This window comes from Zea mays, chromosome 5 (assembly GCF_902167145.1).
Source record: "Zea mays cultivar B73 chromosome 5, Zm-B73-REFERENCE-NAM-5.0, whole genome shotgun sequence".
NCBI lineage: Eukaryota > Viridiplantae > Streptophyta > Magnoliopsida > Poales > Poaceae > Zea > Zea mays.
The window spans coordinates 67,339,958-67,484,136 of NC_050100.1; the positions used below are offsets into that span (position 1 = coordinate 67,339,958).

At 46.1% G+C, this 144,179-nt stretch overlaps 4 protein-coding genes across 7 annotated transcripts; 3 read left to right on the top strand and 1 right to left on the bottom strand.

The window, feature by feature from the left end:
- Positions 1-45,027: 45,027 nt before the first annotated feature.
- On the top strand, positions 45,028-47,645 carry LOC100277113 (uncharacterized). Its single transcript, NM_001150773.2, has 3 exons — positions 45,028-45,420; positions 46,544-46,697; positions 46,838-47,645. Exons 1-3 carry the CDS (start codon positions 45,143-45,145, stop codon positions 47,258-47,260), a joined length of 855 nt encoding a protein of 284 aa, NP_001144245.1. The 5' UTR covers positions 45,028-45,142; the 3' UTR covers positions 47,261-47,645.
- Positions 47,646-49,171: 1,526 nt separating this feature from the next.
- Positions 49,172-50,369, top strand: LOC100192678 (uncharacterized). The gene has a single exon (NM_001137885.1). It carries the CDS (start codon positions 49,197-49,199, stop codon positions 49,752-49,754), a length of 558 nt encoding a protein of 185 aa, NP_001131357.1. The 5' UTR covers positions 49,172-49,196; the 3' UTR covers positions 49,755-50,369.
- A 2,716-nt stretch (positions 50,370-53,085) lies between these two features.
- LOC103626493 (lysine-specific demethylase 5B) lies at positions 53,086-84,402 on the top strand. 4 transcript variants are annotated; one of them, XM_008646910.3, is made up of 33 exons: positions 53,086-54,716; positions 57,068-57,125; positions 60,819-60,941; positions 61,839-61,896; positions 61,969-62,105; positions 73,062-73,220; positions 73,310-73,396; positions 73,644-73,814; positions 74,096-74,248; positions 74,341-74,526; positions 74,609-74,674; positions 74,808-74,903; positions 75,035-75,121; positions 75,250-75,366; positions 75,453-75,660; positions 75,755-75,819; positions 75,917-75,975; positions 76,063-76,194; positions 76,279-76,435; positions 76,514-76,843; positions 77,372-77,554; positions 77,646-77,707; positions 78,731-78,806; positions 78,914-79,060; positions 79,136-79,263; positions 79,576-79,696; positions 79,772-79,845; positions 79,923-80,067; positions 80,505-80,654; positions 83,331-83,426; positions 83,494-83,589; positions 83,667-83,878; positions 83,952-84,380. In XM_008646910.3, exons 1-33 carry the CDS (start codon positions 53,188-53,190, stop codon positions 84,109-84,111), a joined length of 5,628 nt encoding a protein of 1,875 aa, XP_008645132.1. In that variant the 5' UTR covers positions 53,086-53,187; the 3' UTR covers positions 84,112-84,380. The 4 variants fall into 4 exon arrangements, 2 of the variants coding, with proteins under 2 accessions (XP_008645132.1, XP_020393996.1); XR_004849437.1 differs by having other exon boundaries at positions 53,100-54,716; positions 80,467-80,654; positions 83,952-84,402; XM_020538407.3 differs by having other exon boundaries at positions 53,104-54,716; positions 76,048-76,194.
- Positions 84,403-84,638: 236 nt separating this feature from the next.
- On the bottom strand, positions 84,639-88,668 carry LOC100282629 (Signal peptide peptidase-like 4). The gene is made up of 14 exons (NM_001155537.2): positions 88,296-88,668; positions 87,993-88,151; positions 87,396-87,507; positions 87,091-87,210; positions 86,782-86,933; positions 86,495-86,677; positions 86,219-86,253; positions 85,947-86,103; positions 85,814-85,867; positions 85,617-85,709; positions 85,391-85,533; positions 85,239-85,309; positions 85,073-85,156; positions 84,639-85,001 (listed from the first exon to the last, which is right to left on the bottom strand). Exons 1-14 carry the CDS (start codon positions 88,422-88,424, stop codon positions 84,883-84,885), a joined length of 1,611 nt encoding a protein of 536 aa, NP_001149009.1. The 5' UTR covers positions 88,425-88,668; the 3' UTR covers positions 84,639-84,882.
- Positions 88,669-144,179: the final 55,511 nt, after the last annotated feature.

A 144,179-nucleotide genomic window follows, 5' to 3' on the forward strand; every position in this document is an offset into this window, starting at 1 on the left:
AGCTAGATGGCCCCTCCACATCGGAAGCACAACCGGTCGCATTCAAGGCAACAGAGGAAAAGAAGGAGGAATCTACATCAAGTAGAACACCCATCGACGCCTCCAAGCTCGACAATGAGGAAATGGCGCTCATCATCAAGAGCTTCCGCCAAATCCTCAAACAAAGGAGGGGGAAGGATTACAAGCCCCGCTCCAAGAAAGTATGCTACAAGTGTGGTAAGCCTGGTCATTTCATTGCTAAATGTCCATTATCTAGTGATAGTGACAGGGGCGACGACAAGAAGGGGAGAAGAAAGGAGAAGAAGAGGTACTACAAGAAGAAGGGCGGTGATGCCCATGTTTGCCGGGAATGGGACTCCGACGAGAGCTCCACCGACTCCTCCTCCGACGAGGACGCCGCAAACATCGCCGTCACCAAGGGTCTCCTCTTCCCCAACGTCGGCCAAAAGTGCCTCATGGCAAAGGACAGCAAAAGAAAGAAGGTAAAATCAAAATCCTCTACTAAATATGAAACCTCTAGTGATGAGGATAATGCTAGTGATGAGGAGAATAATTTGCGCATCCTTTTTGCCAACCTTAACATGCAACAAAAAGAAAATTTGAATGAATTAATTGGTGCTATTCATGAAAAGGATGAACTCTTGGACACCCAAGAGGACTTCCTAATTAAGGAAAATAAGAAGCATGTTAAGGTTAAAAATGCTTACGCTCTAGAAGTAGAAAAATGTGAAAAATTATCTAGTGAGCTAAGCACTTGTAATGATATAATTGCCAACCTTAGAAATGATAATGCTAAACTAATTGCTAAGGTTGATTCTAATGTTAGTGATGTTTCAATTTCCAATCTTAGAGATGATAATGTTAATTTACTCGCTAAGATTGAAGAATTGAATATTTCTCTTGCTGGCCTTAGAAATGAAAATGAAAATTTGATTGCTAAGGCTAAGGATTTAGACGTTTGCAATGCTTCCATTTCCGATCTTAGAGATAAAAATGATATCTTACGTGCTACGATTGTTGAACTTAATTCTTGCAAATCCTCTACATCTACCATTGAGGATGTTTCCATTTGCACTAGATGTAGAGACATTAATGTTGATGCTATTCATGATAACCTAGCTTTAATTAAGAAACAAAATGATCACATAGCTCAACTTAATGCCAAAATTAATGAGCATGACTTAGAAAATGAAAAATTCAAATTTGCTAGAAGCATGCTCTATAGTGGGAGACGCCCTGGCATCAAGGACGGCATTGGCTTCCAAAAGGGGGACAATGTCAAACTTAATGCCCCTCCTAAAAGATTGTCTAATTTTGTTAAGGGCAAGGCTCCCATGCCTCAGGATAACAAGGGTTACACTCAGGATAACGAGGGTTACATTTTATACCCTGCCGGTTATCCCGAGAGCAAAATTAGGAGAATTCACTCTAGGAAGTCTCACTCTGGCCCTAATCATGCTTTTATGTATAAGGGTGAGACATCTAGTTCTAGGCAATCAACCAATGCAAGATTGCCTAAGAAGAAAACTCCTAAGGCATCAAATGATTCTAACATTTCATTTAAGACCTTTGGTGCTTCTTATGTTTTAACTAACAAATCCGGCAAGGTAGTTGCCAAGTATGTTGGGGGCAAGCACAAGGGGTCAAAGACTTGTGTTTGGGTACCCAAAGGGAATTAGGCTTACACCTATTTCCTAATTGATTTTGGTGGTTGAATTGCCCAACACAAATAATTGGAGTAACTAGTTTGCTCTAGTCTATAAGTTTTACAGGTGCCAAAGGTTCACAATAGGCCAATAAAAAGACCAAGAAAGGGTTCAAACAAAGAAAGCTAAAGACATCCCAAAAGGCACCCTGATCTGGCGCACCAGACTGTCCGGTGTGCCACCGGACAGTGTCCGGTGCACCAGGGCACTTGAAGCTGAACTCGCTACCTTCGGGAATTTCAGAGGGTGCTTCGCTATAATTCACCAGACTATCTGGTGAGTCACCGGACAGTGTCCGGTGCACACCGGACTGTCCGGTGTGCAAGCGGAGCAACAGCTACTTCGCGCGCAATGGTCGACTGCAACCGCATTCAATGCGCTACAGTGCGCGCAGAAGTCAGAGCACGCGCGGGTGGCGCACCAGACAGTCTACAGGACCTGTCCGGTGCACCACCGGACAGCCCAGTGGCCCCACAAGTCAGAGCTTCAACGGTCGAACCCCAACGGTCTGCTGACGTGGCTGGCGCACCAGACAGTGTTCGGTGGCGCACCGGACTGTCCGGTGCGCCATGCGACTGCAGCCTTCCAACGGCCATTTTTGGTGGTTGGGGCTATAAATACCCCAACCCCACATTCAATGGCATCCAAGTTTCTACACTTCTACACCTTACAAGAGCTATAGCATTCAATACAAGACACACCAAAGAGATCTAATCCTCTCCCAACTCCACACAAAGCTTTAGTGATTAGAGAGAGAGATTTGTTGTGTTCATTTGAGCTCTTGCGCTTGGATTGCTTCTTTTCTTTCTCATTCTTCTTGTGATCAAACTCAATTGTAACCAAGGCAAGAGACACCAATTGCGTGGTGGTCCTTGCGGGAACTTTGTGTTCCATTTGATTGAGAAGAGAAGCTCACTCGGTCTAGGTGACCGTTTGAGAGAGGGAAAGGGTTGAAAGAGACCCGGTCTTTGTGACCACCTCAACGGGGAATAGGTTTGCAAGAACCGAACCTCAGTAAAACAAATCATCGTGTCTCGCTCTTTATTTGCTCACGATTTGTTTTGCGCCCTCTCTCTCGGACTCGCTTATATTTCTAACGCTAACCCGACTTGTAGTTGTGCTTAAGTTTATAAATTTCAGATTCGCCCTATTCACCCCCCCCCCCCTCTAGGCGACTTTCACCTCCTCCACACAGCTGGAGGATGCCCTTCTCCCCCGAATGCTGGAGGAAGAGGCGGGTCGCCGACCCACGCGGAGGTAGGCCCCAACTCGCCCCGCCCTCCTTCCCAGCCCGGGTGATGAAGATGAAGCTGAGGGCGGGGCAGAGGCCGCAGCCCGGCTTGCTTCTCCCCACCACAAGGCTGATGATCATCCCTACGGATGACCATTGGTGAGGGAATGCAGCTGGGCTGCATGATGAAAATCCTTGAAGCCGAGCGATGGCTGAAGGGCGCCAACCCCCGCGAGGTCGCGCTCTTCCAACAGCAGCAAGACGAAGGCAACACGGGTGCTCCCCATCCGGGGGCTCGGAAGGTGGAAAGGCGTGATGCATGAGGGGAGTGCGAAGGCATGGCTACCGCCCGGGGATCAATCCCTTTTTAAAGGCGGCTCTCCCCACTCACATCCTCAAGCGTCACGAGCAAAGTCTTCACCAACATGCTCCAGGGTCCTCCCCCTATGACACGGGGACTGGGTCCCACACGTCATGCAAGCTGACCCAAACGGAAGAAGCCAAACCGCCGCACGCGGAGCATGAAACCGCCCCGCGATTACAAGCACTCCTCCATCCTTGCCAAAACCAGCGGTCGGGAGGGCGAACCGCCATGCAGGTGATGTGCAACCGCACCGCAGTGGCGCACCCCTTCGGCTTCGTCGCATCCGGCATGGAGGCCCAGGCCCACACGTCATGTAACCGGCGCGTCGGTTACTACGTGCAAGAAACTGCACCACCACTTACGCCAATGCCGCGTCTTCTTAACTGTGGAACCAGTACCGCAACTCGAGGTAGCCCTGTGCGTGAGCCAACAGTGCCAATTGAGTGCAACGATCACGGGTCAATCAGCCGCGGGAGGAGGCGTGACGGTCAATATGGCCAAAAGTGGACCGGCAGTAATTGCAGCAGATGAGCGGAAGCAGCAGTCGAATCGCCCGCAGGCTCGCGTCCCCTCCTGAAGTAGCAGGAGAGCCCTCTCCCACGGCATGAAGACGACGCGCCCGTGTCCCGTTCCTCGAACGACTCGCGCACGCGGCCGCCCCGCGAACCGCCCGTCCCATCGCATTAACTCCTCGGCAGGGCAAGCGACACCTTTGGCAGGCGAAGCGGGCGTCGTTTCACCTCCACCATGATGACCGCGTCAAAAAAAATGTGCCACACCATTTAAATTCATATACTTTTCCTCTTCCCCTTTCTCTCTCTTGCTACAGGGACCAGGAAAGGGGATATTTCGAAAGGGATCCTTCTTAGCGAAGGAAGCGGGCCCCGAGCCCTCCTACTGATCAGGGGTTCGAAGGCTAGCCCCTCAGAAGGGTTTGACAGCCGCCCCAGAGCACTCGGGCTCCAAGCCCACTACTGATCAGTGGTTCGAAGGCTGGCCCCTCGGAAGGGTTCGACAGCCGCCCCAGAGCACTCGGGCTCCAAGCCCACTACTGATCAGGGGGGTCGAAGGCTGGCCCCTCGGAAGGGTTCGACAGCCGCCCTAGAGCGCTTAGGCTCCGCGCCCACTACTAATCAGGGGTTCGAAGGCTGGCCCCTCGGAAGGGTTCGAGAGCCGCCCTAGAGCACGCAGAGCGAGGGATGACTCTGGGTACGTCCGTTACATGGCCGAGGCTCGGGCTACGCTCCCGAGGTACCCTAGGACATTTCCGAGACCAGCAGGAGCGATTTTGTAACGGAATCCCACCAGAGGGAGGCATCGAGCCCTCGGACCCTATCGAACGGGTCCGGGTCCAGCAAATCACCTGCAGGTACTTTTGGAGCGTGCCTCTGGGCCACTAGCCAACCCTTATCGAACGGGGCACGGGTGTCCACTCGGATCACCCGTTAGCAACTCACTAGAGACACCATGTTCGGTGCCCTCCAAGGGCAACATGGCGCTTCCCCCCCTTCCTCCTTGAGGAAAGGCGACGAAGGGGCGTATGATAAAAGTCGAGACAGTCCTTGATCGTCCTCTCGCTCCGTGCAGGGGCTCGGGGGCTGCTCTCGCAACCCGGCTACGGCCAAACTATTGACAGCGTCAACAAACCAGCTCAGAAACTCGGAACCCGACCATGCACCCGGGCTATGGCCAGGTCGCATGAGGCAACAACTAGGCCGGCTGAGGCATCACGAAAAGCATTAAGACCTCAGAGGAGTCAAACCACTCCTCCGAGGCCTCGGGGGCTACACCCGGCGGGTGCGCTCGCGCGCACCCACCGAAACAAAGTATAACCGAGAAAGGTCGGTCCCCTCGCAAAAAAGTGTGGCAAAGCCTCCAAGCGAGTACCAACACTCCCTTTGAGGCTCGGGGGCTACTGACGGGTACCGTAATTAGGGGTACCCCCAACACTCCTAAACACGGCTGGTAACCACCATCAGCACAAACCATGAAGACTGATGGGCGCGGTTCAGGTCAAGGCCCCGTCTACCAAGGGATGCGATCTCGCCTCGCCCGAGCCCGGCCTCAGGCAGGAACAGTAGTCCCGGACGAATTCACGCCTCGCCCGAGGGCCTCCTTAGGCGATGGGCGCACCCTTGACTCGCCCGAAGCCCAGCTCGGGCAGGCTTCGTTGTGAAGCAACCTTAGCCAAATCGCCTCACCAACCGACCGTATCGCAGGCGCATTCAATGCAGGGATCACCTGACACCTTATCCTGACACACGTGCCTCAGTCGGCAAGGTCGAAGTGATCGCAGTCACTTTGCCCTTTCACTGACCGACCTGACAGGAAAACAGCCCCGCTCGCCCCGCTCTGACTGTTGTGCCACCCACCAGGGTGAGGCTGACAACAGCCAAGTTCAGCCTCGGGCGCAACAGGAAGCTCCGCCTCACCCGACCCCAGGGCTCGGCCTCAACCTCGGCCTCGGAAGGAGGTCTCCGCCTCGCCTGACCCCAGGGCTCGGCCACAACCTCGGCCTCGGAAGGAGGTCTCCGCCTCGCCCGACCCTAGGGCTCTGCCTCAACCTCGGCCTCGGGAGGAATCATGTCCTCGCCCGACCCCGGCCTCGGCCTCAGGAGAAGTCTCCGCCTCGCCCGACCTCGGGCTCAGACCGACCACGCCACGGGGGATACATCATTATCCTACCCCTAGCTAGCTCAGGCTAAAAGGGAACAAGACCGGCGTCCCATCTGGCTCGTCCCGGTAACAGGTAATGATGGATCCCCGTGTGCGTCCGTGACGACGGTGGTTCTCAACAGGGCTCTAGCACCTCTCCGACAGCCACGTTGGCATGTACATAGGGCTCAGACACCTCTCTACCAGACGCGTTAACGCATAGCTACACCCCCCATTGTACACCTGGACCCTCTCCTTGCATCTATAAAAGGGAGGTCCAGGGCCTTCATGCGGGAGGGTCGCGCGGGGGAACGAGCTAACGAACAGGCTCACTCTCTCTCTCGCGCGCGAACGCTTGTAACCCCTACTACGAGCACACCCCTGGTGCGAGATAATACGAGCCACGCTTTCCCCTTGTGTTCCATCTCGCGCCAACCCATCTGGGCAGGGGCACGCAGCGACAAATTTACTTGTCGGTCCAGGGACCCCCCGGGTCCGAAACATCGACAATGTTCATTGATTAAAGTAAAGCAATAGCATAAAGCTAACCATGATAACCCAAAAAGGTAAACAAGGATAAGGTAAATACAGACTAGTCAATCCTTAAGTTTCAATAATGTAATGCAGGACAGTGAATTATAGAGTAAGTGGGATATAATAGGTCAGAGGACACTTGCCTTCACCAAGTTGTTGCTCAGGAAGATCTTCAGCAACACACTCAGGAACCACGGACTGCTTGTTGTCTAAATAAAACGACCATGCATTCAATACATTTGGTAAATGACAAATATACAACACATCAATCATGTGCAAACATGGGAACACATCTCAAAAAGAAAAAAGTATAAACTCAAAAGGGAGTTTAAATTATAGGGTATACTAGTCTCACTAAGTAGTTGATTATTCTTTAAGTGTTGTCCATGATTACATAATCTGATTCTATTTCCTTTAATGAGACATAGGAGTTACACTAGAGATAAATTGATACATCACATGTTATCATCTTTCCAATATTACACATCTATTTACCACTAGGGTTTCCCTTTTTTATTTTTTATTAAGTGAATAAATCAATACATATATTAAACCAAAGTTAAACATAAAAATTAGAGTGTGCAAATTGTGAATGGAACTAATTTATTTAAACAGAGAATATTCCTATGAACATTTTGCAATTTGAATCACTAAATTTGGAGTTCATATGCAAAAGATATGAAATAAACAAGTTTAGGAGTTTGAAATACAAAATTAAGTCCAAATTTGTAATTATTTAAAAGGATAAGGGTCTGTTTGTAATAACTCAGGGGCCTGCACGTAAAGTCTAAGGACGACGGGTTCTATTCGTAGAAAACCGAGGGGGGCTTAAGTAAAACGACCACAACGAAAGGGTATTCGGGCTTCTCGGCCATCCGATCAGGAACGAACGCCCGAGATTAGAAGCGGGCGCGCGGGGTCGGACGCGAGGGCTGACCGGGGGTCCCACATGTCAGCGGCCCGGGCATCCCCGATGCGAGACGCGAGCGCGGGCACTCTCTGGCGAGTAGGGCCCACGGGTCGGCGACTCAGACAATCGAGAGGGGGAAACGGCGGGGGCGTGACAGGCGAGGTCATGGAGAGGTCGAGCCCTCTAGTCAGCGATGGAGGGCACACACAGGCGCGACATCGCGGGCGCACACTGACGGACGGGGCCCTCCAGGCGGTGACACAGAACCGGGGGGAAGGGGTAGGCGCTGTGCTGACGCGTGGGACCTAGGGTCCGCCGGTCAACGACCACGCGAGGGGGACAAAGAAGCGGAAAGGGGGAGACTGACGAGCGGGTCCTCCTTATCAGGACCGTCGTCTTCCTTGGTTGCGCGCACGGCACGAGAGCCATGGCCGGAGCCGGCGACTCCACGCGTGCGAAGAAGGCACGGGGCGGTTGCGGTTGGCCGGGGGTCTCGGTTCGACGGCGCGGTACCGGCGATCACCAGTGACTAATCGACGAGACAGAGAAAATGGGGGAGAGAGAAAAGGAGGTCCAGCGGGGAAATTCACCTTGGGTGGGGCAAGAACGATGGCGAGGTTGTGCCTGATTGTGGCGGAGCACGGTCGGGGACGATGGCCGAGCTCTACCGGCGGTGGATTCGGGCGCAGGAGGCATGGCGACGGGGAAGCTCCAGCGAGCTTGAAGAACTGGTGCGCGCAGCTCGGGTGAGTGTGCAGGGGCGAAATGAGTGAAGCAGGGGGAGATGGGGGTATGCGGGGACTTGGAGAGGGGGTCAGGGTGCCGGTTTGGCGCTGGGTGGCGACGTGGGCGCGGCGATCTCGGCGTCCGTGCGCGTGGTCCACGCACGAGAGCGGTTGAAGGAGGAAAGAGGGACTGGAAAGCGGGGCCCACCGAACAGCGGCACAGACACGCGAGCACATGACGGGCCAGGGCGCCGACAAGGCGACCCCGCTGAGCAGAGAGGGAGAAGGCCAGTGAGCTAGCTGGGCACGGCGCCGATAGGGTGGGCCCACATGGCGGTGAGCGCGAGGAGGGGGAAAAGCGGGCGTGAGATCTACTACTGACAGGCGGGGGGCGCGTGTCAGCGCGGGCGCGCGCGCTGCTGGGCCGGCTTGCATCTTGTGGAGGCTTCTCTAGGGTCCAAACTTGATTCCGGGTGAAGTTGTTTAATTCTTCATGCATGACATTCACCCACTCTAGATCCTATAGCGCCTCATCTATACACGTAGGCTCGACACAAGAAACAAAAGGGTGATGTTCAATAAATGAAGCATATCTTTGAGAACGAGTAATAACCCCTTGTGAATGACTCCCAATGATTAGATCTTGTGGATGCGCTTGTAGTAGTGATGAGTTCCTCTTGGCAACCACTTGGGAAGAAGATCTTGGAGCATCAACATCTTAAGCTTGTACCCTTGCTTGTTTATGAGAGACAAATGTATCTTCATTTGCATGCCTCTCATCCTTTTTATCATCATGTGGTACATTTGATGAAGACGGCTATCGATATTTTGCACCTCTTCTTCATCTTCTTTTGGTTTGATGGCTCCAATTGGCATATTCTTCATGGCTTCCCTAAGTGGTTCATCACCTACATCATCAAGATTTTCAAGTGCTCCTTGGGAGCCATTAGTCTCATCAAATTCCAAATCATATGTTTCTTCTACCACGCAAGTGGCATGATTGCATACTCGATATGCTTTGTATTTTGATGAATAACCAAGTAAGAAACCAATATCACAACATCTTTGAAACTTCCCTAGGTGATGGTGTTTCTTGTAGATGTAACATTTGCATCCAAACATCCGAAAGAAGGAGACGTCTGACTTTTTCCCATTTAGCAGTTCATAGGGAGTCTTTTCAAGTAGCCGGTGAGGAAATAGTGTGTTTGATGCATAGCATGCAGTGTTGACAGCTTCAACCTAAAACCTCTCCGGTGTGTTATACTCATCAATCATTGTTCTTGCAATAGTGATCAAGGTCATGTTCTTTCTTTCAACAACTCCATTTTGTTGATGTGTATATGTTGTAGAAACTTCATGATTGATCCCAATTTTATCACGTTACTCATGAATGTTGGTGTTGTCAAATTCCTTTCTGTTGTCACTCCTTATTTTCTTGATTTTGTAGTAAAATTCATTTTGAGCCTTCTTGGCAAATTTATTGAATATTGATGCAACCTTAGACTTGTCACGAAGAAAGAACACCCAAGTATATCTTGAAAAATTATCAATAATTATGAGACAATAGAGGTTGCCACCGGTACTAGCATAAGTTGTTGGTCCAAATAGATCCATATGAAGTAACTCTAGTGGCCTTGATATTGACATAAAAGCTTTTGTAGGATGAGTGTTAGCAACTTGCTTTCCAGCCTGACATGCACTACAAAGCTTGTCCTTTTCAAATACAACATCCTTCGATCCTCTAACCATGTCTTTCTTTAAAATTTTCTTGAGTGTGCTCATTCCAACATGTGCAAGCCTTCTATGCCATAGCCATCCAAGAGATGCTTTGGTAAAGAGGCAAGTCCTTAGGTTTGCATCTTTAGAAGAGAAATCCACTAAGTATAGATTGGTGTATCTAAATCCTTTGAATATCACTTACTCATCATTCATTTTAGACACAACAACCTCTGTAGGAGTGAATAAGCATTGAAGGCCAAGATCACAAAGTTGACCCACTGGTAGCAAGTTGAAGCTTAATGGTGCAACCAAGAGAACATTTGAAATTTAAAGATCATTTGAAATTGCCACCTTGCCAAGCCCTTGAACTTTTCCTTTTGAGTTATCCCCAAAATCGATTTTATCTTGTTCATCAACATCTTCATCTAGTGAGGTGAACATATGTGGGTTGCCAGTCATATGTTGAATGCATCCACTGTCAATTACCCAATGGCTCCCACCGGTCTTGTAGTTCACCTACATGAACAAATAAATCAAGCTTCAATCCTGTGGGCCCTATTTTGCATAGTACTAGTAACTTTCTCAATCAAGGACTTTGCAACCCAAATTTGTCTAGATCTACTCTTGCTTGGTGGACCTAGGAATGTTACTTTGACTTTTCCATTTGCTACTTTTCTTAGTACATAATGAACATTGAAAGCAAATGGTCTTGAGTGCTTGGGCAAGGGAGTTGGTGGTGTGGCTTTGCAGTTGTGGGCAAGATGTCCTTATTTTCCACACTCAAAGCACTTGATTGGCTTAGGAGTTTGCCTTGCCTTGTATTGACATGTTGCTTTCTTTTGAACAAAAGAATTGTGTCCAATACCACCCTTATTATTTTTCATAACAGTGTCCATGAGTAACTAATTTTGGAGGTATTGCCTTTGTTGAACTTTTGTACACTTGTGGCAAGATGTTCTTTCTCAATCTTAAGTTTCTTGACTTCATCTCTAAGCCTTTCATTGTCCACCGCCAACTCATTATTAATAGCATTGCTTTCTATGGCAACTTTTCCTCTAGTGGTTGCATCTGTCAAGTACTTCTTCAATTTCTGGTTATCTAGTGTCATGACTTCAACTTTTTTCAATCAATTCATCATGAAGACAAGACTGATAAACTTGGCTCAAATCATCACATGAGGTTGCTACATCAATCTTAACAATAGGGTTAATAGCCTCATGTTTGTTACAAGATAAAAGCTCATTTGAAATAAGAAGATTATCATAGTCAATTTTAATTTTTGTATAATCTTCCTTTACTTTGACAAGTCTATCTTTCAGCTCTCTATTTTCTTCACTTAAATTTTCACATTTATCTTTGGCATCTTTAAGGGAGGTTTTGAGCTCATTTTTGGTGGATGGCATAGTTTTATTTTCTTCCTTCATTTCTTCACTAGCTTTAACAACTATGTCATACTTGGCAGTTAAGAACTCATTTTCATCATTTAACTTGTCACATTTAGCTTTTGACTTTCTAATGATTTGAGTAAATTCTTTAAGTGAGTCAGCTAATTCATCATAGGTAGGAGAAGCATACTCATCATCACTATCACTATCACTATCACAACCATCAATAATATCATTTTCAGGTTGTACCTTCCGTTCACCTTAGCCATGAGGCATAAGTGTGAAGTGGATGAAGGTGATGGTGGTCGTGAAGAGAAATCCCCAGCGATGGCGGCAACCTTTTCATCATTCTCTTCTTCACTTGAAGAAGACCCACTTGAGGATTCAATGTCAGTGACCCAGTCACCAACAATATATGCTTTTCCATTTTTCTTTTTATGAAATTTCTTGTGTTTGCCTTCCTTCCTCTTGAAGAATTTCTTTTCCTTATTCTCATCATCACTGTCATCATCTTTCTTGCCCTTGAACTTGTTTTTCTTAGGCTTGTTGCATTGATGAGCAAGATGACTGAGTTCTCTATAATTATAGCAATCCATCTCAGAGATGGGCTTTCTTTTGCTAGAGAAAACTTCTTCTTTCTTGAATCAAACTTGATACCTTCTCGATTGAGTTTTTCAACATTTTGGTGGTCTTTCTCACCATTAAGGCAATGTTTGAATCAAGATCATCATCACTTGAAGATTCTTACTCAACTTGCATTTTGGCCTTCCCTTTCTTTTCTTGGCTACCTTTGAGAGCCAAATCTTTTCTCTTGGAAGAAGACCCATCCTTGTCATTTATGTGCATATACATTTCATGAGCATTGATCTTTCCCAATATTTGAGTTGGAGTAGTAATAGAAAGATCCATTTGATGTAGCACAGTGACAATGTATCCATATTTATCAATTGGGAGGACACTGAGAATTTTCCTCACAACATCCGGTTGTGAAATTTAGGTGAGCCCCAAGCCATTGACTTTCTCTACAAAAATGTTAAGTTGTGAGTACATATCATTAGCATTCTCATTTGCAAGCATTTCAAAAGAATTTAATTTTTTCATTGCAGTATGATATCTCTCCTCACGCTCACTTTTAGTTCCTTCATGTAGAGCACAAATATCCAACCACAAATCATGAGCATTTCTGTGATTTCTTACTCTATTAAAAACATCTTTGCAAAGGCACCTAGAAAGAGTGTTTTTGACCTTAGCATTTCATTTTTCATATTTATACTCATCACCTACAAGATTTGTGGGATCTCTAGGTTCGAGAAACCCTTGAGTGGCGGCTTTATAGACACCGATGTCTATAGCCTCTAAGTAAGCTTCCATATGAATTTTTGAGAGGGGGTGAATAGGTGATCCTGTAAAATCAAACACTAAATAGCCATAGACTTGACTATTGAAGTGTTAGTTAAATCAAGTGGCTATGGAACACATTCGTGCGAACAAAACAAGCACAAGAAGCAACACACGAGACACGTGATTTTTATCTCATGGTTTGGCCAAGTAACACTTGCCTACTTCCATGTTGTGGCGTCCCAATGGACGAGGGTTGCACTCAACCCCTTTCAAGTGATCCAATGATCAACTTGAATACCACGGCTTTCTTCATTATAGTCTTTCTCCCGTTTGCGAGGAATCTCCACAAGTTGGAGCCTCTCGCCCTTACAGTGATGATCACAAAAGAAACACAGAAGTAAGGGAGGGAAAAGCAACACACACAAGATTCAATCCGCAGCACACACATGCACACAAGCCCATACTTGAGCTCGAAACGTAGCACACTGAGTTCACAACCCAAACGGAGCTCAAATCACTAACACAATCGATCAAATACGCGGAGGCAGAGTCTGGGAGTCTTAGAATGCTTAGAGAATGATTGGTTGTTTGCTCCATGCGCCTAGGGGTCCCTTTTATAGCCCCAAGGCAGCTAGGAGCCGTTGAAGATCAATTTGGAAGGCCATCCTTGCCTTCTGTCGAGTGGTGCACCGGACAGTACGGTGCACCACCGGACAGCCACTATTCATGTCTGGTGCGTGATCTCCTTCCATATAGGGCGCATCCGACCGTTGCTCCTTGGGGATGGTTGGCGCACCGGACACTGTCCGGTGCACCACAGGATAGTCCGATGTGCCATGCCAGAGCTGGTGTTGGCTGTTCTTTGCCAACTCTTTTCCAATTCGAATATTCTTTTCTCGGCACTGTTTCTAGCACTTAGACAAACACATTAGTATACAAAATAAAATACTAAGTCTAGAAACATACCTTGTACTTTGATTTGCACTTTTCACACATTTAGCACATAAGGACTCAATTAATATGTGTTAGGCATTTAATCACCAAAATACTTATAGGAAATGCCCAAGGGCACATTTCCCTTTCAATCTCCCCCTTTTTGGTGATTTATGCCAACACATCAAAAAGCAACAAAAGAAGTGCAACATCAATGCAATTGAAGACCAAATTATTTTTGCTTATTATTTAGCATATTTGGATCACTCTTTGCCACCACTTGGTTTGTTTTTGCAAATCAAATTATTTTTCCTATCTCTAAGTCAAACACACTTGTTTGGGCAAACAGAGAGATATCCCAAGAGCGAAATTAATCAAGTGCCAAAAACTCCCCCTTTTCCCATACTTAAAATTCTCCCCCATAAGAGATCAAATTTTGCAATAAGAGTATTTTGGACAAATTACAAATTCTAACTCTACTATTTTCAAAATTCTCATGTGGTTGGATGATTCATTTGCTTTGGCCTTAATTTCTCCCCCTTTGGCATTAAGCACCAAAACGGGATTATTTTTGGCCCTTTAACCCCATTGCCTCACCAAAAATGTCAATTAAGAGCAAAAGGGCAATGAGAGCATAAGTATGAACTTGGAAGTAAATACACTAATACCGGAGTGCAGTGTAAGTCTTTTCATCGTCCAAGTTCACTTTTCCCTTTCAATGCACCTTTGGGACTACATTAAGTGTACTCAAACAAACAGGTAAGTTGCAAAGGGTCAAGTTGTAGCACATCTCCCCCCTCAATATGTGCATCATTTGCATATGGACTTGTGAGGTCCAGGGATCTTGTACAACCCGAGCACCATAAACAAACAATAATTGATTTAAATGCACAAAGTAACATGATCAAAGGCATAGAATACATGTATGCTATAGATCAATCCAAGTTACGCGAATCTAAGACATTTAGCTCACTACGCAACCTGCAAAACCTTTTCTCATCTAAAGGCTTGGTGAAGATATCGGCTAGCTGGTTCTCGGTGCTAATGTGGTACACATCGATATCTCCCTTTTGTTGGTGGTCTCTCAGGAAGTGATACCGGATGTCTATGTGCTTAGTGTGGCTGTGTTCAACAGGATTATCCGCTAAGCGGGTTGCACTCTCATTGTCACATAGGAGTGGGACTTTGCTCAGATTGTAGCCAAAGTCCCGGACGGTTTGCCTCATCCAAAGTAGTTGCATGCAACACTGTCCTGCGGCAACATACTCGGACTCAGCGGTGGATAGGGCAACAGAGGTATGTTTCTTGGAACTCCAGGACACCAGGGACCTATCTAGAAATTGGCACGTCCCTGATGTACTCTTCCTATCAACCTTGCACCTGGCATAGTTGGAGTCTGAGTATCCAATCAAGTCAAAGGTAGACCCCTTTGGATACCAGATCCTGAAGCAAGGGGTAGAAACTAAATACCTAAGAATTCGCTTCACGGCCACAAAGTGACACTCCTTGGGGTCGAATTGATATCTAGCGCACATGCATACACTTAGCATAATGTCTGGTCTGCTAGCACAAAGATAAAGTAATGAACCTATCATGGACCGGTATGCCTTTTGATCAATGGACTTACCTCTTTTGTTGAGGTCAACATGCCCGTCAGTTCCCATCGGTGTCTTCGCGGGCTTGGCATCCTTCATCCCAAACCTCTTGAGAAGATCTTGAGTGTACTTAGTTTGGGAGATGAAGGTGCCGTCTTTGAGTTGTTTCACTTGGAACCCAAGGAAGTAGGTCAACTCACCCATCATCGACATCTCGAACTTATGCGTCATCACCCTGCTAAACTCCTCACAAGACTTTTGATTAGTAGAACCAAATATTATGTCATCAACATAAATTTGGCAAACAAAAAGATCGTCGTTGCAAGTCTTTGTAAAAAGAGTGGGATCGGCTTTCCCAACCTTGAAAGCATTAGAAATAAGGAAATCTCTAAGGCATTCATACCATGCTCTTGGGGCTTGCTTAAGTCCATAGAGCGCCTTAGAGAGCTTATATACATGGTCGAGATACCTGTCATCCTCAAAGCTAGGGGGGTTGTTCCACGTATACCTCCTCCTTGATTGGACCATTGAGGAAAGCGCTCTTCACATCCATTTGAAATAGCCTAAAAGAATGGTGAGCGGCATAGGCTAACAAAATTTGAATTGACTCTAGCCTAGCCACAGGAGCAAAAGTCTCCTCAAATCCAAACCTGTGACTTGGGCATAACCTTTTGCCACAAGTCGAGCCTTGTTTCTTGTCACCACCCTGTGCTCGTCTTGCTTGTTGCGGAACACCCACTTGGTTCCCACAACGTTTTGCTTTGGACACGACACCAGGCTCCAGACTTCATTCCTTTTGAAGTTATTGAGCTCTTCCTGCATGGCTAACACCCAGTCCGGATCCTGCAAGGCCTCTTCTACCCTGAAAGGCTCAATAGAAGAGACAAACGAGTAATGCTCACAAAAAGTAGCTAATCGTGAGTGAGTGGTTACTCCCTTGCCGATGTCACCCAAAATCTGGTCGACAGGGTGATGTCTTTGGATTGACGCCCAGACATGAGTTGGAGGGGCCCGTGGTGCTTCTTCCTCCATAACATGTTCTTCTTGTGCTCCCCCTTGATCACGCTCCTCTTCTTGAGGTACCTGTCCATCATCTTGAGTTGGGGGATGCACCAGTGTTGAGGAAGATGGTTGATCTTCTTCATGTGGTTCCTGTGGTCGCACATCGCCTATCGCCAACGTGCGCATTGCGGCCGTCGGAACTTCATCTTCATCTATGTCATCAAGATCAACTTGCTCTCTTGGAGAGCCATTAGTCTCATCAAATACAACATCGCTAGAGACTTCAACTAATCCTGATGATTTGTTGAAGACCCTATACGCCTTTGTATTTGAGTCATACCCTAGTAAAAACCCTTCTACTGCCTTGGGAGCAAATTTAGAGTGTCTACCCTTCTTTACCAGAATGTAGCAATTGCTCCCAAATACACGAAAGTAAGAGACATTGGGTTTGTTACTAGTAAAGAAGTTCGTAGGAGGTCTTCTTGAGGAGGCGATGCAGATAGAGCTGGTTTATGGCGTGGCAAGCTGTGTTCACAGCTTCCTACCAAAACCGCTCGGGCGTCTTGAACTCTCCAAGCATCATTCTCGCCATGTTGATAAGTGTCCTGTTCTTCCTCTCTACCACACCGTTTTGCTGTGGTGTGTAGGGAGCAGAGAACTCGTGCTTGATGCCTTCCTCCTCAAGAAATTCTTCAACTTGTAGATTCTTGAACTCGGACCCGTTGTCGCTCCTTATCTTTTTCACTTTAAGCTCAAACTCATTTTGAGCTCTCCTTAGGAAGTGCTTTAGGGTCCCTTGGGTTTCTGATTTATCCTGTAAAAAGAACACCCAAGTGAAGCGGGAAAATCATCAACAATTACAAGACCATACTTACTTCCCTCGATGCTTAGATAGGCAACGAGTCCGAAGAGATCCATGTGAAGGAGCTCCAGTGGTCTTGATGTTGTCATCACATTCTTGTCGTGATGAGTGCTTCCCACCTATTTCTCTGCCTGACATGCTGCACAAGGTCTGTCTTTCTCAAAATAGACATCGGTTAGTCCTAACACATGATCTCCCTTTAGAAGCTTATGAAGGTTCTTCATCCCAACATGTGCTAGATGGTGATGCCAAAGCCAACCCATATTTGTCTTAGCTATTAAGCATGCATCTAGACCGGCATTCTCTTTTGAAAAATCAACTAAGTAGAGCTTGCCGTCTAATACACCCTTAAAAGCTAATGAACCATCACTTCTTCTAAAGACAGATACATCAGCATTTGTAAACAAGCAATTATAACCCATGTGACACAATTGACTTATAGATAGAAGATTGTATCCAAGCGACTCTACTAGAAATACATTCGATATTGAGTGCTCGTTAGTGATGGCTATCTTGCCCAAGCCTTTGACCTTGCCTTGGTTCCCATCTCCAAAGATGATCGTATCCTAGGAATCCTTGTTCTTGGCGTATGTCACACCCGGTTTTTAGAAGGCAAACCGAATGCGAACCATGTACGTGCCAGGATCAGTTATTCACGTACACAGCAGTTACATAATATGGACATCATCACACAGTGCTCAAAATAGTATTAAAAGGGGAAATAATAGTCGATTACATCATACGTCTGAGACGTCCATATAGTTCTTACAATAAATCAAAGTGCGGAAAAGAAACGTAGATAACGCGGCCTTCACAGGCAGCCGACTGGGGGTTGCCGCTAACCCACACCTAGAACTCGTCGTAATCTTGGAACTCCTGGAAGTCTCCTTCCACAGCTTCATCTTCGCCTGAGCAGGGGTTGCAATGCTGACAACCTGGGGGGGGGGGGTTTGGTGTGTAGAGCAAGGGTGAGTACACATCAACATACTCAGCAAGTATCCTGTTTGGCTGTAGTGGACTAGCTTTATGTGGGGGTAAGTCAAGCAGTTGCTTTTAGTTGGTCAGGTTATTACTTACTAGTAGAAAGCCAAGTTTTAACATTAACCCAAGTTATTAGCCCAATGTATCCTTTCCAAACGGAAAGAATACCACTTACCAGCACCATAATCATAACCAGATTCAACAGTCTCATAACCACCTGTACCACAATATCTCTGATCAAGTACCACTAATCATTGGAGCTCCCTTGGCCGCTCATAACCGCGAGCACGGCTGATATATCAGTTTCATAACACTCTGCAGAGGTTGTGCACTTTACCCACAAGCCGTGATTCCCATTCTGCCCGGAGATCATGACTCTCCATTGATCACTACCAAGGTGATCCAGCAGGGCATCACTACGAAGCCTTTACAAAGATTCCCCGGGGCTGTAGCCACCCGTTAGGTTTCCTAAATGCACCGCACTCCTCCCCAAGGGGCGAACCCAAACTTGGCAGAGCGAGCCGCATACACCGAGCCCCATTGACGGCACGACGGCTAAGTGAACTACACCCCGGATCCTCTAATTATTCAGCTAAGGGCACCCCATTCCACCCTCATGGTTGCACTGTTTTCCCGGGCGGTCATCCATAGAACAGGTCCTTACGGAGAGGCACTCGAGAAACCGCTCGAGTCCCCTTGAAAACCACAAGTATAATCATAAAGAAGAGCGGGAAAACAGCGTATCATAGATAATCACATCATGTTCATTGATTAGAGTTGAGCAATAGCATCAGACTAAGTAGTAATAATCCGACCCAAATAGGTAAACAAGGACATGGATAACAAAAGCTAGTCAATCCTTAGGTATAAATGTGTAAAGCGGGAGGTGAATTAAAGAATGAATAGGACATAGATAGGTCAAAGGACACTTGCCTCCACCAAACGACTGCTGCTCAGGGGCTTCTCCTGCGAATTCCTCGGGCTCTTCGACCGGATCGTTCTCTATGCGAGCGCAAACATACATACATACATCCACATATTTAATACAAAAGAACAGTACACCATACAAGATAACAAATAAAGCGAATATGCATCAAGTATGACATTCGATAACGCATTTGTTATGGTTAGAAAGAAACGGGAAAGGTCTCGCAGGGGGTTAAATCTTATGCACTTAATGACACAATTGGTTTTTAACAAAAGAATTCTGTTACATATACACTAATGGAAACCTAATCACTTTTAGTTGATCAACATTGCACAGGGTAAACAATTAACTACGTGCATCAATAGCATAACGGAATTTTAAATTAAACTTCCTATTTTCCCATAGCATGAACAGTGATTAGCCTACTTAAAATACAGTAATTATGATTACAGAAAGTAAATAAAATAAAATAAAAAAAAATAAAAAAAACAGAAGGGGGGGGGCGGTTGAACCGGCCCTAGGGCGGTTGAACCGGCCCTAGGCGGGGCGCGGGCGCGGGCGGCTGAACCGGCGGGGCAGGGGGCGGCGCAGGGGGGCGGCCGAGCCGGGGGGCGGGGCGGCCGAACCGGCGGGGCAGGGGGCGGCGCAGGGGGCGGCCGAGCCGGGGGGCGGGGCGGCCGAACCGGCGGGCAGGGAGGCGGCGCAGGGGGCGGCCGAGCCGGGGGGCGGGGCGGCCGAACCGGCGGGCAGGGAGGCGGCGCAGGGGGCGGCCGAGCCGGGGGGCGGGGCGGCCGAACCGGCGGGCAGGGAGGCGGCGCAGGGGGCGGCCGAGCCGGGGGGCGGGGCGGCCGAACCGGCGGGCAGGGAGGCGGCGCAGGGGGCGGCCGAGCCGGGGGGCGGGGCGGCCGAACCGGCGGGCAGGGAGGCGGCCGAACCGGCCATGGGGAAAGGGGAGAGGGGATGGGGGAGGGAGGAGAGGGGGAGGGGGAGCTCACCGGGGAGGGGCGCGACGGCGAGGGGCGGCCGGCGGCAGGGGCGGCCGAGGGCGGCGGTTGGGCAGGGGGCGGCGGCGGCTTAGGGCAGGGGTAGGGGCGGCGGCTTAGGGAGAGGGAGAGAAAATGAGAGAAAATGAGAGGGAGAGGGAGAGGGTTTGGGGAAAAAGGGGAGGTGGGGGGGGCGGCTGGGCCTATTGGGCCCAGGGGGGGGGCGCGCAGGGGCGGCTGGGCCGGCCGGGGTCGGCCCACGGCGCGGGAGAGAGAAAAAAAAAAGGAAGAGAGAGGGAAAAGAGAAAGAAAAGAGAAAGAAAACATTTTCGAAATCCGATTCTTCTACATGAATGCATTTGCACTTTCAAAGCAATCAAAGGAAATGCAAGGTTCGGCATGGTGCATCGAGCAACATAAAGCATTTAGGTTTTTTCTTACACGGGAAATCCAAACCGAATCCCGCTAGAACTTTGGAAAAGGTCAAGGTTTAGCGAGGGAAAAAGAAAAGGAAAGGTAACGCCCGAATTTTGGCGAGTAAAGAAAAGAAAAAATTCAACTGCAAAATTCGGGGCGTTACAAACCTATCCCCCTTAAAAGAATCTCGCCCTCGAGATTCAGGGCTGGCTAGCAAAGAGCTCCGGGTACTTGGCCATCAGATCATCTTCACGCTCCCAGGTTGCTTCTTCCTCAGAGTGGTGACTCCATCTGACTTTGCACATCCTGACGGTCTTCCTTCGGGTGACTCTATCTGCAACCTCAAGGATCTGAGCTGGCTTCTCAACGTAGGTCAAGTCCTCCTGGACTTCAAGACCTTCCACTGGCAACTGCTCTTCTGGCATACGCAAGCACTTCTTCAACTGAGACACATGAAAGACATCATGCACAGCAGACAAATTCTCTGGCAAACTGAGCTGATAAGCCACTTCTCCACGTCTTGCAAGAATCTGATACGGACCAATGTAGCGGGGTGCTAGCTTGCCTTTCACTCCGAATCTTCTGACTCCTCTGATCGGTGACACTTTCAGATAGACAAAGTCTCCGACTTCGAAACTCAGCTCTCTTCTTCTTGTGTCTGCATAGCTTCGCTGCCTTGATTGCGCTATCTTCAGATTCTCTCGGACCATCTTGATGTTCTCTTCGGCTTCAAGCAAAATGTCTGGCCCAAACACTTGCTTCTCTCCAGGCTGATCCCATTGCAACGGAGTTCTACAACTCCTTCCATAGAGCGCCTGAAATGGTGACATCTTCAAACTGGCCTGATAACTGTTGTTATAGGAAAACTCTGCATAAGGCAATCGCTTGTCCCATCCGGACTGATCTTGCAACGCACAGGCTCTCAACATATCTTCGAGAATTTGATTGGTCCTTTCAGTCTGGCCATCTGTCTGCGGGTGATAAGCTGAACTGAAATTCAGATGTGTGCCCAAGGCTTCATGCAACTGCTGCCAGAAATGAGAGGTGAACTGCGTTCCTCTGTCTGACACTATCTTCTTTGGCACACCATGAAGACAAACGATCCGAGACATATACAATTCTGCCAATACTGCACTGTTGTAGTTGGTCTTGACAGGTATGAAGTGGGCTGACTTGGTCAAGCGGTCCACTACTACCCAAATGGAATCGTAGCCGGCTCGAGTGCGAGGCAATCCGACTATGAAATCCATACCAATTTCATCCCATTTCCACTGAGGGATCTGCAACGGTTGCAACAATCCAGCTGGTCTCTGGTGTTCTGCCTTAATTCTTCGACAACTATCGCACATAGCCACATGCTCTGCGATTTCTCTTTTCATTCCGTACCACCAGAATTTCTTCTTCAGATCCTGATACATCTTCTCACTGCCAGGGTGAATCGAATAGGCTGTCTCATGAGCTTCCTTAAGAATCAACTCCCGAATAGACTGGACATTGGGAACACACAAGCGGTCTTTGAACCATATCACGCCTTCTGCATCTTCTCGAAAGTCTTTGCCTTTGCCATCTAGAATCAATCGCCGAATCTCACTGATCTTCTCATCATTTTTCTGCGCTTCTTTGATTTCGCGCTCCAAGGTAGGTTCCAATTCAACTGTGACTCCTCGCGAATTGTTCAGAAATCCGAGACTCAACCTGTCAAACTCCTTGGCCAACTCATAAGGCATCGGGCGAGCAACCATCAGATTGACTTGACTCTTTCTGCTCAAAGCATCTGCCACTACGTTTGCTTTGCCTGGATGGTAATGAATCTCCAACTCATAGTCTTTGATCAATTCTAACCATCTTCGTTGCCTCATGTTCAATTCTGACTGAGTGAATATGTACTTCAGACTCTTGTGGTCTGTGTAAACATCGCATTTCTGTCCATACAAATAGTGCCTCCATGTCTTCAGTGCGTGAACCACTGCTGCCAACTCTAGATCATGGATTGGGTAATTCTTCTCATGAACCTTCAGCTGTCGGGACGAGTAAGCCACAACTCTTCCCTCTTGCATCAACACACATCCCAAACCTGTGTAACAAGCATCACAATACACCGAGAAGGGCTTGTGCGCATCAGGCAAGACTAGGACAGGCGCTGTTGTCAACTTCTCTTTCAGCGCTTCAAAGGCCTCTTGGCATTTCTGGGTCCACTTGAACTCAACCTTGTTGCCTAGCAACGCTGTCATTGGCTTCGCAATCTTCGAAAACCCTTCAATGAATCGCCGATAATATCCGGCCATTCCAATGAAGCTCTTGATTCCTCTAGCATCTGTTGGCGCTTTCCAGTTCAGAATGTCTGCCACTTTCTTCGGATCCACAGCCAATCCTTCTTTGTTGATTATGTGACCCAAGAACAGGACTTCACTGATCCAGAACTCACACTTGCTCAACTTTGCATACAACTGGTGCTCTCGCAATCTCTGCAACACCATCCTCAAATGATCTGCATGCTCTTCTTCACTTTGAGAATAAACCAGAATGTCATCAATGAATACCACCACGAACTTATCAAGATAATCCATGAATACACTGTTCATCAAGTTCATAAAGAATGCTGGCGCATTGGTCAAACCAAAAGACATCACTGTGAACTCATATAAACCATACTTGGTAATGAATGCCGTCTTCGGAATGTCCGAAGGTCGGATCCTGAGCTGATGATAACCTGACCTCAGATCGATCTTGGAGAACACACTGGCTCCTCTCAACTGGTCGAACAGATCTTCTATTCTGGGCAAAGGATACTTGTTCTTGATCGTGACTTCATTCAAAGCTCGATAATCGATACACATCCTCTTAGTACCATCTTTCTTCTCCACAAACAAGACAGGGGCGGCCCAAGGCGAGGTGCTTGGCCGGATGTAACCTTTCTCTGACAGCTCATCAATTTGCTTCTTAAGTTCATCCAACTCTGGTCCAGATATTCTGTAAGCTCTCTTAGAGATGGGGGCGGTTCCAGGAAGAAGCTCTATAGCAAACTCAACTTTCCGCTCTGGTGGCATACCCGGTAAATCCTTTGGAAACACATCTGGGAATTCAGACACAACCTTGATACTCTCAATTGGGTCTGCTTCACTGCTATCAACAGCCATCTGATAACAACTTCCTTTCTTTGGCTCAGGCGGGACTAACTCGGTCACCACTTCCTCTCCTAGTGGGGACACCAACTTGATGGTCCTTTTATCACAACTGATAACTGCCTGATACTTATCTAACCAATTCATCCCTAGGATGACATCTATTCCCTGAGTACCCATTACTATAAGGTTGGCGGGAAACGCTATCCCCCTTATTTCCACACTTACATTTAAACAAATGCTATCAGCTCGAATTCTACCACCGGCTGAGTCAATTTGAATGGGGGTTAACATGGTAGTAGTTGGGAGATTATGTGCTTCTACCCATGATGCAGTAATGAAAGAATGTGTTGCTCCAGTATCAAATAACACTTCTGCAATATGGGAGTCGACTGGGAACATACCTACTATCATGTCGGGGGTCTCCTGAACTGCTTCAGCTTCCAAGTGATTCAATCTTCCATGATTATAGCGCTGCTGAGAGCGATTGCCTGCTCCAGGCTGAGACACATTCTGCTTTGCTGGGGCATTGGGGCCTGACTGCTGCTGGGCTGCCTTCTTCGGACATTGCATCACCCAATGGCCTTGCTCTCCACAGTGGAAACATGCCCTGTTTCCAACTTGAGCTGGTGCTGCCTGACTGTTCTGCTGATTTGCTGGGGCAGGAAGACGAGGTGCTTGCTGATTCTGCTTTTGGAACTGACCTCCTGACTGATTGCTCTGACGGTTCTGGTACTGATTCTGAGGGTACTGCCTTTGGAACTGCTGATACTGCTGACGCTGCTGATGCTGCTGAGGTGGACGCTGGTTCTGCCTGAACTGCTGAGGTTGATTGCCTGAGAAACGGGGACGGCTGCTGCTTCCAGGCTGGGGTCCACTGATCTTGCGCTTACGATCTTCCATCTCCTTGCGCTTCCTTTCTGTCATGATTGCTCTGTCAATCAGGTGCTGGAATGTCGGGAAGGTGTGATTCATCAGCTGGTACTGCAGAGGGTCAACCAAGCCTCTCAGGAAACGGTACTGTCGCTTGGCGTCGGTATTGACATCTTCGGGAGCGTAGCGAGACAACTGCAGAAACCTGTCCCGATACTCACTGACAGACGATGACCCTTGCTTAAGGGCCAGGAACTCCTCCTTCTTCACTGTCATCAGACCTGCAGGAACATGGTACTGACGAAAGCTACCCCTGAATTCTTCCCAGGTGATGGTGTCGGGGTTGGCATGGGTGGCGAGGTAAGACTCCCACCATGACTGGGCTGCTCCTCTCAACAGACGGGGACCATACAGAACTTTCTCCCTGTCATCGCACTGAGCGGTATGCAACTCCCGCTCCACAGTGCGCAGCCAATCTTCAGCATCCATGGGGTCAGAAGAGTGAGCGAACGTTGGTGGATGACCTCTCATGAATTCAGCACGCTTATCTCTAGGCATCTGAGGCTGGGGTGGTGCTTGCTGCTGCTGCTGCTGCTGCTGCTGAATGGCGGCCAAAGTCTGACCGATAGCTTGAACTGCCTGAGTCTGCATCAGAAACATCTGCTCAATCGACATCGGGGGCGGGGGCGGCAGGTGCTGCTGCTGGGGCACCTCATCCTGCGGAGCGGCTCGCTCCTGCTGAGCACGCCTTCCTCCTCTACGCCTGTTCTCTGACATCTGCAGAACGCAACCACACATCAGAACTGATCTGGCAAAGCTTGCAGCATAAGAAAAGAGTATAGAATTCTCCAACAGCACTGAACAGATGAGCATCTTCACTGATCTCCAACACAGACCACACAGCTTCTCAGATAAAGAGGAAAGGAGAATAATGGGTTTCCCAACTATATAACTAACTTTATTGACATAGTATGTAAACCAAAATGCAGGGGATACCCACACTCTGGTGACAATCATTACAAAGATCCAAACCAAACATAGTTCATCATAACAAATATAGATGCACAGGATATAGCAAACTACCCTGTCTAACTAAAACTAACTAAGATCGAGGCTAACGCTAAGACTGAAGCTTCTATGTATATATTTCGTATTAATTACAAGATCCAACTCTAACGATCTATGGTTCTAGGTTGATCTTGGTCTTGCAGGCGGGATTGCCATAAGACTGGTGTCCACGCTGAGGTGAGCGGTACGGGTGCTGAGTCCCAACGGGAGCGGGGGATCCACCGTCCAGATAACGACGTTCCGCGCGCTCAGCCCGCAGCAGGGCGATCTCAGCACGAGCCCTACTCAGCTCGTCTAATGCATGGTCCAGCTCCGTGTTTAGCACGGCGGCTAGGTTGACTGTGCTGCTCAACCTAGGATTGCCCTCACCGACAGGTGAGACAATCACGCCTCCTGTGCTGCCAGATGAACGGCGGGGGTAATACTTCAGGTCAAGACCGTCAGCTGCCCCACCGAAAACCGAGCAGTAGTGCGAAAGCGCACGCCGTGCAGCATCTTGCATGGCTGCCTCAGCTGAGTCCCGCTCAGAGATAGAATAGTGCTCTGAACAGGCCTCTGCACCCTGGAGACTGTCCTCCGGGCAGCGCACCAAGCAAGTCGCCTCCCAGCGGTCCGGGTAGACCCCGCGACTATGCTGGTAGACCACACAGCGATACTCGACGGACCAAGTATGCCGGTCAAATGCCCGACGTAGCAGGGTGTCGAGCGCATCATGGAAGTGACACCCGCGAGCAGCGTCGCGAGTGATGGGTCGAGCAACCCATCCTTCCGGCTCAGGATTAGCAGAGAAGTCGGTGTCGTGGCTCGAGCTGTCGTCGCCTCCTCCGTCGTCTGGGTCTCCTCCAGCAGCTACTCCAGAAGCTGGGGCGCCCAGTGGTGGTGCAGGGGGCGGCTCCAGAGAAAGCACAGGGGAGCAGCTCCTCACAGACTCTATCTCCTGGTGGAGCGAGAGGGAAGAGCTCCGCTGCTCCTGTCGTCGACGTTCCTGCTCCTCACGCAGGCGGTGGTGTAGTCTCTCCAAGTGGCTGGACTGTCCGGCCACGGGACGGCGAAGCGGACGCTCAGCAAGACGGGAGGGTAAGAAGGGGATGACTGACTTTCGTGCAGTGTGTCTAAGTCGAGCCATCTACAAAAGACATCGCAAGCAAAAGGGTGAGAACAGAATTAATATGACCAGCAAGTAATGAATCATAAGTAAATGAAGGATTGGAATAAAACATGATTTTTAGCAAGGTATATAATATATAGTAGAACATAGGTTTGGTCAGTAGGACCAACTTTTGAAGGGATATCAAAGTCAAGGAAGAGACAGAGGTCTATAATCCTTAGAACGACCATTCTACTCTAGGTTAGCGGTCCTACAGTCAGCACGGCTTTGATACCACTTATGTCACACCCGGTTTTTAGAAGGCAAACCGAATGCGAACCATGTACGTGCCAGGATCAGTTATTCACGTACACAGCAGTTACATAATATGGACATCATCACACAGTGCTCAAAATAGTATTAAAAGGGGAAATAATAGTCGATTACATCATACGTCTGAGACGTCCATATAGTTCTTACAATAAATCAAAGTGCGGAAAAGAAACGTAGATAACGCGGCCTTCACAGGCAGCCGACTGGGGGTTGCCGCTAACCCACACCTAGAACTCGTCGTAATCTTGGAACTCCTGGAAGTCTCCTTCCACAGCTTCATCTTCGCCTGAGCAGGGGTTGCAATGCTGACAACCTGGGGGGGGGGGGTTTGGTGTGTAGAGCAAGGGTGAGTACACATCAACATACTCAGCAAGTATCCTGTTTGGCTGTAGTGGACTAGCTTTATGTGGGGGTAAGTCAAGCAGTTGCTTTTAGTTGGTCAGGTTATTACTTACTAGTAGAAAGCCAAGTTTTAACATTAACCCAAGTTATTAGCCCAATGTATCCTTTCCAAACGGAAAGAATACCACTTACCAGCACCATAATCATAACCAGATTCAACAGTCTCATAACCACCTGTACCACAATATCTCTGATCAAGTACCACTAATCATTGGAGCTCCCTTGGCCGCTCATAACCGCGAGCACGGCTGATATATCAGTTTCATAACACTCTGCAGAGGTTGTGCACTTTACCCACAAGCCGTGATTCCCATTCTGCCCGGAGATCATGACTCTCCATTGATCACTACCAAGGTGATCCAGCAGGGCATCACTACGAAGCCTTTACAAAGATTCCCCGGGGCTGTAGCCACCCGTTAGGTTTCCTAAATGCACCGCACTCCTCCCCAAGGGGCGAACCCAAACTTGGCAGAGCGAGCCGCATACACCGAGCCCCATTGACGGCACGACGGCTAAGTGAACTACACCCCGGATCCTCTAATTATTCAGCTAAGGGCACCCCATTCCACCCTCATGGTTGCACTGTTTTCCCGGGCGGTCATCCATAGAACAGGTCCTTACGGAGAGGCACTCGAGAAACCGCTCGAGTCCCCTTGAAAACCACAAGTATAATCATAAAGAAGAGCGGGAAAACAGCGTATCATAGATAATCACATCATGTTCATTGATTAGAGTTGAGCAATAGCATCAGACTAAGTAGTAATAATCCGACCCAAATAGGTAAACAAGGACATGGATAACAAAAGCTAGTCAATCCTTAGGTATAAATGTGTAAAGCGGGAGGTGAATTAAAGAATGAATAGGACATAGATAGGTCAAAGGACACTTGCCTCCACCAAACGACTGCTGCTCAGGGGCTTCTCCTGCGAATTCCTCGGGCTCTTCGACCGGATCGTTCTCTATGCGAGCGCAAACATACATACATACATCCACATATTTAATACAAAAGAACAGTACACCATACAAGATAACAAATAAAGCGAATATGCATCAAGTATGACATTCGATAACGCATTTGTTATGGTTAGAAAGAAACGGGAAAGGTCTCGCAGGGGGTTAAATCTTATGCACTTAATGACACAATTGGTTTTTAACAAAAGAATTCTGTTACATATACACTAATGGAAACCTAATCACTTTTAGTTGATCAACATTGCACAGGGTAAACAATTAACTACGTGCATCAATAGCATAACGGAATTTTAAATTAAACTTCCTATTTTCCCATAGCATGAACAGTGATTAGCCTACTTAAAATACAGTAATTATGATTACAGAAAGTAAATAAAATAAAATAAAAAAAATAAAAAAAACAGAAGGGGGGGGGGCGGTTGAACCGGCCCTAGGGCGGTTGAACCGGCCCTAGGCGGGGCGCGGGCGCGGGCGGCTGAACCGGCGGGGCAGGGGGCGGCGCAGGGGGGCGGCCGAGCCGGGGGGCGGGGCGGCCGAACCGGCGGGGCAGGGGGCGGCGCAGGGGGCGGCCAAGCCGGGGGGCGGGGCGGCCGAACCGGCGGGCAGGGAGGCGGCGCAGGGGGCGGCCGAGCCGGGGGGCGGGGCGGCCGAACCGGCGGGCAGGGAGGCGGCGCAGGGGGCGGCCGAGCCGGGGGGCGGGGCGGCCGAACCGGCGGGCAGGGAGGCGGCGCAGGGGGCGGCCGAGCCGGGGGGCGGGGCGGCCGAACCGGCGGGCAGGGAGGCGGCGCAGGGGGCGGCCGAGCCGGGGGGCGGGGCGGCCGAACCGGCGGGCAGGGAGGCGGCCGAACCGGCCATGGGGAAAGGGGAGAGGGGATGGGGGAGGGAGGAGAGGGGGAGGGGGAGCTCACCGGGGAGGGGCGCGACGGCGAGGGGCGGCCGGCGGCAGGGGCGGCCGAGGGCGGCGGTTGGGCAGGGGGCGGCGGCGGCTTAGGGCAGGGGTAGGGGCGGCGGCTTAGGGAGAGGGAGAGAAAATGAGAGAAAATGAGAGGGAGAGGGAGAGGGTTTGGGGAAAAAGGGGAGGTGGGGGGGGGGCGGCTGGGCCTATTGGGCCCAGGGGGGGGGCGCGCAGGGGCGGCTGGGCCGGCCGGGGTCGGCCCACGGCGCGGGAGAGAGAAAAAAAAAAGGAAGAGAGAGGGAAAAGAGAAAGAAAAGAGAAAGAAAACATTTTCGAAATCCGATTCTTCTACATGAATGCATTTGCACTTTCAAAGCAATCAAAGGAAATGCAAGGTTCGGCATGGTGCATCGAGCAACATAAAGCATTTAGGTTTTTTCTTACACGGGAAATCCAAACCGAATCCCGCTAGAACTTTGGAAAAGGTCAAGGTTTAGCGAGGGAAAAAGAAAAGGAAAGGTAACGCCCGAATTTTGGCGAGTAAAGAAAAGAAAAAATTCAACTGCAAAATTCGGGGCGTTACAGCGTAGGAGGTGAACATCTTCTTCTCCCCCGTCATGTGGTTTGTGCATCCGCTGTCGATAATCCAGCTTGAGCCCCCGGATGCATAAACCTGCAAGGCAATTTAAGCTTGGGTTTTAGGTACCCAACTCTTGTTGGGTCCTACAAGGTTAGTCACAATAACTTTTGGAACCTAGATACAAGTCTTGTCTCCCTTGCATTTGGATCCCAACTTCTTAGCAACTACTTTTGTGTTCTTACATGAAAGTACAAATGAAGTATTGCAAGCATGATAAATGGTAGAAGGTTCATTGCACATTCTCCTAGGCGCATGAGACACAACATGATTTCTCCTAGGCCTACTTCTACCATGAACAAAGGTGGAGCTAGAGGCAACCATAGCATTTGAATCATTAAAAGCAGCATGAACATAACTCTTATTATAATGAGGACGGCTAGCAATTTTCCTATCATAAATAAAAACATGGTTCCTTTGAGGACTACTTGCCATAGGGGCCTTCCCTTTCTCCTTATTGAGAACAGAAGTCCTTTGTCTTGTTAAGTTCTTGGTTTCCTTTCGAAAACCAAGTCCATCCTTAATTGAAGGATGTCTACCAACAGTGTAGGCATCCCTAGCAAATTTCAATTTATCAAACTCAACCTTGCAAGTCTTAAGTTGAGCATTAAGACTTTCCACCTCATTATTTAATTTAGTAATACAAACAAGATGTTCATCACGGGCATCAACATCAAAATCCTTACATCTATTACAAATAACAACATGCTCTACACATGAACTAGCTTTATTAACTTCCTCTAGCTTAGCATTTAATTCATCATTTAAATTCTTTAAACTAGAGACAGATTCATGGCAAGCAGACAACTTAGAGGATTTCATTTCATTTAATTTAATTTCTAAAGCAAGAGATTTTTGAACATTAACAAACTTGTCATGTTCCTCATACAAAATGTCATCTTGCTTTTCTAGCTATCTATCCTTTTCATTTAGAGCATCAATTAATTCATTAATTTTGTCTACCTTTGCTCTATCTAGACCTTTAAACAAGTCAGTGTAATCTACTTCATCATCAGAAGAATCCTCATCACTAGAAGAAGAGTACTTAGGGGAATCTCGAATACGTACCTTCTTCTCCTTAGCCATGAGGCAAGTATGACGTTCGTTGGGGAAGAGCGAAGACTTGTCGAAGGCTGAGGCAGCCAATCCTTCATCATCGAAGTCGGATGAAGAGCAGTCAGAATCCCACTCCTTTCCAAGGTGTGCCTCGCCCTTTGTCGTCCTGTAGTTCTTCTTCTCCTCCTTCCCATATCTTTCTTGTGCCTGATCATTTTCATTATCGGGGCATTGAGCAATAAAATGACCAGTCTTACCGCATTTTAAGCAGGAGCGTTTTCCCCTTGTTTTGTTCTTGTTGGGGGTACTCCTTGTGTCCTTTAAGCGCGGTCTTGAAGCGCTTGATGATAAGCGTCATTTCGTCCTTGTTGAGTCCGACAGCCTCCACTTGTGCTACCTTGCTTGGTAGCGCCTCCTTGCTGCTTGTTGCTTTGAGAGCAACAGGCTGCGGCTCGTAGATGGGCAGTGGACCATTTAGCGCATCGTCCACGTATTGTGCCTCCTTCACCATCATGCGCCCGCTCACAAATTTTCCAAGGATCTCCTCGGGCGTCATCTTGGTGTACCTGGGGTTTTCACGAATAAGATTGACAAGATGGGGGTCGATTATAGTGAATGACCTTAGCATGAGTCAGACGATATCATGATCCGTCCATCTTGTGCTTCCATAGCTTCGAATCTTGTTGACTAGAGTATTGAGCCTGTTGTAGGTCTGAGTTGGCTCCTCTCCCCTGATCATTGCGAACCTCCCCAGCTCGCCTTCCACTAGTTCCATCTTTGTAATCATAGTGGTGTCGTTTCCCTCATGAGATATCTTAAGGGTGTCCCAGATTTTCCTAGCATTGTCCAAGCCACTCACTTTATTATATTCATCCCTACAAAGTGAAATTAGCAAGACAGTAGTAGCTTGGGCATTCTTATGAATTTGTTCATTAATGATCATAGGATTATCAGTGCTATCGAAATGCATCCCATTTTCTACAATTTCCCATATGCTAGGATGGAGAGAAAATATATGACTACGCATTTTATGGCTCGAAAATGAATAGTCTTCTCCATCAAAGTGTGGAGGTTTTCCAAGGGGAATTGATAGTAAATGCGCATTTGAATTGTATGGCATGCGAGAATAGTCAAACGAGTAGTTCTGATTAACTGTTTCCTTTTTCGACGAAGAGTTGTCGTCATCATCGTCTCTTGGTGAAGAAGAGGAGGCATCGCTGTCGTAGTAGATGATCTTCTTGATGCACATCTTCTTCTTCCCGTCCCTCTTCTTGTGACTCGAACTTGAGTCAGTGGGCTTGTCGTCCCTTGGCTCGTTGAAGAGGGACTCCTTCTCCTTGTCGTTGACCACCATCCCCTTTCCCTTAGGATCCATCTCTTCGGACGGTTAGTCCCTTAGATGAAGAGTACGACTCTCATACCAATTAAGAGCACCTAGAGGGGGTGAATAGGTGACCCTGTAAAATCAAACACTAAATAGCCACAAACTTTATTATTGAAGTGTTAGTTAAATCAAGTGGCTATGGAACACGTTCGTGTAAACAAAACAATCACAAGAAGCAACACACGAGACACGTGATTTTTATCCCGTGGTTCGGCCAAGTAACGCTTGCCTACTTCCACGTTGTGGCGTCCCAATGGACGAGGGTTGCACTCAACCCCTTTCAAGTGATCCAATGATCAACTTGAATACCACGGCTTTCTTCCTTATAGTCTTTCTCCCGTTTGCGAGGAATCTCCACAAGTTGGAGCCTCTCGCCCTTACAGTGATGATCACAAAAGAAACACAGAAGTAAGGGAGGGAAAAGCAACACACACAAGATTCAATCCGCAGCACACACACGCACACAAGCCAAGACTTGAGCTCGAAACGTGGCACAGTGAGTTCACAACTCAAACGGAGCTCAAATCACTAACACAATCGATCAAATGCGCGGAGGCGGAGTCTAGGAGTCTTAGAATGCTTAGAGAATGCTTGGTTGTCTGCTCCATGCGCCTAGGGGTCCCTTTTATAGCCCCAAGGCAGCTAGGAGCCGTTGGAGATCAATTTGGAAGGCCATCCTTGCCTTCTGTCGAGTGGTGCACCGAACAGTCCGGTGCACCACCGAACAACCACTGTTCATGTCCGGTGCGTGATGTCCTTTCATATAGGGCGCATTCGACCGTTGCTCCTTGGGGCTAGTTGGCGCACCGGACAGTCCGGTGTGCCCAACCGACCGTTGTTGCGGGCCACGCATCGCCCGCGGATTGCGCAGCCGACCGTTGGCCGCGAGCGCCTTTGGCTCACTGGACAGTCCGATGAATTATAGCCACGTCGCCTTTCTTCATTCCCGGGAGCGCCTAGTTGACGCCGAGCCAGCCTAGGGCACCGGACAGTCCGATGTGCCAGGCCAGAGCTGATGTTGGCCGTTCTTTGCTAACTCTTTTCCAATTCGAATCTTCTTTTCTCGGCACTGTTTCTAGCACTTAGAAAAACACATTAGTATACAAAATAATATACTAAGTCTAGAAACATACCTTGTACTTTGATTTGCACTTTTCACACATTTAGCACATAAGGACTCAATTAATATGTGTTAGGCATTTAATCACCAAATACTTATAGAAAATGCCCAAGGGCACATTTCCCTTTCAATTTTCCAATAAGGAAAATCGTCACCATAAAAAACAGGAGGAGGTCCATCCCCGCCGGACATCGTTACTCTAACGGTTAAGCTAAACTAGAAGCAAATAGGCTCTAATACCAATTGAAAAGATCACGATGCCCAAGAGGGGGTGTGAATTGGGATTTTCTAAAAATTCCACAAATATTAAACCCTAAGCAAGAGCCCAACTTCACCCAAATACTAGCAATAAACAAATACTACTAGAAAAACAACAATCCTAAGTCATTACTTCAAATACTTGCTAAACAATTGAACAAAGTGAAATGCTCAAATTAAATGCGGAATGTAAAGCAAGGTTAAGAAGACTCCTCCAATTTTTTTTGTCGAGGTATCGAAGAGTCGGCACTCTTCCCTAGTCCTCGTTGGAGCACCCGCGCAAGGGTATCGCTCCTTCTTGGTCCTCGCAAGAACCAAGTGTTCACTATGAGGTGATCCTTTGCCACTCCGACACGGTGGATCCCTCACGACCGCGTACAAATTTGAGCCGGGTCACCAACAAATCCTCTGGGGTGATCACTGTGCTTCAATCGCCACCAAGCCGTCCTGGTGATGCCGATCACCAAGAGTAACAAGCCATAGACTTTCACTTGACTAAGAGAAGCCTAATGCATGTGGTGTGTGCTCTAGGTGGCTCTCACTTGCACTAATGAGGTCCTAACACGGGATTATGATTTTCTAATCACCTCACTAGGCTTTGTGATGCTTGCAATGCTCTAGCAATAAATGGACTTGAATGTGGGCAGCAAGACACTCAATGAGGTAGGTGGAGGGGGTATAAATAGCCCAAACCACCAAACTAGCCATTGTTGAACCTCTCTGCGCATGGGCGCACAGGACAGTCTGGTGCGCCACCGGTGCGCCAACGGTCGACTCCAACGGCTAGTTCTGATAGCTAGCCGTTGGATTGACAGTGCACCGGACAGTGAACAGTCGCTAAAATTCAATCTGGTGTGATCGCTAAAATTCAACTTTGCGAACTCGTCGCTCTCGGGTTTCTCGGGATAGAGGCGCTGTCCTCGGGGCTGGCTAGCCCCACTGTCAGAGGGTGCACTGGATAGTCCGGTGCCCCTAAGACAACAACCCTATTTTCTTTTCCTTTGGTTTTTCTAAACCATTTTCGTTCTAACTTGTGAGTGTGTTATAGAGTGACACGTAGCACTAGATGTGAGTGTGAATATGCACCAACACTACACTAGAAATCTCTTGGTCAAACTACTTATCCACAACCCCTCTTTATAGTGCGACTAAAATAAAATAGAAGACCTAATTCTATACCAAGTGTCCGCAACTCCTTCGACACTCGGATACAAAGACCTTCATCTATTGATTCACCTTTTTCAACCGCCGCTTCAAGTTCTTATCTCAGGGATTGTTTTCACCATTGCAACACAACTTCCTGTAATGTGACCTAACTTACCATTTGCTCTGCAAAACACACGTTAGTCACATATAATCTTATGTTGTCATTAATCACTAAAACCAACCATGGGACTAGATGCTTTCACTTGCGATTGTGATGCGAAGAAGAGGGGGAAGTGGGGAGTACTTTTGATCTGGATATGATCGCATTGCTCTTGGTCCAATCTATGGGCAGACAATAGGAGGTAAACAAAATAAAAGAGAAATTGCAAAGAAGAATAGATCGAGAAGTTGAGATCTTGGTCACTCCCTGAAGAAGATGGTGGTCTACTCGTGCAGTGCATGCCTCCAGGCGCCATCACTACCAACCCGAACGGGCCGACGCTGCACGAGTCCTACGAGGAGATGTCCTTCTCCACGCATGCGCGTAGCTTGTGGGGGATCATGCAGCCACTCGGGGTCCATCTCCTCGACATCCTCTAGGCTCTTCAACCCCTCGAACACAATCTCCATGTTCGTTTGCAGGGCATCAATGTCGTCGATCTCACGTAGACCGCCAGAGTCAATCTCCACGCCCGCCAGCCAGGGAGGAGGGTGAGGAGAAGGGACGAGGATCTAGGCCGCCACACGGGGGGAGAGAAGGGGAAGACGGACGGCAGGCGGGGGAGGATGGTGAGAAGAAGGGGATGACGGGCTACCGCATGGGGGGAGAAGAAGCATGACCTCCATGTCCACCTGTAGGGCATCGTCGCTGCCATTCTCGCGCAGACCACCAAAAGCCGATCTCCACGCCAGTTAACGTGACTCGGCCCGCCGAAGCCGTTCTCCACACCTGCCGAAGATTCCGTGTGTGCGTGTGGATTCCGTGGGTGCGCGGAGATTCTGTGTGTAGGCCATAATCGCGAATGCTGGTGGATCGGCGTCGCGCGTCGGTACGATCCATACTACGCGCGCAAAGGGGAAGCCGGTGAGCAGAGGGGGACAAGGGTACTTCTTCTATGTCGTGCGTGCCGAGCTGGCGGAGCGGTGTGGGCGTGGACCCAACTTGGCAGTCGCTGAACGCGCGTCGCCGGTATCGCGAATGCGCCCACGCTCCATTCTTAAGGGGTAGTAGGGATAAAGACAATATTATATTTTGAGAAGAGAGAAAGTTGACAAAATAACTGAAGTTAATTGAGATATGTTTATTTTTGAAACAAATAAGATTTAAACTCTAGAAATAGACTTGTTAGCAACTCCAATAGTTCCCAAAAGAATTCCCTAAACATAAAATTTGGAGAGCTTTCATAACCCCCCTCTCCAACAGCTCCTTAAATGAACTTGGTAATTTTACTAAGTTGTTATCCCACCCAATTTAATCTCTATATTTAGCAAATACTTTTCCACTCCAGAAAAGCCCATTCGCGCCATTTTTTTTTGTTTCGGCACCTTTTTCCGACGCGTTAACTTCCCTGCCGCCTAGAAAACCACCATTTTCTTCATATGTGCCAAGTTTTTTCATCCATCAGCTTGCGTCATGGAACAACACATGTTCTTGCGACAAAGCATATTCTATCTAACGATCAACACCTTGCATTATGGCTTCAGCAGCTAGCAGGCTTGGCTGGTTGCGATTCAAAACTGATCAAGCGGACGTACTTGACGTAGCAGTTTCGACAGCAGGCGCGAGACTTTGTCCAGCGGCGTAAGACTGAGTGGACGTCGCATGAGCTTCTTGCGACGCACGAACAAAGGGTTCGTGGATCCAAAAACTGTTTTGGTAACAAATGATTCAAAAAAAGATTTAGCATCCTATACAATAGGAACTGATGGAGGTCAATGAATTTTTTTACTCCCAAAACTAATTTAGCAACTTTCTAAACATCAATTTAAGGAGCTATTATTTAGAGAACTATTGAAGTTGCTCACATGTGACTGAAAGTATACTTGTATTTTCATTTAATGTATGCTTATGTAAACAAAACGAGCACGAACTAATGGAAACTGAAAGCAAGCACAATATTAGAGAGAGTGCTATGATGGATGAGGACTTCGATATGTGTGACCATGATGAAAACTACATTCCATTGTCGGGAGCATCATCTTCTCAAGGAAATAGAGATAATCCACGTGATGGGGATGAAGATCAAAATATGAACCAGTTTAGAGATTGGATCGCCGATTGTTGGGGACTTGTTCTCAAATGCTAAGAATTAAGAACAAGGCAACATAAAAAGTGTTAAGTGTTAAAGTCCTTCGTCCTTCGAAGCATTATGTCCCTTCGGGAAATAATGAGTTTCGGACGAAGGTCATAAGAAACATACCTTCGTAAACATAACAAGTAATGACGGAGGATTCATATAAAGCATGAAATATAATATAAGCATCATCATAGGATCATTTCTATTTTATTAACATGGAAAAATAGAAATGATTTCAAATTACAAATGTACCTTCGGTCCTGAGAGAAGATAAAAAGTACAAGCGTGACGCAAAAGCAAATGCCAAGTCAGCGTGAACAGTACGGGAGTACTGTTCATCTATTTATAGACGCGAGACGCAGCCCACGTAAAATTACATTTATGTCCATTACATTTGTCAATGACTTATGGAAACCTGACAAGGTCCACGTAGTCTTTTCATCTTTAAGTCGGTTCCCCTCTCTGCTATCGCGACGAAGCTTCCCTGCGCACAGCTTCGGTTGTGCACCATCCTTCGTGGAGCTTGGTAATCAGCCCGTCCTTCGTCTGGTTCAGGCTTCGTCCTGACCGCACTTCATGTTCGTAATTCTGAGTCCGAAGGTACCTGTTCACATAATCCACTTGGAAAACATTGTTAAATCATGTTTTTGAGGACCTTCGGAGGACGAAGGCCCCCAACAGTAGCCCCTCGCAATATTAATTTGTTTGAAATAATAAATTCAGATTGCGATATGAACGAAGGCTTTATGCCGAAGGTCCGAAAAAACACCTTCCCTTTGCTAGAATAGCAACATTCAATGACAAGTGGGGTCTTTCAACTTTCAACGCATCAAGCGTATAAATACGGCCATACCGCAAACTTATTTTGCACGCTTTCTGGCCAACCACTCTTGCTCACTCATTTTTTAGCTCTTGTGCACTGTGATCTGCTAAGCTTTTAGCTTTGAAGCTTCGGCTTTGAAAACAGTTTTTTAGTGTTTCCGAAGATGTCTGAAGCTGCTAAGAAGGCTGCTGCTGAAATGAAGCTGAGTCTTGATGAAGAGAAGAACTTAGGGTTTCTTATAGCAATGTCGAAGACCAACACAGAAAAGATCACCAGGGAAATTCTGGAAGGGCTGTCTGAAGATACTGGTGACAGTGAAAGTTATGATGTGGACAGCGGTGGCGAAGACTCCGAAGATCGCCCCTGGCGACCAAGCCATTCAGTTTATGGTAAATCAACTATCAAAGAGAATCATCTTGTTAATATGAGAGGAAGGTATTTCCGGGATCTGTCCATTGTGAGGGCGGACGAAGGGGAAAAGACTTGTCCACACCCTGAAGAAAATGAAGTTGTGGTGTACCGAAGCTTTTTGAAAGCCGGATTGCGATTCCCCTTGAGCAGCTTCGTCGTGAAGGTGTTGAAAATCTTCGAAGTCTATCTTCATCAACTTACTCCAGAGGCTATTATAAGGCTAAATATCTTCGTGTGGGCCACGAGAAGCCAAGGTCTGAAGCCTGACGCAAGAAGCTTCTGTAATGTTCATGAATTATTATATGAAACAAAACCTTGGGGCAAAGAACAGTACCATAACAACTTTGGCTGCTACAGCTTCGTCTCTCGGTCCGGGGCAAGCTGTCCCGTACCAACCTTTCGGAAGAGATGGCCCGGGGATTGGATGACAGAATGGTTTTATGTGAAGAATGGCTTATCAGTACGAGAAGACATCAAAGGTATAATTATGCGTCCTATTTGGCAAAGCTTCGGCCTTCGGAGGCCGAAGGTTGAAATGAACGAAGCCGCCGAAGAGTGCCAAAGAGCCTTCGGCGTTGTCTGCTCTTTTATAGGAACAAGGGACTTAGTACAAGAGCATATTGCCTTCAGGGTGTGGCCGCTTGCGGAGAAATGGGAAATGCCACAAGAAATCGTTAAAAAGGCCGACGAAGGTGGACTCGTCAGGTTTAAGTACACTTTTAAATTTGAAGATAAATTTATTGAGCCAGACGATGAGTGGTTGAAAAGCATTGATAATTTAAGTGATGAGCTGCTTGGGACATACTCGAAGGCCGAAGATACTGCAATGTCAGCAGCCTTCGGAGGCCGAAAAAAGAAAAGGCTGAATCGGGTATTTGATGCCATCGGGTTCGTCTACCCTGACTATTGCTACCCCATTCGAAGGCAGAAGAGAAAAAATACAACCTCTGCAAAAGAAGAAACTACAGCTGCTCCTAGCGAGCCAGAACCGAAAAGGAAGAAGATAAAGGTTCTTACTTATCGACCGCGTTATATTGAACCAGCTTCGGTGCCTGAGTTTACCGGAGAGACTTCTTCGGCCACCGAAGCTGAAAAACCAGCCGAGCCAACTTTGCTGCCAGAAGCCACAGAAACAGCCGAAATACCAACGAAGACAAAATTGGAGCAATCAAAAATTTTGTTATCAGAAACGAAAGAGAAGGCCGAAGCGCCATTCACAGAAAAAATGGAAGAGGTAAAGGAAGCAACCGAGGACTCCAAAACATCAGAAGTTTTGAATCCTGTGGCAAACATTGAAACAGTAAGTAATCAAAAAGTGCCAGCAGTGACTCCGAAAAGAAGGAGAATGGCTAATGTGCTAGATGTGCTGGAAACGATCAAATCTTCAAGCACCCCTCCGAAGAAGGCTGCCGTCACTCCTGAAACAACAGTCGAAGCTTCGGGTTCTAAAGCTCCAGAGCAAGATACTGAAGCCGAAGCTGGGCCCTCAGAGCCCTCAAAGGCAAAGACCTTGGAAAGTGAGGCAGAAAAAATAACAAAGCCAACTTTTGCTGAAGGAACCGGTGTTGTTACCCCCGAAGCATCCAAAATTCGTGATTATATTTTTCGTCATGCTTCGGGGAAAAAATTAACAGAAAAAGAAGAACAAGAGGCCCAACACTATGCCCAAAAGTTGAAATATCCAAAGGGGACGTTGATATTTAATGGCAGTGGAGAAGAAGATTTCTTGTATTGCCTCCCCGACAGCAAGGAAATTTCTGTCTGTCGGGAGATAAGCAGAAGCTTCGGATTTCCAACTTTAGAAGACGGACTTTCGGTGCTGTCAAAGAATGATCTGGCTGACAGCCTAGCTTACAACAGTTTAAAGGTGCGACAAATGGAATTCTTATATTTTTGTTGAATTCAAAATTTTTCGTTTGTTTAAAACTATTAACACAGACATATTCCTGTCTGCAGGGCCTGATACTCAGCAATGCCCTCAGAGCATAGAAAGATGCTGAGGACGAAGGATGTACTATAGCCCTGAGCAACCTTCGTTCCGAAGTAATTGAACTGAGGAACGAAGGTCTCGAAAAGGACAAAATATTGCATTCCTTAATAAATAAAATAAAAGAAGACGAAGCTATTTTCAAAGGTCAGGCCGAAGCTCAGAAGTGTGAAATTGAAAACCTTCGTAAACAATTAGCCAGAGCTAAAGAGGAATGCATACTTGAAGAAACAAGGCGAGAACTCAGCGACCAATGGGCAAATCATTTAGAAGAAACTGTTAAAGAGCTTCGGTCAGCCAAGAAGAAATGCTTCGACAAATCTATAGAGTGTGTCAAGAAAATAAAAACTAGCTTCGCCAGCGTTGGCGCATTTTCGCAAGAAGAAAACTTTATAAGAGGTAACCCCGAAGGTCCCCTGGAATGGATCAATCATGAGGCGGAGGCCTTCGAGGAAATCCTGAGTAGCCGCGGTGACATCTGCGCTTTTTCTGGTGCCAGAGGGATTGCCACTATTTTGGAGGGGAAAGGATGTGAACATGTAAAGATTTTATCGCAGTCCGAAGCCACCTTGTCCACTGAAGATATAAAAGATCCTTCAGCCGAAGCTAGCGCGGTTGGGGGAAAATTTTTCACCGACATCTGGGACAACGGTGGTAGAGAAATGGCCCAAGAAATTATTCAGAAAAGCGAGAAAGGGATTCATGAGGCTAGAAAAGTAGCCGAGGCTGCTGAGAAAAACGCAGAGCCCGAAGGGCAAATAGGTACTAGCGAATAGTTTTCATTGCATTATAACTTTTAATTTTATAGTTCGTTCGCGATCTGTAATAATGATGTAATAGTATCCCGTCCTCACTCAGATCCTACTAAAGCATCTTCGGGCCCTCAGCCTAAAGATGTCGACGAAATTAAAAAGATGGCCGAAGCTATCATGGATCAGGTTGTCGATCGACTGCTGAACGAAGCTGCAGAGATAGTACTTAGGGAAGACTAAGTGCTATTGCAAAAAACATTTGATATATGATTTGTGTAATATTCTGTAATCCTGTATGTAATATACTTGTTTTATGATTCAATTCTTTACGATGCATGAAACTTTAAACACGTACCATTTTTGAGTCTTCGACGAAAAAACACCTTCCCTTCTTTTCATGCTTCGTGAAGAAGAATTTATCATTTATCACGACAATATCCATAGTGTTCTGATAAGAAATATCCAAGCTTCGTAAAAATAATCTCCGAAGCTATACCTCGAAAATCAATATTGTTTCTCCCTGTAACTTGGCATGATTTGCCCTTTTTCAAAGCATTTTCCGAAGATCGATAACATGCCCCCTTCTTGTGCCACATGCAGCATGATGTATGATGATTATGCTATGCAAAATGATGTGATGATGTTATGTTATGCAGAATGATATTTTGTGCCGAAGATACGCACATTCCTGCAATGGGGCACAATCTTTTGTATCAATACTGACTTTTTCATTATAAGTCTCCCTTAGGAGCTTCTTCGCCTTTTACTTCAGCGGAATCAGCGTTTATTTTTCGCTGTAAGTTCTGCATCCCCTTAGGAACGTCTTTGGAACTTCTTCGCCTTTTACTTAGGCGGTATAAGCTCTGCATTCCCTTAGGAACGTCTTTGGAGCTTCTTCGCCTTTTACTTAGGCGGTATCAGCGTTGACTTTTCGCTGTATGCTCTGCATTCCTTTTGGAACGACTTTGGAGCAGAAAACTTACACTGCGCTCCCTTCGGAACGACTTTTTGTGACTTCGTCAGACTTACTCTGCGTTCCTTAGAACGACTTTTTGTTACTTCGAAGGATTTTCGATAGTCCGAAGGTCCTTTTTATTATCACAAACCTGTGAAGAAAACATATTTTTCTTGTAGGAATCAACGAAACTGATTACATGAAACCTAAACAATGTCCTTTATTACAAAAAATAAAACTGAATGAAAAAGATTGCTATTAAGGTAGGATATTTGTTAATAGATGTGTTTTGACTCTGGCACGGTGCTGTTGACCGTGCGAGCTTCGGACTGTTCTCTGAAGTCCCTTTGATGTGGAGCATATTGGCTCCCTTCTGGCTGCTGGCCTTGTTGCAACGGAGGTGGAGGCGGGGGCTGTTGCCAGGAAGCTGAAGGCTGACTTGCCGAAGCAGCAGAGAGTGCAGGATGGTTGCCCACATATTCTGGGATGTAGGGCGAATGATACGAAGCAGTGTGCATGACCTGCTTCGGCTGAGCCTGTTGCGCGGCAGCTTCGGCTATCTCTTTTTGCTTCTGAATGGTAACATGACACATCCTGGTAGTATGACCTTTGTTTTCACCACAGAATAAGCAAAATATTCTTCTGGGTTGATCCCCGAATCTTCCGCCGAAGCCCCTGGCGCCTCTGCCTCTTGGAGCTGGTGGTCGGAAGGAGCTTTGCTGTTGCCCCGAAGCCTGTGAAGAGCACTGCGGTCTGTTCTGCTGACTCCCCTTATCATCATTCTGAGTGGAGTTGTGGATGGACCTGACATGCCTCGGATAGGATCTTCCTCCGAAGCCCCTGGTCATTTCGGAAAATCTGAAGGCCTCCTCCCTTCTTTGGCGAAAGTCATTGTCAGCACGAATGTACTCGTCCATCTTTTGGAGCAGCTTCTCCAGGGTCTGAGGAGGCTTCCTAGCAAAGTATTGAGCAGCAGGTCCAGGACGAAGCCCCTTGATCATGGCTTCGGTGACAATTTCATTGGGCACCGTTGGTGCCTGCGCCCTCAAACGCAAGAACCTTCTGACATACGCCTGAAGGTATTCTTCATGATCCTGAGTGCACTGGAACAAGGCTTGAGCAGTGACCGGCTTCGTCTGAAATCCTTGAAAGCTGGTCAATAACATATCCTTCAGCTTCTGCCATGAAGTGATCGTTCCTGGCCGAAGGGAGGAATACCAGGTCTGAGCAACACTCCTGACGGCCATAACGAAAGACTTTGCCATTACTGCAGCATTGCCACCATACGAAGACACTGTTGCTTCGTAACTCATCAAGAACTGCTTCGGGTCCGAATGGCCATCGAACATGGGAAGCTGGGGTGGCTTATAGGACGAAGGCCAAGGTGTAGCCTGCAGCTCAGCGGACAGAGGAGAAGCATCGTCGAAAACAAAATTTCCATGATGAAAATTATCATACAAGTCATCTTCATTGAAGAAGCCCTCCTGATGAAGGTCTTTTTGTTGAGGCCTTCGGTTCTGCTCATCGTGGGTAAGGTGACGGACTTCTTCAGAAGCTTCGTCTATCTGCCTCTGCAGCTCAGCTAGCCTGGCCATCTTCTCCTTCTTCCTCTGCACCTGTTGATGTAGCATCTCCATGTCCCTGATCTCTTGGTCTAGTTCATCCTCCTGAATCGTCGGGCTGACAGCCTTCCTCTTCTGGTTTCGGGCCTCCCGGAGAGAGACGGTCTCCTGGTTGGGGTCCAGCGGTTGCAGTGCTGCAGCCCCAGTCGCTGAAGCTTTCTTCGGTGCCATAGCGAGGGTCTATAGCTTCCGAAGGTGTTCAAAAAACTCGAAGTGGAAGTGAGTTCACCGGAGGTGGGCGCCAATGTTGGGGACTTGTTCTCAAATGCTAAGAATTAAGAACAAGGCAACATAAAAAGTGTTAAGTGTTAAAGTCCTTCGTCCTTCGAAGCATTATGTCCCTTCGGGAAATAATGAGTTTCGGACGAAGGTCATAAGAAACATACCTTCGTAAACATAACAAGTAATGACGGAGGATTCATATAAAGCATGAAATATAATATAAGCATCATCATAAGATCATTTCTATTTTATTAACATGGAAAAATAGAAATGATTTCAAATTACAAATGTACCTTCGGTCCTGAGAGAAGATAAAAAGTACAAGCGTGACGCAAAAGCAAATGCCAAGTCAGCGTGAACAGTACGGGAGTACTGTTCATCTATTTATAGACGCGAGACGCAGCCCACGTAAAATTACATTTATGTCCATTACATTTGTCAATGACTTATGGAAACCTGACAAGGTCCACGTAGTCTTTTCATCTTTAAGTCGGTTCCCCTCTCTGCTATCGCGACGAAGCTTCCCTGCGCACAGCTTCGGCTGTGCACCATCCTTCGTGGAGCTTGGTAATCAGCCCGTCCTTCGTCTGGTTCAGGCTTCGTCCTGACCGCACTTCATGTTCGTAATTCTGAGTCCGAAGGTACCTGTTCACATAATCCACTTGGAAAACATTGTTAAATCATGTTTTTGAGGACCTTCGGAGGACGAAGGCCCCCAACACCGATGGTTTGTTTAGTAGAGCATAGATTACTACTCATTTTATATGAATTGTAATAAAATAGTATTGTACTGCATGAGATCAAAATATGTATCAGTTTAGAGATTGAATTTTATATGAATTTGTAATAAAATAGTATTGTACTGCATGAGGATTACTACTCATTTTATATGAATTGTATGCTCGTTTCAGACTGTTTTTCCAGAATGTTTTTTTAAAACTGTGCTGTTAAATAGTGTTCGGATGGCAGCTAGACTGTACTGAGATTTTGGGCATTGAACAGGGGCAATTCAGTCTTTATGTCCAGTAATAATAGCTGTGTGCAAAGTTTTAGTCACCGGAACCAAACGGTAGATTTTAGTGACTAAAATTTAGTCACTAAAGTTTAGTCCAACTAAACTTTAGTAGTACCGAATCCAAACAGGGCCTAAGGGGATGTTTAGTTTATAAGGACTAATTTTTAGTTTTATTATTTTATTCTATTTTAATCTATAAAATACTAAATATAAAAAATTAAAATGAAATAAAATAGGAGGACTAAAAATTTAGTCGCTAGAAATCACAAACAGGGGCAACACGGTCTTTAGGCTTTACCCGATCAAACCGTGGGTTCGTATGCGCCTCGCGGCCGCTTCGACAGTCCCTCGCGTTCCATTTGCTTCGGCTCATCTCAGATCAAGCTAGCGCACCTGACACCCACCACCTCCCTCCCAGATCCACCACCCCAGCCATGGCCACCGCCTTTGACTCCCCGACCTCCTCCCCCGCCGCCGCGCCCTTCCACGACGACCCTTTCCTCCATTTCGACGGCTCGGCCCCCGCCGCCGCCGACGGCTTCCCGGCCTCCCCGGACGCCTACGCGCCCTCCCCCTTCGGCATGCCCCACTCCAACGGCGACCTCCACGACGACCCTTTCGCCGCACCTGCTGACTCCAACGGTGGGCCCATCCTTCCGCCGCCCACCGAGATGGGCCGCGAGGAGGGATTCCTGCTCCGCGAGTGGTGCCGGTATGGTAACGCTTACCTTCCCTTACCCTCGCTTCTGCTGCCCAGATCTGCCACCCCCCGCTGTCTGCTTAGATTAGATCTACGCCTTGGGTCGGATCCGATCCGACCGTGCCGCGCCGACCTGCCTACGGTCCTAGATAGATAGATCTCACCACCTCACAACTGAATCCGTCGGTATTTACTACTACACAGACCACTTGATGGCAGCGGCATGCGATTCCGTGCGCTTTTCTAGGTTCCGCTGGTGATCTACTCAAAATTCAGTGCGTAGGATGTAATCATCGCTCCGCCTTAGTTTATATACCTTAGTTCATCAGATTCAGTGGATCATCAACCGTTTCATGTCTCCTTCATACCTTACCTGCCAGTAGCTACCATTTACCATGTTGCGCTTGTCTGGGTTAGAATTCTGCATAAGCAATGAAACCCTAATTATTCTGCATACAACTAATACAAGCGTCTGCAACTTCATTTTGCAATTAGCTCGACTGACATGCACATGCTTAAAAAAGGGTTTAGTGGAATCTAGGATTCAGTTTGTTATAGTAGTTGGCTGTCATTACAGTAAAACACAAATACATTGGGGCTATCTTGCTGCTTTGTTAGATCATATAAGCTTCAGCTTCACTGTTTGTGCATGGTTTGGTCCTACTCCTACTGTTATTTATAGGGCTGAGAAGCTTGCTATGATCACTGAACAATTATGTGTCTTACCAACTCTATTTTCTGCTTATAATATGCACTAGACCGTCAGTATTCAACCTTGGAATAGCACAGCAGCATGTTTTGATTTATACCTTCCAGCGATTCCTCTAGTTTATTGTGTGTTTCAAACTTTCAATTGATATATTTCTTCACTATCGGTGATGTGATAGTCTTCCTGGAGTGAGCTTTGATGTTCTTGTTTGTCTCTTGCTGTGCATTATTTTATTTACCTATGTTCACTACCCTCAGCCTGCCTGTTCTAGTTTTTACTTTGTCCTCTATTCCTCTGTCCATCCAACAAGGCAACAACTGCATGAAATAGTCAAGATAGGCATTGTGACCGCAGTCTTAAACAATGGTTGCTGGTATTCTTTATCTTTCCTTCTTTAAAGTGTACGCTAACATCAATGATCAACAGACAAAATGCTATTCACCTTGAGGAAAAAGAGAAGAAGGAGAAGGAGCTGAGGAGCCAAATCATCGTTGATGCTGAAGAGTTTAAGAAAGCTTTTGTTGAGAAGAGAAAGCTCAATGCTGAGACAAGCAAGGGCCAAAACCGTGACAGGGAGAAGGTAGGTGGTATTTCGTCAAGACCAGGATCCTGTATACCCTCTGTGTCTCTTTTTCTTAAGATGAAAACCTGCTCGTCCTTTTTTTATATTTCTTTCTTTTGCGAGGTTATATCATCTTATTTTCTCGCTTTTTTTGCTAGCTTTTCCTAGCAAACCAGGAAAAGTTCCATGCTGGTGCAGATAAGCAATACTGGAAGGCGATATCTGAACTTATCCCACATGAGATTGCTAACATCGAGAAGAGAGGGGCAAGGAAAGACAAGGAGAAGAAGCCTGGGATCGTGGTGATCCAGGGACCGAAGCCTGGGAAGCCAACGGACATGGCACGGATGCGGCAGATATTGCTGAAGCTGAAGCACACTCCCCCACCACACATGAAGCCACCTCCGCCACCTGCCGCAGCTACCGGAAAGGATGGAGCACCAGCTGCCGCCGGGAAGGATGGAGCTAAGCCAGCAACCGTTGCCAACGGCAGTGTCCCTGAGATGGAAAAGGCTGCTGCGGAGGCATCAGTGCCAGCGGCAGCACCACCAGCAGCAACTGAGCCGATCGCAGCTGCTTAATCTAATCATCTGTGGTAGGAGGATGTGAAAAATCTCTTATTGGAGTTGTTGCAGAGGCGGTGGTGGTGAGTGAAACTGAAAACGTGTGAATTTCCGGCATGGTGGAGGCATGCACTGTGTATTTGTTACCTCGATTCATTTACATTACTGCTACTATATATTGTTATTGCATTTTGTAGAGAAGGGGCGGGCGTATCCTGGTTCATGGTAATAATAAGGTTGTATTAGGAGGATGTTTGGCTGTATTATGTTTCTTCTTCCAAGTGTTTGTAAATTTCCCTTTTGTTATTAAAACTGATTGTATTGTTAAATTTTTCTTTGTTATTAAAACTGATTGTATTGTTAAGCTACTATCTGCTGCATATACGGAGTATATTTTATGATCTATCTGCGCTGCGATGTTTGCGTAATACTAGTTGTATATTTTGTTGCGAATCGTCAGTGAAATGAACAGCTCTCTTGTTGAATTTGTTCATTCAAGATGCACCCTGACTGGTTGTAATTTGATGTTTTTTCTTGTTTTTAAATAAGATTTGATAAATCTCGCAAATTCTGCTTGCTTTATTCCAACTTATGGATCATTTTATCTTTGCTTTGAGCCAAGCCTCTTTTACTTAGACCAAATGTTAAAAAGTATATCAACATCTATACGTCCTATTTTATGGAAGGTTTATTAGATGCTGGTCTGTTTTCTTATATAAGATTATGCTTTAAAGTTGGATAAATTTGATTTGAAATAAGGCTAGAGTGCTATATGATTCGAAATTGGAGATATTTGGTTTGAAGCAATTCACTTGGTTGGATTGGAGGAGCAGTAGCAGATGGTCTTTCACTTGGAGCCTGGTGTGCATGTGCATCCCCGTCCTCTCCAGTCCTATCCTCCTGTCCGATGGCTGCAAGTTCCTCCCCTTCTAGCCGGAGCCTCCTCGCCACACGGCCCCTCTTCTTGCCGTTGAGGACGAGGAGGTCGCTTCCACCCACGTCCATCCCGCCTCGCCTCAGCTGTCTCCGATCTCCTTCTGCGTCCTCCTCCCCGTCGGCGTCGGCATCGGCGTACAACGGCTGGGCCGACCTCGCCGCGGCGCCCGACACCCCTTTTCCCTTCCCCCTATCCTTCCCGCTGCAGCCCACCACGCATGGCCTCCTCGTCCTCCTCCCCGCCGCCGCCATCGCCCTCTCCCTCTCCCTCGCCCGCCTACCTCCCCTCCCCCTCCTCGCGGCCGCCTTTACCGCTGGATTCGCAGCCAGGCACCTGTCCTCCTCAGCGCAGGCACAGTCCCCCGGCCGCCTCTCCGCCCTCCTCGCCGATCTCGACGCCCATGCCCGCGCCTTGAGGGAGCAGCTGGTCTCCGACGCCCACCCGGGTCTCCTCGTCCAGGCCGTCGATCGCCTGCGGGATGCTGTCGCCGACGCCGCCACAGTGGCCGCCGAACAGGGCGACACCGGCCGCACCATGTCAGACGCGCTCGGACCGCTCGGGGAGGTCGCCGACTATCTCGGTGCCTGGGCTCGCCACGCCGTGCGGGACCTCAGCCTCAGCCCGCCAAGGAAGAAGCCTGCAAAAGGCAACAACAGTTCAGATGTTCAAGCCGCGGCCAATCCCAACAACCGGGCTGCTCAACAGCAACAGGAAATTGGGAGCAATAAGCCCGTGGACTCTACTCTGCAACAGCAGCCTTTTGCATTTGATCCATCTGCAGTCGATGATGCAAATGGAAGGCCGCTTGGCATGTTGCAGTTTGACGAGGATGACAATGGATCCAAGGATGCAGGGACCGGTGCTCAGGCCACGCTGGAGAGACTGGTGTCCAAGCACAGGCATCGGCGTGACCCTGATGGCCCCCCGTTTGAAGGCAGGTTTTCCGACGAGTCATCATCTTTGCTGGAGAGGACGCTTGAAATCCGGGACAGGTCCTACAGGCTCAAGATCGGTGTGATGAGCGAAGCGCATCCTCCTGTATATGGTGACGATGAAAGCGCCGCCAGTGCTGCTGATTCAGATGGCGAGGAGTTTAGCCGAAACGTCAAGGAAGCTGCGGAGATCCTGAGGAAGGCCAGGGCATCCATGGCTGACGAAGAGACCGCAGACGCACTGCTGTACAAATCAGCTAGGCTCCTTTCCACAGCTGTGGCTTTGAGGCCAACAAGCCTGGTAGCAGTGGGTCAGCTAGGGAACACGTACCTCCTCCACGGAGAGCTCAAGCTCAAGGTTAGTCGCGAGCTGAGGACACTCTTGGCCAGCAGCGGCGCCTTTCTGAACGGAAGAGAGCGTGCTCCACGGTCCAGGAAGGTAGACAGGAGGATGGTAAGCAGAGAGAGCATCTCATCCGCTCTTGTGGATGTATGCGAGGAATGCGAGAGCCTCCTTGTCGAGGCCGGCAGAAGCTACAGGATGGCCCTCTCCATCGATTCAGGTGACGCCAAGGCATTGTACAACTGGGGGCTGGCACTTATTTTCCGGGCACAATTGCTCGCTGACATCGGACCGGTATGATGAAATCTTTGCTCTAGGAACTCAAGCTGCTTATATAATCGATACATCATCATGCTGCAGGAAGCAGCAGCCGACGCTGACCGGGTGTATCTAGCTGCAATCGACAAGTTCGACGCCATGTTGTCGAGGAGCAACACTTATGCTCCAGAAGGTTTGGTTTGACAAGAATGCTCTGTCGTTAACCATGTGTTTTTAGTATTATTAGTGACGACGAACTGTTGCAGCTCTCTACAGATGGGGCACTGCGTTGCAGCAGCGCTCCCATCTGCGGCCTCGGAGCAACGGTGAGAAGATAAGGCTTCTGGAGCAGGCGAAGAGCTTGTTCGAAGATGTGCTGTATGTGGAAGCAGACAACAAGATGGTGAGGGAGGCGCTGTCATCGTGCATATCAGAGCTCAACTACCATGGCCGCTGGTTATAACCGTGAGGAGCTTTGTAGCAACTAGCAAGCGAGGGGAGGAGGGCTAATGATAACTTTTGAGTTTTGAATGATGTATTAGCTTCTAGCTTTTTATGCTGACAAGAAGCTCAAACAATATCTTGCAATACAATGCAATATGACCTTTTTTTTTCTTGTATGGAACGTGTGGTTGAATCGATTAATACAAGTGAATGAAAAAGAGCAAGCATCTTTCTTGAAAATCAACATGGTGGGAATGCACGATTGTACAAGAAAAAAAAAAGCCCTCGTTACAAGAAAGAAGAGCCAGCGCTGTGCTGCACTGCTGCTTCCGGGTTCTGCAGCAGCTAAAGCCGCAGTCGATGGCACAGCTAAACCGCAGTAGATGGCAGACGAACTTTTTATTTTTATTATATTAAAACACTAGTTTTAACGGTCGTCTCATATTATTTTTTAAAAAAGAACCTCTTTTATTTGTTTGAAATCAATCTCTGCCTCACCCAAAGGAACAGATGGATGGATAGCCCATGACACACCCTTCCTTTGTATCTCTACTATCTACGGTTCCGATCTCATTCCCCTACCTATTCGTCGCTCTTCTCTCCTATCCCTCCCCCGCGACTGCCCCACGACCGACGCGCTGCCTTCGTCTATCTATTCTTCGCTGCCATGACAGGCAGATTGCCGGATCCGCACTGGTAAGGGAGATTTTGATTGTATGGCCACGTCTAGACTGGTCTGATGTCATCCGAACCGTTCCAGCGGCGCAATTCGGGAAGGTCTCGTAGAGGGATCACGGATTTTGGACTCGGTCGATGAGTTTCTCCGCTCCAGATTGAGCCCGAAGAGAGTTCGTGTCGTGGCCCTGCCTCCTCGGTGGCTGGCACGCATCGCCTCCTGACTCACCCCCTCGGGCATGTGTTGATCTGGCCGTGATTTACCACTGACTTTCTAGGCTTGGTCAATTTCTAGGAGAATTCTTCCGAGTTTGTGGCTTCGTCTTCTCTCCCTCTTTCATTTTCTTATTTGGGTTACTGCTATCCATATGACATGGCTTTGGTATGAATTAAATTATATTTTTTTGTATAAATAACATATGTTTTTTTGCTTGTTCATTTCTCTATTTTTTAGTGTGAACAAGATTGTAGTCCTAGAAATGAATTCCTGCTAATAGTTACCAGTGAAATAAGTTTGTTAATGTTATCTTCTAATTTATTATTTATGAACAGGCACCAGTAATACCCGAAGTCCAGTAAAGTTGTCGCTCTAAATAGAACCGGTTAATGGGCCGACTTGATCGTAAAATCAATATGATTTTCTCGAGACGAAGCGACAAAAGAATATAAAGGTTGTCATTGTAGTATTGTTTTTCTATGGTATAGTGTTGTCGCTACACACATGTTTTCTTTATTACTTGTTTATGAGATTTTTGCCTAAGCAATATTGTGTAATAATATTTTATTGAATAACTTGTGTGACGTTGTAATGTATTTAAATACCACTCTCTCAACCATTTTTCTTACTATTTCTTCAATTCTCCGATCATTCTCCCTATTTAGCTCTCATTTATATTTTTATTGAGTCATCTCTACTATATTAAAAACTCAGTTTCAATGGTCGTTCCGTGTCACTAATTTTCAAAAGAAATCCATACATTTCTTTAGAATCAACCCGCACTCCTATAATCTCTTCTCTACTAATATAATAAGAGAGTTTATGTAAAAAATAAGGTGAAATTATGTATAAGTGAGTGTTTAAACCTTGGTTCTTGGTTTCACATTCACACCCACCTAATCAATAGAAAAACATATATTTTATGCTTTATAATATATATATATATATATATATATATATATATATATATATATATATATATATATATATATATATATATATATATAAACGTAGCAATGCACGACATATGACTAGTTTGACTTTTATACATTAGTTTTTAGGGGTAACACTACCATATTTATAATACTGTAATAAATATTGTTATCGGTTAATTAAACTTGAAAGATATTAATTTCAAACTCAATAGTGCTGATTAGTGAAAAGGCGGAAAATTAGTGCTCCCTCCATGATTTTCCTGACTCACGGAATAAAGGGGGAGGGAGAGAGTGATCCGTTGGAGGGAGAGAGGGGGCTGTCGTACACTGAGAAGAGGGAGAGGGTGAAGGATTGAGTGAAACGTTGGATTGAGCCTCAATGGCGGTAGTAGAGTCAAGATAGCAAACCGTTGGAGGGAGAGAGGGGGCTGTCATACACTGAGAAGAGGGAGAGGGTGAAAGATTGAGTGAAACGTTGGATCGAGCCCCAATGGCGGTAGTAGAGTCAAGATAGCAAACCGTTGGAGGGAGAGAGGGGCTGTCATACACTGAGAAGAGGGAGAGGGTGAAGGATTGAGTGAAACGTTGGATTGAGCCCCAATGGCGGTAGTAGAGTCAAGATAGCAAACCGTTGGAGGGAGAGAGGGGGCTGTCATACACTGAGAAGAGGGAGAGGGTGAAGGATTGAGTGAAACGTTGGATTGAGCCCCAATGGCGGTAGTAGAGATAGCAAAGGAGGGGAATCATGTTTTAATTTGTATTAACATATAGCTCGTGCTAACGTCATGCTCACGAGGACTGCAAATAAAGGGATGGCAACAATAGTGGTGCGAAGAAAGGGGGCGACAGGTCACAGGGAAGGGAAGAAATAATTTAAATAGTATTGTCTATTGAATTTAAGTAAGGAAAGATGATATTTAACCATCTAAACCGTTAATTTTAATAGTGTGTTAAGTTTGAGTGTAATTTGTTTTATAGATTTAGTGAAGGTTATGAGTGTGGGGTAATTTGGTTTGATGGGTTTTGTAAAATTAAAACGGGTGGAGTATACAGTGGTAAAGATAAGCGAGTATACTTTGGATACATATAATTCCTGGAATTTGTATAAGCGAGTATACTTGGAATTGTTTTAGGCAGCCCAAACCGCTATCCCCACCTTCTTCCTCACTTGCCATTCTTCGCTGACCTCTAAACCTAACCGCCCATGGGCAAAGGGGCCCCTCCTGCCGTTGCCACAGCCACCTCCGTCCCTGAGGCGCCGGTCTTCCACCCCACAGACGAGGAGTTCGCCGACCCCCTCGCCTACGTCGCCCGTATCCGCCCCCTCGCCGAGCCCTACGGCATCTGCCGCATCGTCCCGCCGTCCTCATGGTCCCCGCCTTACGCCCTCGACTTCAAGGCTCTCTCCTTCCCCACCAAGAGGCAGCCCATCCACCGCCTCCTCGCCCGCCCCGCCCCCGCTGACCCCGACACCTTCCTCCTCGACTATCGCCGTTTCCTCGGGGCTTCCTCCGCACATCGCCGTGGCCGCAGGAAGGGCCTTCCCAAGTCGCCCTCTCTCTCGGATGGTCGCCCGCTCGACCTCTGCCGCCTGTTCCATGCTGTCAAGCGCTTCGGCGGTTACTACGGTGCCTGTGAGGGGAAGCGCTGGGGCGACGTCGTCCGCCTCGTTGATGATAAGGCGCCAATGCACATATCAGAGTGCGCCAAGCACGTGCTTGCGCAGCTATATTACGAGCATCTCTATGGCTATGAGAAGTTCGCCAACCCACAGCATGGGAACAAGGGAAGGAAGCAGCCACGGCCCGGATCTGATGATCGACCATCGGTTTCTCGTTCACAGGACGAAGAGAGCAACATATCTGTTACTGGGGAGATGGTTGAGGAGGTTACAGGCCGGAAAAGGAGAAATTTCTCACGCAAGGAATTAGGCAGAGGGACATCTCATGGTCGTTATGGCCGTGTTGTTAACATCACTGGAAATAATGTGGCATCTGCTGTTGCCCAGAAGCGGACGAGGAGGAACTCTGATGCTGTGGTTACCACAGTCGATGAGGTGTCTGCTGGTGTCCGGAAGCGGAAAAGGAGAAAGTCTGATGCCGCGTCTACCGTGTTTAATGATGAAGTGGATCAAGTTTGTGAGCAGTGTAGTAGTGGGTTACATGGGGATGTCATGCTCCTATGCGATCGCTGTGATAAAGGCTGGCATTTGTACTGTTTGTCGCCGCCGCTCGAGCGAGTGCCTCCAGGGAATTGGTATTGCTCAGATTGCCTCAACTCCGATAGAGATTGTTTTGGGTTTATCCAAAGGAGGAAGTCCTGCTTGCTTGAGACTTTCCGGCGGTTTGACGACAGGGTGAGAAAGAGATGGTTTGGGCAGAGGAATCCCAGCCGTATTCAAATTGAGAAGCAGTTCTGGGAGATTGTGGAGGGGAAGGCAGGGGAACTTGAGGTTATGTATGGGAGTGACTTGGACACTTCAATTTATGGGAGCGGGTTTCCTCGTCTTGGTGATACAGTGCCATCATCTATGGACCTAGAGACGTGGCAGAAATACTGTTCAAGCCCGTGGAATTTGAACAATTTTCCGAATCTGCCTGGCTCAGTTCTTAGGACAGTCAAGGATAAAATTCCTGGTGTCATGGTCCCATGGCTCTACATAGGGATGCTGTTTTCGTCATTTTGTTGGCATGTTGAGGACCATTGTTTCTATTCAATAAATTATTTGCATTGGTACGCATACCCCCCTCCCCCAACTAACTTACTGCAAATAGTGAGATTTGGTACTATTGAGTGTTTCCCCATCTCTACTTGCTGTCTTGCTGGCTTGCTGCACTGTTATCTTCTTATTATTAGTTTTAGAAAACATGTAAATCTATTTGTTTTACGTTTAGAGCAAGGCAGTGCCAATGACTTAACTTTATATAGGTAGATTTGCAAATACGTTTAACACTAAGAACATCAAGAAATTACCTTCTTTATTATGTAGTTCAAGAGAATTTGGAACAGATCGCAGAAAACCTGCATGTACCATTGATCGAACACTCATGGTCCATCTGTCTTCATGCTTGCAACACATTTAGATATGCAAATTTTCGTTACTTGTTTTTTTCTAGTTCATAGGTTAATTTCTTTGCAACAACAATAACAAAGCCTTTTAGTGCCAAGCAAGTTGGGGTAGGCTAGAGTTGAAACCCAACGGAAGCCACAAATCAAGGTCCAAGCGCGTGAATAGTTGTTTTCCGTGCACTCCTATTCAAGACTAAATCTTGGGTATTTTCCATCCTTTCAAGTCTCCGTTTATAGTCTCTTCCCATGTCAACTTCGGTCTTCTCCTGTCTCTCTTTCCATTACATCGCGCCTTAGGATCCCATTACGTACTGGCACATTTGGAGGTCGTTGGCCGTGGGGCATGTCCAAACCATCTCAACCGGTGTTGGACAAGCTTCCCCTTGTCCCTTCTTGTATGACCACAAATTTAATGCAATGTACATATTTTTGCAACGCTTATCTGTTGGGTTTGTTTGGTTGGGTTGTGGCTGTGAAAAAAGCCGCTGTGGGTTGTGAGCTGTGAAAAAAGCTACATAGGGTGTGAGCTGTTAAAAATCCTAAAACCGTTTGGTAGAACCCACTAAAAGCCGCTAAAAGTTCTTCCATATATATTTTCACAATTCCATTTGAAAGCCGTTAGAAGCAGGTCCAGTGGTGCTTTCAATTTTGCACTGGGAGAAAGTCGCATTTTAGAAAAAAACTGCCTTTTGGATCCAGCCCTTTGGTTTGACTTTTAGGGGGCAAAAGCTAAAGCCAAAAGCTAAACCAAATACACCCTGAATATGATATCTTTTTGTAGGACAACATTTTGCACCATGTAACATAGCAAGTCTAATCTCCGTCCTATGAAACTTGGCTTTTAGCTTATGTTCATAGGTTAATTTCTTCAGTTCTGAAAATTTTATAGAGCTCATTTAACAAATGCTTCCATTTTTAACTGATTATGATCCATTTGGGATCATTTGGTTAGGTCAAAACATTGAGTGGTTCATGTGAAAACTAACCCTCTATATTCCATGCTTTTCACTTTCAGTATTTGTGTCATTAGACATCAAAGAAATACACAATTACCTTGGAAGGAGTAGTTCCACCATGTTCAAGTACTCGAGTATTGCGAAGGATGTTATCGCCGAAAAGTTGAGAAAACATGAACAAAGGCACCTTCATTAGTTTCTAATAGTAAGCTTGAGTGCCCAACAAGGTTATTAAAACGATAAAACGTTGAAACGCTCATGGGTGAAGTTTTGACTTTTAAACGTTTAAACAAATAAGCAACATAGGAAAGTACACATATATCATAATTTCAGACAATAACGAAGTTAAATACGAAAACAAAGAGGTTAGTGGCTTACCAAAACTGGCTTACCAAAACTTCACCCATGAGCGGAATTGGACTCAAAAGTAACTAACAGATTGGGCCCAAAAGTAGCTAATGCTGTAAAACGCATGAAACACTGCGTTTTACAGTTTAGAACACCAAAACGCGGTTTCAACCTCTATTTAGCGTTTTGACGTAGTTTCAACGTCGCTTAAACATAATTTTAATCACACTGGTGCCTAACTAACCACAATGATGTTTGGGTAGGTTTACGTATGGAATCAAACAGTAAAAAAGGAGAAAAACGATTGCTGTCGTCTTCATGTACTTTAAGAGCATCACATGTCATTAGCATTAGGTACTTTTGGTGATGAATGAGGAAATTTCCTTTTCTGAAGAATTATAAACTTGACCCACAGAGCATGAAAATTGATGCTTAAAAGACTTCTTATCTAGGTAAAGAGCCTTTGTCATGCTTTGGTGTGCCATTGAAGCCCGTGCAAGAGTATTTGTCGTGGTTATCTTATAATACTATGGCCACATCACAATATCCTTGAAAGCACATAACATTATATTTTCCTGGACAACAAAAGTCTAAAACATCTTATATTTATGAATGGATGAAATTGTCTTGACCTTATATAAGAAGTTGTATGTTAACAAAACATGTAGCCACTTCATCTTATATCACAATGTGATTATTCTTATGCTTTAGGGGTGAGCCAAAATGTTGGTATGGGGTGCCTGGAGCAAAAGCAAATGCCTTTGAGCAGGTATATTAGTATATTACATCATTGTCGTCAGTATCAATATCTCTTTTCATAAAACTTCAATGTTCTGATGTACGAGTGTTCATGGGTTTTAAGGTGTCCCTAGAGCGCCATGCCTTTACTTAGGGCTTAAGTCGCTCTGAAAACAAGGTTGCTCGCCCACTCCAGCTTTCCTCTCCGTCAAGCCGCAACTGCCACATCTTTCGCTCCTCTCACGCCTTAACAACTTAGTACCAAGGTGGGGTTGTGGGGACGAGGTAAAGAGACAGTACCGAGGTCAGGAGTGGTGTGGTACGAGACGCCAGAGTTGACAACTCAGTTGATGGGAGTAGGAGTGGGTTGTGATGACATCGGATACGAGGAGAGAGCTAGCGGAGGCACCCCCACTGAGCCAGTGGGGAGGGCGCTAGTGGCGAGCATGATGACGACGAGCATGGGTGGTGGAGACGACAAGGTCTCGATCGTCATAGAGACAATCTTGGCATCGCGAAACAGAAATAGTCCTGGAGCGTGGCAGCCGTTTAGAGCATCTCCAACAGTGTGATGTATAAAAATGCCCTATAATTTAAAAATAAGTATATTTTATAGAATTTAGGGCACCAACAAAATATTCTGCTCCAACAGTAAAGCCCTAAATCTAGATTATAGGGCATCCCACTACAATGTAGTATATTTGAGGCACTTGAGAGGGTGCCCTATAATTTTTGACCAAATTTTATAAAATGAGGCAATGTTGGATTAGTTTTTTCTTCACAGAGCACTATATTTCAGTTTGAGACACCAGTTTGAGGCATTGTTGGAGATGCTCTTAGAGGGTGGTGGAGCTCGACACAATCACGGAGAACAGGGTTCATGACCTGATCGAAGGCCACAAACGTGCCTTGAAGAAGCTGATCGTTGTGAAGGGAGGCACACACATGGTAGGGACTAGGGAGGCACGTGGAACGTAGCTTGGTGAAGAACGGGCGTCAGGGGATCAGACACATGGAGTTAGCCTAAGGAGGTAGTGGCGAACAGTGGTGGAGCTAGCTCGATGGGGTCGGTTGACGTGGTAGTCGCTGCCATAGGGTGCGGTGTGGAGGTGGAGAGAGCACCCGTGGCGAGGGGCACGAGGGAGGGAAGGTGGAGCGTGGGGACAAGAGCGGGCACACGGGGGTAGTCGTTGGCGCAAGGAGGGAGGCCACAATTGGAGTTCGAGGTTCGTTACTCGTCTGTCGTGGCCGCACCCGCGCACTGTACATTGGACAAGAAGTCGCACAGACGTGGGTTGCCGGCAAACACAGTGGGGGCAGGGGTGGCCGACAGGGGAGGGGTCGTTGTGGGGGTGGTCAAGGCACCGACTGGGTGGTGGCGACTGGCGGGAGGGTGAGGCAGGTGGTGCGTAGGTGACAAGAGGGCGTTGATGGTCGGCACAGGAGGGGGCAGGGGCGCTGAGGCCTGCACGTGAGGAGGGTCGGCCGTGGGAGTGGTGGCCGCGATGATGACAATGTAGAGGGGAGAGGCATGCCGCCCAACAGCTCCCTGCACGGATCAACGACTGTAGGGGAGGGCGACGTCACTTGGGTGGAGGTTGGAGTCGGGGAGGCGACGAGGAATGGTGCCATTGGGGCGGTAGGAGCCCCTGCGAGCACGCCAGCCGCGGGTGGTGGTGGTGGGGGGGGGGGGGGGGGGCAGGGCGGTGACCGGAACCTCGCCACCGGAGAAGGGGGCGACACCGGTCGAGGTAGGAGATTTAGGAGATTTGGCTAGGGCGCGGGCAGGAAAGGTGGCGAAAGGCCTCGACTAGAGAGGTGCGTGCGCTTGCGTCCATGATCGTACTGGCTGGCACGGGAGGTGGCAGGTCGGCCAGGGGGGTGGTATCGCGGCGGCGAGCTCACCGTCAGGGTAGGGGCTATGAGGATGGGGTAAAGAGACAATACTGGGGTTAGGAGTGGTTTGGTACAAGGCGTCAAAGTCGGTAACCCAATCGATAGGAGTGGGAGGGGCTGCGAAGACATGGTGTACGAGGAGAGAGCCAGGAGGAGGAGCCCCCACAAAGCCACCGGGAGGGGGGCTAGGTCCGGGAGTGGCGAGCATGTTGACGATGATCATGGGTTGTGATGACGACAAGGCTTCGATCGTCATCGAGATAATCACGACACTACGAAACACAAATGGTCCAATAGCGTGGCGACCCTCCTGAGGGTGGATGGAGGCAGGCGGGTGGAAGAGTTCGAGCAGTCACTGAGAACCGGGTTCATGACTCTATCAAAGGCCATGAATGTGCCCCGAAAAAGCTGGCCATCGTGAAGAGAGACACGCACACGGTAGGGAGGCACATGGACCACGACAGAGCGAAGGATAGGCGTCAAGGGATTGGTGTAAGGGGCCGCGTCAAAGCAGGGGGAGCTAGCGGCGGCACCGGGAGCAGCAAGGACAAGGTGCAAGCAGGGAGGCGACACTGTTGGTCGCATCCATAGCGAGGGAGTGGGCCACGTGAGGGCCGTCAGCATCATGCAGGAAGGCTGTGACCGCGGGGGAGGGGGCGCCGGTGGTGGACAACGCGGTTGTGCCACATACGCTGTGTGGAGAAGAGGCAACGATGGTGGCCTGACCGCGACACACAAGGTGGTAAAGGCGGGCTACAGAGGAGGCGCAGGGGCCACCGGGGTGTGGCGTTGTAGAGGTGGCTCAGGCGAGGCTCTAGACAACACAGTGCCAGTCGTGGCAGGGGAGAGGCCGACCCTAGGCGCCGTTAGCCTGCTCGCCTGAGCAAGAAACATGGCGGCAGCACTAGCCGTAGTGGGGAAGGAGAGGCCGGACGACAGCCCAGCCGCCATGGGATAGAGAGCAGAGGCAATGGGCTGAAGAGCGCGGTCGTCGGGGAGGAGAGGGGCTCAACTGCGTGAAGGAGAGGTGCACGGTCGAGGGTAGGCTGCCCTGGTGGTCGAGCACGGTACCCATTCGGTTGAGGGTAGGGAGAGGAAGCCGAACGGGCTACTGGTGGATGTGGGCATCGCCGACGCCGCAAGAGACGAGGAAGGGCCCTACGGCGAGAGACCAGCTTGCGCTGGCGTCGTGGGTGAGGAAGGGCCGTAGGCGACGGGACCAGGGTGGTGATGCCGGCGGTGGGGGAGTAGCCGAGGGCGAGGGGAATGTTGTCGATGCGCAGGATGCGTTGCCGACACGAGGAAGGAGGGCGTCGACCCCGTGGATGGTCGCCGACGCTCGGGAGGAGTCATAGTAGGGAAGCCAGCCATGGAAGAGCTCGTGGGCGACGGGAGGATCCGCCGGCGGCTGGCTGGGAAGAACAGCGGCAGGGTTGGTGCTGTTGGCAGGGGAGGGTCGCTGTGTAGAGCCATGGCAGCACCGCAGGGTGGTGACGGCTGGCGGGAGGGAGATCCCGGCGGCTAGGGGAAGGGGAGGAGGAGGGGGATGAGGAAGTGGCTTGATACCATGTTGGATAGAATGAAACCCTAACCCTAATTGGGTAGGGGATATATTGTATTTATCTTGAAATGTGGGCCAAGGCCCATTACAATATACACAACACGCTAACATATTTGTGCATTGATAATTTGATATTAGGGGAAAAACATACACATCGGTACCCACTTACCGTGTGAATTTTGTTACCAAAATCTTGCTCACAGCTGTCTGCAAGAATTGCTAGTTCTATATTATTTGTAATTTTATATTTAATATATACAACTGCAGGTTATGCGCCAGGCCTTACCTGATCTGTTTGATGCACAACCGGATCTGCTTTTTCACCTTGTCACAATGCTGAATCCATCTATTTTACAAGCAAATAGCGTTCCAGTATATAGCGTGATGCAGGTTGGTGGACGCTTTGTTTTCTCACATCAAATACATTTTGATACAATTGGTATTCACGGATGTTTGTTGACATGATCTTAGCATTGGTCAATATGGATTTTTTTCTTCTCACTCTTAAAATTCTGCTTGTGCATAATTGTACAAGTATTTCTTTACTGGTTTTGTTCCCTATGTCAAACTACCAAAATTAATTGTCACTAGGTTAGAAGATAAGAACTGAGCCTGGGTCAGTTGGCTGGAGTAGCACTCCTCAGTCCTGGGTTCGACTCCCCGTGGGAGCGAATTTTCAGGACGTGGTTAAAAAAATCCCCTCGTTTGTCCCACACCAAAGCACATGTCTAAGGCCCGGCCCTGGTCGCGGTTGTTCTCACATGGGCTTCGATGCCGCTGTGTATGGGTGGGGCAGAGGTTCGGGGTTTTTTTCGACCTGCGTGAGAAGGTCTTCTTAATATAATGCCGTGAGGACGGTCTTACCCTCGCAGGTCGAGTTTTGAAAAACATGTCAGTGGTCCCTAATTTGTCCAAGGGTGTTATCAAGGTTCCCAAACTATTAATCTGCAGTTTCATCATGTCCCTGTACTTGCTAGGTGGTTTACCTGACATCCAAAACCTGTGGTATACCATTTCAATGATAATGTGTATGCTAACAAGGTGTGATGTGCTGACATGTATGCTTACAAGGTGTGTTATGCTGACATCTATGCTAGCAAGACGTTAAACATTTTAAGATGGTGTTAGAGATGCCAAGTAGGTGAATTAACACTGAGTAGGAAGCTTTTTATTATGGACTTGGAACTTCAAATTAGTAGTTCACGGACCTAGATGGCATCCCCAGAAAAGTTTTAAGGACTTCCGGTATATTTCACTTGAACTCTTCTTTTTGTTGGCTCTCTTCAGGAACCTGGAAACTTCATCATCACCTTCCCCAGGTCATTCCATGGTGGCTTCAATTTAGGTAATTCAGGCCAGTAATTCCCCCCAGATATTATCATGTACCAAAATTTTAAATGTATCATTCAAAGTTCAGGTTTGAACTGTGCCGAGGCTGTAAATTTTGCCCCTGCTGATTGGTTACCTCATGGTGGAATTGGGGCTAATCTATATCGTTTATACCGCAAAGCGCCTGTCTTGTCACATGAGGAGCTTCTGTATGTGGTTGCAAAGGTTAGAAAGTGCCTACCCCCTCCAGTTAAATCCATGTCATTTTAGGATTTTTACTAGGTTTTTTTAGCTTAGACTATATAATAATAATAATAATAATAATAATAATAGTAATAATAATAATAATAATAATAATAATAATAATAATAATAATAATAATAATAATAATAATAATAACAACAACAACAACAACAACAATAACAATAATAAAAAACTAACAAGTAGTAGCATCTAGGATGTGTGTCCCTGCCACGGGAATGTACTTTCCCGCATATCTCTCGCAGGTGAGGAAGAATGGCATGCGGGGTGCAGGTGAGGACAGGAGCGGCCGACTAGTGCCGTGCAGCTTGTGGGGGCAGCGTCAGGCGAGTGGCCGACTAGTGTCGTGCAGCTTGTGGGGGCAGCGTCAGGCGAGTGTGTGTGTTGGGGGGGGGAGCATGGTCGGTTTGTGGGTTGCCACAGCGGTGTGGCGTAGGGGCAGGGACGCGTGGCTGGCTTCGATAAGCATGGCGCCGGCGTCATACTGGTCCTCACGCATTAATGACCTGCTCGACAAAATTCCTTAACAGGAAACTGCCTAATCAGCTTGCCATGTCGTTGCTAGATGCATAAGTGGACCACTATAGACTTGCTGTGAACAACTTAAAAAGTTTAAGGGCCCTAAATCAACTTTTAGAGTTGATGGACCTGTCTGAAACTCCTGCATAAGCTAATGTACCTTTGATAACATTTAATCTAATACACCCTCCGTCCATGAAAGTTGGACGTTCTAGCAATTGTAAGACAGATTAGTAGCAGCGGTAAAAGACGCATGTATCCTATTTTTTGGTTGATTACAAGGCTGGAGTAAATAGCAGCTGCTGAGTATTAAAGCTAATCCTAAATAGATATGGCACCCAAGCGTTAGTTGGATGCTGACGTCAAGCCTGCAGCAACAACTTCTTGCGCCAAAACTGTCCATCTCCTCTTGGCGCCAAGCTTTTGCTAACTCCTGTTTGGCCTACAAAAAGTAAAATAATTTCACGAACCATCACATGGCACCACTTTTTTTCACAGGGAAAAACAAATATTTGGCACACAGTAACACTTTGGCGCCCAACAACTTCTATATAAAGCTGTAACGCCATGATACAAACAGCCAACCTACCAAAGCACAAAAGCACCAACATGTCTCAGAATCCAATTAGGCCTTTCCTCCCTTATCTAAATGTACAGTTAGATGATGCTGCATACATACCTGATGAATACATACCTGATCCGAATACCTGTACCATTGAATCAGCAAGCAGGTATGCATGGTTCTTGTTCATCCTATTTTTTTTCTCATCCCATTTTTCTCTGTACATCAAGCAATACCAGCAAAAATGATCAGTTTCACGGCATGTTCGATAGATTAACTTGAATGATGAAGTGAAAACAATTGAGAAAAATACCCATGAACTGCAGATTAACGACATAATCACATGAAACATATCCTACTAGCATGAACGACCGAGTACCAGAAATTAACGACATGTTCGATAGATTAACTGTCTACTGTCAACATCCACAGCATGATCACATGAATTGCAGAACTACCGAGTAACATTACTTGTTCTTTTTTGACGCTGCTTCATCACTTCCTTCGTTGGACGCGGCTTAGATCCCCTTCTTCCTCTGCATCTTCTTTCTTCTCCCCATGCTTGGACGCCGGTTGAACCACATCTTCTTGCTGCCGCTTGACCACCCTCTTCCTTGACTCCAACCTGACCCCCATCTGCCTTCTTTTCTTCAGCCATAGTATTATCAGACAGATCCACCTCATCGGGATCCCAATGCTTCACACCTTGTCGTTGCCCCTTTCTGATGTATGGGTAGTAGAGGTTGTGGTGGCGGATGGGGTTGCGGGGAGCCTTGCGGGCAGCACGAGGACGACCTCCATGAGCTTTCCTTGCTGTCGGCAGCTGCCGGAGAACGAAACACCCAACTCGGATCGGACTCCGAATTGGAGGACTGAGCGTTGCTGCTCCCTTGTTCGTTGTCCATGCGAAAGCGCCGAGACGCCACGGGCCGCTGCTCGCCGTCTGTCTCCTGGTCCTAGGACTGGGAAGAGGTAGCGATTTTGTGGATGAGTGAGGGAGGCGGCGTAGGGAAGAGGTCGAGACGAGGAGCTTTTATCCAGAGTTAGCTTGTGTGGGGAATTAGAACGGACTGGCCGAGGGGCGTTGGCTTCGTTTAGACACCTCGGCTCCCGTTAGTGTCAAACGATGGTGGAAATATTTTTTTGTCGAACACGCAGGAGAGCTGCGTCTCATTGTATTAAGAAGAAAAAGGGGAAAGACCCCCGGAACATAATCTTACAAAGCGAACCCCCCCTCCCCCCACCACACACACACACACACACTAGAAACCCCACCCAGCCAGAGCAGGGGCAGAGTGCCTGTTAGCTGGCAGACACCCCAACACTAACAACAAAGAAACTATCCCATATGGCTCTGAGCTTGGAGGAAGGAAACCCCCTTAGCTCCCGCCAAGGACCACAATAGAGCTTCCTCCCTAGCCAGCCGAACGGCCACCACCACGCTTGGAGAGGAACCATTAAAGACAACACCATTTCTATGCTTCCACAGCATCCAAGCACCTAGAGCGACCAAAGAGTCAAAGCCCTTCTTACTCAGCCCATCTAGCCGAGCACTATTGGAACACCACCAGACATTAAAATCCTCAATATCCTGTCCTGGAATGAAGCCCTGCAATCCAAACGGCCTGAACAATTCGAACCAGAAAAGACATGCAAAGGAGCAGCCTACCAGCAAGTGATTGATAGTCTCATCATGTTGATCACAAAGTGGGCAAAAAAGCGATTGAGTCAGACCTCTTTTAGCCAACCTATTTGCTGTCCAACATTTGTTGTGAGCCATAAGCCACAGAAAGAACCGACATTTGCTAGGGGTCCAAGTCTTCCAAATTCGATCAGCCTGCTTGAAGAACACCGAGCCACAAAACATAGCAGCATAAGCGGATTTAGAGGAATAGTCACCGGAACTAGAAAACTCCAAACATGACAGTCTTTCTCAGCCAAGTTCAAAAACTGCACCCAGAAAGCGTAAGCAAGAGCTCCTTGAACGTCTTGCACCCAACTCAAGTTAGTCAAGGCATCCTTAACCATTCTTCTTTTGGTAACCTTCCTAGGAATAGAGGCAAAGGGGCAAGCTCTTGGATGCAGTGCCCATGCAGCCACTTATCAGTCTCTTACCTTTCCAGAGGAAAGCTCTTCTGTCAATAGCCTTGATTGCCCAAGCAGGGAGGTCCAAGGCCATAGCCAAATACACAAATCTAGATGTCATAACCGACTGGATATAAACTGCTCGCCCTGCCTTGGACATAAGCTCCGCCTTCCATCCCGAAAACATGACCGCAATACGATCAATGATAGATTGTAATTGCGGCCTAGAAAGACGCTTCAGGGATAACGGAAGCCCAAGATATTTGCATGGGAAATTAGATAGCTGGCAAGGTAAAGAAGCCTGCACAATAGCCAGATCTTCCTCACCACACCGAATTGGGAAGACGTTACTTTTCTGAATGTTGGTCTTCAGACCAGAGGCTTCACCAAAAAGATGCAGAATCCCCTTAAATGCCCCGATGTCAACCACATTCGGTCGAAGGAAGACTACCGCATCATCAGCGTATAAAGAGATCCGGTGATGGAGGAATCTAGAGGAGAGAGGCTGGAGAATCCCTTCATCCGAGGCACGCTGCACCATAGTGTTAAGGACATCCATAACCAAGACAAAGAGCATAGGTGACAACGGGCCCCCTTGCCGCAGACCCCTCCGATGATATATGACTTCTCCCGGACATCCACTAAGCATGATCTGAGTTGAAGACGAGGACAACGAACCACAAACAACGTTGCACCAAATCTGTCCAAAACCCAGCCTATGGAGAACTTCAATAAAAAAAGTCCAGGAAGCGCTATCAAACAGCTTAGAAATGTCCAATTTGAGCATGATACGGGGCTGTTTTTGCTGCTACAGAAAACGAGCAGTATGTTGAACCAGCATAAAGTTACCTTGAATAAATCTTTTCTTGATGAAAGCAGATTGATTTGGCGAGACGAGATGCTGCAACTGACCAGCCAATCTATTAGCCATAAGCTTAGACATCAGTTTTGCAAAACTATGAATAAGGCTGATGTTTTCAAGTCGGACGATTTGCTAGTCGTTCTGACTGACCGACTAGGGCGATTAATCACGATTAGTCGGATGACTTGGGCGATTAATCGCGATTGGTCCAAACCGACTTGGCGACTAATCGCGATTAATCGGACGACTTGAAAACAGTGGCTGATAGATCTAGAATCCTTGACCTTGTTAGCCCCTTCCAATTTTGGTATGTGAGTGATGTAAGGCTGTAAGCAGAGTTCAGCCACTTCATGTTGGCAAACTTTCTAGCCCAAACACAGGAAATTGCAGCCATGACATCAAACTTGATAATGGACCAACATACCTTATAGTTGGTACGACTAGACAGAGTCTTCTGTTCCGTGGAGTGGGAGCAGAAATTCCCAGATTTCTTACTCCAATGTTCCGCTTCCGAGGGCTCTGATCATTGTCCTCTCCTTCTTGGATTGAAGGATAATCTTCGGGGCAAGAGGAGATTTCACTTTGAGTCCTTTTGGACAAAATTTGAGGGCTTTCATGATGCAGTTTCTAATGCTTGGAACTCTGTACAGAATAATGCTTGCCCCCTTAAATCTCTCTCCCTCAAGTTCAAGGCTACAACCAAGGGGCTACAGCGATGGAGTGACAAAAAAGTGGGCAACTTCAAGTTACAGCTCGAGTTAGCTAGAGAAGTGATGTTGCAGCTAGAATCGACAAGGGATTGTAGACCTCTTTCTGATCTCGAACGCTGGCTGCTACAGCAATTGAAGAAACATTGCGTGTTTCTTGCTTCCTTGCTCAGGACGGTGGCTAGGACCAGATCTCGGCTGTCTTGGCTCAAGGACGGCGATGCCAACACCAAGTTATTTCATGCTTGCTCAAGATTTCGCAAGAGGAAGAACTTTATTGCTTCAATTCGGGATGGAGACCAGCTGTTCACCTCCCATGATGGGAAGGCTGAGGTTTTCCGGGATTTTTATATGAATCTAATTGGAAGTGAAGTGTAGAGAACCAAATTATCAACCTTGATGCCTTGGGACTGCAGCAACATGACCTTCAGGCTCTTGAGTTTTTAATTACTGAGGAGGAGATCTTGAACACTATCAAGCAACTCCCCGCGGACAAGGCTCCTGGCCCCGATGTGTTCACCGGGCAGTTTTATTAAAGTTGCTGGCCTATTATAAAAGATGACATTCTGGCAGCTGTTTCAACTATTTGGGGGAGAGACTTCAGGAATTTCAGATTCCTTAACACAGCTTTCATTGCGCTGCTACCAAAACATAACGATGCTATTGCTACCAAGGATTTCAGACCCATTAGTTTGATCCACAGTTTCACCAAGTTGGTAACTAAGGTTCTTGCAAATAGGTTGAGGTGTCATATGGAGGGGCTGGTCTCTAAAGCTCAAAGCGCCTTCATCAAAGGTCGCTTCATACAAGACAATTTTATGCTTGTCCAGCAGACGACAAGATTTTTCCATGCTAAAAATCAGCCCAGAATTCTCTTGAAGCTGGACATTCCCAAGGCCTTCGACTCGGTCTCTTGGCCTTTCCTTCTTGAGGTTCTGGAAAAATTAGGCTTTGGTCCCGTGTGGAGGGATGTGATAAGTGGTTTTCTTATGACCTCTTCCACCCAGATCCTGCTCAATGGGGTGCCTGGAAGGTTCATTTCTCATAGAAGGGGCTTGCGGCAAGGTGACCCCTTGTCTCCGCTGCTTTTTATAATTGTTATGGATGTCCTCATTATGCTGTTTATCAAGGCTGAGGAGCATGGGTTGCTGCAGCCCATTTCTTCTAATTCCTTTCAGCACCGGATCTCGCTCTATGCAGACAACGTGGCTCTCTTCCTAAAACCAGAGCCCATGGACCTAAACACTGCTGTGAAGATTTTGGATCTGTTCGGGGATGCTTCAGGGTTGAGAACTAATATAGCAAAGAGCAGTATTGTACCCATCCGTTGCACACATGCTGATTTGAATTTGGTCCAGCAGCTCCTTCCCTGCAGATTTGAAACTCTTCCAATTAAATACTTGGGTCTCCCTCTCTCCCTGAAGAAGTTATCTAAAGCTCAGCTTCAGCCTCTTATTGACAAGGTGGCTGATCTCTTACCGGCTTGGAAAGCTGACTTGATGACCCGTGCTGGCAGAGCTACCCAGGTGCAATTTGTGCTCACTGCTACTGTTATTTATCAAATGATGGCTCTGGATTTGCCTAAGTGGGCTATTAAAGCAATTGATAAAATCCGCCGTGAGTTCTTGTGGAGAGGGCGTAAAGAGGCTAATGGTGGTCATTGTATGGTGGCCTGGGGCAAGGTAACACGCCCCAAAGAGTTAGGGGGACTTGGTATCTCTGATCTTCAATGCTTAAATAGGGCCCTTCGTGTTCGATGGATTTGGCTCCAAAAAACTGATTCTTCCAAACCTTGGACTGATTTGCCATTCCATTCAAACCGGTTCTTGGATAGCTTGTGCTCTTTGGCAATGGCCTCCATAGTGGGTGATGGGCAGTCCACTCTTTTTTGGCATGACAGATGGATCCTGGGTCAGAGGATTGCTGACTTGGCCCCTCATGTTTTTAGTTTGGTTCCTCAAAGGCTGGTGAAGCGAAGGACAGTGTCTGATGCTCTGTGTAGCTCATCATGGATTGGGGATTTAAGGGGAGTGGTATCTTGGGAGGTTATTGCTGACTTCATTTTGCTGGCAGATGTTGTGGCTGGCATTGATCTTCAACCGGGAGTTCCAGATAAACATTATTGGAGGTTCTCTTCCAATGGTATCTATTCGGCCAAATTTGCTTATGAGATAATGTTTTTGTGGTTCTACCTCCCTGGCGGGCTTTGAAAGAGTGTGGAGCACCTGGGCGCTGCCTAAGTGTCAGTTTTTCCTCTGGTTGGTCCTACATAATAAATGTTGGACGGCTGACCGACTCGCTAAGAGGGGTCTTCCCCATCCTAGTTCTTGCCCCTTATGTGACCAGGAAAGAGAGTCTATTCATCACTTGCTTGTTTCCTGTGTCCTCGCGAGGCAATTTTGGTATCTTCTTCTCCAACGTGTCGGCTTGTCCGCCCTTTCCCCCAGGATGGAAGATATCAATTTTGAAGCTTGGTGGAGTAATCGGCTGAGGTTACTCCTAAGGACCTCAGAGATGGCTTTAACTCCTTGGTGATCCTAAGGGCTTGGACTATCTGGAGACACCACAATGACTGTGTTTGCAATGGTGCTCAACCTTCTATTGCTGGTTTGCTTACCTCAGCCAATGACGAGTTCAATATGTGGTGTTTTGCGGGGGCCAAAGGCTTGACCCGTCTTTCGGACCTAGCTTTTGTGTTCAACCCCGGTTAGAAGGCGGTTATTCCTCTTGTTGTTTGTGTGTGTATGTGAGTGGTGTGTTAGGTCATTGTAATTATCATCCTTCTTCTAATGAAATGATACACAACTCTCTTGCGTGTTCGAGAAAAAAAAAAGAAATGACCCGTGAACCCGTCTGGCCCTGGCGCCTTATCCAGAGGTAGACTAATGATTGTATTCCACACCTCATCTGCCGAAAAAGGGCTATGAAGAGCTTCCAGATTAAAACTAGGAACCCCAAGCTGCTCCAAATCAATCGCAAGCCCCCCTGTTGGTTGCAGTACCAAGAAGGTTCACATAGAAATCAGTGAACAAGTCCGCCTTCTCTTCCTGGGCAGTGAAGACCTGTCCATCCTCTGAAACAATTCTGCGGATGAAACTCTTAGCTTTGCGATACCTCACATGAGCATGAAATAAAGCAGTATTCGCATCCCCGTCTTTCAACCAAAACCAACAGATTCGAGATCTCAACCGAACCAAGGAATGCCATAGGGACGCAAGAGCAAGACTGTGCTGCTTTAATCTGTTACGAAACCATACTTCTTCAGGAGAAAGGCTTCTACTGTCTTGGGCGATGTCAAACTGATGTAGCAGCTCTCTAGCAAGATCAAGCTGCGATCTAATATGACCAACTTTTTTCTCACCCCAACCTTGAAGAGCTTTAGCCGTACCTAGGCCAAAACGTCCAACGTTCGTGGACGGAGGGAGTAGTACTTAAGCACTACCGTTTTGGGCAACTATCATGTATAGCAAAGCTGCTGTACGGTGTGAACTTCTTATCTTCTTTGCTGCCTAAGATACATAATTTGATGTTCCATTTGTTGAGGATAAGTACTAGCCACTGAAATCTTCAGTGACCATGCGATGCTTCTTATTGTTTCAATTTTTGTCTCTAATACTATGTAGTATCATTTCATTAAGAAGAAAAGAAACAAAGCACAATGAAACAACGGCCCGACCTAGGCAAAACCAATAGAGAGCACAACACATCACATTTGTTAGATGACTTATCCTGGGCTTTGTGGCCTTCTATGTGCCTTGGACTAAGTCCTTCATGTATTGTAGATTGGTAAGGGAGAGGATGGTTCTGTTTCTATAAGCTGCTCTGTTGAGCATCAAACATAGAGGTAGATTAAGCTCCTGGATTAGCGCCACTATAGCTGGATTAACTCTCTGTTCTCTAATTAGCCAGGGGCTTGGTGGCTACACTCATCGGGTGTGCACGCACACCCTCTTGCTCATTAGCGCATGGCTTGTTGGTCCTTGAAAAGGCCACTTCGGGAAAAGAGCTGAGAAGCTAAGTCCCTGTGCAGATGACCTTCGCACTAGGGCTTGGCTATGCTAAAGTGGCTCCCAACCTTGGAGGACGACTGCCAAGCAAGCGCCGCGAGGCTTGCCCCGATCTTGGCTCAGACCAGACTCCAACCCTGGCCAATTCCAGGAATATTCCCCAGGCTCGGGTGTCTGGTTGGCATGTGGAGCCACAAGCTATATCAAGGGTCTGTTTTCTGTCCTGCATCGCGAGGCTGTGTCGGTCACTCCCGAAAGCGCCACAATGAAGGCTCCCGCGAGTCCACCACTCTAACAGCCCTGGACCTGCATTCGGAGGAAGCCATGAGAAGGTGGATCCAGAGAATGCTCATTGTGACAGCAATATCCATTGCCTCTGAGGGGATAAAAAGAACCATATTATGTGCATAGAGGGATATACGATGGAGAGCTCAAGATGATAGTTGGCTACTGTTAGACAGGGTGCGGCAGCCCTTGCTGGGCCTGCACGCCTCTATTTGGGCATAATGTCTTTATGGCTAGGATATATAGATTGATCTCTATTAGACAATGATCTCCATTGATTGGTTCTTATGCTATAAACCCTCGGCCATCCTTGCCTATATATGTGTAACACCATATCTCCTATAATCTATCTACTATTCTTTGTGCCTAATCTTACATGGTATCATTTGCCCAGGTTTCTCCCGGCCCTTCTTCCGCTTCCTAGTCATGTGACCGAGCTGCACCGTCTTCTCCGGTTGCCATCATGCCAGCCAACTGTACTCCCCCCTCCACTCCTCTCTAAGAGCGAGTGTTCCGCCACCACCGCCGCGGAGCGTGGGGGCGCGCCGCCGCCGAGAGCGAGCGCACCGCCGCCGAGAGCGCATGTCTTGTGCCTAATCTTACAGCTGCAACATACAATCAGCAGCTGCCTTGGATATCATATGCTCGAACGCATCCGCAACTAGAATAAAAAGCATGGGCGATAACGGGTCTCATTGTCTTAATCCTCGCCGGTGAGAAATTCGCTCCCCGGGTGTCCCATTCAAAATCACTTGAGTAGAAGTGGAGAGTAACTCACTGATGATGTCCCTCCAAATTTGGCCAAAGCCTAAGTGCTGCAAGACCTCAAGCAAAAAGGACCGAGAAACTTAATCAAAAGCCTTTGAGATGTCTACTATTTGGAGGAGTCTGGGCTGCTTTTGTTGAACTAGCATGAAGTTGTCCTATATGAAGCGCCCCTTTATAAATGCACTTTGATTGGGAGACACCATCTGCTGCATCTGGCGTGCAAGTCGATGTGCCAACATTTTAGCAATCAACTTAGCAAAACTACGTACCAAGCTGATAGGCTGAAAGTCTCTTGGTTGCTCAGCTTCCTTGTTAGGTAGAAGAGTGATGTAAGGTTGCATTAAGCACTCCAAAACTTGCAAATTTCCTACACACAGAAGAAACTGCAGCCATGATATCATTCTTTATAACCGGCCAGCAGACCTTGTAAAAGTGACCAGTAAAACCATCTGGACCGGGCACTTTATCTGGAGGTAACTGCTTGATTGTTTTCCACACCTCTTCCTCGGTAAAAGGGAGCTCAAGATCATGAAGCAGAGCTGGGATAGTTCAGCTTCTTTGTTCTGGGTCATGTCTTTGTGTGTGTTTTATTTAAGTTTACTCTGACATGTAACACTCATCCCTCATGGCTCGGCCGGAGTGATGTGGTGAGAATTTGTAAGGGGGTGTTTCTTCTCTCTTAATACAAAGATACACAGATCTTCTGCGTATTCAAGAAAAAAACCCAGCCAAATTGTTGGAGAGGATCCCCAGCTCATCAAGGTGCCACACACTCCATCACATAACAGATTACAGATCACCCTTGCACCAATAAACAAACCGACTCAAGACTAACCAGACCTAAACTGTCTTGGGCATCATGGCTACAACAAACGAAATACCCCACGCCCCTGCCAAGACCCACAACTTCAGCTCATCCTTAGCAGTGACTAAGACCGAAGCCAAATTTGGTGAATCTCCATAAACAACACACCAGCCAATGTCCATAAGCCGTCTTGAGGTATTCTGTAGTGAATAGGTTTTGCACTGGTATTTTAATTTGCTGCACATTGTTCTTATTGTAGTAACCATTACATGCGTAATACTAGCTTCTTAACCCTACATTCATGTTCGTTTGTTGGACAGAATGGTGTGGATGCTGAGTCACTTACCCATTTGAAGGGAGAAATAAAAAGGCTTTTTATAAATGAGAGAAGACGTCGAGTAGAGCTTTGGATTAATGGGACTGTCAAATCTAGCCTAATGTTGCCAAGGATTAATCCAAACTTTATCGGAAGTGAAGAGGTAGCTGTACAACACTGTAAATTTCCATCCTTTGTCTTGGTAGCTTCATTTTGTTTCTTTTGATCAGTGTGAAACTTTTTATCGTGCAGGATCCTACATGCATTATTTGTCGACAGTATCTGTATCTTTCAGCAGTCTCCTGTAACTGTAGGCTGTCTTCTTATGTTTGCCTTGAGGTGTGTCTGTCTTGCAGATTTATTAATTAGGAGGCTGTCATGCAATTGTTTTGCCTATTCAATTCTTAACCGCGCCATATTTATGTGCTCATTCATTTTTATTTTTATATTGGACAACTTAACTTAGTATGTCTGTTTTCCCCTGTAACAGCATTTAATGAGCCATAATCTTATGCATATCAAATGTTCTGTTTGTTAGATCTAAATCAAGTATTTTAAGTATAATTGAATTTGTTTCTTTTTCCAGCACTGGAAGCACCTTTGTGAATGCAGTCCGAAGAAGCATTGCTTACTTTATCGACACACCCTTGCAGAGTTGGGGGATTTAGTGTGCGAGGTCTCTTTGGTTAGCCCCCAAAGGGACAATGTTATGCAGAATCCACACTTGCTCAATGATGTTTATGTGCCGTCTAAAAAGGTTTGATATTGAATAAAATAATGCTCTGTCAAGAAGATATATTGAGTATTTGCATTTAGTTCTCTATTGACCAAAGTATGCACGGAATGCTTTGCTCATTTTTATAATTTTATCTTCCAATTATCCATGCTTCTTTTTACCATTAAAGCATGGTCATCTGATGTTTTGGGCTTGAAATTATGCCTCGTAAAGGATCAATCTTATGCTCATTTGGGTTCTTGTTGTTGTGTTTTCCTTCTTACTTTCCTCTAAGGCATGCTTTATTTGTTTTTTTTTTCTAGGTCAAAGATCACTATATATTATATAGACAGCTTGCAGAAGATTGGGTTTCAAACTCTGAACATATTCTCCAGATGCCATTTGTGGAAAGGTCTTATGCCACTGCTTTGGAAGAAGCTGAACAATTTCTTTGGGGTGATCATGCCATGGATTCTGTATGTTTCTTTGACAAAGCATGCTGTGACCTGTTTACATGTCTTCAAGTATTATATGACTTATATTAACTGTAATACTGTCTATGCCTTAGGTCCGGAACATAACAGTAAGACTAACAAAGGCTATGAAGTGGGCCTTGGGTGTTAGAAAATGTCTCTCCAAAATTCAGGACTTTCTGAAAGATGGCTGCTCTGAAAAAGTAAATTATGTGGAAATAGAAGAACTAGTTGCTACGAAATGTGCCCCGTGCTGTGAGCCTAGTCTTACAAAATTGCAGGTATGCAACCCTGGGTACATTTGTAGCATGTACTTGGTCTTAAAATATACTGTGATGTTTTAATTTCCCCTACCCACTGCAGGCGTATGCAGAGGAAGCGAAATTGCTGATTAATGAAGTAAACAATGCACTATCATCTTTCTTAACAGTAAGCCCCTTGTTAGAATTTACAGCCATACACTTCTCTGCAGTTGACAGAACAAAGTTATTTTGCATCCTATATTCTTCTGCCAACTCTTTCATGGAACTTTTTTACAATGTTTCTTGTCATGTTACCTTAGGTAGACAAATTGGAAACATTATACTCAAGGGTTTCAGAATTCCCAGTTAAGCTAACAGAATCATCGACTTTGTTTTGGGAGTTATCTTCTGCAAAGGTATATGGCGTAAAAATGGATCATCTCTTTCATATTTTTCTACATTAGAGGCATACTCTTCATTTTATCTCACGTTCATTTTAAGAAAATAGCAAGCGTCTTAACTTTTTTACATCTTATTTTGGCTGCAGTCCTGGTTGAAGAAAGCAAGTGATTGCCTTGAACAGAATAAACTGGGCATTATCGACATAGATGTCCTCAATAAACTAAAATCAGAGGTTTGTCCTTTTCAGGAACCTTTTTCTGTCAACTTGATTTTTGAAGTTCATCTGCTCTGACATTCATATGTTTCTGCATAAACTCATACTCTGAACTGGTATATCTGACAATTACTAAACCTGGCTAGATAATACAACTTCGAGTTCTACTTCCAGAGATTGATCTTATCTCAAAGCTGTGGAAAGATGTGGAATCATGGCAAACCCGTTGTCAATTATATCTCCAAGACTTCCCTGATCTAAAGGTGGCTTTTCCTCCTTTTTTCTTTCTTCTATTATGTATTTTTGGGATGATTTTAGATGTTCTGTTCCTCTATTGTGAATGTTCCAGGAGCTGGAGGGTTTTCTCCTTGCTGCGGATGGTGCCAACTTTAGCATTCCAGAGCTGAACATTCTTAAGCAACATTACTCAAATTGTTGCTCTTGGGTGAGTCGTGCTAAGAACATACTCAGAAAACTTTATGCTACGAGTGACTATCACAATGCTGTTGAGGAGTTGACAGGCATTCTGAAGGAAGCAGAATTACTAGGAGTAAAAGGCATGCTATTTAAATACTTCCTCCCATGGATACTGTTGTATTTTAAATGTTTGGTTGTTTTGATCATTTTCACAAGAGCTATTATCCTATGCAGTTGATGAATTGCCTATTGTGGAGAAAGAACTAAAGAGGTCCTTATGTAGGAAGCAAGCATCTGAGGTGTGTATGATAGTTTCTGCACCATTGTCTAGTGTGGTCATATGTTTTTATGCCTAGACAGATTATGAATTTGATTATCCATTCATGCATGTAATAGGCACTTGCAACAGTAATGCCAATGGAGGTGGTTGAAGAAATTTTAAAAGAAGCTTCGATGTAAGTTTACTTTTTTTTTGTTATCCTACAAGTATTTTTAGAATGATTATCTAGCTATGTGTCGCTCTTAAGTTTCTTACCTGCCAGACTACATATTGAAGAGGAGCAACCATTTGATGATCTGTCTCGGATGCTCAAAGAGGCCACTTCCTGGGAAGAGAAGGCTAGACTTATTCTTGAACGATCAGCTTCTCTCTCTGAGTTTGAAGACCATATGAGGTATTTGTAGCTATGAAGTGAATCGATATGTTCTTGTGCTTTTGAATTGAATGTCACCCTACCAAATATATTCTTGAATCACAGGTGTTCAGAGGGAATAAGAGTTATCCTTCCGTCTAAACTGCATATGAAAGCAGAGGTTGATATTGCTAAATTGTGGATAGACAAATGTCAGGCCTATTTGAGACCAGGCTGCAATAAACTTGCATTTGGAGACTTTCTTAAAGTTGATGATATCAAGGTTCACAAAATCTGGCTTAGTAATATGAAGAATTGTTTGTAGTGAGATACTTACCCTTTGTTCTTCATTATATCACAGGATTTAATCAATCAGCCTGCAAATTTGAAAGTCATTCTTGACACTTCAGAACTTAATTCTGTTCTCAACAATATTGAAAAATGGGAACACAGTTCACTAAGTCTACTCAATAATTTTAGAGCCTTACTTCATTTGAATAGTATTGGCTCTACAGTTGACACACTTCAAAGAAAATTGGAGGAGCTGCAAGGTAAAATGAACACAGAAATAGAAGTTGGATTATCTCTTGGTTTTGAGTTCAAGGTTCTTTGGGAACTGAAGGATTCTTCGTTGATGCTAAGATGGATATTGAATGCACTGTCTCTGTGCTGTATGATTCCTTTATTGCAGGTTAGGACTTTTTTTAATATATACATGAGTTTCTGGGAAAATTATTTTGGACTTCTTTTATCTCCATATTATTGATGCGCAGTTTTCCTGCGTATTCCAGAAAAAAAGTTTCTGGGAAAATAGCTGTCACATTCTTGCTCATTGAGTTTAAAGTTTGATTTGCTGTCTTAAGCTGTGCTATCTTCACAAGGTTGTTTCTTGCTTTGAAACTTGCTTTTTCAATAGCCATAAACGTGTTGTGAACCTGCAAAGCAAAGCAATTATTGTCCATGTTTGCAAATAGCTAAATTTACGGAGTGTTTGGTTTGAGGAATGATATAGTCCATCATCTTCTCACTCCTCACTTTTTTGTTTGGTTTGTGGAATGGAGTGAGTTAATCCATTACCACCTCATTCCTCATAGTTAGTTGTTTAGTACTAATATGTGGAATAGAGTCATCCCACCAAATTTGAGGAATAGACCCATGATGCACCACTTCATTTTGGATAGAGTGATTCATCAAACCAAACACCTCATTAATCTTTCAGGATGTTGATAGATTAATTGAAGAAGCAGTCCACCTTCCTGCTTCCTTAGCAGATTGTTCTTTGGTTACATTGTTGATGAGGGCATTGTCTTGTCTAAGAAAATCACTTATTTTGCTTCCTGGTTCTGGAACATCTGCAAAATCCAAATTGGAAGATGTTGAAAATATTCTAGCAGAATTCAAGGTTAGTGTTTTGAAGTGATCTGCCTTTTCTGTTTGCCATGCACTTGGTTTTGCTATGATTCATTTTAAGTTATTATTTTTGCCCGTCTCAGGAGGTTGATGTTCCTTATCCTATCATGACTGCCAAGCTGGAGGATGCTGTAAACAATCATAAGTAAGATGATTTTATCCAAAATTTGTATGCTAGTCATCTCAGCAATGTTTTCAGATCGGCTGATCGGTTCTGATCATCAGAGGGGCGATCAGCCGACTAATCACGATTAACCGGCGATCAGTTCGATTAATCGGCGCTGGGCAGTTGGGCACTGGGGACTGGGGAGTTGTTTGAGAGCCTCAGGCATTTGCCACATTTCTCAGTAGGCAATAGGCATATTACAGAATACAGAGATAAATCAGGAGCCTAATCAACCAGGCCTGACGCGTGTATGAGTATGACCAGGCCTAATCAACCAACTAGAGAGCTAGTTTTTCATCCATTTGGGATAGGCAACGAGTGAGCAACTGAGCAACAACAAACACAACATTACATCAATATAGGTGTACAGAACATGAGCACATCAATACAGCCAGGGAGCAAGCCACTCGCCGGTCGGTCGGTTGTCGGTGAACAGGAAGTCGGGGACTAGGGACTGGGGAGTGGGAGAACAAGTCACCTGTTGCAGCAAGGCTCCGCTGCGCTGGGGACCGAGGAGGGGGCGCCAGTCGCCGGTGGCGTGCCGTCGCCCACCGTCGCCTGTGTGATGTGCTCCGGTCTAGGGTTTCGAACTTTCCATGGCGTCCGTGCGTGCGTGCTGCTCTGTCTGCGTCTCAAACTCAATGCTTCTGTGCGTGGGCTGTGGATGGTTTAGTGGGCTGCAGTGGAGTGGGCCAAAACGAACGTAACAAAAAAAACAAAATGGTCCAAAATCGATATTTTCCAAACGCAGACAAACTGATCGTCCGCGATCTGATCAGACGACTAATCAGTCGATTAATCGCGACTAATCGGACGATCTGAAAACACTGCATCTCAGAATTTTTGGAGGAAACATGGAAGTTTGAACCTTTTGTATGTGTGACGTGTCACTTGTCAGTTCAGATATGTTTGAGTCATTACTTTCTTCCTAGACTATCTTACTTCATACTTACCGTTGTCATCTGTACTTTTCTCATGTAATAGTATATCCCCCCCTTTCAGTTCATGGATAGAGCAATGCAATACCTTCTTCATGCTGTCTGATGGCCAGTCGTGGGCTATGCTGCAAAATCTCAGGGTACATGCTATTACTTTAGATTTGCAATGTAGCAGATGACACAGTGAGCTTTGGCCTTTCGAAGATTACGTGCTAGTCCTTATTCTTTTGAAACTGTATCTTTTTAGGACAATGGGCAGTCTGTTGCATTTGATTGCCCTGAGATGGATAAAGTTGTTGATGAGGTTAAAAACGTTGAAGAGTGGCTCAATCAGTGCCACTGTACTCTACTTCTAGATGGAAATAATAGTTCTTTGCTCTCCATACTTGTAAAGGTTGGTTTCTATTTCAAGGTTTCCTCAGTTCTTTTGCTTGAAAAATACTTTTGACCAATTTATTTATACTTTCAGATAAGAGGATTATTGGATGATGTTTGCACGTTATATGCTGAGGATTGTATGAAGTTAAGATTATGTGCTGTATGCTCATGTGACATCGGAGATAGGCTGGCATCTAGATGTGTGACTTGTCAAGACTGGTAATGTCCTGCTGCTTGGGTTGATGTTCCATTATTATTTTTTACTTTTGAGGAGAAAACCCTACTGTGGATGTACCTATATAATTTATATAAAAAGAGAAAAGATTGTAGGAGCCACTCACTGATCTTTCTGCGCTCAAGCCATTATTTTAAAATGGAAAAAGATAGTGCTCAAAGGTGCAAATTACTAGCATTAAGTCAAGAGTGCTGAATAGTTTGGTGAAAGCTAATATGTTCTTTTATAGCACTTGTTTTTGTACAATTCTGTTTTTACTTTTTTTTGGGTAAGTGGTGACATGATTCTTTGATAAGGTACCATGGCTCCTGCGTGGAAAACCTGTCTGCTACTACACAAACGACAATTGAATGGATGTGTTCATTTTGTTCACTTTTACAGAGTGAGGACCAATTGAAGAACCAACTATCTGTAAAGGTAACTGTTTATTTTGATAATTCACATTACGGCGATGATTTCACTTATAATCTGATACTCATTCAAATGATACAGATGTCTAAAGGAAACTGCCCTGCACTTGCCGCACTTGATGAACTCATCTCTTCTGCAAAGGGTTTATACACTGGGTAATTTTTTCCTGGCAATGAACATTTAATTGCGATTCAGGTTTCTTATTCTGGTTGACTAAAACTCACTTCTACAGGATTGAGGAAATTAATTTGCTAAAAGAAATTGTTGATAAGGCTCGTAACTTGAATGCCTACTTGATGCAAATTCTGGATGATTCAGACTGTTATCATGGAGAAGATCTTACTGTCATATTCAAATCTCTTTTAGTTGCTCTCAAGGTGATAATTATCAAACTTCTCATTCTGAAAAGCCCTTGTTCTTTGTCTGTTTAAAAAGGCGAGGCCTAGGTGCTGGGCAGTGCTTTGTCTAACTTTTTTCCGTTTAGAGATGTTTTGGACTTGATGTATGTAAAAACGGGACAAATTATAGACGAGGAAAGATAAACTTCGATCATATTATTTATGGATGCATGTTGATATCTTCCTTTTTTCTGTTCTGACATGATACTCTAACAGTCCACAGAAAGTACAAACACTCTGCAACGCCTAGGCACAAGGTGGAGGCCCAACCACCTGTATAGCACCTATAGAGCTTTTTTTAACATTGATGCTACATGGTTCCAATTGTGAATTGATTTCCGTGTGAAAGTAACTAATAAATGTGCTATTGCTGTTTAGGATGAGTAACTACATCTTTTGGCTATTTTGCTTGGTAGGCGACATCAGCTTCTGGCTTGTATGATGACAATGTCAGTTGCAGAATTGAGTCTGTTTTGAGCAGATATTTGTGGAAGAAACAAATACATAAACTATTGTATGGTGGTAAAAAGTCATCGATTCAAGAAGTACTGTGCCTTGATGAAGAGGTAATACCGTTTTTATTTTGTGTAAAGACTAGAGTTGTTTTTAAGGTCATCTCTAGGTGTTCAGTAATGGGTAAAGTTGTGGTGAGATGTGGAAGTTTCCCTATACACCATATTAGGCCATTCGCCAATGAGAGTGATACCTCATACCACTGTGGGGGGCTAAATTCAGAGAAAACAAACAGAGAAAATTCCTTATTTGACACTCAAAAAACTTGCTCTTCCCAATTTAGCACTTTAAAACTGCTACTCCCCTGCATCTCTTCAATCATCCATCTTGCTCAAAAACTGCTACAATGTCCGCGGCCGTTTCGAGGAGACGTGCCAAGAACCCATGCCAAGATTTTCCCTACGTTGAAACAGAAGAGTGGCTGGCGTGGGCCCATGTTCGCATGGACCTATTATCAATGATTCTCAGAGGCGTATCATCAAGAACCTGGGTTACTCCACTGATGCAGCAAGGATTGACCAAAGAGCACAAGACATACAGTGAGCTGTTCAAGACGACTATCAATGATGTTCATCTTTCTGCTCTAGCGGCGATTTTTGGCTGGAGGACAGATAAAATGGATGATCCTTGTGCCTCTGGTGCATTGGTGGGTCATTGAGTGTTCTATCTTTCATCAGTTTCGTCGTTCTCTGTCTTTTTCCATATGAATCCTTCAATTTTAATTTGGAATGTGAGAGGGCTCAACCAGCGGGACTGCTGCAATTCTGTTGGTAACACCATTACTTCTGTCAATGTGGATATTGTGTCTCCAAGAAACAAAGTTGGCAATAATTTCTCAGCAGAAAAGTTGTGTCTTCGATGGAATGTCTCCAAGCCTCACCACAATCCTTGCTTTGGCGGATGAGGAGAGAAGTTGTTGGGAAACAGCTGAAGCAAAGGGCCTATGTTCTCTGGTTACCTCCTTAGCTGTTCCCTAGGGTTGTTCTTAGTTGTCTGATGAATATTTTTTTTGTATGCTATCTACTGGCCTCCGTAAGGAGGACTCCTGGTGTATGGTCTACTTTAGACCTTGTTTCTCTATCTTCTTAATATATAAAGGGGCACAGTTCTCCTGCACGTTTCTCTACCTTTTTTTTATAGAATACACAGGAGAGCTGCGTAAGTATATTAAGAAGAAAAATAAAGGTCCAAAGAGGACCAGATACATCATAGCTTCCTTACGGTGGCTAGAAAATAGCATACAGGAACACCTCCAAAGAGAAACCAACTATCCTGGACCCAAAACCTGGAGGAAGGACAGACCATTCGCTCCAGCTAAACTCCACATCAACACCTCATCTCTAGTGTTACAGAGAGCGATATTAGACTTGGAGACCCTCCTTGGAACACACACATATTCCTATGCTTCCAAAGCATCCAAGCACCAAGAATCACCAAAGAACTAAAACCCTTTTGAGAAGGAATAACTAGTTTTGAACTTTGAATCCTCCACCATTCTTGTAAGGAATCACCCTGTTGTGGAGCAAGGGTATGGAGATCGAACAACCGAAGGAACTCAAGGGCACCAGGGCACGCAGCGATTGTAGTGGGGAGAAAGGGGATCCAAAACCACAGGCACAAGGGCACACAGGTTTTGGATACTCACCGCCTGCGCGTGAAGGTTGGCGATGAGGGTGGCCTCATAGCCGGGGTCTTCAACAACATCGGCGTCGTTGTTTAGGACGCCACCCTGGGGTGGTGGGAAGGCGGCGTTGTGGGATATTGTGTGTTGTGTTGCACTGAGTAGCAGGATTACAATATATAGACCTCTACCAGATTGTGCTCCACCTGATTTATAGAAACAATGATTAGGTAGTCAATCAGGGAGATCTCACACTAAATAGGAAACAACCATATAGGAAAGAATCATCCATTAGCACCTAATCAGAGGCAATCAGCCAACGCCTGATAGGAAGGGGTATCACCTAATTAGGGGCAATTAGCCAACACCTAATAGGGAAGGAAACCTCCTAAACATGGAAGGAAATAGGTTGTCTAACAGTCTTTAACGGTGGCATTGTGAGCAAAGGAAGACATTGACCAATGGTGTCATGCTTTTCAAAAGCTGTAATGGGGACTTTCGAGTTTTTCTAGTGTTGAATCTGTTTTGCTTATCCTCAGCTAAGGTAGTTCTATTCATAGCTGCAGCATCTCTGCCTTGATCAGACTGTGTTTTTCGACTTATTTTCCTACTTAAATACAAGGCAGATCTCCTGCCGTTTTCCGTCAAAAAAATGCAGAGGAAAATGAAGTATTAAATTATGCTGTTTAAAATTTTGTTCCACATGTGGAGTGAACCCTGAATTCCTAGACCTTTTTAAGTAAAAAAAGAACAGCTGTGTTCCATATGTGTATGGCATTTTAAGATTGGTCTTATAGCTGATCTGGTACAAACATTCACCTGAGATCATCGTCAGCACATTATATTTCAGTACCATCAATCTATATCTCTTATAAAGCTAATCCCCGCTATAAGTCTATTTTAACCTCTTATAAAACTAATTATGGACACCATCTCCCACTAATTAATAGCCATGTCATCCCACCACTAGTTTTTACTTTTAATTGCAAGCCATCTACATAATCATCTTGGCTCAATTTCATTCTAAATCCTTTGCAATTGCCGCAGCAGCATGCGGCGGGGGTATCAATCTTCCCTGATATATGTCTGAATGGACTGATACTTTCAGGGTTCACATTTAGAGATATGTGATCAAGATTTCTTCAAGTTGGAGATTAGTAAAATAAAGGAAACCAGCCTGCAGTGGCTGGCTAAAGCAGAGGAGGTGTGGTTTCGGTCTCTTGTACAATTTGTTCCCCAGGATGGAAAATGACACTATTGTCGTGATACAGGTTGCATGTGATTCTGGTGAGCTTGCACTGGATCTTGTGTATGGACTTATAGCTGAAGGGGAAAATCTCTCTGTAGACTTTGAGAAGGAACTAAAGGTGCATGCACCTATATAAATACTGGATCTCATTATTTCTTCTTCAGCATATGCATGACTTGCAACATTTCATTGCAGTTACTGAGGGATCGCAGTGTCCTCTACTGCATCTGCTGTAAGCCCGACGATAACAGGGCCATGATTGCATGCGACCAGTGTGATGAGTGGTACCATTTTGATTGCATCAACCTGCTTGGACCCCCTCCAGAAAGCTTCTTCTGCCCTGCTTGCCATCCAAACAATGGTGAAGAATCTGTATCACTTGCACGCTCAGAGGATGATGAGGATAGGTAGTGCACCGCTACAGTTGAGTTGTTTTTTCGTGTCATCCCCAAGATAACAAGTTCTCACTGGCACCTGCAGATCAAGCACTGGAGCCGGAGCTCACACGCCGCCGGACAGAGTGGTGGAGCGAGACTTAATAAAGCTTCTTAGCTGCCATAGCGGTAGCTCATGGAGCGAGAGCAGAAGGGCTCCTCATCGAACAGCTAGAAGGCGTAGTAGTTTCGTCGGATTGTTATGATGTGCAGGAACCTTCTTAGCACCGTGAATTGATTCTTTTTAGTTAGGTTAGAAGCAGGAACGATCCATCATCTGCTGTTGTAATTTGTAGCTGTTGACAGGAGGTAGATGTAGCAAGGCAGAGCTGTAAGAACCCATTATTATTGATCTTGTAGCAGTCTGAGGTTTTGGAAATTGTATCATATACTACCGCCGTTCTTGAATATTTGTCGCCTATTGTTTCAAAAAACGACAAATAAAAAAATTAAAAAAGAATGGAGAGTATTTTTATGCTGCTGCTATGCACGGCTCATACATTTCTGTTCGACAGGCTCAATTTATTGTTGTGCTGTTACATACATGCATGGCTGCACATTGGGCAGCAGTTAGCTCAAAATCAGACTTTGCTGTCTCCAAGAAGCAGTGCCTCCTTTTAAACTGGCATGATTTGGTTTGCATATTGATACAATACTACCTCCGTTCTTGAATATTTGTCGCCTATTGTTTCAAAAAACGACAAATAAAAAAATTAAAAAAGAATGGAGAGTATTTTTATGCTGCTGCTATGCACGGCTCATACATTTCTGTTCGACAGGCTCAATTTATTGTTGTGCTGTTACATACATGCATGGCTGCACATTGGGCAGCAGTTAGCTCACAATCAGACTTTGCTGTCTCCAAGAAGCAGTGCCTCCTTTTAAACTGGCATGATTTGGTTTGCATATTACCAGCAGGCAAATACAATATTTTGCAGAAGCTAGGAACCCTTGCTGATTTTCTACTGACCCTGTGGTTAGTTTGGGGTCGTCGGCAGCAGCGGCATATGCATATGCGTGCACACTCTCTCTGGCTCTCCCCTCGCCCACAGGTTCTGCAGCTCCCCTCTCTTCCATCCAAGCGCGATCAAGGTGCCTGTACCAACAAAACAAAGCACACATCAGGCAGTGTACGGACGAGACGAGTCTCAAAACACACATCATTACCAAGAGTGAAGGGCACGATGTACAAAAGGGCAGGTTGTCCATGCCCATCCATCAGGTTCAGCGCAACATATGTGATTAGAAGTCCTGATTATGTGGCCACACAAGAAATAGCCAGTTAATGTTTCCAATCTTCTGCTGCATTAGCGTTCATCCACTCAAAACTTACCAGAGCCATAGGCCACCATTGCCCACAAAAAGTAACCAGACCGTAAGCCCTTCTTTGCAGAAAAATCGTATCTGAAAAGCAAATAATTCAACGGAATCGAATTCGTTCATGCAAAAAAAAAAAAAACCACGAAGATTGCAGCCTAGACTTACCTTAGCGAGAAAGCAACTAAAAGACCAGGAAGAAGGATATCACCAAAGCCAATGATGCTGTATCCACCCCATGGATCAAACATTCGCGGGATTTTTAGCAGCATGGGCACACCATCCTCGTCGGTCTTGTCGCCACGCGCAACCTATTTGCAGAAGAAACCAACATGCTATAACCAGCAAAATTCAGGATACCACCAAATAGCAGAATCCCCTTTCACACGCTTACCACAATCATCACGCTCTCATGAAACCATCTCTTGGAGATAAACACCCAGAAGATATCATACAGGAAGGCACAGCCGAGAAGAACCGAACCCACCTGATCATGACAAACAAAACTCGTACCTCAACTAAATATTATCAACAAAGGCCATAGCAAGAGAAAGCCGAAAGACAAAAAAAAGTCAAGAGTGGTTTGAGTACCTTGAGGTTAGGTACTCTCACAATTTGGATGACTGTAACTATCAATGCAATACCCTGAACGTGCAAAGTCTCGAATCAGTTGATGCCACAGCTAAAATGGGAGGCATCGAATACTACAGATGGTCACACTCACCAGAATGTCTTGCCCAATCCAAGCAAAGGGGAGCTGGCGAAAAACAGCCCACACAACAGCAAATGCAACGCAAAATGGGCAAACTGCCAGAGTAAGATGCGAAACGGCTCCAAGGAACGGTACTTTCACAAAAGATTCTGCAGCAGGTTTAAACCATCTGAAAAGGTTCCACAGTTTAGTCAGAATTAGTATTTGTTTAGTGAAACAAATTAAGCAGGTCTTGAACAGAATGGTTCACTTAAACATATCCCCAAGACAAACCACCACTGTACCTTGATAACAGAGCCACCAAGCATGTTTGTAGACCCTGCATAAACAAAAACAAAGGCTTCATCTCAAGAAAGGAAAAGTAGTAAAAGATTAACTCCAAGAACAGTTCCCTTAGCAATCAATTAGCAATGCAGTTTTGTTCAGTGGACCAGCTGCAGACCATCCCGTTATGCCATTTCAAGGTACTTGTACCATGGAATAGAGAGTAAGAGAACCTAATATGATAACATGTATTTCGAATTACGTTTCTAAAAGTAAACTGATAGTTAGAAATGCACCTCTACACCGCCAATGCAGAAGATTACCACCAGTAGCTCCACAAACCAGTAAGACATCAGTTTGTAAAGCATTATTAAGAAGCATGACGCAACCACCACAAACATTATCGCTGATGCCACATTGATATCTACCATGCCACTAGAACCTCTGGCCTCAACATTCAGTAGGTCTTCATGGCCATCCTTAACAATAAGTGCATTTGTCAGTACATTATTTTTAGTTGAAGCCATATTGGAGCTTGAGGACCGACCAATAAGTGCAAGTGTCATGGCATAGAGATCAGAACCTTGAGGAGCTTCTCTTGTTCAATAACTGCTTCTCTAGCACTCCATGCTGACCAGTAGGAAGCACCAAGTACTGTGCCAACAGCCATAAGCCATAGAAACACCTCTGCAGTGTCAACTACAGGTCGATCTGGAGAGTAAAGCTGCACAGAAACTAAGGAAGAGACAAGGATAAGTCAGTACATGGTAAGCTATTTCAGATAGAACAAAGGACAAGTCCACATAAAGGTGAAGGGTCAGTTAAGTGTTAACACCTTTATGTTTCAAATGGAAATTAAAATGCTGGTGACAACGGTAAGTTAACATTTTACCTGTGTTACCATTTGTAAGAAGTGTATGTAAAGCAGAACCTGCATCTTTTGGTAGGAGAACTGCAGGTATATTTATGTCAAGGTCGGTTTCATTCTTTTCGCAGACCATCTTGTACAATTCTGTAGAGTAAATGCATGATAGAATTAGTGAAACCAAATACTGATACAAGTTGATCATTTTAATATCCTAAAAACGTAATGCAAGGTGTTGTTGGAGGAACATGGCTAGGATAATACATAACATTTTTACAAGAAGCAATGCCACAAGTTATAGATAGGGAAACAAGACAGCGCTCAAAACGCACCGTGGACATGGTTTATGATTACTATAGCAGAAGCACCAGCAGCTTCAGCAAACTTTGCTTTCTTTGTGAATTTGCACTTTCCCCTTTGAACTAAAAGAACATCTCCAGGAACCTAGAACGAGAATGAAACAATTAGAGGACAGAGCCACTAGGGGTTAGAAGATAGGCTGCAATAACTTAAGTTGCGGTTAGATTATAGGGATGAAAACAGATTCTTATTCGGATATCAATTGTTTTGATCTTTTTTCTTTGATTGTGAATAAATAGAATATATAATATGCTATACAAATTTGTATTCTTGTTTTTAGCATTGAGCTTGTAAACATTCATAAAAGGTAAATCTCAAATTTATTATATATCTTCTCAAACGATAGATATAAAATTCGGATACGGATACATATACTTTTACACTTTTTTGTTGTTGTAGGGAGTAAATAATGCATAAAACAATTTTATGCAAAATTTTATTCTTGTAGTAATGTGATTGATAACATAGGAAAAGGTCAATATCGAATTTCATACATATCTATTTTAAAATATTAAATTTATCCTAACAATTCGGTTACCCACTTTCATCACTAGTTGGATAATACCCACCTTATGTTTCGGAGGAGAGCAGCAGTCCATAGGGTCTGCCAGCGTGAGTTTAGTTCGGTTTGCGTGCTTCTCCTTGGAGACGATTTTTGGACCAAACCGAGCACCGACGCCAACAAACTCGCCACCCTCTTTGCCATTGACCCAGCTTTGCACTTTTACCTTGACAAATAGTACAAAGAAATGGAGAATCGATTTCAGTACTAAACAGAAACATTTGTGTGTGTGTTGGGGGGGGGGGGGGGGGGGGGGGGGGCAGCTGCTTAATTAAGGGTTAGGGAAAAGGCTAAGACTTTGTGATCTTACCAGGATAAAATCGTTGGAGCATCCAGGGATCTTGGGTGCCTCGTCATCGTGGTGGACGATATCACCGCCGGCCGCTGCCCCCGCCAGCGCTGACACCGTGAGCACCACCAACACCGCCGCCGCGGCCATGTTCTCTCCCTCTCTCAAACCACCCCCAAGAGCAAGAGGCCTGCTTTGACCCTCGCCGGAAATGGAAGGGGATGGAGACGACGGAAGGTGACAGGAGAATCGCAGAATCGCCACCTGCCTCGCCGAGTGCCCTCCTCCGTTTGGGATTCGGGTTTAGGGTTAGATCGGATTCCGCGGTCTACTACTGTGCCCCCGTCTCTTTGTTCACTCGAAAAATTAACTGCTTGTCACGAGTTTGGGTACTATTGACCCCAGTCCACATATGTTGACTTAGATAGGATGTAATTTAAACTAATTTATACTTTAATCCACCTCAACACGATAATACATATGAATTTTGATCAATAATAAAGTACCCAAATAAAACCTTAAGGCCTCGTTCGGCAGATGTGAATCAAAACCGGATCAGTAACCAATCCAGCCACTTAATCATGGTCACTAGTCTGTTTCTTGGCTGGGAATCAATCCGAAAGGTGGATTGTCTGAGTTTGTTCCAGGCCAAAGATTAAAGGGTTAGCTCGAATTCAAGCGGTTTTCTTTTCGGCCAATATCAAAACGAATAGTTCTAGCAGGTGGAACCGGATTCCAAACCAGACTCGTTCATTCCGCCTGGAATACAGCTACGAACTGTCCAATCAGCTCAAAGCGAACGAGCACTAAGGGTGGTGTTTGAATGCCTCCAGATAGTTTATAATATTAATTTAATTAATTTTAAAAATATTTTTAATTTAAATAACAAATAAAATGACTTGTCTAAATGTCTTCTAAAAGCTTAGAGCTCCAGTTTCATTATTTTCTGGAGCACCTAATAATCTGTTTCACCAACTCCACCAAATTTACTGGAGTTAGAACTGCCCCAAACATAACCTTAGAAGTGGTGGCAAATTTTTACTATGTCATGACTGTGGTGTCAGTAACACAATGTAAATGGATGCTAAAGTAAAGTGGCGAAATATCAAATTCCTCTTGTTCACTCCCATCTCAGTCTTTCTCGACTCTTGTTTTTACCGACTACTCCGTCGGTCCTAGAACGATACATTTTATACCTAAGAAATTAAATAATTTTAAAATTAACTAAATTTAAAATATAATTAAAAATATGTAGCTAAGTGTACAAATTATCATAATTGACATACCAAAATAAACAAAACTACAATATATAAATCACAAATCAAAATCTCTACTACTTCTTAAGAATAGAGTGTAGGCATCCACGGTGCATGGTTCTGCCTTCCTCCCGTCCCACCGATCCGTCTTCCCCTTCCCCTAATCACGCACCCCCTACCCCGCGGATCCACTGCTGCCGCCCCCTATCGCGGGCAGGAGTCATATCTCCCTTCTCCTTCTTAAACACCATCGCCATCACCGTGCCGTTGTGGAGTCCTATCTCCCTCTCAAACGTCGGCACGCGGTGGATCTGCAACCCATGCCAGGATGTGGTCGGGGACAAGCTAGGGCGTGCCCTCCCGCCCCATCTCCCCCACCGAGGCTCTAGACCGCCATGCTTGTGTCTGCTGCGGGACGTCTATGCCGCCATCGCCCTCGCTCGGCCCCCTCCGCGCACGCACAAACCACTGTTCCCCCGCTCACTCCACCGATCCCCCTCCCCTCGGATCCTCCCTGCAAATTAGATCCCACCGAGTGCTCGCCCTGCCCGCGTCCCTCGCTGCTTCCCTACCTCGTCGCCTTAAGCAGCTCTAGAAATCCTCTGCCCAAACCACTGCCACCGCTAGCACCACCGTCGCTACCACTACTAGCAGCAGGATCTTCAAGGTGGTGTCGTGGAGCTACGCTGGGTACACGTTGCAGGAGTTGGGGCCAGTGGGCACAACGAACCTGAGCCGCACCAAGGTGCACATGCTCATGGCGGATCTCGCCGCTGACTTCCTGGGAACGCCTCGACCAGGACGACGACTCGATTCGCGAATGAAGCCAGTCGTAGTACTCCCTTCTCAGATCTGTGCAGTCGTGGTGCAGGAGCGCTCCTGGCACCCCGCCGCGTCGGTGGCTAGGGTCCCCTTGCCGGCGCTGGTGTCCAAGTCGCGCCAATCACCTCAACCGCGCTGGTGTCCTCCTCTGTCATATGTGCGTTCGTCCACCCTCCATTTGTAGATTTATCTGCATCTGCTCTTTGCGGATCGTCGAATCATTGTTCATGTCATATGTGTTCGAACCGTTTCTTTCAGATATCAAGAGGTGGATCTTGTTTCTGCAGTGAGTTGTTGATCTGGAGACAATCGAGAGTAGAGTGTTGAAGGCACATCTCCAATATTCCTACACAAAAACACAATGCACATCAACTAACAGAAGTGCAATACCCTCTCATGTGAGTCTATTCACATCTTTTTTTTTTGATGATTTGTTTAAACCTTACTGTGTGCACGGCAGAATCACAGTCCCTGCATCGCTGGCTTGCCATGTTTTCTCTCTTTTGCCACCTCCTAGGTCAACTATTGCCATTGCTTTCAGTTCAGATGGAAAAACACTTGCATCCACAAGATCATTTTATACAAACTGAACTGAAAGACATTTATTTTGTTAGTGGCGACCATACAGTGAAATTAATTGACTGTCATATAGGGAAATGTTTGAAGGTTTTAAGTGGACATCACAATACAAACTGAACTGAAAGACGTTTATTTTTTCAGTTATCAGCCTCATCAAACTGTATTGAAAGACACTAAACTGAACTGAAAGACAACAAACATGCCAGGTAATTGTATTGCAAAAGAATATAGTAATTATGCACCTAAGGAGAAAGGGAAGAAGCATACTTTTTTTGGCTTTGGTGTGTGTAGTTCCCATTATAGATTTTACCAAGTATCAAATGTACGTTGCTTATTGTTTGATGACTAACATCACGCTGAGGTCTTAATTTTAAAAAAATATCGCTGAGCCTTAAAACATATTCAAACCAATCCTTTTATAGTGGTATGTTTCTACAGCCTTTTTGCCAATTGGATTTAGTCCAGCATCTGACACTATTGTAGATTTCAATCCATGGGTCGATGAGTTAAATGGCTATTTTAAGCTAAAGCTTGTTTTCCTTTACAAGAGGGGTTTTTATCTAAAAGAATATCTTTGGAGTGGTTCTTTGACAGTCTATGAAACCATCCTTTTTATTTGATACTGAAAGGGAATTAGGCTTACACCTAGTCCCTAATTAATTTTGGTGGTTGAATTGCCCAACACAAACAATTGGACTAACTAAGTTTGCCCAAGTTTATAGATTACACAGGTGTAAAAGGTTCACACTCAGCCAATAAAAAGACCAAGTTTTGGATTCAACAAAGGAGCATAGTGGGAACCGAAGGCCCTCTGGTCTGAGAGCACCGGACTGTCCGGTGCACCAGAGGACTCCAGCTCCAACTCGCCACCTTCGGAAATTTCCAGAGGCGACTCCGCTATAATTCACCGGACTGTCCGGTGTACATCGGACAGTGTCCGGTGCGCCAAGGGAGGTCGGCCTCAGGAACTCGCCAGCTTCGGGAATCTCCAACGGCTAGTCCGCTATAATTCACCGGACTGTCCGGTGTGCACCGGACTGTCCGGTGCAACTCCGGAGCAACGGCTACCTCCGCGCCAACGGCTCTCTGCCGCGCATTTAATGCGCGCTCTGCGCGCGCAGATGTCAGGCGCGCCCATTCCGGCACACCGGACAAGGAACAGTAGATGTCCGGTGTGCACCGGACACCCAGGCGGGCCCACACGTCAGAAGCTCCAACGGTCAGAATCCAACGGCAGTGTGACCTGGCAGGGGGCACCGGACTGTCCGGTGCGCCATCGAACAGACAGCCTCCCAACGGCCACATTTGGTGGTTGGGGCTATAAATACCCCAACCACCCCACCATTCATTGCATCCAAGTTTTCCACTTCCCAACTACTACAAGAGCTCTAGCATTCAATTCTAGACACACCAAAGAGATCAAATCCTCTCCAAATTCCATACAACGCCATAGTGACTAGAGAGAGTGATTTGCTTGTGTTCTTTCGAGCTCTTGCGCTTGGATTGCTTTCTTCTTTCTTGATTCTTTCTTGTGATTAAACACTCACTTGTAATTGAGGCAAGAGGCACCAATTGTGTGGTGGTCCTTGCAGGAAGTTTGATTCCCAAGTGATTTGAGAAGAGAAGCTCACTCGGTCCGAGGGACCGTTTGAGAGAGGGAAGGGTTGAAAGAGACCCGGCCTTTGTGGCCTCCTCAACGGGGAGTAGGTTTGAGAGAACCGAACCTCGGTAAAACAAATCCGCGTGTCTCACCTCTTTATTCGCTTGCGATTTGTTTTGCACCCTCTCTCGTGGACTCAATTATATTTCTAACGCTAACCCGGCTTGTAGTTGTGATTATTTTTGAGATTTTCAGTTTCGCCCTATTCACCCCCCCTCTAGGCGACTTTCAATTGGTATCAGAGCCCGGTGCTTCATTAGAGCCTAACCGCTCGAAGTGATGTCGGGAGATCACGCCAAGAAGGAGATGGAGACCAGCGAAAAGCCCACTACAAGCCACGGGAGCACTTCATCGGAAGAGTCCCGCACCAAGAGGAAGGAGAAGAAGAAGAGCTCCTCCAACAAAGGGAAGGAGAAGAAATCTTCTTCGCACCACAAAGAGAAGAAGGAGAGATCTTCCTCCCACAAGCCACATCGGAGAGGAGACAAGCACAAAAGGATGAGGAAAGTGGTCTACTACGAGACCGACACTTCATCAACATCGACCTCCGACTCCGATGCGCCCTCCGTAACTTCTAAACGCCAAGAGCGTAAGAAGTTTAGTAAGACCCCCCTACATTACCCTCGCATTTCTAAAAATGCACCTTTACTTTCCGTCCCATTAGGCAAACCACCAACTTTCGATGGTGAAGATTATGCTAGGTGGAGTGATTTAATGCGATTTCATCTAACCTCACTCCACAAAAGTATATGAGATGTTGTTGAGTTTGGTGCACAGGTACCATCCGTAGGGGATAAAGACTATGATGAGGATGAGGTGGCCCAAATCGAGCACTTCAACTCTCAAGCGACAACAATACTCCTCGCCTCTTTAAGTAGAGAGGAGTACAACAAAGTTCAAGGGTTGAAGAGCGCCAAGGAGGTTTGGGATGTGCTCAAAACCGCGCACGAAGGAGATGAGCTCACCAAGATCACCAAGCGGGAAACGATCGAGGGGGAGCTCGGTCGGTTCCGGCTTCGCAAAGGGGAAGAGCCACAACACATGTACAACCGGCTCAAGACTTTGGTGAACCAAGTGCGCAACCTCGGGAGCGTCAAGTGGGACGACCACGAAATGGTCAAGGTTATTCTAAGATCTCTCATTTTCCTTAACCCCACTCAAGTTCAATTAATTCATGGTAATCCTAGATATACTAAAATGACCCCCGAGGAAGTTATCGGGAATTTTGTAAGTTTTGAGTGCATGATCGAAGGCTCAAGGAAGATCAACGAGCTTGATGATTCCACCACATCCGAAGCTCAACCCGTCGCATTCAAGGCGACGGAGGAAAAGAAGGAGGAGGCTACACCAAGTCGACAACCAATCGACGCCTCCAAGCTCGACAATGAGGAAATGACGCTCGTCATCAAGAGCTTCCGACAAATCCTCAAACAAAGGAGAGGGAAAGACTACAAGTCCCGCTCCAAGAAGGTTTGCTACAAGTGTGGTAAGCCCGGTCACTTTATTGCTAAATGTCCATTATCAAGTGATAGTGACAGGGGCGACGACAAGAAGGGGAGAAGAAAGGAGAAGAAGAAGTACTACAAGAAGAAGGGCGGCGATGCCCATGTTTGTCGGGAGTGGGATTCCGACGAAAGCTCAAGCGACTCCTCCGACGACGAGGACGCCGCCAACATCGCCGTCACCAAGGGACTTCTCTTCCCCAACGTCGGCCACAAGTGCCTCATGGCAAAGGATGGCAAACGGAAGAAGGTTAAATCTAACTCCTCCACTAAATATGAGTCTTCTAGTGATGATAATAATAGTGATGAGGAGGATAGTTTGCGTGTTCTCTTTGCCAATCTTAACATGGAGCAAAAAGAAAAACTAAATGAATTGATTAGTGCTATTCATGAAAAGGATGACCTTTTGGACTCCCAAGAGGATTGTCTAATTAAAGAAAACAAGAAACATGTTAAGGTTAAAAAGGCTTATGCTCTAGAAGTAGAAAAATGTGAAAAATTATCTAGTGAGCTAAGCACTTGCCGTGAGATGATTGACAACCTTAGGAATGAAAATGCTAGTTTAAATGCTAAGGTTGATTCTCATGTTTGCATTGGTTCAACTTTCAATCCTAAAAATAATGATGATGATTTGCTTGCTAGGATTGAAGAATTGAATATTTCTCTTGCTAGCTTTAGAGTAGAAAATGATAACTTAATTGCTAAGGCTAAAGATTATGATGTTTGCAAAGTTACAGTTTCCGATCTTAGAGATAAAAATGATATTCTTCATGCTAAGATTGTTGAACTTAATTCTTGCAAACCCTCTACATCTATTGTTGAGCATGTATCTATTTGTACTAGATGTAGAGATGTTGATGTTAATGCTATTCATGATCATATGGCTTTAATTAAACAACAAAATGATCATATAGCAAAACTAGATGCTAAAATTGCCGAGCACAACTTAGAAAATGAGAAATTTAAATTTGCTCGTAGCATGCTTTATAATGGGAGACGCCCTGGCATTAAGGATGGCATTGTCTTCCAAAGGGGAGACAATGTCAAAATTAATACCCCTCCTAAGAACTTGTCTAACTTTGTTAAGGGCAAGGCTCCCATGCCTCAGGATAACGAGGGCTACATTTTGTACCCTGCCGGCTATCCTAAGAGCAAAATTAGGAAAATTCATTCTAGGAAGTCTCACTCTGGCCCTAACCATGCTTTTATGTATAAGGGTGAGACATCTAGCTCTAGGCAACCAACCCGTGCCAAGTTGCCTAGAAAGAAAACTCCTAATGCATCAAATGATCATACCATTTCATTTAAAACTTTTGATGCTTCTTATGTGCTTACTAACAAATCCGGCAAAGTAGTTGCCAAGTTTGTTGGGGGCAAACACAAGGGCTCCAAGACTTGTGTTTGGGTACCCAAAGTTCTTGTTTCTAATGCCAAAGGACCCAAAACAGTTTGGGTACCTAAAGTCAAGAACTAAAACTGTTTTGTAGGTTTATGCATCCGGGGGCTCAAGTTGGATACTCGACAGCGGGTGCACAAACCACATGACCGGGGAGAAAAGGATGTTCTCCTCATATGAGAAAAACCAAGATCCCCAACGAGCTATCACATTCAGGGATGGAAATCAAGGTTTGGTCAAAGGTCTTGGTAAAATTGCTATATCTCCTGACCATTCTATTTCCAACGTTTTTCTTGTAGATTCTCTAGATTACAACTTGCTTTCTGTTTCCCAATTATGTCAAATGGGCTACAACTGTCTTTTTACTGATACAGGTGTCACTGTCTTTAGAAGAAGTGATGATTCAATAGCATTTAAGGGTGTGTTAGAGGGTCAGCTATACTTAGTAGATTTTGATAGAGCTGAACTCGACACATGCTTAATTGCTAAGACTAACATGGGTTGGCTCTGGCACCGCCGACTAGCCCATGTTGGGATGAAGAATCTTCATAAGCTTCTAAAGGGAGAGCACATTTTAGGATTAACAAATGTTCATTTTGAGAAAGATAGGATTTGTAGCGCATGCCAGGCAGGGAAGCAAGTTGGAGTTCATCATCCACACAAGAACATCATGACGACCGACAGGCCGCTTGAGCTACTCCACATGGATCTATTCGGCCCGATTGCTTACATAAGCATCGGCGGGAGTAAGTATTGTCTTGTAATAGTGGATGATTATTCTCGCTTCACTTGGGTATTCTTTTTACAGGAAAAATCTCAAACCCAAGAGACCTTAAAGGGATTCTTGAGACGGGCTCAAAATGAGTTAGGCTTAAGGATCAAGAAAATAAGAAGCGACAACGGGACGGAGTTCAAGAACTCTCAAATCGAAGGCTTTCTTGAGGAGGAGGGCATCAAGCATGAGTTCTCTTCTCCCTACACCCCACAACAAAATGGTGTAGTGGAAAGGAAGAATCGAACTCTATTGGACATGGCAAGAACCATGCTTGATGAGTACAAGACACCGGACCGGTTTTGGGCCGAAGCGGTCAACACCGCCTGCTACGCCATCAACCGGTTATATCTTCACCGAATCCTCAAGAAGACATCATATGAACTCCTAACCGGTAAAAAGCCCAACATTTCATACTTTAGAGTTTTTGGTAGCAAATGCTTTATTCTTGTTAAAAGGGGTAGAAAATCTAAATTTGCTCCTAAGACTGTAGAAGGTTTTTTACTTGGTTATGACTCAAACACAAGGGCATATAGGGTCTTTAACAAGTCCACTGGACTAGTTGAAGTCTCATGTGACGTTGTGTTTGATGAAACTAACGGCTCTCAAGTTGAGCAAGTTGATCTTGATGAGATAGGCAATGAAGAAGCTCCATGCATAGCGCTAAGGAACATGTCCATTGGGGATGTGTATCCTAAGGAATCCGAAGAGCCTCTAAGTGCACAAGATCAACCGTCCTCCTCCATGCAAGCATCTCCACCAACTCAAAATGAGGATGAGGCTCAAGTTGATGAAGGGAAAAATCAAGAAGATGAGCCACCTCAAGAAAATGGCAATGATCAAGGGGGAGATGCAAATGATCAAGAGAAGGAGGATGAGGAAATACCAAGACCGCCACACCCAAGAGTCCACCAAGCAATACAACGAGATCACCCCGTCGACACCATCCTCGGCGACATTCATAAGGGGGTAACTACTCGATCTCGTGTTGCCCATTTTTGTGAGCATTACTCTTTTGTTTCCTCTATTGAGCCACACAGGATAGAGGAAGCACTTCAAGATTCGGATTGGGTGGTGGCGATGCAAGAGGAGCTCAACAATTTCACGAGGAACGAGGTATGGCATTTAGTTCCACGTCCTAATCAAAATGTTGTAGGAACCAAATGGGTCTTCCGCAACAAGCAAGATGAGCATGGTGTGGTGACAAGGAACAAAGCTCGACTCGTGGCCAAAGGGTATTCACAAGTCGAAGGTTTGGATTTCGGTGAAACCTATGCACCCGTAGCTAGACTTGAGTCAATTCGAATATTATTAGCCTATGCTACTTACCATGGCTTTAAGCTTTATCAAATGGACGTGAAAAGTGCCTTCCTCAACGGACCAATCAAGGAAGAGGTCTATGTTGAGCAACCTCCCGGCTTTGAAGACAGTGAGTATCCTAACCATGTTTATAGGCTCTCTAAGGCGCTTTATGGGCTCAAGCAAGCCCCAAGAGCATGGTATGAATGCCTTAGAGATTTCCTTATCGCTAATGGCTTCAAAGTCGGCAAGGCGGATCCTACTCTATTCACTAAAACTCTTGACAATGATTTGTTTGTATGCCAAATTTATGTTGATGATATCATATTTGGGTCTACTAACGAATCTACTTGTGAGGAATTTAGTAGGATCATGACACAAAAAATCGAGATGTCGATGATGGGGGAGTTGAAGTATTTCTTAGGATTCCAAGTAAAGCAACTCCAAGAGGGCACCTTCATTAGCCAAACGAAGTACACTCAAGACATTCTAAACAAGTTTGGGATGAAGGATGCCAAGCCCATCAAGACACCCATGGGAACCAATGGGCATCTCGACCTCGACACGGGAGGTAAGTCCGTGGATCAAAAGGTATACCGGTCGATGATTGGTTCATTGCTTTATTTATGTGCATCTCGACCGGACATTATGCTTTCCATTTGCATGTGTGCAAGATTCCAATCCGACCCTAAGGAATCACACCTTACGGCCGTAAAACGAATCTTGAGATATTTGGCTTATACACCTAAGTTTGGGCTTTGGTACCCTCGGGGATCCACATTTGATTTGATTGGTTATTCGGATGCCGATTGGGCAGGGTGCAAAATCAACAGAAAAAGCACATCGGGGACTTGCCAGTTCTTGGGAAGATCCTTGGTGTCTTGGGCTTCAAAGAAGCAAAATTCGGTCGCTCTTTCAACCGCCGAAGCCGAGTACATTGCCGCAGGACATTGTTGCGCGCAATTACTTTGGATGAGGCAAACCCTGCGGGACTACGGTTACAAATTAACCAAAGTTCCTTTGCTATGTGATAATGAGAGTGCAATCAAAATGGCCGACAATCCTGTCGAGCATAGCCGCACTAAACACATAGCCATTCGGTATCATTTTCTTAGGGATCACCAACAAAAGGGGGATATCGAGATTTCATACATTAACACTAAAGATCAATTAGCCGATATCTTTACCAAGCCACTTGATGAACAAACTTTTACCAAACTTAGGCATGAGCTCAATATTCTTGATTCTAGAAATTTCTTTTGCTAGTTTGCACACATAGCACACAAGTATATCTTTGATCATATCTCTTTCATATGCTATGACTAATGTGTTTTCAAGTCTATTTCAAACCAAGTCATAGGTGTATTGAAAGGAAATTGGAGTCTTCGGCGAAGACAAAGGCTTCCACTACGTAACTCATCTTTCGCCGTCACTCCAAGCAACTCTCCACTCAAAGCATGAGCATCAAAGAAAAGGACTTTGTCTTTGGGGGAGAGAGTAAGAGCCCAAAAGCAAAAGGACCGGACTTCGTCTTTGGTATAATCTTAACTCATTTACTTATGACCAAAGGGGAAGATAGTACTTCGAAGGGCTCTAATGATTCCGTTTTTGGCGATTCATGCCAAAGGGGGAGAAAGTATGAGCCCAAAGCAAAAGGACCGCACCACCACCAATTTCAAAACTTAGTATTTTCCAAGAGTACTTATCAATTGGTATCCTATTGTGTTCAAAAGAGGGAGAAAGTAGTATTTCAAAAATGATATATCAAAACCCTCTTGAACACTAAGAGGAGGATTTCTTTTAGGGAGAGTTTTGTTTAGTCAAAGGAAAAGCATTTGAAACAGGGGGAGAATATTTCAAATCTTGAAAAAGCTTTGCAAAATCCTATTCATTGACCTTTGACCATTTGCAAAAGAACTTTGAAAAGGATTTACAAAAGAGTTTGCAAAAACAAAACATGCGGTGCAAGCGTGGTCCAAAATGTTATATAAGAAAGAAACAATCCATGCATATCTTGTAAGTATTTATATTGGCTCAATTCCAAGCAACCTTTACACTTACATTATGCAAACTAGTTCAAATATGCACTTCTATATTTGCTTTGGTTTGTGTTGGCATCAATCACCAAAAAGGGGGAGATTGAAAGGGAATTAGGCTTACACCTAGTCCCTAATTAATTTTGGTGGTTGAATTGCCCAACACAAACAATTGGACTAACTAAGTTTGCCCAAGTTTATAGATTACACAGGTGTAAAAGGTTCACACTCAGCCAATAAAAAGACCAAGTTTTGGATTCAACAAAGGAGCATAGTGGGAACCGAAGGCCCTCTGGTCTGAGAGCACCGGACTGTCCGGTGTACACCGGACAGTGTCCGGTGCACCAGAGGACTCCAGCTCCAACTCGCCACCTTCGGAAATTTCCAGAGGCGACTCCGCTATAATTCACCGGACTGTCCGGTGTACACCGGACAGTGTCCGGTGCGCCAAGGGAGGTCGGCCTCAGGAACTCGCCAGCTTCGGGAATCTCCAACGGCTAGTCCACTATAATTCACCGGACTGTCCGGTGTGCACCGGACTGTCCGGTGCAACTCCGGAGCAACGGCTACCTCCGCGCCAACGGCTCTCTGCCGCGCATTTAATGCGCGCTCTGCGCGCGCAGATGTCAGGCGCGCCCATTCCGGCACACCGGACAAGGAACAGTAGATGTCCGGTGTGCACCGGACACCCAGGCGGGCCCACACGTCAGAAGCTCCAACGGCCAGAATCCAACGGCAGTGTGACGTGGCAGGGGGCACCGGACTGTCCGGTGTGCACCGGACTGTCCGGTGCGCCATCGAACAGACAGCCTCCCAACGGCCACATTTGGTGGTTGGGGCTATAAATACCCCAACCACCCCACCATTCATTGCATCCAAGTTTTCCACTTCCCAACTACTACAAGAGCTCTAGCATTCAATTCTAGACACACCAAAGAGATCAAATCCTCTCCAAATTCCATACAACGCCATAGTGACTAGAGAGAGTGATTTGCTTGTGTTCTTTCGAGCTCTTGCGCTTGGATTGCTTTCTTCTTTCTTGATTCTTTCTTGTGATTAAACACTCACTTGTAATTGAGGCAAGAGGCACCAATTGTGTGGTGGTCCTTGCGGGAAGTTTGATTCCAAAGTGATTTGAGAAGAGAAGCTCACTCGGTCCGAGGGACCGTTTGAGAGAGGGAAGGGTTGAAAGAGACCCGGCCTTTGTGGCCTCCTCAACGGGGAGTAGGTTTGAGAGAACCGAACCTCGGTAAAACAAATCCGCGTGTCTCACCTCTTTATTCGCTTGCGATTTGTTTTGCACCCTCTCTCGCGGACTCAATTATATTTCTAACGCTAACCCGGCTTGTAGTTGTGATTATTTTTGAGATTTTCAGTTTCGCCCTATTCACCCCCCCTCTAGGCGACTTTCAGATACTAATTGTTTTAGCTGACCTAGAGTTTATCTAAAAGACTCTGATCGGATGTATGTATGAGTTGTTTCTTGCTGAAAATATGGATTGGTAATGAATAGAGAAGTTAGGTTTGCTTTGTAGTATTACAAAAGTATATGAATCCTCGAGAAGAGTTCTTTTTGGAAATGCTAAAATGAATTGGAGTGTGGAACTGTGGATTGATCAATCTGTCAAACCTATTCTACAATTGTAGCCCGCAAATAGTAAATATGTACCTCTATGTGTTCTTAAGTCTTAACTCAATCTCCTAATTCTTAGCAGGCTTCATGTGTTTTATCTTTCTATAAATATGGACAAAGAATAAGGTTGATGGAATTTAGTTGATTATTAAATGATTTGTAAGTGCTCAAAATGGGATGACATTCACTAGCAAGAAATTAGTAAGAAACTAGCAGGATACATTCCTTCATTCTTTATTTACAGCTTTAACTTGGAAACATGATGGTAGCCTTATTGCTGATACAACTATATATTTACTGAAACATAGTGTGATGGATAACATATTATATTTTATATGGTTTATACAATGTCCTAAATCTTGGTAGGACGCATGGGTTGCGTCTTGCTATAAATATGGACAAACAATGAAGTTCATTGCTGGAGACAACATGACAATTGAAGTTCTCCCAACACGCCCTACTCTGATATGACAGGTAGGTGAGGCTGAGTTTATCAGTTAGCACTGCAGGTTTAACTTAATTGCAGAGTAGCATTGTATAGTCGATTAAGCGTGTTTGTAACATATTTCTTCTCTCTTCTATGTGTTTGAGTGCTTGGAACATATATTTTGGGTGGGTGTGCAACAGATATGGGAGGTGCCCATGTGTGTTGTTTAAGGAACTTATAACTTGTTGCTCGCTTTCCCAGCATATCTTTGTGAGTGTGTTCACAACATATCACTTGGTATGTTAAGGCATGTGAAAACTTGGTAGAACATTGAGAGCACCTAGAGGGGGGGGGGTGAATAGGTGATCCTGTAAAAGTTCAAAACTTAAGCCACAAAAACTTGTTAAGGGTTAGCACAAGTATGGCCAAGTGGCTAGAGAGAACTCAAAACACGATAACCACAAGAAAGCAATCACAGAGTTGACACGGTGGTTATCCCGTGGTTCGGCCAAGTACAAAACTTGCCTACTCCATGTTGTGGCGTCCCAACGGACGAGAGTTGCACTCAACTCCTCTCAAGTGATCCAATGATCAACTTGAATACCACGGTGTTTTTCTTTCCTTTGATCTTTTCCCGTTTGCGAGGAATCTCCACAACTTGGAGTCTCTCGCCCTTACAATTGAGTTCACAAAGAAATACGGAGTAAGGTGGGAATGAGCAACGCACACAAGACTCGAAAATCGGAGCAACAACACGCACACAAGTCGCAACAAGAGCTCGCAACGCAACACAAAGAGTTCACAACTCCACAAGAGCTCTATATGCTATCACAATGAAACGAATGCGTGAGATTGATGTCTTGGTGCTTAGAAGAGTTGTAGGAATGCTTGATATGCTCCTCCATGCGCCTAGGGGTCCCTTTTATAGCCCCAAGGCAGCTAGGAGCCGTTGGGAACAAATCTGGAAGGCCACCTTTGCCTTCTGTCTCGTGGCGCACCGGACAGTCCGGTGCACACCGGACACTGTCCGGTGCCCGATTTGTTTCCTTAAACAGCGCATCCGACCGTTGCTGTCAGAGTCAGATCTGCGCACCGTTGGCGCACCAGACATGTCCGGTGCACACCGGACAGTCCGGTGCTTCCTTCCGACCGTTGGCTCGGCCACGTGTCGCGCGCCGATCGCGCGGCCGACCGTTGGCCCGGCCGACCGTTGGCTCACCGGACAGTCCGGTGCACACCGGACAGTCCGGTGAATTTTAGCCAAAGTCGCCGGAGAAAAACCCGAGAGCGGCCTCTTCGGCCGAGGCAGCCTGGTGCACCGGACACTGTCCGGTGCACCACCGGACACTGTCCGGTGCACCACCGGACAGTCCGGTGCCCCAGACCGAAACAGCCCCTTGGCTGCACACAGCCAAGTCTTCTCTTCTCTTCTTCTTTCTGTTTCTAACACTTAGACAAATATATTAGTACACAAAACCAATGTACTAAGGCTTAGACACATACCTTTACTTATGATTTGCACTTTGTTCATCCATGAGCAGATTATCACATTTAAGCCTTTGTGTTTGCACTCAATCACCAAAATACTTAGAAATGGCCCAAGGGCACATTTCCCTTTCAATCTCCCCCTTTTTGGTGATTTATGCCAACACAACATAGAGCAACTAGAACAGGTGCAAAATCACTTCAAATAAAAACTGACTTTGAGTTTTATTCAAATTTTGGCATATATGGATCATCTTTTGCCACCACTTGGTTTGTTTTTGCAAATCAAACTCAAATCTCTATCTCTAAGTCAAACACACATGTTGAAGCATAACGAGAGTCATTCCAAAAGAGATTGATCAAAGATTTCAAAAACTCCCCCTATTTCCCATAATCAACACTTCTCCCCACAAGAAGCCAACTTTTGACAATAGAGACAATAAGAGACAATAAAAGCTTTTGACAAAACAAAAACTCTATTCTACTATTTTCAAAATCTCTCAAGTGGTAGCTGATCCATTTATCACTTTGGCCTTTATTTTCTCCCCCTTTGGCATCAAGCACCAAAACGGGATTAATCTTGGCCTTCTAACCCCATTGCCTCACCAAAGTCTTCAATTAAGAGCAAATGGCAATAAGATTTCATGAGATGAACTTGGAATTAGTTACCCTCTCATCGGAGTGCAGTGGAAGTCTTTCATGGTCCAAGTCCACCTTTTCCCTTTCAATCCTCCTTCGAGACTAAATTACCAAACTCAAGCACATGGTTAGTCTCAAAGGGTCAAGTTGTAACACATCTCCCCCTAAACATGTGCATCACTTTGCAACGGACTTGTGAGGTCCAGGGAGTGTTTGTACAACTTGAGCACCATAATAAGCAACATAATGCAAAAAGAAACATGATCAAAAGCATAACTACATGTATGCTACAATTCAATCCAGGTTCCGCGAATCTAAGACATTTAGCTCACTACGCAACCTGCAAAAGGTCTTCTCATCTAGAGGCTTAGTGAAGATATCGGCTAGCTGGTTCTCGGTGCTAACATGAAACACTTCGATATCTCCCTTTTGCTGGTGGTCTCTCAAGAAGTGATGCCGGATGTCTATGTGCTTTGTGCGGCTGTGCTCAACAGGATTCTCCGCCATGCGGATAGCACTCTCATTATCACATAGGAGTGGGACTTTGCTCAGATTGTAGCCAAAGTCCCGGAGGGTTTGCCTCATCCAAAGTAGTTGCGCGCAACACTGACCTGCGGCAACGTACTCGGCCTCAGCGGTGGATAGGGCAACGGATGTTTGTTTCTTAGAGTTCCATGACACCAGGGACCTTCCTAAGAATTGGCACGTCCCCGATGTACTCTTCCTATCGACCTTACATCCAGCATAGTCGGAGTCTGAGTATCCAACTAAGTCAAAGGTAGACCCCTTTGGATACCAGAGCCCGAAGCAAGGCGTAGCAACCAAATATCTAAGAATTCGCTTCACTGCCACTAAGTGACACTCCTTAGGATCGGATTGAAATCTAGCACACATGCATACGCTAAGCATAATATCCGGTCTACTAGCACATAAGTAAAGCAAAGAACCTATCATTGACCGGTATGCTTTTTGATCAACGGACTTACCTCCTTTGTTGAGGTCGGTGTGTCCGTCGGTCCCCATCGGAGTCTTTGCGGGCTTGGCGTCCTTCATCCCAAACCGCTTTAGCAGATCTTGCGTGTACTTCATTTGGGAGATGAAGGTGCCGTCCTTGAGTTGCTTCACTTGGAACCCAAGGAAGTAGTTCAACTCGCCCATCATCGACATCTCGAATTTCTGCGTCATCACCCTGCTAAACTCTTCACAAGACTTTTGGTTAGTAGAACCAAATATTATGTCATCGACATAAATTTGGCACACAAACAAATCACCATCACACGTCTTTGTAAAAAGAGTTGGATCGGCTTTCCCAACCTTGAAAGCATTAGCAATTAAAAAGTCTCTAAGGCATTCATACCATGCTCTTGGGGCTTGCTTAAGTCCATAGAGCGCCTTAGAGAGCTTACACACGTGGTCGGGGTACCGTTCATCTTCGAAGCCAGGGGGTTGCTCCACGTACACCTCCTCCTTGATTGGCCCGTTGAGGAAAGCGCTCTTCACATCCATTTGGTACAACCTGAAAGAATGGTGAGCGGCATATGCTAGCAAGATTCGAATTGACTCTAGCCTAGCCACAGGAGCAAAGGTCTCCTCGAAATCCAAACCTGCGACTTGGGCATAACCTTTTGCCACAAGTCGAGCCTTGTTCCTCGTCACCACCCCGTGCTCGTCCTGTTTGTTGCGGAACACCCACTTGGTTCCCACAACATTTTGCTTCGGACGAGGCACCAGTGTCCAAACTTCATTGCGCTTGAAGTTGTTTAACTCCTCTTGCATGGCCAACACCCAGTCCGGATCTAGCAAGGCCTCTTCTACCCTGAAAGGCTCAATAGAAGAGACAAAAGAGTAATGCTCACAAAAATTAACTAATCGAGATCGAGTAGTTACTCCCTTGCTAATGTCACCCAGAATTTGGTCGACGGGATGATCCCTTTGAATCATCGCTCGAACTTGGGTTGGAGGTGCCGGTTGCGCTTCTTCCTCTATCACTTGATCATCTTGTGCTCCCCCTTGATCAAGCGCCTCCACTTGAGGTACCTGTTTGTCATCTTCGGTTGGGGGATGCACCATAGTTGAGGAAGAAGGTTGATCTCGTTCATCTTGTTCCTGTGGCCGTACTTCTCCAATCGCCATGGTTCGTATAGCGGCCGTCGGAACATCTTCTTCATCTACATCATCACAATCAACCACTTGCTCTCTTGGAGAGCCATTAGTCTCATCAAATACAACGTCGCTAGAGACTTCAACCAAACCCGATGATTTGTTGAAGACTCTATACGCCTTTGTATTTGAGTCATAACCTAACAAAAACCCTTCTACAGCTTTGGGAGCAAACTTAGAATTTCTACCTTTCTTCACTAGAATGTAGCATTTACTCCCAAATACACGAAAGTACGATACATTGGGTTTGTTACCGGTTAGTAGCTCATATGACGTCTTCTTAAGGAGGCGATGAAGGTAGACCCTGTTGATGGCGTGGCAAGCAGTGTTAACGGCTTCCGTCCAAAAGCACTCGGGGGTCTTGAACTCTCCTAGCATCGTCCTCGCCATATCGATGAGCGTCCTGTTCTTCCTCTCTACCACACCATTTTGCTGTGGTGTGTAGGGAGCGGAGAACTCGTGCTTGATCCCTTCCTCCTCAAGGAATTCCTCCACTTGAAGGTTCTTGAATTCGGACCCGTTGTCGCTCCTTATCTTCTTCACCTTGAGCTCAAACTCATTTTGAGCTCTCTTGAGGAAGCGCTTGAGGGTCCCTTGGGTTTCAGACTTATCCTGCAAAAAGAACACCCAAGTGAAGCGGGAAAAATCATCAACAATAACTAGACCATACTTACTTCCTCCTATGCTTAGATAGGCGACGGGTCCGAAAAGGTCCATATGCAGCATCTCCAAGGGTCTTGATGTCGTCATCACATTTTTGGTGTGATGAGAGCCTCCCACCTGTTTCCCTGCTTGACAAGCTGCACAAGGTCTATCTTTTTCGAATTGAACATTAGTTAGACCTATCACGTGTTCTCCCTTTAGAAGCTTGTGAAGGTTCTTCATCCCCACATGTGCTAAGCGGCGATGCCACAGCCAGCCCATGCTAGTCTTAGCTATTAAGCATGCATCTAGACCGGCCTCTTCTTTTGCAAAATCTACTAAATAAAGTTTGCCGTCTAATACACCCTTAAAAGCTAGTGAACCATCACTTCTTCTAAAGACAGACACATCTACATTTGTAAATAGACAGTTATACCCCATATTGCATAATTGACTAACAGATAGCAGATTATATCCAAGAGACTCTACTAAAAACACATTAGATATGGAGTGCTCATTAGAAATTGCAATTTTACCTAAACCTTTTACCTTGCCTTGATTCCCATCACCGAATACAATTGAATCTTGGGAATCTTTATTCTTGACGTAGGAGGTGAACATCTTCTTCTCCCCCGTCATATGGTTTGTGCATCCGCTGTCGATAATCCAGCTTGAACCCCCGGATGCATAAACCTGCAAGGCAAATTTAGGCTTGGGACTTAGGTACCCAACTCTTGTTGGGTCCTACAAGGTTAGTCACAATTTCCTTAGGGACCCAAATGCAAGTTTTATCACCTTTGCATTTTGCCCCTAACTTCCTAGCAATTACTTTTCTATTCTTTCTACAAATTGCAAATGAAGTATTCAAAGCACAATAAATTGTAGAAGGTTCATTCACTACTTTCCTAGGAGCATGAATAACATTCTTTCTAGGCACATGATGAATAGCATTTCTCCTAGACATATTTCTACCATGCATAACATGAGAACTAGAAGCAGTCATAGCATAAGAGTCATAAGCATGTGAATCAAACACATCATGACCTCTAAAAGCATTTCTAGAATATCTCCTATCATAGTACATAAAAGCATGGTTCTTTTGCACATTACTAGCCATAGGGGCCTTCCCTTTCTCCTTGGCGAGAATGGGAGCCTTATGGCTTGTTAAGTTCTTAGCTTCTCTCTTGAAGCCAAGTCCATCCTTAATTGAGGGGTGTCTACCAATTGTGTAGGCATCCCTTGCAAATTTTAGCTTATCAAAATCATTCTTGCTAGTCTTAAGTTGAGCATTAAGACTAGCCAGTTCATCATTAAGCTTGGAAATTGAAACTAGGTGTTCACTACAAGCATCAATGTCAAAATCTTTACACCTAGTACAAATTTCAACATGTTCTACACAAGAATTGGATTTATTTGCTACTTCTAATTTAGCATTTAAATCATTGTTGACACCTTTCAAAGTAGAAATGGTTTCATGACAAGTAGATAGTTCAAAAGAAAGCATTTCATTTCTTTTAACTTCTAAAGTATAGGATTTTTGTGCCTCAACAAATTTGTCATGCTCTTCATACAACAAATCCTCTTGCTTTTCTAAAAGTATATTCTTTTCATTCAAGGCATCAATTAATTCATTAATTTTGTCTATCTTAGATCTATCTAAGCCCTTGAACAAACATGAATAATCTACTTCATCCTCATCACTAGATTCGTCCTCACTTGAAGAAGCATAGGTAGAGTTGCGAGTACATACCTTCTTCTCCCTTGCCATAAGGCATGTGTGACGCTCGTTGGGGAAGAGGGTTGATTTGTTGAAGGCGGTGGCGGCGAGTCCTTCATTGTCGGAGTCGGACGAGGAGCAATCCGAGTCCCACTCCTTGCCTAGATGCGCCTCGCCCTTTGCCTTCTTGTAATACTTCTTCTTTTCCCTCTTGTTTCCCTTTTCCTGGTCACTATCATTATCGGGACAGTTAGCAATAAAATGACCAAGCTTACCACATTTGAAGCATGATCGCTTCCCCTTGGTCTTAGTCTTGCTCGGCTGTCCATTGCGACCCTTTAGCACCATCTTGAATCTCTTGATAATGAGGGCCATTTCTTCTTCATTAAGACCGGCCGCCTCAATTTGCGCCACCTTGCTGGGTAGCGCCTCCTTGCTCCTTGTGGCTTTGAGAGCAAAAGGTTGTGGCTCGTTGATTGGTCCATTCAAGGCGTCGTCCACATACCTTGCCTCCTTGATCATCATTCGCCCGCTGACGAATTTTCCTAGGACTTCTTCGGGCGACATTTTGGTGTACCTGGGATTCTCACGAATATTATTCACCAAATGAGGATCAAGAACGGTAAAGGACCTGAGCATTAGTCGGACGACGTCGTGGTCCGTCCATCGCGTGCTTCCGTAGCTCCTTATTTTGTTGATAAGGGTCTTGAGCCGGTTGTATGTCTGTGTTGGCTCCTCGCCCCTTATCATCGCGAATCGTCCAAGCTCGCCTTCCACCAACTCCATTTTGGTGAGCAAGGTAACGTCATTCCCCTCATGAGAAATCTTGAGGGTGTCCCAGATCTGCTTGGCGTTATCCAAGCCGCTCACTTTGTTATATTCATCCCTGCACAATGAAGCTAGAAGAACAGTGGTAGCTTGTGCATTCTTATGGATTTGCTCATTAATGAATGAAGGGCTATCCGAACTATTAAAGTGCATTCCACTATCTACAATCTCCCATATGCTAGGATGGAGAGAGAATAGGTGACTACGCATTTTGTGGCTCCAAAATCCGTAGTCCTCCCCATCAAAGTGTGGGGGCTTGCCGAGTGGAATAGAAAGCAAATGTGAATTTGAACTTTGCGGAATACGAGAGTAGTCAAAAGAAAAGTTAGAATTAACCGGTTTCCTTTGTTTGTCGTGGTCGTCGTCCTTTTGGGAAGAAGAAGACTCATCGCTGTCGTAGTAGACAATCTCCTTGATGCGTCTTGTCTTCTTCTTCTTCCCATCTCTTCGCTTGTGGCCCGAGCCCGAGTCATTGGACTTGTCATCCCTTGGCTCGTTGACGAAGGACTCCTTCTCCTTGTCGTTGATCACAATTCCCTTCCCCTTAGGATCCATCTCTTCGGGCGGTTAGTCCCTTTCTTGAAGAGAACGGCTTTGATACCAATTGAGAGCACCTAGAGGGGGGGGGTGAATAGGTGATCCTATAAAAGTTCAAAACTTAAGCCACAAAAACTTGTTAAGGGTTAGCACAAGTATGGCCAAGTGGCTAGAGAGAACTCAAAACACGATAACCACAAGAAAGCAATCACAGAGTTGACACGGTGGTTATCCCGTGGTTCGGCCAAGTACAAAACTTGCCTACTCCACGTTGTGGCGTCCCAACGGACGAGAGTTGCACTCAACTCCTCTCAAGTGATCCAATGATCAACTTGAATACCACGGTGTTTTTCTTTCCTTTGATCTTTTCCCGTTTGCGAGGAATCTCCACAACTTGGAGTCTCTCGCCCTTACAATTGAGTTCACAAAGAAATACGGAGTAAGGTGGGAATGAGCAACGCACACAAGACTCGAAAATCGGAGCAACAACACGCACACAAGTCGCAACAAGAGCTCGCAACGCAACACAAAGAGTTCACAACTCCACAAGAGCTCTATATGCTATCACAATGAAACGAATGCGTGAGATTGATGTCTTGGTGCTTAGAAGAGTTGTAGGAATGCTTGATATGCTCCTCCATGCGCCTAGGGGTCCCTTTTATAGCCCCAAGGCAGCTAGGAGCCGTTGGGAACAAATCTGGAAGGCCACCTTTGCCTTCTGTCTCGTGGCGCACCGGACAGTCCGGTGCACACCGGACACTGTCCGGTGCCCGATTTGTTTCCTTAAACAGCGCATCCGACCGTTGCTGTCAGAGTCAGATCTGCGCACCGTTGGCACACCGGACATGTCCGGTGCACACCGGACAGTCCGGTGCTTCCTTCCGACCGTTGGCTCGGCCACGTGTCGCGCGCCGATCGCGCGGCCGACCGTTGGCCCGGCCGACCGTTGGCTCACCGGACAGTCCAGTGCACACCGGACAGTCCGGTGAATTTTAGCCAAAGTCGCCAGAGAAAAACCCGAGAGCGGCCTCTTCGGCCGAGGCAGCCTGGTGCACCGGACACTGTCCGGTGCACCACCGGACACTGTCCGGTGCACCACCGGACAGTCCGGTGCCCCAGACCGAAACAGCCCCTTGGCTGCACACAGCCAAGTCTTCTCTTCTCTTCTTCTTTCTGTTTCTAACACTTAGACAAATATATTAGTACACAAAACCAATGTACTAAGGCTTAGACACATACCTTTACTTATGATTTGCACTTTGTTCATCCATGAGCAGATTATCACATTTAAGCCTTTGTGTTTGCACTCAATCACCAAAATACTTAGAAATGGCCCAAGGGCACATTTCCCTTTCAAACATATGATTCCCATGGCTTGCTGGTAGAACATAAAACCAGAGTGTACTGCTGGTATTGGTTGCTTTAGACTTTTTGCCTTTTACTGTTGTGATGTCTGTGAATGAATGTTGAACACTGAGTTCATAGGGCTATGATTTTTTTGGTTTGTAGCTCCAACAGATGTATGTTAACGATGTCCTTGGGCTTGAGAGTTCATGTGAGAAATTCAAAGCGCTTCAAGAGACTAACAAATCTCTACTACTACATATGTACCTATTGTGGGCATCCACAGTAGGCTTCACCATGCCCCCGCAATGTGCTTCCCCACTGCGTCCAAGCCCTTCCCTAGCCGTCATCGCAGTGCGGCGCCATTCCCTCCCCCGTCCAAGCCCGCATCTGCGTCCCCACTAGAGATCGTGCCCTTCCCTCCTTCCCCACTAGATCTGGCATGGCGCATCGGCTTAGCCACCGGAGACCACGCCCTTCCCCTTCCCCACCGCGGCATGGCGCATCCACAGACCCACCAGAGACCGCGCCCTTCCCCATTGGATCCGGCATGGCGCATCCACTGCGCGCATTGGCTTACCCATCGGAGACCGCGCCCTTCACCATGCCCGGGATCCGGCAGCGCGCATCTGCTTCCCCACCGGAGACCGTGACATTCACCACGTCGTCCAGCATCCATTCACCACAGCTGTCCGCACACATCGGCTTACCCACCGAAGACCCTGCAGCATGCAACGATGGAAGGTGCATCCTGAAGTCCCCACCCAACCGCATCCCCCCTCGCATCACGCCCAACCCGCATCCGGGCGTGATGCGCACATTCACCTCCCATGGATGCGCCAACCTACCATCGATGTTGAGGATGTCGGGGCTTTAAGATGTCCAAACTGATGTCTCCAGTCCATTCCAAATCCTCCCCAGACAGCAACTGCAACTTTGACCTGATTCTGGTACATCTTCTCTACTACTCATACCTGTTAGTATCTACTACTCAGTCAGTTTGTGCACACATCGTGGTTTAGTCCTTTTAGTGTGGATAAGTTGCTGGTGTGGAAGATCATTTCATTATAGTTTGAAAATATTTTCCTATTTTCAGTTCCTAGGTCCTAGAAATAGCTCTTGAATTTGCTAGAAATCTGGTTTCCACACATACATCACAGTGGTTTAGTTCCTTTTGGTGTGAATAAGTTGCTGGTGTGGAAGATCATTTCATTACAGTCTGAAATTGGTTTCCTATTTTCAGTTCCTAGGTCCTAGAAATAGCTCATGAATTTGCTAGAAATTTGGTTTCCACACATACATCATAGTAGTTTAGTTCCTTTTGGTGTGAATAAGTTGCTGGTGTGGAAGATCATTTCATTACAGTTTGAAATTGGTTTCCTATTTTCAGTTCCTAGGTCCTAGAAATAGCTCCTGAATTTGCTAGAAATCTGGTTTCCACACATACATCACAAAGGTTTAGTTCTTTTTAGTGTTAATAAATTGCTGGTGTGGAAGATCATTTCATTACAGTTTGAAATTGGTTTCCTATTTCCAGTTCCTATACAAATGCATGTTTAAAGGATAGGTGCTGGTGTGGCAGATCATTTCATTCCATGACTGTTCCTATAGTTATGGCCACAGTCTAGATAAAAAAGTAGGTGTAGAGCCGAAATGGTAGCATTTCTATATGTGGCCTTTTTATCTATACTGGAGAGAGTTTTAACTTCAAAAACAGAGACAGTTTTAACTTCAAACTGCCAGTCTCAACACAGCAGGGAAGATAAAATATAAATAGTTTAGTTCCTTTTGTCACAGCTGTAGGAATTATTCTACCATGTCAATAGGAGAGGTCTCTTTGTAGATTGTGGCTAAAATGTATTGAGTATGGTTGCGTAGAAGCGAAAAGGTGGCACATATGAGTGTGAATACATGCAATTTGCTTATTGCTTCCTGTTTCTTGATTTTATTGCTAGCTGTTTACGTACAACTATGTGAATAAGGTGTCATCACTGTAAGTTTGTGTAATGTTGTATCAGTGTCAGTTAAACTGCTACTATTTCGACTTAGCATTTAGTGTGAATAAATTGCTGGTGTGGCAGATCATTTCATTACAGTTTGAAGTGAATGATCATATAATTGCCCATGTTTTACACAATGTTTAGAATATGCCATAATAATGACGAGATGATTGTTTCCCTATCATTGATGTTTTGACTATTATAATCTATCAAAGTGTAGGCCTCTCCTATTTTTAGTTTAAATGATAGGTGCTGGTGTGGCAGATCATTTCATTCCATGACTGTTCCTATAGTTGTGGCCACAGTCTAGATAAAAAAATAGGCGTACAGGCAAAATGATAGCAGTTCTACACATGGCCTTTTTAAGCTCCATTTTTATCACTAGCAAACATATACCTAGGATATATAAAGTTTGTTTTCTCAGTTCCATTCATGTGATTCTCCAGTATCTCCCTCAGTATAAGTTCCTTGACGCCCTCTTTGGTCACCTTTGTTCGCTCAAATTCGAACTCCACTTTTGTTATTGGCTCGTGTAACACCCTGATTTTGGGGTATAAAATTTCTTTCTAATTATCACCCAAAATCATGTGTTACTCTTCTTTTTATCCCTCTAGGTTTTCTCTCTCTCTAGATTCTTTCTCTCTTTTTCCTTTTGATTAGAAATGGCTTAAACTAGTGGAGATTAACTATTTATTTTGTCAAAACCTTATGAGTCATGCATGTTGCATCATGCTGAGCTTAAAATATTCTTTGAAGTGTTGCACAAATTTGAGTTTATTTGAATTTGAAACCTAGTTTGATTTTGGATTTGAAAACCCTATAGAAAAAGAAATAGAAAAGGAATTAGAAAATCTAGAGAAAAGGAGAAAGCAGCCCAGTCGGCCCACTAAGCCCAGCCAGGCCCCACGTCCGCACGCCTGCGCCGCCTGATAGGCGGACCCTGCCTGTCAGCGTCAGTTCTCCCTCGCGCGCGCTCTCCCTCGCTCGCTCTCTGCTCAGTGGGGCCAACCTGTCGGCGCCAGTTTCTTTCGCCCGTTCGCTCTCTCTCTCTCTCTGTCTGTCTCGCGGGCCCGGTTCACCAGTGCTGAGCCGTTGCCCCTGCGCGTCCTCTTTTCTCTCTCTCTGCGTTGTGGGCCTGTATTGTTAGTTCCGCCTTCTTCGCGCTCACTGTGGACCGGCGCGTGCGCACTCACGCAAGTCGCCGGGTTTCTCGGCCACGACGCCCGCCCACGCGCCCAACTCCCTTTTTAGAGCCCCGCTAGTGCCCCGCACTCGCCCCTCGCCTCATTTTGCACGCCCTCGCCCTCTCTCGCGCTCTGCCCTCGCCGCTAGACGCCGCCGGAGACCCGAGCCCACGTTCCCGACCATCCAGCTCGCCGGAGACCACGCCAAGCCTCCCCGAGCTCCGCCCCGAGGTGAGACACCCGTCCCCGTGCCCAATTTCCCTTATTGCGCCCTGTGTTCGTCCAATTTCGCCTTCGCCGATGCTCGACTGCGGCGGTTCGCCGTGCTCGTGCGGTGGCCGGCCGATTTAGCCCGGTCTAGTTCCCTGGTGTTAGTCCCTAAGGTGCATCTTCCTCTGCTGAAGCCAGCCCAGGCCTTAGCGTGCCTTAAGTCCCCTCCCCATGGCCGGAATCGCTCACCGGAGTTGCTCCGGCCCGCTCGAGGTCTTCGCACCGCCATTCTCCCCTCTCTGCCCGTGGATTCGTGGCCTTCCCCGCCATTGAGTTCGCCGTGGCGCCCTCTTCCCCTCTGCCCAACTCCGGTGACCCCGGAGCCACCCTAGCTCGCGCCCGCCTCAACTCCGGCGACCTCACCGCCGCCGAGAGGAGCGGCGCCGCCCGCAGCCGTCTGTGTCCCCAGTCTGACCCCCCTGTCCGATCTTGATCGAACGGCTCGGACTGCGGGTACCGCTTCGCGCACGCGCGCCTGACGCCCTGACCCACCTATCAGCGTCACGCAGCCGCTCATCCTTCCCGGTCTGATTTCCCCCGTCCGATCTTGATCGAACGGCTCGGACCCCCTCGGACCCTTGTAGTCGTCCGTTTCCCCTCTGGCGCTGGACCCACTCGGTCAGTGTGCTCTCCCCCTCTATCGCTGACACTCCCTGTCTTGCTTGTCAGTGCTCGCCCACCCGCTCGCGCGCCCTCGGTCACAGATCTAATCTCATCCGTTGGTTTTAGATCTGACGGTTGGATTCACCCGATACCCCTTCGCGTGGCTGTTTTGCTTAAGAAACCCCCTGGTTTTAGGAAATCAACCCGCCGTCCTCTGTTTTAGCACATAGGTCCCTGGTTTATTTTAATTAGACCCCTAGACTTTTATTTAATCACAGATTTAGCCCTAATTTTATATTTCAAACCTCAAAACTTGTTTATTTCATATCTTTTTCATATGAACTCCAAATTTAGTGGTTCAAAGTGCAAAATGTTCACCAAATTATTCTATGTTCAAATAAAATATGATCAACTATAACCTGTGCAATTTAATTTTTACACTTAGAATATAGAATTAAAGTATATGTTGATGTAATGAAATAAATAAAAGGAGAACCCTAGGAATAAGGTATATTCAATCTTGTGAGATTAGTGTTATGCATTACTTGGATTTATTTTTGGCTTAACCTCTAGGCCTTAATGACATAGATAGAATTAGGAATGTAATTATGGATAGTACTTAAAAGATAATCAAATTTCTAAATGAGAGTAGTTTATCTTATAATTCTATCTTTCATTTGTTTTAATCACTACTTAACCTTTTTGAGCTATGTTCCAAACATTTAGAGAGTAATCAATTCCTCAATTAGGATTAGTCCATTTTTATAACTTGACCTCATTCCCCTACACTTAATACTATACCTTTTTGAGTTGTGTGCCAATATTTGTACATGCGTGATGTGATGTTCATTTTTACCTTCCAAATGTATTGAATGTATGCTCGCTTTACTTAGACAACGAGCAGTCCGAGATTCCTGAGTGTGTTGTTGGAGACCTCCCTGAGCAACAACCTGGTGAAGGCAAGTGCCCTCAGACCTATCATGTCGTACTTTACTTTATAAATTCACTGTCCCGCATTACTTTATTGAAACCTAAGGATTGACTAGTCTGTACTTACCTTTCCCTTGTTCACCTTTTTGGGTTAATCATGATTAGCTTATGCTATTGCTTAAACTTAATCAATGAACATGTTGTGATCTTTTATGATACGATGATGTTATCCCGATGGGGTTCTTATGATTCTTTAGGGGGCTCAGGCTCTTTCCTGAGTGCCTCTCCGTAAGGACCTGTTTGGGGAGTGACAACCCGGAATAACAGTGCAACCATGAGGGTGGAATGGGGCGCCCTTAGCTGATTAATTAGGTGAACCAGAGGAGTAGTTGGCTTCGTCGTAGGGCCGTCAATGGGGTCCGGGCACAGTACTTGCTCTGCCGAGGTTGGTTACAGAGGTTCTTTGATTTGGTTTTGTTAGTCACCCTTCCTTTGGGGAGATGTATTGTGTTATCAAACTGGAGAAACCTGACGGGCGGCTATGTCCTCTGGGAAATCTTTGTAAAGGCTACGTAGTGAGACCCTGCTAGGTCACCTTGGTAGTGATCAATGGGGAGGCTAGAACCCTAGGCAGAATGGGAATCACGACTTGTGGGTAAAGTGTGCGACCTCTGAAGAGTGTTAGAAACCGATATAACAGCCGTGCTCACGGTTATGAGCAGCCTTGGGATCCTCTTCGATTAGAAGAACAATGGTTACTTTTATGATGATGATTAACAATGGTGATTATAATTCTGATCTCTGGTATTTCCTCTTGGAGGGAGTGCCTCTGGGTGATAACTGGGTTATTACTAAAACTTGGCTCTACTTATAAGTAATAAAACTTGACCAACTAAAAGCAACCGCTTAACCTTAAACTCCACATACAACTAGTCCACTTTAGCCAAACGGGACATTTGCTGAGTATGTTGATGTGTACTCACCCTTGCTTTACAAACCACCCCACCCCAGGTTGTCCCCACTGTTCTCAGTGCTCAGGAGGTGAAGTTGGCAACATGGATGACTTCGAGGAGTTCCAGGAATACGACAAGTTCTAGTTTACTTTAGTGGCAAACCCCCAGTCAGCTGCCTGTGTAGGCTTAGCATCTACGTTTCGTATTTCCGCACTTTGATAATTATGTTGAATAATGGTTATGTTTTAGACTCTATGGATGTATTGGACATCTTGATGTAATAAAGTACCTTTCCGCTATTTACTTCAAGCATTGTGTGATGATGTCCAATTATGTAATCGCTGTGTACGTGAGTTTCTGATCCTGGCACGTACATGGTTCGCATTCGGTTTGCCTTCCAAAACCAGGTGTGACATAAGTGGTATCAAAGCCCTTGTTGACTGTAGGACCGCTAACCTAGACTAGAATGGTCGCCCTAAGGACTATATACCCCTACTCTTACCTTGACCTTAGAGTTCTTTCAAAGGTTGGTCATCTTGACCAACTCTATGTTATTTACTCATCTCAAAAGTTTTGTCTCACTTTTCTTTCTGTTTACTTTCTGGTCTCATAGTTCCACTCTTACTCTTGTGCTTACGATGTCTTTTGTAGTTGGCCCGTATCAGGTGCACTGCATGTAAGTCTGTGATCCCCTTTTTGCCTTCTCGACTGGCGGAGCGTCCCCTGCGTCGTACGGTGTCAGGCCAGTCCAGCCAGCTGGAGAGACTGCATCGTCGCCTGCACGAGGAGCAGGAGCGCCGACGCTAGGAGCAGGACCAGGAGCAACTGGACTCTTCCCCCTCATCTCAGTGAGAGGTGGAGTTTGAGAGGCCTCCTTCCCCTGCACCTCAGCCAGAGATGCCCCCTACACCACCTCAAGGCATCCCAGCTGCTGGATAAGACCCTGACAGAGACGGAGACAACGACGACGCCGGTGGCAGTTCGAGCCACGACACGGAGCTCTCGGAGGAGCCGGAGCCGGAGAGATAGATCGCTAGACCCATCACTCGTGACGCCACTCGCGGGTGTCGCTTCCACGACGCTCTCGATACCTTGTTGCGTCGGGCCTTTGACCGACACACTTGGTCTATCGAGTATCGTTGTGTAGTCTACCAGCATCGTCGCGGGCTATACCCGGACCAGTGGGAGGCTACTTGCTTGGTGCACCGTCCAGACGATGATCTCCGGGGTGCAGAAGCCTTCTCAGAGCACTATTCTATCACTCAGAGGGATACTGCCGAGGCAGCCATGCAAGATGCAGCACAACGAGCACTTTCCTAGTATTGCTCGTTGTTCAGCGGGGTAGCTGATGGCCTTGACCTGAAGTACTACCCTCGTCATTCGACCGGCAGTGCTGGAGGTGTGATTGTCTTGCCAGTTGCTGAGGGCAATCTCAAGCTGAGCAGCATGGTCAACTTGGTCGTCGTGCTCAACACAGAGTTGGACCACACCCTTGACGAGTTGGGCAAGGTTCGGGCGGAGGTGGCGGAATTGCATGCTGAATGCGCGGCACGCCACTATCTTGGTGGTGGTTCTCCCTGAAAGGGAAATGTGCCCTTGGGCCATTTCTAAGTATTTTGGTGATTGAGTGCCAACTCAAGTGCTTAAAATGTGAATTTATGCAATGGATGAACAAAGTGCAAATCAAGAGCAAAGGTATGTTTCTAAGTCTTAGTACATTGGTTTTGTGTACTAATATACTTGTCTAAGTATTGGAAACAGGAAGAAAAAGAAAAGGAAAAAGGTGGCTGTGTACAGCCAAGGGGCTGTTTCGGTCTGGGGCACCGGACTGTCCGGTGGTGCACCGGACAGTGTCCGGTGCGCCAGGCTGCCTCGGCCGAACAGGCCGCTCTCGGGAATTCGCCGACGGCGTACGGCTAAAATTCACCGGACTGTCCGGTGTGCACCGGACTGTCCGGTGAGCCAACGGTCGGCTAGGGCCAACGGTCGGCCGCGGATTCTGCGCGCGACACGTGGCCAAGCCAACGGTCGGAAGGGGGCACCGGACTGTCCGGTGTGCACCGGACATGTCCGGTGCGCCAACGGCTCCGAGATCAGTAACGGTCGACTGCGCTGTTTAAGGAAGGAAATCGGGCACCGGACAGTGTCCGGTGTGCACCGGACTGTCCGGTGCGCCCGACGACAGAAGGCAAGATCAGCCTTGGGGCTATAAAAGGGACCCCTAGGCGCATGGAGGAGACAACCAAGCAACCTTAGAGCATTCTTGATCATCCACACTCAGTCTTTGCGCATTCGTTTGTCATTCTAAGTGATTCGAGCTCCGTTCTAGTGAGAACTTTGAGATAGTCTTTTGAGCTCGATTCTTGGCCGTGTGTGTGCGCATTTTGCTGTGGATTTGTGTGTGTTGCTTCCCTCCCTTACTCCGTATTTCTTGTTGAATCTGAAGTGTAAGGGCGAGAGACTCCAAGTTGTGGAGATTCCTCGCAAACGGGAAATTGAAAGGAAAAGCATAACACTGTGGTATTCAAGTTGATCATTGGATCACTTGAGAGGAGTTGAGTGCAACTCTCATCCGTTGGGACGCCACAACGTGGAGTAGGCAAGTTTTGTACTTGGCCGAACCACGGGATAAATCACTGTGTCTTCTCTGTGTTGAACTCCGTGTGATTATCCTATTGTGCAAGATCTTCTCTCTAGCCACTTGGCATTAACTGTGCTAACACTTAATCAAAGTTTTGTGGCTTAAGTTTTGAAGTTTACAGGATCACCTATTCACCCCCCTCTAGGTGCTCTCAATTGGTATCGGAGCCGTTCTCTTCAAGAAAGGGACTAACCGCCCGAAGAGATGGATCCCAAGGGCAAGGGGATGGTGATCAACGACAAGGAGAAGGAGTCCTTCGTCAACGAGCCCAATGATGACAAGCCCACTGACTCAGGCTCGGGCCACAAAAGAAAAGACGGGAGGAAGAAGAAGACAAGGCGCATTAAGGAAATTGTCTACTACTCCAGCGACGAATCTTCCTCCTCCCAAAAGGATGACGACAACCACAACAAAAGAAAGACGGTTAATTCGAACTTTTCTTTTGATTACTCTCGTATTCCTCAAAGTACTAATGCTCATTTATTATCCATTCCACTTGGTAAACCTCCTCATTTTGATGGAGAAGACTACGGATTTTGGAGTCACAAAATGCGAAGTCACTTGTTCTCTCTCCATCCTAGCATATGGGAGATTGTAGAGAGTGGAATGCACTTTGATAGTACGGATAGTCCCATGTTTATTAATGAACAAATTCATAAAAACGCACAAGCTACTACTGTGTTGCTAGCCTCTTTGTGCAGGGACGAGTATCACAAGGTGAGCGGCTTGGACAATGCCAAGCAGATTTGGGACACCCTCAAGATCTCTCATGAGGGGAATGATGTCACCTTGCTCACAAAGATGGAGTTGGTGGAAGGCGAGCTTGGACAGTTCGCAATGATAAGGGGCGAGGAGCCAACTCAAACATACAACCGGCTCAAGACCCTTATCAACAAAATAAGGAGCTACGGAAGCACGCGATGGACGGACCACGACGTCGTTCGCCTAATGCTAAGAGCAACTCCAAAAGGATGTTAAAAATTTTACTCTAAAAATTAATTATTAAGAGCATGCTAAAAAATATTAAGAGTGAATTATGATGGGTACTCCAACAGTTTCTTTAAATGTGACATGTGGCGCAATCTGTACAGTCGTCGAGATGCTATGGATGATCCGATGCGTTGAGGAATGTATTGGGGAGGGATGGAACACACCAAAATATGAGGGAGAGGAGGCTATGGATGCGGGACGCTAATTTTTTTGGGGAAGAATGAGGGAGCTATTGGAGTAAGAAAAACCACTATTCTTGACTAATATCTGTTTTGGAGTTAGTTTACACGTTCTTTTGAAGTTGCTCTAAGGTCCTTTACCATTCTTGATCCTCATTTGGTGAACAATATTCGTGAAAATCCTAGGTACACCAAGATGTCGCCCGAAGAAGTTCTTGGGAAATTCGTAAGCGGGCGAATGATGATCAAGGAGGCGAGATACGTGGACGACGCATTGAACGGTCCTATTCATGAGCCTCAACCCATTGCTCTCAAGGCAACAAGGAGGAACGAGATGCTACCAAGTAAGGTGGCACAAGTTGAGGCGGCCGGGCTAAATAATGAGGAAATGGCCCTCATCATTAAGCGTTTCAAGACGGCGCTTAAAGGTCGCAAGGGACAGCCAAGCAAGACCAAGACAAAGGAGAAGCGCTCGTGCTTCAAATGTGGTAAGATTGGTCATTTCATTGCTAACTGTCCCGATAATGAAAGTGACCAGGAAAAGGGGAACAAAAGGGAGAAAAAGAAGCATTACAAGAAGGCCAAGGGCGAGGCACATATTGGAAAGGAGTGGGATTCGGATTGCTCCTCCGACTCCGACAATGAAGGACTCGCCGCCACCGCCTTCAACAAGTCATCCCTCTTCCCCAACGAGCATCACACCTGCCTCATGGCAAGGGAGAAGAAGGTATGTACTCAAAACCCTACTTATGCCTCTTCTAGTGAGGATGAGTCTAGTGATGATGATGAGATAGATTACTCATGCTTATTCAAGGGATTAGATAGATCCAAAATTGATAAGATTAATGAGTTGATTGATGCCTTGAATGACAAGAATAGATTACTAGAAAAACAAGAGGACCTTTTATATGAAGAGCATGACAAATTTGTAGAAGCACAAAAATCCCATGCTTTAGAAGTTAAGAGAAATGAAATGCTGTCTTGTGAATTATCTTCTTGCCATGAGACAATTTCTAGCTTAAAGAGCATAAATGATGATTTAAATGCTAAGCTAGAAAAATCTAGTAAATTAACATCTTGTGTAGAACATGTTGTGATTTGCACTAGGTGTAAAGACTTTAATGTTGATGCTTGTAGTGAACACCTAGAGTGCATTTCTAAATTAAATGAGGAAGTAGCTAGTCTTAATGCCCAACTTAAGACTAGCAAGAGTGATTTTGATAAACTAAAATTTGCAAGGGATGCCTACACAATTGGTAGACACCCCTCAATTAAGGATGGGCTTGGCTTCAAGAGGGAAGTCGAGAACTTGACAAGCCATAAGGCTCCCATTCCCGCTAAGGAGAAAGGGAAGGCCCCTATGGCTACTAGTGCTAAAAAGAACCATGCCTTCTTGTATCATGATAGGAAAAATTCTAGAAATGCTTTTAGAAGTTATGATGCTTTTAATTCACATGCTTATGATTCTTATGCCATGACTGCTTCTAGTTCTTCCTATATGCATGGTAGAAATGTGACTAGGAGAAATGCTATTCATCATGTGCCTAGAAAGAATATTATTCATGCTCCTAGGAAAGTAGTAAATGAACCTTCTACAATTTATTGTGCTTTAAATGCTTCCTTTGCTATTTGTAGAAAGGATAGGAAGATAGTTGCTAGAAAATTAGGGGCAAGATGCAAGGGAGACAAAACTTGCATTTGGGTCCCTAAGGATATTTGTGCTAACCTTGTAGGACCCAACATGAGTTGGGTACCTAAGACCCAAGCCTAAATTTGCCTTGCAGGTTTATGCATCCGGGGGTTCAAGCTGGATTATCGACAGCGGATGCACAAACCATATGACGGGGGAGAAGAAGATGTTCACCTCCTACGTCAAGAATAAGGATTCCCAAGATTCAATAATTTTCGGTGATGGGAATCAAGGCAAGGTAAAAGGGTTAGGTAAAATTGCAATTTCTAATGAGCACTCTATCTCTAATGTGTTTTTAGTTGAGTCTCTTGGTTATAATTTGCTATCTGTTAGTCAATTATGCAACATGGGGTATAACTGTCTATTTACAAATGTAGATGTGTCTGTCTTTAGAAGAAGTGATGGTTCACTAGCTTTTAAAGGTGTATTAGACGGCAAACTTTATTTAGTTGATTTTGCAAAAGAAGAGGCCGATCTAGATGCATGCTTAATAGCTAAGACTAGCATGGGCTGGCTGTGGCATCGCCGCTTAGCACATGTGGGGATGAAGAACCTTCACAAGCTTCTAAAGGGAGAACACGTGATAGGTTTGACTAACGTGCAATTCGAAAAAGATAGACCTTGTGCAGCTTGTCAAGCAGGTAAACAAGTGGGAGGAGCACATCACAGCAAGAATGTGATGACCACTTCAAGACCCCTGGAGCTGCTGCATATGGACCTCTTTGGACCCGTCGCCTATTTGAGTATAGGAGGAAGTAAGTATGGTTTAGTTATTGTTGATGACTTTTCCCGCTTCACTTGGGTGTTCTTTTTGCAAGATAAGTCTGAAACCCAAGGGACCCTCAAGCGCTTCCTCAGGAGAGCTCAAAATGAGTTTGAGCTCAAGGTGAAGAAGATAAGGAGCGACAACGGGTCCGAGTTCAAGAACCTTCAAGTGGAGGAGTTCCTTGAGGAGGACGGGATCAAGCACGAGTTCTCCGCTCCCTACACACCACAGCAAAATGGTGTGGTAGAGAGGAAGAACAGGACGCTAATCGACATGGCGAGGACTATGCTTGGAGAGTTCAAGACCCCCGAGCGTTTTTGGTTGGAAGCCGTGAACACGGCTTGCCACGCCATCAATAGGGTCTACCTTCACCGCCTCCTCAAGAAGACGTCGTATGAGCTTCTAACCGGTAACAAACCCAATGTATCGTACTTTCGTGTATTTGGGAGCAAGTGCTACATTCTAGTGAAGAAGGGTAGAAATTCAAAATTTGCTCCCAAAGCTGTAGAAGGGTTTTTGTTAGGTTATGACTCAAATACAAAGGCGTATAGAGTCTTCAACAAATCATCGGGTTTGGTTGAAGTCTCTAGCGACGTTGTATTTGATGAGACTAATGGCTCTCCAAGAGAGCAAGTTGTTGATTGTGATGATGTAGATGAAGAAGATGTTCCGACAGCCGCTATACGAACCATGGCGATTGGAGAAGTACGGCCACAGGAACAAGATGAACGAGATCAACCATCTTCCTCAACTATGGTGCTACCCCCAACTCAAGACGATGAACAGGTTCATCAACAGGAGGCGTGTGATCAAGGGGGAGCACAAGATGATCATGTGATGGAGGAAGATGCGCAACCAGCACCTCCAACCCAAGTTCGAGTGATGATTCAAAGGGATCATCCCGTCGACCAAATTCTGGGTGATATTAGCAAGGGAGTAACTACTCGATCTCGATTAGTTAATTTTTGTGAGCATTACTCCTTTGTCTCTTCTATTGAGCCTTTCAGGGTAGAGGAGGCCTTGCTAGATCCGGATTGGGTATTGGCCATGCAGGAGGAGCTCAACAACTTCAAGCGCAATGAAGTTTGGACACTGGTGCCTCGTCCGAAGCAAAATGTTGTGGGAACCAAGTGGGTATTCCGCAACAAACAGGACGAGCATGGGGTGGTGACGAGGAACAAGGCTCGACTTGTGGCAAAAGGTTATGCCCAAGTCGCAGGTTTGGACTTTGAGGAGACGTTTGCTCCTGTGGCTAGGCTAGAATCAATTCGTATTTTGCTAGCATATGCCGCTCACCATTCTTTCAGGTTGTACCAAATGGATGTGAAGAGCGCTTTCCTCAACGGGCCAATCAAGGAGGAGGTGTACGTGGAGCAACCCCCTGGCTTCGAGGATGAACAGTACCCCGACTATGTGTGTAAGCTCTCTAAGGCGCTCTATGGACTTAAGCAAGCCCCAAGAGCATGGTATGAATGCCTTAGAGACTTTTTAATTACTAATGCTTTCAAGGTTGGGAAAGCCGATCCAACTCTTTTTACAAAGACATGTGATGGTGATTTGTTTGTGTGCCAAATTTATGTCGATGACATAATATTTGGTTCTACTAACCAAAAGTCTTGTGAAGAGTTTAGCAGGGTGATGACGCAGAAATTCGAGATGTCGATGATGGGCGAGTTGAACTACTTCCTTGGGTTCCAAGTGAAGCAACTCAAGGACGGCACCTTCATCTCCCAAACGAAGTACACGCAAGATCTGCTAAAGCGGTTTGGGATGAAGGACGCCAAGCCCGCAAAGACTCCGATGGGGACCGACGGACACACCGACCTCAACAAAGGAGGTAAGTCCGTTGATCAAAAAGCATACCGGTCAATGATAGGTTCTTTGCTTTACTTATGTGCTAGTAGACCGGATATTATGCTTAGCGTATGCATGTGTGCTAGATTTCAATCCGATCCTAAGGAGTGTCATTTAGTGGCGGTAAAGCGAATTCTTAGATATTTGGTTGCTACGCCTTGCTTCGGGCTCTGGTATCCAAAGGGGTCTACCTTTGACTTAGTTGGATACTCAGACTCCAACTATGCTGGATGTAAGGTCGATAGGAAGAGTACATCGGGGACGTGCCAATTCTTAGGAAGGTCCCTGGTGTCATGGAACTCTAAGAAACAAACCTCCGTTGCCCTATCCACCGCTGAGGCCGAGTACGTTGCCGCAGGTCAGTGTTGCGCGCAACTACTTTGGATGAGGCAAACCCTCCGGGACTTTGGCTACAATCTGAGCAAAGTCCCACTCCTATGTGACAATGAGAGTGCTATCCGCATGGCGGAGAATCCTGTTGAGCACAGCCGCACAAAGCACATAGACATCCGGCATCACTTTTTGAGAGACCACCAGCAAAAGGGAGATATCGAAGTGTTTCATGTTAGCACCGAGAACCAGCTAGCCGATATCTTTACCAAGCCTCTAGATGAGAAGACCTTTTGCAGGCTGCGTAGTGAGCTAAATGTCTTAGATTCGCGGAACTTGGATTGAATTATAGCATACATGTGTTTATGCCTTTAATCAGGTTCATTCTGCATTTTGTTGCTTATTGTGGTGCTCAAGTTGTACAAACACTCCCTGGACCTCACAAGTCCGTTGCAAAGTGATGCACATGTTTAGGGGGAGATGTGTTACAACTTGACCCTTTGAGACTAACCATTTGCTTGAGTTTGCTTGATTTAGTCTCGAAGGAGAATTGAAAGGGAAAGGTGAACTTGGACCATGCAAGACTTCCACTGCACTCCGATAAGAGGGTAACTTATTCCAAGTTCATCTCTATGATCTTATTGCCTTTGTACTCTTAATTGAAGATTTTGGTGAGGCAATGGGGTTAAAGGGCCAAGATTGATCCCGTTTTGGTGCTTGATGCCAAAGGGGGAGAAAATAAAGGCCAAAGAAATAAATGGATCAGCTGCCACTTGAGAGATTTTGAAAATAGTAGAATAGAGCTTTTTGTTTTAGCAAAACTCTTTTATTGTGTCTCTTGTCAAAAGTTGGCTTCTTGTGGGGAGAAGTGGTGATTATGGGAAATAGGGGGAGTTTTTGAAATCTTTGATCAATCTCTTTTGGAATAACTCTCTATATGCTTTAACATGTGTGTTTGACTTAGAGATAGAGATTTGAGTTTGATTTCAAAAACAAACCAAGTGGTGGCAAAGGATGATCCATATATGCCAAACATGAATCAAAATAAATTTAAGTGTTATTTGAAGTGGTTTTGCACTTGTTCTAGTTGCTTTATGTTGTGTTGGCATAAATCACCAAAAAGGGGGAGATTGAAAGGGAAATGTGCCCTTGGGCCATTTCTAAGTATTTTGGTGATTGAGTGCCAACTCAAGTGCTTAAAATGTGAATTTATGCAATGGATGAACAAAGTGCAAATCAAGAGCAAAGGTATGTTTCTAAGTCTTAGTACATTGGTTTTGTGTACTAATATACTTGTCTAAGTATTGGAAACAGGAAGAAAAAGAAAAGGAAAAAGGTGGCTGTGTACAGCCAAGGGGCTGTTTCGGTCTGGGGCACCGGACTGTCCGGTGGTGCACCGGACAGTGTCCGGTGCGCCAGGCTGCCTCGGCCGAACAGGCCGCTCTCGGGAATTCGCCGACGGCGTACGGCTAAAATTCACCGGACTGTCCGGTGTGCACCGGACTGTCCGGTGAGCCAACGGTCGGCTAGGGCCAACGGTCGGCCGCGGATTCTGCGCGCGACACGTGGCCAAGCCAACGGTCGGAAGGGGGCACCGGACTGTCCGGTGTGCACCGGACATGTCCGGTGCGCCAATGGCTCCCAGATCAGTAACGGTCGACTGCGCTGTTTAAGGAAGGAAATTGGGCACCGGACAGTGTCCGGTGTGCACCGGACTGTCCGGTGCGCCCGACGACAGAAGGCAAGATCAGCCTTCCAGATTTGCTCTCAACGGCTCCTAGCTGCCTTGGGGCTATAAAAGGGACCCCTAGGCGCATGGAGGAGACAACCAAGCAACCTTAGAGCATTCTTGATCATCCACACTCAGTCTTTGCGCATTCGTTTGTCATTCTAAGTGATTCGAGCTCCGTTCTAGTGAGAACTTTGAGATAGTCTTTTGAGCTCGATTCTTGGCCGTGTGTGTGCGCATTTTGCTGTGGATTTGTGTGTGTTGCTTCCCTCCCTTACTCCGTATTTCTTGTTGAATCTGAAGTGTAAGGGCGAGAGACTCCAAGTTGTGGAGATTCCTCGCAAACGGGAAATTGAAAGGAAAAGCATAACACTGTGGTATTCAAGTTGATCATTGGATCACTTGAGAGGAGTTGAGTGCAACTCTCGTCCGTTGGGACGCCACAACGTGGAGTAGGCAAGTTTTGTACTTGGCCGAACCACGGGATAAATCACTGTGTCTTCTCTGTGTTGAACTCCGTGTGATTATCCTATTGTGCAAGATCTTCTCTCTAGCCACTTGGCATTAACTGTGCTAACACTTAATCAAAGTTTTGTGGCTTAAGTTTTGAAGTTTACAGGATCACCTATTCACCCCCCCTCTAGGTGCTCTCACTCCCGCCCCTATTGGGATTCAGCACCCTTACCATTCATCGCCCTGTGGTCGCTTCGACTATGGTACCCCAGACTGCAAGACCCACATAGATTTAGAACCATAGATCGATGGAGTCAGAGACTGTAATAATGCTTAATTCAGTGTCTTAGTCTAGTCAGTCTTAGTTAGAGTTAGTTTGGTTATCTCTTGTTGGATGCTTGTCATGATGAACATGTAATGAAGTTGGATCTTTGTAATGATTGACACCAAGGTGTGGGTATCCCCTGCAACTTGGAGTAGTTATTAATAAAGTCAGTTATTTAGTTGGGTAATCCATTTATTTCCACTTTCCTCTTTATCTGAGAAGTTGCCAGTGAAGATGATCAATTGTTCAGTGCTGTGAAGATTTCCGTATATCTTTGCTTATGCTGAAAGACTGCAGAGTCAGATTTGATATATGTGTGTGATTTCTACAAATGTCTGAGAACAGGCGCAGAGGTGCGAGGCATGCTCAGCCTGAACAGCAGGCACCCCAAGAGGAGGCAGCTCCGCAGCAGCAGTTGCCACCACCACCACCGATGACCATTGAGCAAATGTTCTTGATGCAGACTCAAGTAGTCCAGGCCATTAGTCAGACATTAGCAGCCATGCAGCAGGTGCAGCAGCAACCACCACCGCCCTAGCCTCCAGTGCAAGTCTAGATGCCACAAGTGCCTAGAGACAAGCGGGCAGAGTTCATGAGGGGCCATCCCCTAGTCTTTGCCCACTCTACTGATCCCATGGACGCTGAAGATTGGCTGCGTACCGTGGAGCGTGAGTTGCACACTGCCCAGTGCAACGACCACGAGAAGGTGTTGTATGGTCCCTGACAGCTGAGGGGAGCAGCATAGTCTTGGTGGGAGTCCTACCTCGCCACCCATGCCAACCCTGAAGCCATTACTTGGGAGGAGTTCAGGGATAACTTCCATCGCTACCATATGCCCGAGGGACTGATGATAGTAAGGAAGGAGGAGTTTCTCGCCCTGAAGCAAGGTCCCCTGTCCGTCAGTGAGTACAAGGATAAGTTTCTGCAGCTGTCACGTTATGCCCCAGAAGATGTTAACACGGATGCCAAGAGGCAATACCGCTTTCTGAGAGGATTGGTTGATCCCCTCCACTATCAGCTCATGAACCATACCTTCCCTACCTTCCAGCATCTGATCAACAAAGCAATTATGACAGAAAGGAAGCGTTGAGAGATGGAGGATAGGAAGCGCAAGATTGGTGGACCTCAGGCCGGGAGTAGCAGTCGTCCCTGCTACTCAGGCAACTCACCTCAACAATTCAAGCAAGGTCACCAGCACAAGCACCAGCATCAGCGTCAGAACCAGCAGCAGCTGTACCAGAGGTAGTTTCCTCAGCAGCAGTAGTACCGTCAGAGCAACCAATAAGGAGGAAATCAATACCAGCGTCAGAGCAACCAGGCAGCTCGTCTTCCTGCCCCAGCAACCAACCAGAATGGCCAAGCAGCCCCAGCACAAGTAGGAGGTCGTGCATGCTTCTACTGTGGAGAACAAAATCACTGGGCGAAGAATTGTCCAAAGAAAGCAGCCCAGCAACCGCCAACAGTCAATGCCCCAGCAAGACAAGGAGCACCACAACAAGCACCAGGAGTCCGTGGTCAGGCCTACAACCGTGGGAAGGTGAATCACCTGGAGGCGAAGCAATCCAGGATGCTCAGGACGTGGCAGTAGGTATGTTTCTAGTGGAATCCTACCCAGCAAAAGTACTATTTGATACTGGTGCCACACATTCTTTTGTTTCTGCATCTTGGGTAGAATCACATAACATCCCCATAGAACCAATGTTCCCATCTTTGAGAGTTAATTCAGTTGGGGGAAAAGTTCAGTCTGAAAGGATTTGTCCAAATCTAAGGATTGAAATAAGGGGGATAGCTTTCCCCGCTAGCCTAGTAGTAATGGGAACTCAAGGGTTAGATGTCATCCTAGGGATGAATTGGCTTCACAGAAACCAAGCCACTGTCAGTTGTGACAAGAGGATAGTTAAGTTGGTGTCCCCATCCAGAAAGGAGGTAGTAACCAAGCTATACTTACCTGAACTAGAAGAAGGAGCCTATCACCATTTATCAGTAGATGACAAGGAGTCTAATCCGATTGAGGCAATTAGGATTGTGTCGAAATTCCCTGATGTATTCCCTGAAGAGTTACCAGGCATGCCACCTAAAAGGAAAGTTGAATTTGCCATAGAGCTTATCCCAGGCACCGCCCCTATTTCCAAGAGAGCTTATCGAGTGTCTGGACCAGAGTTGGTGAAACTCAAGAAGCAAATTGATGAGTTGTTAGAGAAAGTCTACATCAGACCAAGTACCTCACCTTGGGCGGCCCCAGTATTATTTGTGGAGAAGAAGGATGGCACGAAGAGGATGTGCATCGATTACAGAGCTTTGAATGAAGTCACTGTCAAGAACAAGTACCCTCTGCCTCGAATTGAAGACCTATTGATCAGTTGAGAGGAGCCAGTGTGTTCTCAAAGATAGATCTGAGGTCAGGTTACCATCAGCTCAGAATCCGACCTTCAGATACACCGAAGACAGCCTTCATCACTAAGTATGGACTATATGAGTTCATGGTTATGTCATTCGGATTGACGAATGCGCCAGCTTACTTCATGTACCTAATGAACAGTGTGTTCATGGATTACCTCGACAAGTTCGTAGTGGTGTTCATTGATGATATTCTTATATATTCCCAGAATGAGCAAGAGCATGAGGAACATCTGAGGAAAATACTTCAAAGGCTACGAGAGTGCCAGTTGTATGCCAAGCTTAGCAAGTGTGAGTTTTGGATCAGCGAAGTTCTATTCTTGGGTCATATTATAAACTGAGATGGATTGGCTGTAGATCCAAAGAAGGTAACAACTATCTTGGACTGGAAAGCACCAAAATATGTCCGAGGAATCAAGAGTTTCATTGGAATGGCCGGTTATTATCGGCGTTTCATTGAAGGTTTCTCCAAGATTGCCAGGCCCATGATAGCCTTGTTGGCAAAGTAAGTTGAGTTCAAGTGGACCCCAGCATGCCAGAAGTCTTTTGAGACATTGAAGGAAAAGTTGACAATGACACCAGTACTGATTCTGCTAGATGTTCACAAGCTATTCTCAGTGTATTGTGATGCTTCGTACACCGGACTGGGATGCGTGTTAATGCAGGAAGGGAGAGTAGTGGCATACTCGTCCCGACAATTGAAAGTTCATGAGAAGAATTATCCTACTCATGATCTGGAGCTAGCAGCAGTGGTTCATGCATTGAAGACCTGGAGGCATTACCTTTATGGGCAGAAGTGCGATATCTACACGAACCACAAGAGCCTCAAGTACATATTCACTCAGTCAGAGTTAAACATGAGACAACAAAGATGGCTAGAATTGATCAAAGACTATGAGCTGGAGATTCATTATCACCCAGGCAAAGAAAATGTGGTTGCAGATGCCCTTAGCAGGAAGAGTCAAGTCAATATGTTGGTCGCTCACCCGATGCCGTTTGAGCTAGCGAAGGAATTCGACAGGTTGAGTCTCGGATTTCTGAACAACACCCAAGGAGTGGCAATTGAGCTAGAGCCCACTCTGGAGCAAGACATCAGAAAAGATCAGAAGGATGATGAGAAGATCAACGAGATCCGGCAGCTGATCATCGATGGGAAAGGTCTAGATTTCCGTGAAGATGCCGAAGGAGTAGTATGGTTCAAAGATAGGCTGTGTGTTCCCAACATCACCTCGATCTGGGAACTGATTCTCAAGGAAGCTCATGAGATAGCATACTCTATACACCCGGGTAGTGAGAAAATGTACCAAGACTTGAAGAGGAGATTCTGGTGGTATGGTATGAAAAGAGAGATATCAGAGTATGTGGCTAGATGCGACAGTTGTCAGAGGATCAAGGCAGAACATCAGAGACCCGCAGGTTTGTTGCAGCCGTTGCAAATTCCACAGTGGAAATGGGATGAGATTGGGATGGACTTTATAGTTGGTCTGCCCCGCACTCGAGCTGGTTATGACTCCATTTGGGTGGTAGTGGACCGTTCAACAAAGATGGCCCATTTCATACCAGTCAAGACCACCTATAATAGTGCAGTGTTGGCAGAGTTATACATGTCTCGGATTATGTGCTTGCATGGTATTCCAAAGAAGATAATATTGGATAGAGGTACTCAGTTTACCTCTCATTTTTGGCAACAGTTGCATGAAGCTTTGGGCACACACTTGAAGTTCAGCTCAGCTTACCACCCACAGACAGATGGTCAAACAGAGAGAACAAACCATATTCTTGAGGATATGTTGAGGGCTTGTGCTTTGCAAGACAAAATAGGTTGGGACAAGAGATTACCATATGCAGAATTCTCTTACAACAACAGCTACCAAGCCAGTCTGAAGATGTCACCATTCGAAGCGCTTTATGGGAGGAATTGCAGAACTCCATTGCATTGGGATCAACCTGGTGAAAGACAGGTGTTCGGTCCAGATATTTTGCTTGAAGCTGAAGAGAACATCAGAATGGTCCGAGAGAATTTAAAGGTAACACAGTCCAGACAGTGAAGCTATGCTGAGACCCGAAGAAGAGAACTCAGTTTTGAAGTGAGAGACTGTCTATTTGAAGGTGTCACCCATCAGAGGAAGCAAAAGGTTTGGAGTCAAAGGCAAGCTAGCACCCTGATATATTGGGCCGTATCAGATTCAAGCAAGACGTAGAGAAGTGGCTTATCAACTCAGCTTACCAGAGAATCTGTCAGCTGTGCACGATGTGTTCCATGTGTCTCAGTTGAATAAATGCTTAAGAGTGCCAGAAGAGCAGTTGCCAGCAGAGGATCTTGAAGTTCAAGAAGATCTGACTTATATTGAGAAGCCAACCCAAATTCTGGAGACAACAGATCGGGTCACTCGGAGAAGTACAATCAAGATGTGCAAAGTCAAATGGGGTCACCACTCAGAATAAGAAGCAACCTGGGAAAGAGAAGATGATTTAAAGGCCAAGTACCCTGAGCTCTTTTCTAGCCAGCCCTGAATCTCGAGGGCGAGATTCTTTTAAGGGGGATAGGTCTGTAACATCCTGATTTTGGAGGTATAAAATTTCTTTCTAATTATCACCCAAAATCATGTGTTACTCTTCTTTTTCTCCCTCTAGGTTTTCTCTCTCTCTCTAGATTCTTTCTCTCTTTTTCCTTTTGATTAGAAATGGCTTATACTAGTGGAGATTAACTATTTATTTTTGTCAAAACCTTATGAGTCATGACATGTTGCATCATGCTGAGCTTAAAATATTCTTTGAAGTGTTGCACAAGTTTGAGTTTATTTGAATTTGAAACCTAGTTTGATTTTGGATTTGAAAACACTATAGAAAAAGAAATAGAAAAGGAATTAGAAAATCCAGAGAAAAGGAGAAAGCAGCCAAGTCGGCCCACTAAGCCCAGCCAGGCCGCGCGCCCGCGTGCCTGCGCCGCTTGACAGGCGGACCCCGCCTGTCAGCGGCAGTTCTCCCTCGCGCGTGCCCTCCCTCTCTCGCTCTCTGCTCTATGGGGCTGACCTGTCGGCGCCAGTTTCCTTCGCCCGTTCGCTCTCTATCTCTCTCTATCTCGCGGGCCTGGTTCGCCAGTGCCGAGCCATTGCCCCCGCGCGTCCTCTTTTCTCTCTCTGCGCCATGGGTCTGTCTTGTCAGTTTTGCCTTCTTTGCGCTCGCCGTGGACCGGCACGTGCGCACTCGCGCACGTCGCTGGGTTTCTCGGCCACGACGCCCGCCCACGCGCCCAACTCCCTTTTTAGAGCCCCGCCAGTGCCCCGCACTCGCCCCTCGCCTCATTTCGCACGCCCTCGCCCTCTCTCGCGCTCTGCCCTCGCCGCTAGAGACCCGAGCCGGCGTTCTCGACCATCCAGCTGGCCGGAGACCGCGCCAAGCCTCCCTGAGCTCCGCCCCGAGGTGAGACACCCGTCCCCGTGCCCAATTCCCCTTATCGCGCCCTGTGTTCGTCCAATTTCGCCTTCGCCGGTGCTCGACCGTGGCGATCCGCCGTGCTCGCGCGGTGGCCGGCCGATTTAGCCCGGTCTAGTTCCTCGGTGTTAGTCCCTAAGGTGCATCTGCCTCTGCTGAAGCCAGACCAGGCCTTAGCGCGCCTTAAGTCCCCTCCCCGTGGCCGGAATCGCTCACCGGAGTTGCTCCGGCCCACCCGAGGTCTTCCCACCGCCGTTCTCCCCTCTCTGCCCGTGGATTCGTGGCCTCTTCCCCGCCATTGAGTTCGCTGTGGCGCCCTCTTCCCGTCTGCCCAACTCCAGCGACCCTAGAGCCACCCTAGCTCGCGCCCGCCTGAACTCCGGCGACCTCACCGTCGCGGAGAGGAGCGGCACCGCCCGCAGCCGTCTGTGTCCCCGGTCTGACCCCCCGTCCGATCTGGATCGAACGGCTCGAACCGCGGGTACCGCTTCGCGCACGCGCGCCTGACGCCCTGACCCACCTGTCAGCGTCACCCGCAGCCGCTCATCCTTCCCGGTCTGATTTCCCCCGTCCGATCTTGATCGAACGACTCAGACCCCCTCGGACCCCTGTAGCCGTCTGTTTCCCCTCTGGCGCTGGACCCGCTCGGTCAGTGCGCTCTCCCCCTCTGTTGTTGACACTCCCTGTCCCGCTTGTCAGTGCTTGCCCGCAGATCTAATCTCATCCGTTGGTTTTAGATCTGACGGTTGGATTCACCCGATACCCCTTCGCGTGGCTGTTTTGCTTAAGAAACCCCCTGGTTTTAGGAAATCAACCCGCCGTCCTCTGTTTTAGCGCATAGGTCCCTGGTTTGTTTTAATTAGACCCCTGGACTTTTATTTAATCATAGATTTAGCCCTAATTTCATATTTCAAACCTCAAAACTTGTTTATTTCATATCTTTTTCATATGAACTCCAAATTTAGTGGTTCAAAGTGCAAAATGTTCACCAAATTATTCTATGTTCAAATAAAATATGATCAACTATAACCTGTGCAATTTAATTTTTACACTTAGAATATAGAATTAAAGTATATGTTGATGTAATGAAACAAATAAAAGGAGAACCCTAGGAATAAGGTATATTCAATCTTGTGAGATTAGTGTTATGCATTACTTGGATTTATTTTTGGCTTAACCTCTAGGCCTTAATGACATAGATAGAATTAGGAATGTAATTATGGATAGTACTTAAAAGATAATCAAATTTCTAAATGAGAGTAGTTTATCTTATAATTCTAGTTTTCATTTGTTTTAATCACTACTTAACCTTTTTGAGCTATGTTCCAAACATTTAGAGAGTAATCAATTCCTCAATTAGGATTAGTCCATTTTTATAACTTGACCTCATTCCCCTACACTTAATACTATACCTTTTTGAGTTGTGTGCCAATATTTGTACATGCGTGATGTGATGTTCATTTTTACCTTCCAAATGTTTTGAATGTATGCTCGCTTTACTTAGACAACGAGCAGTCCGAGATTCCTGAGTGTGTTGTTGGAGACCTCCCTGAGCAACAACCTGGTGAAGGCAAGTGCCCTCAGACCTATCATGTCCTACTTTACTTTATAAATTCACTGTCCCGCATTACTTTATTGAAACCTAAGGATTGACTAGTCTGTACTTACCTTTCCCTTGTTCACCTTTTTGGGTTAATCATGGTTAGCTTATGCTATTGCTTAAACTTAATCAATGAACATGTTGTGATATTTTATGATACGATGATGTTATCCCGATGGGGTTCTTATGATTCTTTAGGGGACTCAGGCTCTTTCCTGAGTGCCTCTCCGTAAGGACCTTTTTGGGGAGTGACAACCCGGGATAACATTGCAACCATGAGGGTGGAATGGGACGCCCTTAGCTGAATAATTAGAGGAACCAGAGGAGTAGTTGGCTTCGTCGTAGGTGAAAGGGAAATGTGCCCTTGGGCCATTTCTAAAGTATTTTGGTGATTAAAGTGACCAACACAAACTAAGTGAGCAATTATGTGCAAAATGGTGGATGAAGTGCAAATCATCGAGAAGGTATGATTCTAGACTTAGTACATTGTTTTTTGTGTACTAACATATTTGTCTAAGTGCTAGAATCAGAGAAAATGGAAAAAGGAAAGGACTTGGCTGAAGTAGCCAAGACTCTGCGCAGTCTGGGTGCACCGGACTGTCCGCTCTCGGGAATTCATCGGCGGCGTACGGCTAAAATTCAACGGACTGTTCGGTGGTGCACCGGACTGTCCGGTGAGCCAACGGTCGGTCGCGCCAACGGTCGGCCGCGCAATCCGCGCGTGACGCGTGGCCGAGCCAACAGTCTGATGGGAGCACCGGACTGTCCGGTGTGCACCGGACAGTGTCCGGTGCGCCAACGGCTCCAAGTCTTCAACGGTCGGCTGCGCCAATTTAGGAAGGCTATCTGCACCGGACAGTGAACAGGGGATGTCCGGTGGTGCACCGGACTGTCCGGTGCGCCACCCGACAGAAGGCAAGAATTGCCTTCCAAGAATGCCTCCAACGGCTCCTAGCTGCCTTGGGGCTATAAAAGGGACCCCTAGGCGCATGGAGGAGGCATCCAATCATACTTTGAGCATTCTTAATCATTCACACTCCGTCTTCACGCACTCGATTGACTTTCTTAGTGATTTGAGCTCCGTTTTAGTGGTGAACTTTGTACTATTCATTTGAGCTCAACTCTTGGCTGTGTGTGTGCGTATTGCTGCGGATTTGTGTGTGTTGCTTCCCTCCCTTACTCTAGTGCTTTCGATTTGATCCTTATTGTAAGGGCGAGAGACTCCAAGTTGTGGAGATTCCTCGCAAACGGGAAAGAGTAAAGAAAGAAGAACACCATGGTATTCAAGTTGATCATTGGATCACTTGAGAGGAGTTGAGTGCAACTCTCGTCCATTGGGACGCCACAACGTGGAGTAGGCAAGTGTTATACTTGGCCGAACCATGGGATAAACCATCGTGTCTCTTGTGCTTGTTCTCACTGTGACTATTGTGTTTCACAAGAGCTTGGTCCTTCGCCACTTGATTTCATTGTGCTAACACTTAATCAAGTTTTGTGTCTTTAAGTTCTAAGTTTTTACAGGATCACCTATTCACCCCCCTCTAGGTGTTCTCAATTGGTATCGGAGCCGTTCTCTTCAAGAAAGGGACTAATCGCCCGAAGGGATGGATCCTAAGGGAAAGGGGATGGTGATCAACGACAAGGAGAGGGAGTCCTTCCTCAATGAGCCAAAAGACGACAAGCCCACTGACTCGGGCTCAAGTCATAAGAAGAAGGATGGGAAGAAGAAGAGGCGCATCAAGAAGATAGTCTACTACGACAGCGACGAGTCCTCTTCTTCCCAAAAAGACGACGACGACGAGAAAAAGAAAACGGTTAACTCAAAATTTTCTTTTGATTATTCTCGTATTCCGCAAAATTCCAATGCTCATTTGATTTCCATTCCTCTTGGTAAACCTCCACACTTTGATGGAGAGGACTACGGATTTTGGAGTCACAAAATGCATAGCCACTTGTTCTCTCTTCATCCAAGTATATGGGAGATAGTAGAGAATGGAATGCAGTTTGATAGTACGGATAATCCCATGTTTATAAATGAACAAATTCACAAAAATGCACAAGCTACCACTGTTCTATTAGCATCCTTGTACAGGGAAGAGTACCATAAGGTGAGCGGCTTGGATAACGTCAAGCAGATTTGGGACACCCTCAAGATCTCGCATGAGGGGAATGATGCCACCATGATCACCAAGATGGAGTTGGTGGAGGGCGAACTGGGAAGGTTCACAATGATCAGAGGGAGGAGCCAACCCAAACATACAACAGGCTCAAGACCCTGGTCAACAAAATAAGGAGCTATGGAAGCACGAGATGGACGGACCACTGAAAGGGAAATGTGCCTTTGGGCCATTTCTAAGTATTTTGGTGATTGAGTGCCAACACAAGTGCTTAAATGTGAATCTATACCCATGGATGGACAAAGTGAAAATCAAGAGTAAAGGTATGTTTCTAAGCCTTAGTACATTGTTGTGAAGACTAATGTATTGTGTCTAAGTGCTTGAAACAGGAGAAATCAAGTCAGAGAAAAGTTGGCTGTGTACAGCCAAAAGGCTGTTCGGTCTGGTGCACCGGACAGTGTCCGGTGCGCCAGGCTGCCTCGAGCGAAGTGGCCGCTCTCGGGAATTCACCGACGGCGTACGGCTATAATTCACCGGACTGTCCGGTGTGCACTGGACTGTCCGGTGAGCCAACGGTCGGCCGCGCGATCTGCACGGGACACGTGGCCGAGCCAACGGCTAGAAGGGGTCACCGGACTGTCCGGTGTGCACCGGACATGTCCGGTGCGCCAACGGCTCCAAGTCTGCCAACGGTCGGCTTCGCTAATTAAGGAAGGAAATCGGGCACCGGACAGTGTCCGGTGTGCACCGGACTGTCCGGTGCGCCCGACGACAGAAGGCAAGGATGGCCTTCCAGATTTGTTCTCAACGGCTCCTAGCTGCCTTGGGGCTATAAAAGGGGCCCCTAGGCGCATGGAGGAGCAACCAAGCAACCTTAGAGCATTCTTGATCATCCACACTCAGTCTTTGCGCATTCGTTTGTCATTCTCAGTGATTCGAGCTCCGTTCTATTGAGAACTTTGAGATAGTCTTTTGAGCTCGAGTCTTGGCCGTGTGTGTGCGCATATTTGCTGTGGATTTGTGTGTGTTGCTTCCCTCCCTTACTCCGTATTTCTTTGTGAATCTCAAGTGTAAGGGCGAGAGACTCCAAGTTGTGGAGATTCCTCGCAAACGGGATATTGAAAGGAAAAGCATAACACTGTGGTATTCAAGTTGATCATTGGATCACTTGAGAGGAGTTGAGTGCAACTCTCGTCCGTTGGGACGCCACAACGTGGAGTAGGCAAGTTTTGTACTTGGCCGAACCACGGGATAAACCACTGTGTCTTCTCTGTGTTGATTTTTTATGGTATTGTGTTTTGTTGAGACTCATCTCTAGCCACTTGGCGATTATTGTGCTAACACTTAACAAGTTTTTGTGGCTATAAGTTTAAGTTTCACAGGATCACCTATTCACCCCCCCTCTAGGTGCTCTCAATTGGTATCAGAGCCGTTCTAAGAAGGGACTAATCGCTCGAAGAGATGGATCCTAAGGGGAAGGGAATCGTGATCAACGACAAGGAGAAGGAGTCCTTCGTCAACGAGCCGAAGGATGACAAGCCTACTGACTCGGGCTCGGGCCACAAGCGTAAAGATGGGAAGAAGAAGAAGACAAGGCGCATCAAGGAGATCGTCTACTACGATGATAGCGATGAGTCTACTTCTTCCCAAAAGGACGACGACAACGACTACAGGAAGACGGTCAATTCGAACTTTTCATTTGATTATTCTCGTATTCCACATAGTTCGAATTCGCATTTGCTTTCCATTCCTCTTGGCAAACCTCCACACTTCGATGGGGAAGACTACGGATTTTGGAGTCACAAAATGCGTAGTCACTTATTCTCTCTCCATCCAAGCATATGGGAGATTGTAGAGAATAGAATGAAATTTGATAGCTCAGATAGCCCTATGCTTATAAATGAACAAATCCATAAAAATGCACAAGCTACTACTGTTCTATTAGCATCTTTGTGCAGGGAAGAGTACAATAAGGTGAGCGGCTTGGACAACGCCAAGCAGATATGGGACACCCTCAAGATCTCTCACGAGGGGAACGACATCACCATGCTCACTAAAATGGAGTTGGTGGAGGGCGAGCTTGGACGATTCGCAATGATAAGGGGAGAGGAGCCAACCCAAACTTACAACCGGCTCAAGACCCTTATCAACAAAATAAGGAGCTACGGAAGCACGCGATGGACGAACCACGACGTCGTCCGCCTAATGCTAAGGTCCTTTACCGTTCTTGATCCTCATCTCGTAAACAATATTCGTGAGAATCCCAGGTACACGATGATGACGCCCGAGGAGGTACTCAGAAAATTCGTAAGCGGGCGGATGATGATCAAGGAGGCGAGATACGTCGACGACGCTCTAAACGGTCCAATCAATGAGCCTCAACCTCTTGCTCTCAAGGCAACAAGAAGCAAGGAAATGCTACCTAGCAAGGTGGCACAAATTGAGGCGGCCGGACTTAATGATGAAGAGATGGCTCTCATCATCAAGAGATTCAAGACGGCACTAAAAGGCCGCAAGGGACAACCAAGCAAGACCAAGACAAAGGGGAAGCGCTCATGCTTCAAATGTGGTAAGCTTGGTCATTTTATTGCTAACTGTCCCGACAATGATAGTGATCAGGATCAAGGGAACAAGAGGGAGAAGAAGAAGAACTATAAGAAGGCAAAGGGCGAGGCGCATCTAGGCAAGGAGTGGGACTCGGACTGCTCCTCTTCCGACTCCGACAATGAAGGACTCGCCGCCACCGCCTTCAACAAGTCATCCCTCTTCCCCAACGAGCGTCACACATGCCTTATGGCAAGGGAGAAGAAGGTGAGTACTCGAGACTCCACTTATGCTTCTTCTAGTGATAATGAGTCTAGTGATGATGATGACATAGACTATTCATGCTTATTCAAGGGCTTAAATAGATCTAAGATAGATAAGATTAATGAGTTGATTGATGCTTTGAATGACAAGAATAGATTACTAGAAAAACAAGAAGATCTTTTATATGAGGAGCATGGTAAATTTGTTAGTGCACAAAATTCTCTTGCTCTAGAAATTAAAAGGAATGAAATGCTCTCTGGTGAATTATCTACTTGTCATAAAACCATTTCTACTTTAGAAGGTGTCAACAATGATTTAAATGCTAAATTAGAAGTGGCAAATAAATCTAATTCTTGTGTAGAACATGTTGTAATTTGTACTAGGTGTAAAGATTTTGACATTGATGCGTGTAGTGAACACCTAGTTTCAATTTCCAAGCTTAATGATGAATTGGCTAGTCTTAATGCTCAACTTAAGACTAGCAAGAATGATTTTGATAAGCTAAAATTTGCAAGGGATGCCTACACGATTGGTAGACACCCCTCAATTAAGGATGGACTTGGCTTCAAGAGGGAAGCCAAGAACTTAACAAGCCATAAGGCTCCCATCTCCGCCAAGGAGAAAGGGAAGGCCCCTATGGCAAGTAGTACTAAAAGGAACCATGCTTTTATGTATCATGATAGGAGACAAACTAGAAATGCTTATAGGAATTATAATGCTTATGATGATTTTGACTCTCATGCCATGTTTGCTTCTAGTTCTTCCTATATGCATGGTAGAAATATGTCTAGGAGAAATGCTATTCATCATGTGCCTAAAAAGAATATTATTCATGCTCCTAGGAAAGTAGTGAATGAACCTTCTACAATTTATTGTGCTTTAAATGCTTCCTTTGCTATTTGTAGAAAGGATAGGAAAATAGTTGCTAGGAAGTTAGGGGCAAAATGCAAGGGAGACAAAACTTGCATTTGGGTCCCTAAGGATATTTGCACTAACCTTGTAGGACCCAACATGAGTTGGGTACCTAAGGCCCAAGCCTAAATTTGCCTTGCAGGTTTATGCATCCGGGGGTTCAAGCTGGATTATCGACAGCGGATGCACAAACCATATGACGGGGGAGAAGAAGATGTTCACCTCCTACGTCAAGAATAAGGATTCCCAAGATTCAATCATATTCGGTGATGGGAATCAAGGCAAGGTAAAAGGGTTAGGTAAAATTGCAATTTCTAATGAGCACTCTATCTCTAATGTGTTTTTAGTAGAGTCTCTTGGATATAATTTGCTATCGGTTAGTCAATTATGCAATATGGGATATAACTGTCTATTTACAAATGTAGATGTGTCTGTCTTTAGAAGAAGTGATGGTTCACTAGCTTTTAAGGGTGTATTAGACGACAAACTTTATTTAGTTGATTTTGCAAAAGAAGAGGCCGGTCTAGATGCATGCTTAATAGCTAAGACTAGCATGGGCTGGCTATGGCATCGCCGCTTAGCACATGTAGGGATGAAGAACCTTCACAAGCTTCTAAAGGGAGAACACGTGATAGGTTTGACTAACGTTCAATTCGAAAAAGATAGACCTTGTGCAGCTTGTCAGGCAGGTAAACAAGTGGGAGGAGCGCATCACAGCAAGAATGTGATGACCACTTCAAGACCTCTGGAGCTGCTACATATGGACCTCTTCGGACCCGTCGCCTATCTGAGCATAGGAGGAAGTAAGTATGGTTTAGTTATTGTTGATGACTTTTCCCGCTTCACTTGGGTGTTCTTTCTGCAGGATAAGTCTGAAACCCAAGGTACCCTCAAGCGCTTCCTCAGGAGAGCTCAAAATGAGTTTGAGCTCAAGGTGAAGAAGATAAGAAGCGACAACGGGTCCGAGTTCAAGAACCTTCAAGTGGAGGAGTTCCTTGAGGAGGAAGAGATCAAGCACGAGTTCTCCGCTCCATACACACCTCAGCAAAATGGTGTGGTAGAGAGGAAGAATAGGACGCTCATAGATATGGCGAGGACTATGCTTGGAGAATTCAAGACCCCCGAGTGCTTTTGGTCGGAAGCCGTGAACACGGCTTGCCACGCCATCAACAGGGTCTACCTTCATCGCCTCCTCAAGAAGACTTCGTATGAGCTACTAACCGGTAACAAACCCAATGTATCTTACTTTCGTGTATTTGGGAGCAGGTGCTACATTCTAGTGAAGAAGGGTAGAAATTCTAAATTTGCTCCCAAAGCTGTAGAAGGGTTTTTGTTAGGATATGACTCAAATACAAAGGCGTATAGAGTCTTCAACAAATCGTCGGGTTTGGTTGAAGTCTCTAGCGACGTTGTATTTGATGAGACTAATGGCTCTCCAAGAGAGCAAGTTGTTGATTGTGATGATGTAGATGAAGTAGATGGTCCGACGGCCGCTATACGAACCATGGCGATTGGAGAAGTGCGGCCACAGGAACAAGATGAACGAGATCAACCCTCTTCCTCAACAATGGTGCATCCCCCAACTCAAAACGATGAACAGGTTCATCAAGAGGAGGAGTGTGATCAAGGGGGAGCACAAGATGATCATGTGATGGAGGAAGAAGCACAACCGGCACCTCCAACCCAAGTTCGAGCGATGATTCAAAGGGATCATCCCGTCGACCAAATTCTGGGTGACATTAGCAAGGGAGTAACTACTCGATCTCGATTAGTTAATTTTTGTGAGCATTACTCCTTTGTCTCTTCTATTGAGCCTTTCAGGGTAGAGGAGGCCTTGCTAGATCCGGACTGGGTGTTGGCCATGCAGGAGGAGCTCAACAATTTCAAGAGAAATGAAGTTTGGACGCTGGTGCCTCGTCCCAAGCAAAATGTTGTGGGAACCAAGTGGGTGTTCCGCAACAAACAAGACGAGCACGGGGTGGTGACAAGGAACAAGGCTAGACTTGTGGCAAAAGGTTATGCCCAAGTCGCAGGTTTGGACTTTGAGGAGACTTTTGCTCCTGTGGCTAGGCTAGAATCAATTCGTATCTTGCTAGCATATGCCGCTCACCATTCCTTCAGGTTGTTCCAAATGGATGTGAAGAGCGCTTTCCTCAACGGACCGATCAAGGAGGAGGTGTATGTGGAGCAACCCCCTGGCTTCGAGGATGAACGGTACCCCGACCACGTGTGTAAGCTCTCTAAGGCGCTCTATGGACTTAAGCAAGCCCCAAGAGCATGGTATGAATGCCTTAGAGACTTTCTAATTGTTAATTCTTTCAAGGTTGGGAAAGCCGATCCAACTCTTTTTACTAAGACATGTGATGGTGATTTGTTTGTGTGCCAGATTTATGTCGATGACATAATATTTGGTTCTACTAACCAAAAGTCTTGTGAAGAGTTTAGCAGGGTGATGACGCAGAAATTCGAGATGTCAATGATGGGCGAGTTGAACTATTTCCTTGGGTTCCAAGTGAAGCAACTCAAGGACGGCACCTTCATCTCCCAAACAAAGTACACGCAAGATCTGCTAAAGCGGTTTGGAATGAAGGATGCCAAGCCCGCAAAGACTCCGAAGGGAACCGACGGACACACCGACCTCAATAAAGGAGGTAAGTCCGTTGATCAAAAAGCATACCGGTCAATGATAGGGTCGTTACTTTATTTATGTGCTAGTAGACCGGATATCATGCTTAGTGTATGCATGTGTGCTAGATTTCAATCCGATCCTAAGGAGTGTCACTTAGTGGCGGTGAAGCGAATTCTTAGATATTTGGTGGCTACACCTTGCTTCGGGCTCTGGTATCCAAAGGGGTCTACCTTTGACTTGGTTGGATACTCAGACTCCGACTATGCTGGATGCAAGGTCGATAGGAAGAGTACAACGGGGACGTGCCAATTCTTAGGAAGGTCCCTGGTGTCATGGAACTCTAAGAAACAAACTTCCGTTGCCCTATCCACCGCTG

Coding starts and splice junctions, on each gene's coding strand:
- LOC100192678 (NM_001137885.1), top strand. CDS start 49,197: ATGAGCGAAGCGCATCCTCCTGTATATGGTGACGATGAAAGCGCCGCC.
- LOC100277113 (NM_001150773.2), top strand. CDS start 45,143: ATGGCCACCGCCTTTGACTCCCCGACCTCCTCCCCCGCCGCCGCGCCC. Junction 45,421..46,543: donor CTGCTCCGCGAGTGGTGCCG/GTATGGTAACGC, acceptor AATGATCAACAG/ACAAAATGCTATTCACCTTG. Junction 46,698..46,837: donor AAAACCGTGACAGGGAGAAG/GTAGGTGGTATT, acceptor TTTTTTTGCTAG/CTTTTCCTAGCAAACCAGGA.
- LOC100282629 (NM_001155537.2), bottom strand. CDS start 88,424: ATGGCCGCGGCGGCGGTGTTGGTGGTGCTCACGGTGTCAGCGCTGGCG. Junction 87,508..87,992: donor GCTCTCCTCCGAAACATAAG/GTGGGTATTATC, acceptor TTCTCGTTCTAG/GTTCCTGGAGATGTTCTTTT. Junction 86,104..86,218: donor TTGGTGGCTCTGTTATCAAG/GTACAGTGGTGG, acceptor GAACCTTTTCAG/ATGGTTTAAACCTGCTGCAG.
- LOC103626493 (XM_020538407.3), top strand. CDS start 53,188: ATGGGCAAAGGGGCCCCTCCTGCCGTTGCCACAGCCACCTCCGTCCCT. Junction 75,661..75,754: donor AGAATTACTAGGAGTAAAAG/GCATGCTATTTA, acceptor TATCCTATGCAG/TTGATGAATTGCCTATTGTG. Junction 79,264..79,575: donor TGTGTGACTTGTCAAGACTG/GTAATGTCCTGC, acceptor TTCTTTGATAAG/GTACCATGGCTCCTGCGTGG.